The sequence below is a fragment of the Cygnus atratus genome, chromosome 17, assembly GCF_013377495.2.
Source record: "Cygnus atratus isolate AKBS03 ecotype Queensland, Australia chromosome 17, CAtr_DNAZoo_HiC_assembly, whole genome shotgun sequence".
NCBI lineage: Eukaryota > Metazoa > Chordata > Aves > Anseriformes > Anatidae > Cygnus > Cygnus atratus.
This window is the reverse complement of record NC_066378.1, coordinates 10,404,191-10,510,154: the sequence shown is the minus strand read 5'-3', so window position 1 is coordinate 10,510,154 and position 105,964 is coordinate 10,404,191. Positions and strand designations below refer to the sequence as shown.

General features: G+C 38.0%; 2 protein-coding genes across 4 annotated transcripts; one reads left to right on the top strand and one right to left on the bottom strand.

Annotated features, from left to right (window-relative positions):
• Nucleotides 1-14,968: 14,968 nt before the first annotated feature.
• On the bottom strand, nucleotides 14,969-41,109 carry SLC15A4 (solute carrier family 15 member 4). 2 transcript variants are annotated; one of them, XR_007708948.1, is made up of 9 exons: nucleotides 40,433-41,109; nucleotides 32,578-32,873; nucleotides 31,678-31,846; nucleotides 30,562-30,639; nucleotides 29,080-29,248; nucleotides 25,096-25,251; nucleotides 20,094-20,252; nucleotides 16,117-16,413; nucleotides 14,969-15,277 (listed from the first exon to the last, which is right to left on the bottom strand). XR_007708948.1 is itself a non-coding variant. In XM_035564948.2 (8 exons), the coding sequence occupies exons 1-8, from the start codon at nucleotides 41,003-41,005 to the stop codon at nucleotides 16,265-16,267; spliced, it is 1,749 nt and encodes a 582-aa protein (XP_035420841.1). In that variant the 5' UTR covers nucleotides 41,006-41,109; the 3' UTR covers nucleotides 14,969-16,264. The 2 variants fall into 2 exon arrangements, 1 of the variants encoding a protein (XP_035420841.1); XM_035564948.2 differs by having other exon boundaries at nucleotides 14,969-16,413.
• A 3,781-nt stretch (nucleotides 41,110-44,890) lies between these two features.
• On the top strand, nucleotides 44,891-102,171 carry GLT1D1 (glycosyltransferase 1 domain containing 1). Of its 2 annotated transcripts, none has more exons than XM_050714168.1 (12): nucleotides 44,891-45,028; nucleotides 53,647-53,795; nucleotides 57,355-57,460; nucleotides 62,922-62,973; nucleotides 69,079-69,115; nucleotides 70,296-70,352; nucleotides 78,585-78,680; nucleotides 79,756-79,805; nucleotides 84,006-84,049; nucleotides 85,527-85,647; nucleotides 92,616-92,714; nucleotides 100,680-102,171. In XM_050714168.1, the coding sequence occupies exons 1-12, from the start codon at nucleotides 44,961-44,963 to the stop codon at nucleotides 100,824-100,826; spliced, it is 1,026 nt and encodes a 341-aa protein (XP_050570125.1). In that variant the 5' UTR covers nucleotides 44,891-44,960; the 3' UTR covers nucleotides 100,827-102,171. The 2 variants fall into 2 exon arrangements, with proteins under 2 accessions (XP_050570125.1, XP_050570126.1); XM_050714169.1 differs by lacking the exon at nucleotides 100,680-102,171 and adding an exon at nucleotides 100,090-100,432 and having other exon boundaries at nucleotides 44,909-45,028.
• Nucleotides 102,172-105,964: the final 3,793 nt, after the last annotated feature.

Genomic DNA, 105,964 nt, shown 5'->3' with positions numbered 1-105,964 from the left:
GAGAGCTGCTCCTCGGTGCTCTGAGTCCACAGGGAGGCCTGGCCTCCCTGGGTGTGGTGGCCCTGTGGTTTTCTCAGGTGGGTTGGATGCTTGCATTTTAACTCAAATCTAGATTTTTCTCTTTAAAAAATACCTAGTGGACTTCAGGGGGCCACCAAACATAAGACATGAGGTTATTTAAATAGACTACTTGGCCATGAGACTTACTGAATTCCCAGGAGGTTATTTTTGTCATCAAGTATTTAAGAAAATGCAAGTTAGAATGAAACCAGGAATAAGAGCTTCCAGGTACTTCTGTTAAGCAGTCTTGATATCTGGGCACAAACAAAACACCACTTCCTTCCTGCCCTTCCCTATTCCCCTTGGGATGTGTGCCCCTTGCCCAAACCTTCTGTCTTTTTGCTTATTTGCCTCAAGGAGCTCTGCTAGCTCCTCTTGCTCTGCCCCCATCATTTCATTAGGTTCTAACAAGGCATCCAGGTGCTTGAGTTTGGAGACTTTGACACTCAGAGGTAGCTTTGTGGGGTGCGACAAGGCAGATGTCTAGCTTGTGCAAGACCGTTGGACTTCTCCATTTGCTTCTGAAGTGAAGCTGAGCTTACCCTTTTGGTTAACAGCAAACAGTTCTTCCCTCTCCCAGGCCTGCACTTAATATCCTCCTGGATTATTTGCTCTGAACAAGTTGGATGCTCTCAACTTTTGTCACCTTGTACATAAGGTTAACTTGATTTGCAGGAAGAAATCTTCGCCGTGTGGAGCACGCTGTGTTTAGATGCTGTAGTCGTTGCTGCTCTCCTCAAGAACTCAGGCGCTGCTAACCTTGGAGAGGGATGACATTAAGTCATGTTGCTTTTGTACTGAATCCTGTTTTAACAACAATGTGCTCCAAAAGCAGACAATAGCTGTGCTAATGTATTCAGGCTTGTAAAATGGAAGAGGACATGGAGAACTCTGAAATCTTGTGACTGGTCTGATGACGAAAGGCGTGCACCTCAAAACTGTTGCCGATGAACAGCTCAAACACAGAGTGCTGCCCCAAAATGTTACGGTGGCTCCCCTTTTATTCCTACGCTGGCTCTGAGCAGCAGCAATGCAGCCAGCCAGGTGGAAGATGTAACTGAGCTTCCAGTCCTGAACTGTTCCCCAAGAAGAGGGAAACTCTCAGCAAGGTGACAGCAGAACGGGAGCGTGTAGCAGTGCTGCACATCTCTGTGATAAATAGTGCACTGCAATTTCAAGAGCTGTCAAGCAAGCACCTCTTGCCTCCATTAAAAATCAGTGTTCACACAGGAACACTGAGAGTAAGGAGCCCTGAGCTTATTTGGTATTCAAGGATGCAAAGAGGAGCATAAATAATTTGATATTCATACTGACAACTCTAGGCACTGCCGTAGCCCCAATTTCAACAATGTAATGGACAGTATGTTATCTCATAATGCGTTTTGAGATCAGAGCTGATTTAAAGGTTATTCATCCTGGGAGAAATTATGCTGTAATTGAATTTATCTTGCCTTTATCTATTCAAGGAAGCATAACTACAGTTTAAGGGAGAAAAATACATCAAGGAGCTAAATTTTTATTATCAGTTTGTATAAAAGATACAAATTATTCCAACAACCTTCCTCCACCGAGCGATATTACTTGTTGTATAATCGAAGTCCAGACTGGAAAGTAGAGACTTTTCAGCAGATAAAGCTCTACCTTCAACTCAAAGGATGGCTGAAATGATAGTGGGGTGAATCAGGGAAATAATCAGGTTTATCTAGAATGAATTAGAAAATAACTGTGTGGTGTTTAAGGGAAAAGGAAACTTTCAGCTGTGAGAGATGGAAACAGAGCAATAGCATCCCCATCTTGTGAAATGGTAGGTAATGCGCTTGGTGAGAAACTGGGTGGGTGGCCACTCCTGTCTGTTAGCTGGCCAGAAGCCTTTATCTAGGTTAATAGGTGGGGAACGAGCATGGTAGGAGCCACCAACTTCTGAGAGTTGTGGTCCAGGGCTGCTGGTAAGCAGCCTGTGCCCTTCCCAGGGTGTGTGTGGCCTCCTAAGCATGGTGGCCTGGAAGTGGAGCAAGAAGTGGTGTCTGAGTGTGTCATCCACCCTTGGCTGGTTTTGCTAGGCCAGTTCTGTGCACCTGGCTCTGAGGCTTCACGCCCATGTACCCATGTACAGGAGACCCTTAGAGCGTAGAGAGACAATGCTGACAGCAGAAGAATTGGATGTCAATTCCATAACCAGATTATTTCAAGCTATTTTTAAAAGGAAGATTGCCCTTAGCTGTTAAAATAACACTCCTGAATGTGTCTCTCTTTATATCTTGGTTTCCTTGCCCAAATACTGCTATTTTGATAAAGGGAAAAGAATTCATTTACCTCCAAGATAACATTTTATGCTAAATTTCAGCCAGATGGTACAGAAAACAGCTGAGACATTATAGCCCCCAAACTAGGCTTTAAATAGAAATGATAAGTTGCTATAAAGCTGCCACTAGCACTGTTCTAACAATGGAAGAGTTATTTCCCCCATTTGCTTCCCCATTCCTTATTATTTATCTCCTGTTCTTCATTATCCATGCCATTCCACCTCTCCTACTGCTTGTTAGAGGGAAGGAATCCATCCTTCCCCTCAGGAGCAGCAGAATTTCATGCTTTTCTTCAAAACTCAGCTTTTAACAAAAATTTTCCAAAAGATGTGTTCTGGTGCTTGATCTCCCCTCCCCTTGTGCTTCCTCTAAACTGGTCTCGTGCAGCCTGCTCAGCTTGCTACGATGCTGTGGGGTTTCTTCCTTGCTTCCATCCTACCCTGCTGAGGATCGCTCCTAGGCCAGCACGTGCTTCATGCCCCTGCTCTAAACCTGGCTGCGGGACAACAACGCTCTTCTCAAAGGGTGTTTTTAAAAAGCAGCCCTTCAGCAAAATATTTATTCTCTCAGTCTGAGAGCTTCCAAAGCCTGAAGTGATTGCACAAGCACTGAATGTTATTTTAGTGGCACTTGAGTACAGTCAATATTTGGACAGTACCAAGGGAAAAAACGAGCAGCCTGAGCACTGCTTACACATGGCACAGGCAGAGTGAGCCCACTGTTTGTCCTCTGTATTCAGGGATGCTCCCTGGTGAGGTCTTTACCTTTGTTAAGTCAGCCACTAAGAAAATGAAGTGTACTGAAAAAAGCCCAGCTCTGGGAGGTTTTCAGCTCCTCAGAGGTAATAAAAAAGCAAATAGGACTGCTGGCTGCTCTGCAGTCTGTGTAACTTGCCTCTCCTGCAGTGTTCGCAGGGCTGAGCCTGGAGCCTCACCAAGCTGCCCCTCCAAGCTCTGCTACCTGGTCGAAGGTGGTGGCACTCTAGTGCGTGGTTTTCCTTGCCAGCTTAGGTCTACCCATGCTTATATCCTCACGTCTGCTCCTGAGCTTTGCTCTTTTCAGTGCAAAGAGCAGCAATGGCAAGGTCCAAAAGCAAAGATCTGACCTCAGCTTAGCACAAGGTCTGTCCCTGTTCCCCAGGGGATTGCTGACAGAAACAGGGATGTGCCCACTCCAGGCGTCCTGTGGGACCCTGTGCCCCCCAGCTTAACACAACCACTGATCAGTCTTTTCCTCACTGTCCTTGTGACACAATCTGGGACTGTGGTGTCACAGCTATGTACAGTGCAAGTGGAGTACATGTATGCAAACTCTGGGCTTCATTTTAACTATTAGGGAGAAAAGAAATCTACATTTTTACTATATGCATTGGTTCAGTTAAAAGTGCCAGGATACTGAGAGTTAATGAATTGGCTGAACTGTGCTTGTGCCGCTGCTGGAGCTCAGTAGTCCCCAAACCTTTATTTTATTTTTATGGACTACCTTTCTGATATTATTCAATAAACCAGCTTTCCAACTTAATGCATCGTTGCTTCTGGATGACCACAAACTCTGAAACACACTCAAAGCCCAGCTGATTTTTAATATTTTAATACATGCATTTTCATGTCTTGGTTCCATGAGTTTTTGCAGTGTCTGTGTCCCTTCTGGTGACAGCAGCACTCAGCTTTGCTTCACGGTTCTCACACCTGTACATGAAGCCCAGCATAGCACAGCTGACCAGCAAGGAATAGAGAAGCAAATACATTGACTGATACAGAGTAGAACTGGAAAATCAATTTGATGGAAAACAAAAGCAGAATACCTCTTGGTATAATAAAATTTGCTAGTGGCTAAGCAGTTATCACCTGAGCTGCCCCAGGGGAAAACAAAGTTTGATTCCCCCGCTGAAAATTTCACTGTGATGCTAGTGAAGGGTTTAGATGGAAACAATTTTCAGGGGTCGAGAGGGGAAAAAGCACTTCCTTCAAATGCTTCCTTGTACACTGATAGCAGGGACTTTACTCTAGAATTTCATGAAATCTAGAAGGAATCCTCCTGGGAGCAGAAGCTGCCTTTGCTTGTTGAGTGGTGCAGCCGTTCAGAGGGCGGTGTTTTGGCCCTGGGACCAGAATAGCAATCGGAAGTGTAGGTAGGACAGCACCATCGGTGTGAGCCTGTGATTTAAGTACAACCATTAAGGGAAAACTGTATCCCCAGCACATTGCTGAATGAGGGCAAGGAGGGAAGGACTGAACCTCTTGGGAGCAGTTCAGGAGGGCGCTGAAGAAGTTGCATTTATTTTCTCGAGGCAGTTGATCACTTACAGTGGGCTGCTTCTCTCTGAGCACTTAAATGAGAGGGTTCATAGCATGCAGGCTTGAAGTCCAAAGAGTCCTGCCACAAGCAAACAGAACCAGAAGCCATCCTGTAGCTGGCTTTTCTAGAAGGCCTGAAGTATCCAAAATACAGACACTTCCCCACAAAACCCAGCAGACACCACCATCACTGCCACCAGCAGAGGGTGGGATCATCTCACCCCTCAGTTAGCGCTCGGGGCTGGACCCATGCTTGCTCAGAAGGCAGGTGATGTGCAGGAGGGTAAGGGCTAAATGTGTTCGGACGGCAGTGACAGGCTCTCCCGAAGACTGCCTTGTCACAGTGCATTGGTTGCAGCAGGCCTGGGGGTTGAGTGGGAAGGATGACACAAATGCAGATCATCATACTGTGTGCACTGGAGTGGCATGAGACAGGTAACATAAATATGCAGTTCACGAGGGGGAAGGCATACTGAGCATCAGGAGAAAATAAAACCAGTTCAGAGTTACATTTGTTCATAGCCGGGAAGGTTCCTTCCACCCCACTCCAGTGTGGCCAAGGACCTTTGATGCAAGCGCTATGTGAAGGGTTTTAGACTGGATCCTCTGACACAAAATTATTCAGAGCATGTGTGCTGTGGGCTTGGCTGGTTGGTGTGGAAATCCTAAAGTCACATGTGTTGTCACAACATGGCCTTATCTGTGTTTCTCCTACTACACTGCACAATACTCTTGTCCTGGGTATGCAGTTGTGGCTCTCTGCAGGTGAGTGCTGAAATTCTTGCGGCTGAGATGCATCTGATGCACAACTGATGGTGCTGAGTGCATTGTGTGGGGAGTAGTACACAGGTGACAGCTGTGCACCGGAGAGTGCAGAGATTTGTCCTCATCTTTTGCATGAGAAGAGAACAGAGAAGTGGTTTTGGTGGCCAGTGATGCTCCGTGGTATATGGCCAGGCTCTGGTTTCCAACAGGGGTATACAAAACCAATTGTAATTGCTGAAGGAATTTCACATGTAGCTATGCTAATTATTTGTGTCTCTTCTTATTTTGCCACACTTGGAGAAGAAGTGCAATCATCTAAGCCTGTGATTAGAGTTTACATGATGAAGCCTGGAATCTGACAAGATGTTAATTCTTTTCTAATTTTTAGTTTAATCCCTTAAAACAAAGAATCTCAAGGTGCATTAACACGTTAATGATTTGAAGAGCCTTAAAATGCCCCCGTCATATAAATTAGAGTCACTACACTCATTAGAGAAATGGAGGGAGCTGAGGCACAGGTAATGGCCACAGGCTTGTTATCTGACTGTGAAAAAGCAATGTCAGCTGTAGGATTGAGGCCCCCCATCCCTCCCTGTCCCCTGAGGCCCAGTGGTGACCCCACCAAAGGCACAGCCTGCGGTCCCGTACCTTGCCAGGTAAGTCTACTGCTGGGCTGCGGAGTGACTTCCCCAATCCACGTTAATAACCCAAAGCCCCTCATTTCCATGGTTACAGTACTATTTCCATGGTGACAGCAAGAGTAACAGCAGAAGGGAGCAGAAAGTGAACTGAGCAAAGTCCTTGTGGTAGTAGGTGAGGAAATGGGTGCTGCTGGGGCTCGCTGTGAGGCTGCGCTGTGGGCTGTGGCTGCGGTATCTCCCTTCAAGGCCGCAGCAGCGGAGCAGTGGCAGTAGTGTTTGCTTGGTCTTGTCACGGTGAGGGGTGAACTGCTCAGAGGCTGTGAGACTTGTGTGAGTGAATTGAGACCATAGCAGTGGGAAACAGGAGGGGAGAGGATTCTTGGCTTCTGCACGCAACCCAGTCTGGGTTTCCTGCATTGCCTGAGCTCCGCTCACCCATTGTGGAAGAGGAATGGAAGCCAAACCTGGCTGCTCTGGGCCAGCACACTCCCAGCTGGGAGCAGGGACTGGGCTGGGGAGGCCGGCTCTAATCCTGCTCTGCTCACCCCTTGAGGTGGAAGTCAGAGCAGTGCAGTACCTGCTCTGAAGCAGCAGCCTGCAGTCTGGTCATGACACTAGGGTGAAATGCAAGCAGAAACCGGTGGCAGTAAATGAAACCTCTCTCAGGCCCTGGTGAAGGCTCATGGGGCCACCACGGAAACGAGAATTGGAGTTTGGGGCACATTTGCCAAATCATGAGGTGTCGGCCCGTACAGGTGTTATATTACCTCAGTTCATACATGGCCTGAATTCACCTGACTTTGAGAACAAGCAGTAGGGGGATGAACTGGCATTTTCTAACACAATTTGAACTTGCTGTCTATTCTAATTTTTATCTCGTACCAACAACGATGATTTAATTGCAACTGTCAGTCTTGCAGTTGATAGTAATTTTACTATGTTCACTAAAAACAAATCTATTTTAAATCCTGACAATTAGGGGTAAATGTCTCCCTTAAAATATCTAGAGCTGGGCAAATGCCTCAGCCAGTCTTTTCCTCCTCTCTGCAAACTGTACTTGAGCACAGCTTTGACTGCGCTCACGTTGCTTTTGTGTTTTCTTCCCACAGATGCTCCATTTTTTTTTTTTTAAATCTACTTATTTATTTATTTTCTTCTGGCACATACAGGGCTCTGAAGTGGGTGTAAGGGAATGTTAATATGAAGTGTTTTTCTTTCATGCTTGTCCCTAAGCTCCCAGCCTCCAACGGAACGGGATGAAAAATGACTAAAAAAATTTTCATACGCCTTCTTTCTCTCTGTGTGCTTCCCCACAGTAGATAGGAAGCATTACTAAAACTTGCTGTAACTTCAACAAAGCTAAGAAGAAAATAAAATGGCCATATTTCTGCTAACACTTTTCCTAAGTTCAAAAAAAGACACAGCTGGGGCTGCCGTTCCCTGTAAGGACTCCCTCCTTTGGAAGGCACAATGCCCATTAAAGTGATTTCCCCCTTCCCTCTTACAGAATGGTGGACAGGGAGGGCTCATGAGCTGAATGGGCATATGCCAGGACAGCCAGCGACCAGTAATACCACCTATCCTTGACTGCTTGTATCTGCAGCTGTTTTACATCTCCAAATTTTATTTCTCAGGTACTTTTTAAATTGCTACATGCTTATGAAAAGCAGACAATAGGGTTCTCTGCTGGCCAGGGACATGAAGCAGGTCAGGAAAGTGAGAATAATAAAGTATTGTTTAATACACTGCAAAGGACACAGCAGATGTTTAACTTTCTTTTAATAAAAATGACCCCATGCCATTTTATTAACTTTAGAGATGCATTAGTCTCTTCTTCAGAAGGCAGAAGAAAATGCATCTATTGTAACAAAAATTAAAGAGGAAATTGAAGGAGGATGTTATCGTGGCTTATTTTCCCAATGAATAATCTGTACGACTGAGTGATACAGTAGCACAACTTTAATTAGAGGCAGCTTCTCTCAAGTCCTACTCGTATGTGCAGAACTAAACAATATGAATTTGAACCCTGAACTATCCATCTTTTCCAACAAAATCAGGCTGCTGGCATAGGTACATTAACTGCTGAAAGATCGTGTGAAGTTTCTTGGAACTTTTCCTATGGGTGCATATGCAGGTGCACATGTGTATGTATATACAGATAAGGCTGTGTGTCTTGTTAGCTGAGATTAGATAAACTTCCACTGACAGCAAACTGCTGTCTTGGGTATGGAAATTCAGAAGAACTGGGACAATGCAGAATCTGCAGCTTGTGTCCTTCCTTCTTCCATTACAAGGGGAAAAGATGCCATCGCCTGCTGCTTGAGAATGCTCTCTTCTTCCCAGCCCAGGTGGGTTCACTGTCTTGGACACATAATGCTGGCTGTGAACATGAACCTCCACTGATGTCAACTTTCTACGGCTTGTTGAAAGACCTGGTTAAGATAGAAGCCTCTAGGAAGACACAAAACATGCTGGGCTTTGGGATCACAAGTACCCCTACTGTAAAAATAAAAAATTAAGCAAACACCTCTTGGCAGGGTCAGACCCTGAACTCTGGATCACATCAGCAAGAGACAAATTTGCTTTAACCGCACCAACATACAGACTTTAGCTTCAGAAAGCTGCAAGCTCACAAGCTGAAATTATTATTTTTGAAGACACTCCAAGTGCTGTTCGCGCTATGTGAAGTGTGTTTTTGACATCTTCCACTTTTATACCAAAAGGTTATTTGACCACATTCCAGTTTGACATCCTTATAAAAGTATTTGAAGTGTTCCAGCAATATGAGAGTGCTTTGTAAAGCACATAGCTATTTTAAATTATTGTAGCACTTCATGCTTTTATAAGTACTTGAATTTGGGCAGTTTTGTATCATGTAGAACAATTTCATAGTATTAGAGCTCATCAAACTTGATGAGCTGGAATTTAGAAATGATGAGGACCATGGACATGGATGATATAATTTTTTTTTGAAATTATTAAACTTTTTAAAACCTGTAACAGCATCAGTAACATCATCCACTGTTACTGGGCTAAGATGGTAGCTATAAACTGTTTGACTGCTACACAATTCAAGCGTATGTTACCATGAGACAGTAAAGGTGGAAGAAATCATAAAGGTTAAACTACCAGGATTCAGGCCTATTGAAATAGTATTTAAGTGCTTCTCTAGACTTTTAATATCTGTTTGGCTTCTTTGTGCTGGAAAGATACCTTAAAACACATAGTTTTTCTTATTTTGTGGTGTAGCCACTTGTCCGTGCTGACTGGCTACACTGACACTTCAGGTACAGAGATGGGGTTGAACTGCAGCACTTAAGGTGTTACTTGTCTGTTCAGCTCCTGTCAGTAGCTGGAGGAGGGCTCTCAGCCTGCCCTACATGTGATTTGATACAGTAAGTATGAACGTGATGCTTACAGTACTATTAAAATGTGGTGTTCAGTCATGTTGCTTCATAAGTGGGTGATTAAAAATTCATGCAGTTAGTAGGGGTCCCTATGGTGCCCATTAAGTCATCAGGGGTAACTCAAAGATGTCTCTAAACTCTTCTTCCATTCTATGAACGCTTTTCCTGTTAAAATGATTTCAGAAATGCTCCTAGATGTCTGCCATCATAGATGAGCTCCAGCCCAAGCTCCTATTTAGTCCTTTATGACTACTTACTCTACCTCCTTCTGATTTAGAGTAGCTCTCTAAGCATTGATTTTTAGGATTTGAACACTGTGCTCAGATTTACTGCCAAATCATAGCGGAGAAGTCCTGCACCATCATATCCAACCAAGCTACTAAATAACTTCTCATACTAGATTCACCTTTGCGGGATGGGACAGAATAGAAGTATAGAGCAAGGGCTCGTGATTAGTGTTACTCCTTACAAATCTTAAGGCTTGATTTTTGAATAACGCTTAATCCTTTTATAATCTGTGTAGCCCATGCTGTACAGTAATAATTACCATAACTAGAGGTTTTGTAATCTACAGTGGTAAGGGATGACCAAGATAACTGATCATGTAACGTGACCACAATAGGGTTGTACTTCATTGTGACTGTAAGACAGCTGCTGTGCTGTTTGCTGAACTTGATCAGTGCTAAACTAAACCAAGGCATGGCCAGTGATTTGTGCATCTTCTGCACTGCAGCTCTGAAAGGTCTGTGGAAGTATCTCCATGGGCCTTTCATGCAAAAACATAGTGAAGAAAATAGAAAAAGCAGTAATAATTCATTAATTTTAAAACTGCTCACCTTGTACCTACATATGAGATTGTAAAAGCTTGCGTTATAGCAGAGATCACTTCTGATTTTTTTTTCTGCCATTTTAAGTAATTTACCTCTTACAATGCTTGTGCTGTATTTACGAGCAGAGGAACACCTGTTTCATGTTTCTAACTTATGCCTTTGAGGTGAAACGTCTGCTATTTGAGAGTAATCATCTGCCTCACCTTAGTCCTTCAGGCCTTTGAACAGACATATGAGTTGTTTTGAATTCATTTCTAGAAGAATGAAGATGAAATCTATCACCTCCTAAATTGCTGGCTTGCAGCATTTAGCAGTTCCTATTTTACACAGAACGGATGAACTAAAAAAAAAAGACAACAGTTTCTTTCATCCAGGCTAGTCGGTCGGGTTGAATTCAACCTTCTGAAATGTCTTCTTCAGGCTTTTATGCCTCCAGCCATATCTCAAGGCATATTTGCACAAGCCAATGCAGAACTTACATGCATTTGTCTGCAGTGAACTCGAGTGGTAAGTTCCTATCTTTCAGGTCTTGATCCATCTACAAACAGAGCCCTCACAGAGGATCACTTTTACATTTCTTTAATTACATGGAAGAGAATGGGAAGGGCACACTCCCCATCTTATTCCAGGAACTCTAGTCTCAAGCCCAAACTATCATCTATTACTGGAGTTGCCTTTTCCTAACTACAAGCAGGATGAAAATACTCCTCAAAATCTGCCAGTGTGTTCCCTGTTATTTCACAAACCACTCTTGGCAGTTAATCCAGATTTTCCTGTGCAGGCTATTAATTTATCAGGCAACTTTGACAAAGTGATCCAGTTAAAGCACAACTTCCTGAAGTTCTAAACTGACATGAATTAATGGGAACCTATCCCCACATTTTAATTGTTGCAACATCTGCAATAGCAATGTGCCTAAAAATTGGGGCTATATAATGCTAGCCCTTAGCATCCTCTCTCTCAAGCTTCTGCAACATACCCTTGAGCAGAATTCTGCTCTTCAGATGTTTAGTTTACAGACTAGTAGTTTATAGCATCTTGCTTGACAGTAAAGCCACTTGTCATTATGATCAAGTGTTTAATAGTTTCTTATATATGCTATAGTCTTTCGTGTTGATACATGGTATTAACCAGTGTCTACAGCTACAGCAGGCAGAACAATTCAGGACCTTAGGGTCTCCTGAGAGTTAGAGCCAAGAAAAAAAATACTCTTGAAAAGGTGATAGGACAGATAGGAGGAGATTGCGATGTACAGCATTAAATGTGCAGATAGTCAAGTACATTTTACAGCTTTCAGAATCCATGGTATCTGTTTGAAGTTCCATTTTCAAAAGCCTAAGCAATATTTACTTTGTTTTCCCTTGTTCATTAAAGTGTTCTATTCCCTGTCAAAAGTGATTTATGGACTGTTATATTACTAAATCTGATTACTAACACTTCCTAGTGAGAGGAAAGAGAAGTTGTATCAGGAAAGCACTGTACTGCAGCTATGCACCAAAGAAGGAATACAGTATTGCAATATGTCTGCACTGCAGTCTCAGTGCGCCTGGAGTTTGTGTAGGCTAGGTCTAAGACTGCTGGTTGGACACCAATGACATGTACCTCTGAAGCAGCACAGTCAGCCACAGATCAGCCATATCAGATTGTGCTGTAGTTCTTCTAATCAGTATCCAGCTGCCTCAGGCCTGCCTACACAAAATGCATTCGCAGCTTAGCTGAAGACAGATGTTGCTTCCTGTAAAGAATATCCATTCATGTTATGTACATATTTTGAATTTATTCCTGATAAAGGAAGCATATTTAAGAACAATAATAAAAATAGCATATAATAGAAAGGCCTGGGTTGTAAGGGACCTCAAAGACCCTCTAGTTCCACCCCAACCCCTGTGCTGGGCAGGGATGTCACCCACTATCAGGTTGCCCAGGATTTCATCCAACCTGATCTCGAACACCTCCAGCGATGTGGGTAAAAGTTAAGAACTGGACCAAAAATAGATCTAAGGGAGTATTGCATTTAAAAAAAAAAAAAAGAGAGAAAGAAAAGTAAGCTTTCATCCTTTAGGGTATGAACTAACTACTTCCTATTTCTTACTGTTCAGATCATTCCTCAATACATTCACTTGTTTTACCTCCTTTTTCAAGCATTAGTGTAGCTACTGGCAGAATGAAAGTAGTGGGATGGATTGTAATTAATTCCCCATTCCATGCTTGTTAAAGTATAGTGTTTTTCATCCTTCATTATGATCTTTTAAGTCCAACAGACTGCAGGTTAAAGATTACTAGTCACGTAGCAAGGCTCATTTCAAAACCACTGTAAGTAGATCCAATTACTATGTAACCAGGTTTTGACAACTATTCTTTCCACTTACTTAGAGAACAAAATCTGTGCTGTGAATACTGTAATAGAAAAATTAATTCTAAGATGGGAAGGACTGTTAAACCATAGCATACTCATGATGTGAAAAAACAGCCAACAGCCAGCTTATATTAACTGTCAGTAGGCAGTCTTTTACTGAAAGCAGTGTTATTACTATTCAGAACTTAGTGCTACCTGGAGCAAAGTGCCTATTTACATACTTAGCCTTTGATAGCTTCTGACTGTAGTTCTCTTCTATATTCTTTCCCTGCAGTTACATCGTTGCTCTGGGGCCAGCAGGTACCATACTGTCAGGTATGTGCAGTACTCCAACATCAGCCAAATTCTCTGCTTCCTCAGAGACGAATTTGCACCTCAAACTATTGACTGCTGAAATGAAAAGCATTGTAATGTTTCCCCCTGAGGGCTTGTCTGCCATATCATAACTTGCCCTGCATATAAACAGAATCACTAGTACAACACTTTTCAAAAAGCAATTTCAAACAAAAAATGTTAAGAACTTGCCTCTTTTAATACAGTTTTATTATTAAGCTGAAACCTTGCCTGACGTGTCAGCCTTAAGCAACTTTTGTTAAAACAAAACAAACAATCCAAAAAAACCCTCAACACCTGACAAAACTGACTACAGACTTTTAAGGGAAATATTGATAGATGCCTCAGTTACTGGAATTACCTCACTCTAGAGGTTTATATAAGCAGGAGAAATGGGAAAAAAAAAAAAGACTCCCCTTTTCTGAGGAGGGATATTCAGTATAGATTGTCAACACAAAAGGCACAAGACAGGTCTTGCTGTATTCTCGAAAGGTCTACATGTTATAGGAGCAATGCATTCACCCTGAATGAAACATAGGGGCTCAGGCAGCTATTCTTCATACGTGATTAGATTACAGCTTGTATTGGTATTACAAGGTACACACTTCATCTTTACCTAATCCTTTGTGCATAAAAATAACAAACATTATGCAGATACCTACTATTATGTTTAACAGGTACTTACTTTTCAATGTTGTGCCTTGAATTTCAGGCATCTGGTAAGTCAGAAGCTTAGAAATGTCCATTCTGGTGATTCCTGTCAGATCTTTCTACTGTACTGGAACAGTCTAAGAAGTAAACATAACTAAATTCAAGCTGTACCTCTTCAAGGTATTTCATTACTGAGGTGCACTGCTCAGTCACAAAGTTAGTTGATTAGCCTTATTTCTGTGAGTGGAGTGGAAAAACTAAAAAGATAAGACTGGGAGGAAGAATCAGCTAAGCCTTTGAGTCACAAAAACCCTTTTTCCTTTGAAAACTGCCAGGTTAATCTTCATAAATGGTCATAATTACTTGTGCCCAGAGCTCAGCCAAGTCATTCTAAACAAAAATTAAATTGTAAAAGTGAGTGCATGTTCAGTCTCATCTCCAGAGTGTAAGTACCAACACAGACCTTCAGAAACTTGCAGACATTTACTGTATGTTTGTGACAGGGTAAGAGATATTTGCCTAAATATTGAGTGGGCTAACTTAGTATTTATTCATTATATTCTTCTTTAAATAATTTGTAAAACATAAAAGTTTCTCCAAAGCTTGCCTGTATATGTTGTTACAATTAGTGTTAGACATCTAGTTTCTTTAGTACTCTGCAGATTACTCTCCATTCTTCATTAAACTCAGTTTTAACTATAATCAGCAGAACTGTATGAGATGACAAGTTTATGAATACTGTTGTAAAACTTTAGAGCCTGGGGAAAAACAGTTAAATTAAGTTTACTTATGGGAAAAGAGTCCCTTAGAAGAAGGAACAGTTCTAAAAGCAAAGTCTTTATAAATCTAGTTGGATAATACTTGGCAGGCATAGCCCAGGTCTTTCCTCTGATTACATATGCTTTGGAAGTTAATGAAATAAACACTAAATATTACAGCTGCAGCCCCAAATCAGACCTACATGACCAAAACAGCATATAACCAAGAAGGAATATATTTGACCCTATCTGTTCCTTATACAATATTTTTTTATTAGACCCTTTTAACAAGTTGTAAATGGGATATTGCAGACACAGCACATAGAATTTTCAAAACAAAGTTAAAGAAAACTAGCTTTTCCTCATATGAGGTGTTGCTTATTTTTTTTTTAGGTATGTCAGTTTTTAACCATATTAAACAATTCTATGATCTCCTGATTTTCCTTAGCAAAGACAGCACAGTATGTGTACTGTTATTACCTGACAAAACTAAGAGGATGACAATGTACATTTAGAAATTTAATAGGATTTCAGTGTACATTTAGGAAATAAAGACTAGAAACCGAATGAATTGTAGTACAATTTTATTCACCTAGAAACAAAGGGTCAAAAGTCACAGCAAGGAATTTCATTTTATTTTGTAAACTCATTAAAAAGATGTCCATGTAAAAAAGGACATTTTAACAACACAAATGCAGACAAAAGAAACTATAAAAAATTCAACACATTAATAAAAGTTGAGTTTTCATTTTCTTTCCGCATAATTCCTTGCAAAGTATCATCTTCCATACCAGTCTGCACACAATCAGTTGTTAAAATCATTAAAATTCAAGAGGCTGAATGTAAAACCATTTGCTCTGCTATAGGAATGTGTTGCTGAAAGATACAAAACCAGTAGCATGTTAGCTAGAACTACAACACAGGCCTGAAGGAACTGGATTGAAAGGCTTCTAAATTGTTATTGCGTATTCATCTTCTGAGAATTCAGTCTCAGTTCTTTCTGCAAATATTTAAAACAGTCCTTAGGGAAGTAACAGCATTAGACTGAGCAACACTTTGTCAAAAGATGTATGCTTCCATTTCATTCTAATACATCTTATGCAGACTCAAAAACAATTCTGAAGTAAAACCATTTCACTGCCAACAATTCTTTACTGTGCACCAAAACTTACAGCAGCCATATGGCAAGCTACTGTGACATATAATTCAGTCTTCAGTACTGGATTCTCACCTGCAAGTTGGGACTTCAGGGTTTGAGTTTACTTCCAGTGAAAAGTCAATTATAAAACTACATTTCAATTATAAAACTACATTTTTTTCCATCACAGCTGATCTGCAATTTAATTTGTCCCTTTTTCTCCCCAAAACAAGACTCCCGGGACTTATAATTTGTTCTTGTAACCACTACTTAAGGTTCCTGTGAAATGTTTTCTTTCCTATGTGTCCTCAATGTAAGCTTGAGGGAGTTGAGTTTTCTGTATATCCACCGTCTTTCACTAAGTAAAGTTTTTCACTCAGGGCTATACCATGTCACATGTGACTCGTTATACTCAGTTTCCAAGCCTAAATGTCCCAGCTTTCAAGAGTTTAGTAAACATCTCATGATTAATAAAGAGCAACTTGAATGCCTAGAGTTAATACACTTCCAAGATTTATGTTTGTCCTTTGCCAGGACATAGTGCAAGAAATGAGCCCCGCCAACATAAGGCACTTACCTACGTTACATGAGAGGGGGCAGAGGTGAGAACTTTTGTAACATGCAAGTATAGTAAGAGTCTCTCTGGAGAAAACAAGATCTCAGACTCGGGGTGCGCTGTCACCTCATTGTGTGCTGCTGTAATAAAGTCTGCTCCGTAACAGATGTCAGATCCTCCCATTGGCAGCTAGTTCATTTGTCTTTGACTTTTGATGATCATATTTCACAGAAACAATAAGGAAAAGCAAAAGGGTTGCTCCTTGGATGGCAGCCAGCAAGAAAAAATAATAATTTAATTGGCAGCCATTAATGTTACCTAGAAAAAATTGGGCAGAAGAAATAAACATTAATAAAGAATATACAAGTGAAAACATCAATCCCCTTCAAGCCCAAGTAGTGAAGACTTCTCCGCAGAATATGGGCAAGACCACACCTAATCACATTTACATCTGACAGCATGCTTTCATTTTTAATTATCCAGAACAAAAGATGGAACTTTGAAAGAAGATACACACAGTCTGAAGACTGCTTTCTTTTGTGCTTCAATGTCTAAAACTAAGTAATGCCCCTGAGGAAGCAGATGACTCACTACATGATTTCCCTTCGAAAAAAAACAATGCAGGAAGCTCCTCCTACCTCTGGAAGAACTCTGTACAAAGACTGTATGCACACGGCAGTGTGTCTGCTTCAGAGAGTCAGAATTTTACAAATTTAATAGTCTTCCTTTCTCATTCCTTCATTTTAGGTCTTATACTGCAAAATTGCAATGCTTTTCTGACTTCAGATAAGACTGCTACAAATTTCAAGGATTACTTACATACATGAAAGTAATACAGATCACATCCATTTTTCAGGTGACAGCTCATTTCAAAGCAAAAACAAAACCACCACATCCTTTTGCTGTGGCCACGAAATGGACTTGAAAAAAGAAAGCCTTCGATTGTAAACTGTTCAGAAACAGCCCAGGATGAAATGCAGAATTCAAGAATGCTGGCTAGGAAGCAATGCTAGGTGTCAGCTACCTAATAGGCTTCCTTTCATCTGGACAAAAATTGAGTCTCCAAAATGTTTCTGTATTCAGAAGCTTGTAAGTTTTGCTTTCTGTGTCTATTACCTACTATTTCTTAAAATGAAGCCTATGAGCAACCCCAGCTAAGTTCCTCGGCAAACAATGAAACAGGATTTGCAGAAACCCTACACACCATGTTCTGCAAAATGCCATTCTGATGTGCAAGTTGTCCTTGCAACACCTGGCTTAAAGAATCTGGTATCAAACACATTCCTCCAACATCCCATATCAATACATTATCAATACACCTGCTTTGCCAGTACTGTTGTGCTACACTGATACAGACTAGTTAACTAAAGAGCCTTTACCCTTTTAAATAGATAAAGCTTTTCAGGAGCCTGGAGAATACAGTGAAACAGCTTTAATTTAGGAAAAAAAGTCCTTTCTGTTTTACAGCTTAACTGAAACAGGTAAAAGTATGAATTTTATGCTATACTACCATATATATATATATATATATATATATACACATATACACACACACACACACTACATAACCCTTTCTAAGAGGCTTCTCAGACCTGCTTAATGCCAAATGGTCTCTGGTCTCTGGGCATATGGAGATACACACTTCCCTTCTCTGCCAGGCCAAAGCAAAAAATAAAAAGAATCAAACAATAAATGGTATTAAGGAAAAAAGTTTGGCAACTCTGCAGATATAAAGAAAGCAATTACTGAGATTTTCTCTCAGCCTTCTTTTGGAACAAAATTAAGTATTCATGAAACCATATGTAGTTTCTTTTTGGTTCAATTCACCTTTGACACTCCCTCAAGGTTGTTACAGATTAGTGATTTGTAGCACACTAATTAATGTTAAATTAAGAAAGCTCATTGCTAAAACGTTATTCCTGTATTAAGAAATGTGCACTAACTATTGCTGTACTTCCAAGAACAATATATTGAGGCTCATTTCCAACATGACACATGAGCCACAGCCAATTGGACCATTCTGATTATCAAAAAGGTTAAAGAGGGAAAATACTGAAGTGTAGATCCATCCTAACAGGCTGTTCATACAGCATGCCTATAAATGCTCTGATTAAATTACTTTAATTACTGAAACTTATGATTCAATTAAATGAATTTATAGTAAAACGCAATAAAATTAAACCGAGTCTTTCCTTGACATTTAAAATACAATTTACACGTGAATCTCCATTTCAAAAGCAGATGTGTTTAAAAAGTAGTAATTATCCTTTATGAGATGGGATATTAAATCCGTGAAGTCTCAAGTTTTTGTCAGAAAAATAACAGTGATTTTGAAGGTAGCAATCAACACTGAAGTACCAGCAGAGAGCAAACTTCATCAGTACATTTTGGAGGCAGTCAGTTACCTCAAATGATATCACGAGTTGGCTTGAATAGCATAAACTTGGTACACATTCTTATAGTTATTATGCAGCATCTAATTAAAAAAAACCAAAAAACTCCATAGTTTGTCGTTCAATAAAGGCTCCTCCTTACAATTCCTGCCCTTGAAGGCCTAAGTAAATTTTAGATATGAATTTAATAACAACTTTGAATAGCATTATACCAAATGAAACAGTTCTCTTAACAGTAGAAGAGGCAGCTCTGGTTACTACCCTGATATAAACAGTAAAAACAGTATTGATAGAAGATACTACATATCAAAGCCACCAATGAGTGCTTCAACCCTGAGATGCTGAGAAAGCATGATTTTATAGCAACCCTTTGGACAAGAAAAGTAGAAATATCCAACTCTGACAGCTGTCCAATCAGCAATCCACTGAGCCGAGTGGCTTATTTAAAACCGATGACCAGTGGGTCATGAAAGGTAACATCTTCCAGTTCTAGGCAACTCTAGATATATTTGGCACAAATATTTTATGGCAAGAACATTAGCCACTGCCTTCTCTCGCATTTTTCTGAAGGTTTTCTGAAGCAACCTTAAGAAAGCACCATTAAAAATCACATTAATTTTTATCAAATAATTATCCTCCTATTGAGCCCTCATCAGCCTCTACATAGAACTGCAAGAAAAGGTACTCTTCCAGTTTTAAATTGAGTGGAGGACAAAAAAGTCTCAATGTGATTAACCTTCCATTTGGCGAGGACACTTGCATAAAGGCTAAAAAATTAAAAGATGATGAGTAAAGAACAACTTATAAAACAAAGATAACTGCTTGTGGCATTGTTTCTTTTTGGTAGCAACCAAATCAAGCTTAAACAGCAAATTCTCTCACACCAATTTTGAAGCAAGTTCAGGCTGCTCTTTTAAGCCATGTATACACAGTAGGCCTACCAGTCTGAGAACTTTTCATGCTCTTTTTTTTTTTTTTTGGAATTAAACCACTGATGATGGCACGATTTTCTGAAATTCCCAAGGTGCCACCTACTGGTGTCAATAATTATTTTTTAACTTCAACTGGCAATACAAAGAAGTTACATTGGACTTTACAAGAGTATAAATAGTAAGCAGACAGAAATGAAAAATAAACTCACGGTAATTGCCATAAAGCCTCTTGAAACTAGGAAAATGAATAATCACCAAGAGACGTGTGTACATTTTACTCCCCATACCACCAGAAAGTAATTTCAGTACCAAACACATTCTTCTTCCACTCATAATTTTCTCGTCTTCTCATTTTTACTCAAATAGAAAGATTTTCAAGTAATCTCTAGTGATAAAATGCAGTAACAGCTGAGGAGGTAATTGACAAGCACTTAGGCAAAATGCTACATGCCTGTTTTCCATGCTTTCATGAGGACAATGTATCATTTTGCACAGTCACATTACTTCATACTTACATATGCAAGATGAAATTAGTCAAACATAACAGTAGACAAATTTAGATTTTCAAAATAACACTGTGCTAAGATTCAACAGTTCTATATGCTTGATGTTTAACTGTTTCCGAAGGAAGCGGTTTACTTCATAGGCTATGAATATGCTGAAAATAACTTACCAAAATCTGTGTGATTACTCATCCAGCCAATTTCTTTAATAGACACCAGTGCCAACAATCCAGAGCCAACAAATGATCCAATCCCCGAAAAGAAAAAAAACAGCCCCATAATAGCACTCTGCATAGATTTGGGAGCAGCTGAGTATGCAAATTCTAGACCTGTATAAAAGAAGAAAATATACATTACTGGAAAAATCTAAGAAAAAACAGTGGTTTGTTCTTATTTAGTGTTATAGAAGTTACAGATGTACACTATTACTAGTATGCTAAAGACCTAAACCTACCCTCAGATTTTGGGAGACATGGGAGACTGAACTCATGAATCCTTATGAGTTCCAAGTTCCTCCAACTGCTTCATGAGCCCTGTTAAAGCTCACCAATGTATGTTATATATCAACCCATTACATGGAAAACATTTGAGACTAGCACTTTGATCTCATTAATATTGCATGTGCAAAAATCAAGAATCTTCTGATGCAGAATGTTCATTTTTTTAAGTAGAATTATCCTCAATTACGTTTATGAACTAAACCTAACCTGGCAAGTTCCATGTTCTCCATTTCACCTGTTTCTATATATAAATACTGCACAACAGACAAGATGAAGCACACGGCCTTCTGTGCTAAGAACAAAGTACTCAAGAACTGAAGGTCACTCTTGCACTCACCACAAACATTAATTTCTCATAGTCTCAGTGTCTGTGTCTCTGAATGTGTAGTCAGAGAAATTAATTGTAGCTGGGAAGGCAGCAATTATTTTCAACTTAATATTGATCTAGAACACTCTGAGCCCATTGCTCGCTTGCATGTTCATTTTAAGGCTTGTGGAAATGGAACTACAGCTTTAAACTACACTTATTCAAATCTCAACCAATAAAAACAAGATAAAAGAGCAAGCCAGTAACATCAATTCGAAAACAATTTGTGCTACTGAATTTGAGTACCAACAGGACAAGTGGGTTAAGGTTCTGCCTTGCAAAGACTAATGCCCATGATTAACTCTCTTTTTAGAGTAATATTTCTGTCAAAAAATCAAAAGGGATTATTCACAAGAGACAGTCAAATACTCTCTTTGCAGAGCCTTTTCTCTGACAGGTGAGCTGCTTGTTTCAAAAGTCTCCTTCATACTGAAATTAATGAAAGCATCTGTTACCTCATCTAACATCTTCCTTGCCAAAGATAGCGTTATAGACCTGAAAATGGCACAAATCTTGTGTCTTGCATCATAAAGTTTTGCTTATTTTCACCATTACTGGTATTTGACTTTTGCTACTCCAGACAGAGTTTAACAGATTTACCCTGGCATTTCTTTTTCAAGTAAAAAATGAATGTTTCTAGTCCAATAGGTCAATTTGCATGTTGCAAGGGAGCAGCTTTGTTCTTATAAGGGAAACAGAACTACACGTTCTCACTTACTGATCTCACAGCACCCTGCACTGCCACCTGAGAAATCTCAGACAACCAACACACTACTTCTCAAATGCAGTTGCAATCTATAAAAATCTTTGCAAAATGCACTTGAATGGGCCAACAGCAACCTGTCTGTAATTCTAGAAAGGAACTGAAACATTATTCGTGCAATTCAGCTGTGTAGGTTCCTGTAAATTCAAACCGTAATGAGAGAATCACTACAGAGATGAAGAGAGAGTCATACGCAAACGGGGGGAAATCGTATTTATTTTGAGAATTTAAAACTTTTTTTTTGTGCCACTAGTTAACAATTCAGATTTTTCAAGAATTACTTATCTGGCCAATCTGACAAAGTAAAAAAAAATAATAAAAAGAAAGAAAATAGGCTACTCTTGGGATATGGTTGCCTGTTCTTCAACCTGTTGGTAAGTTATCATAGTTGCCACAGATCTTCAGAGTATCACTCACATTTTTGTCCCCAGGATTTGTATATATTGTGCAAGAACATCACATGAAAGAATATGGCCCATTTCTTCTCTTGTTCATTTTACAGACACGCTGAACTGCTAGAAAAAAATCTTAAAGCCCAAAACAAAAACAGAATGGGTATAACACTATGCAAAAAATAAGGCATGTCTTTAAACTTGAATAATATTTCCAGCAAACCTAGTATTTAATCTATCATAAAGAATACAAAATGTTTTCTTTGCCTTCAGAGATATTCTTGCCTGCTGGCAGCCACTGATAACAATTTTATGCTACCTCAAAAAAACAGTTCTGAAATTAAACCCTCTAGTTGGTGTTGTCATATGAGATTATGATTCCCTGCTAAATAAGAGTGCTTTAAGAGGATTGGCAGAATAATACAAAAGATTAATGCAATGTGCATCATCTTTTTAAAGGTAAATCAAGTGTAACTTCTGTGGCTTAATAAGAAGATGCTTAGTTTTACAGTAAACAAACAAACTTTTGCTCTTATGACATTTAGACCCTTTTTGTTTGTAATAAACACTTTCAAATCATAGTTTTGTAATCATTTACACTTTTTTAAAAAAAAGATGAGTTTCATAGAAAAATAGATGCCTTTATCCACTTTGAATAGCAAATAGGTAAAGTAAATCCTACTAAATTCTTGAGGGGCTTTATTAAATATTCTAGGAATTCAGTTTAGATAATCAGAAGGCAGGGGGAAAAAAAGCTTTGTAAAACAAGTCAAATGAAGCTGTAATACACAAAGCAATTAAGATCTGCATGGAATTTCTCATTCAAAGATAGGCGTTTACATTTTTTCTAAAACTGACCAAGTAACAGGTTTTGAAGTTATAAACTGTTGATACAGATGCAGCAAGTGCAGAAGAACAGCAAAGTATTCACCTAATAATGTAAGCTTCTAAGACTTTACATCCTATGACAAAGTCCACTAAAGCAGTTGAGGAAAAACAAACAAAAACACTAGCATTTCCAATGACTCATCGGTTTACCCATGTTCAGACTGAATTGGCATGGTCCCTAAAGTTGTAACTAAAGCTAAATAATTCATTTTAGTCTTTTGATTAAAAAAGAAAAAAACCAGCTAAATATAGCCTCAGTTTCAGTAAGTAACCTAATTAAGCACGACTTCATATTTTTATGTATTAGGATTTTTGATGGCTACTGTTCATACATAATGAAAAGTACTGTAATACTGAACAGCAGTGACTATACTGATATGTCCTCTAGCAGACATTGATTGTGCTGCTGAAGTATACCTTTCATTTAAGGATCTAAAGTGTTTAGCATCTTAGGTCTTTGTTGTGCTTTAAAGATAGCGAACTCTCCCCACATCTTACTAGTACTGCAGTACATTGAGGACTTGCCTGTACATCACTGTGGGGTGTGGGGGGACTGTGGAGACAAGCTGAAATTTGATGTCCTTCCCTATGTAGCTCACAGCTACAAAAGGGTTAAAGATGTTAAAATGTAAAAGGCCTTTGACACAATCTCTAAATATGTTAGATTTTAACTATGTTGCAGCAGTTTACCTGTCCAGATGAATGCATAGAGCTGTTTCAGAAAAAAAAGTCTAAAAGACACATTTTTTAATCCTTGCCAGGCAACCCAACCACTTTGTTTAATTTCCTAACAACTGTGATAACAGTCAAACACACATAACCAAAAACCTGATAGAGTAGAAGTTCTCTGTTCCATTGAGAGGGGGAACAACTGGGCCATGTGACAGCTGGGGCTACCACCAGCAAGATCTTACAGAACTAGGGAATCTCATTTTAACTCACTGTGCTCACCCAGTGTGAGGAATGAAAGTAACCACCTACAGGGGAAATGAAAAGAGGAAATTCTGTTCTAAGGAATCTAAGTGAAAGAGCTATGCGTAATGCCAATTTGAATGCATCATCTTTGAAGCTCAATATTCTGAAACAGTATTACAACATGTTAATAAGTAACTAGAGTTAAGCAAATACCATGAGCTTTTCAAATCAAGTCACTGGAGAAGTTCCAATTTATTATATCAAGCAGCTCCACAAGTCTATTTAAGTACCATCACAGTAGCTACTTCTGTGATCATGAATATTTTCCATTATTGGTAACTAAGCATTTCTCCCAACCACGGGATATGTAAACACTGTGCTACAAGATTCACACTAACATTTCACTTGTTTAATCACAGTAAACCAGCCTTGCCATATCACAGTGACAACAGCACCTGTGCTTTCTTTGTGCTAATGAGCCCTGCATGTATATGAAACAGACCAGAAAATAAGATATTATAGTCCTTTTCACCCACTCCTCCCACTTCACTTTCAGATAAAAAAAAAGTGATCACACAGCTGTCCAGTACATCACAGAAAAAATATTACGAAATTTAAGATCTCTTGCATTTTGTCAAGAGAGGCAGGATTTGAACAGCGTTTCAGTTTGTCTAATAGCACACTGAAGTACTAAAATAACTACAGAAACATTTGTCTAAAACATGTAAAACTGTAAAAAACTACCTACTTTGTTATTAATCTCCCAAAAAAACTAGTTCATATTTAGTGTCACATAATTTTTCTTATCTCAGAGATGTAAAAACTAAAGTAACATGAATTTAGTCTGGTGATAAATCTTGACAAAGATTTATCTTTATCCTTTCTTCCTTTTTCCCCCTCAGAAAGATGTTTCCACATACTAACTGACTTTCTAAACTGTAAGCTCAGTTTTTAAGCCAAAATGTTACAAAACAAATTTGATTTGCAACTCAGAGCAGGTTTCAGAGGAAATAATACAGCATTAAAACAGTCTTTCAAAAACTGTATTTGAAAGAATAATCTTGTTCCATTAGGGCTTATAAATATCCAGTGCTAACTGGATGGCAAGCAAATATTCAAATGCTGCTCTGTTTGAAACTCAGTTTTGAAAAGACGTCTTACACAGACATTTTTCAAAGGTGAAAAACATTTGCAGGCTTTGACACTGTATATTCAGTTATATTGCATAATATTTCATTTGGATACATGAGAACTCATTTATAGTAATTCAAGAAGTAAATATTTATTTTCTAAGAATCCATCATTTATGACAGATGTGAAAGCAGATTTAAGACACATAACTCTTACCTGCTATACTTGCAAATATTTCACTGAATCCAATCAGCACATATTGAGGAATCTGCCACCATATTGGCAAATCTGCAGCATAGTATGTAACATTTCCAATTGTCTGATCGATTGTTTTAACTTTTACAATTTTCAGTCTGTTGCTTTCCAGAATTCCTACACAAAGTGGGAGGAAAAAAAAGACTTACCTAAGATGCAAATACTGTTTCTTCATATTAATAATTAAATTAGCATTCCGTCCTACATGAGAATTACAATTTATGACATAGGAATATGTATTTCTTATTTCCCAATATAATTTCACTGCCAACTACTCCATTGTTATTTCAAGACATACAAATTTTCTGCCACAGAATTACAGCAATTATATTCTTATTCAGTAGCAATAAACATATAAATACTTAACCTTTTTCTAGATGGATTAGCTAAGAGTTTTCTCACACAAAATTTATTTGCTGCCCCCCCCCCTTTTTTTTTTAAAAAAAAAAGGACAAAAAAAGGACAATTTTTGCAAACTACTACTTCGCAGTGTTGCATGGTATTAGTAAATCAGGAACATTTTACTTATTAAAATGGCTACACTAGTGCTGTAAAACCATGAAAACACTTTACAAATATGATCATGACATTTATATGACACTTATCCCAAGACTGATTTACCAACTAAACGTTGTATAGAATGCACTTTATGTAGAATGAAAAATAGAGACGACTGTGCAAATATAAATAAAACAATTTTTAGCTTGTTCAACACAACAGTTTAGAGAATGAATACCAAATAATATGGCATGGAGTATTGTAGGGTTTTACTGAAGTTGCCTAGATTAAAGTATTTGCCTCACTGTTACACAAATGCACAGAATTAACTAATAGTTAATAAAATTTCCTGTTTACCCAGAAAAGATCTCTATAAACAAACTCTGAATACCCTTGGAAAGGGTAAGGTGGATTTATCCACCACCAGTGCAGAGAAGCTGGGCTGAGTCACTGACACTACTTCCTGCAGAGATATACACATATAGCCCCCCATGTAGTGCCTGCCTGTTTCAGTCTCATTCTACTACTTAGCCAAAACTACGTCAGGCCACAAAATGCAGTTTCTTTTTAGTCCTGGTTGTGGCTGGAAAGAAAGCATGAGGAAGGTTCCCTGTAGATTGTCTGCAGTTAAAGCCGTAACTAAAAAAGATGTTCCAGAAATCAAGAGCTTTAAGGATAACATAGTACTTCTTTGTTGCAGGGAACTAGAGCCAGAGCTCTGAAAACCAGACTGTGGGAACACACATTAACAAGTGACTTACAAAGTACGTTGAAAGTGATGGAAAGCTGCATTTGTATAAACCATGTTCAATACGAGTTCAGGAATCTATTCAAGTAACAAAATCTAATAGATCTCCAGTTTACTCTTCTGAAACAAAGGGCTGTAGAGGGAAAATTAAATACTACCTCATGGCCCCCAAAATATTTACTTACAAGAGTGTTTTCCTTAATAACATCTATTTTTGAGGTAAAGATTGTTCTGAATTTAGTACCAGGCTACCACATTTTCTCTACCTTCCTCATTTTTTGGGTGATGACTTCCCCACCGTAAATATCCTTGTTTAGCTCTTCTGTCACCTCAGTGCCCTCTGAACTATGAAAAGTTGATGCAATTAAAATAAAGCTTGGTTTCTTGCTATTTTGGTTTTAATATAGCTGACAAACAGTTTAGAGCAGAACTTAATTAAAACATAAACAAAGCATTACAGTTAGCTAAGAACCCAGACATGATTTCATTTACACACATTCAACACAAAAATATTGCTCTTCAAAACATCTAGTGATCCTTGATGTGTTTGACATTCTTCATCTAGTTTAGGAGGTATTTAGCTACACAAGAGCATAACTACATTACACCAAACTTCCCTAAGTCTTCACAGCTGAGTACTCCAGAATCTAGAATATATTGATTCTTTCTTAGACTCTGAGAGCCAAGCTTCAAGTTTAATCTTACAGTTTTTGTAGTTAAAAGAATCTTAAGTTTTTGCAATAATTGTTTAAACTCTATAAATGAAGTAGATTTTCCAGTTGAGTAACCTTAAATACTGCTGCTCAGAGTTTACAATAAAATGCATGAAGCACAGCAGATGTTCACTAAATCTAATCAGTTGTATTCTCACACACTTTGACATATTTTAAGTAATCTAAGCAATCTAATAGGTAGCCTAAATGGTGTCCAGAACTAATGCCAGTCAGTTAAGTTAAAATGGAAATATGGTACACACAAATCGTTAAGATACTTCCAAGAATGCAAATTAATATCTTAATGTCTCCACACGTTCAAAGTTTAATAGTTTTCTCTAAGGCAGAAATTGTTGGAAGTAATGTTGCACTTTAGGAATATTAAAATGTGGCTTCTACAAATAGCATGTAATGACAAAATAAAAATTTTATGAAGCAAAAAAACAACAGAAGCTTTTCCTCACATTAAAAATAGACAGAGTTCCCTATGCCCCAAAGCTGCCACAATTGAAGCTCTGAAATTCATATTATGATGAATGGATGCTAAGTTACACCAAAAGGTTAGATTTTCCAGCCAGATTGCAGATAATCAAACTAACAAAATCATGCATCACATCTGTAGGCAAATAAAACAGAAGGCAATTGAAATTTTTAAGAATTCTGCCATATAAAATAATTTCCCAACTCAGCAATCATAATACAATATGTTTGTTTTTTTTTTTTTTCTGCAGTACTAATACAGATATTGCTGGTTTTGAATTCACTTATGTGAGCCAGCAAGCTCTATTTAAAGAGCTGACATTTAACTGTTTTACATCACCTTCTCTTGCTGGTAGCAATATCTTAAGTAACATGGAATAAGAGAAACACTCCTATTTTAAGTTTAAATGACTTTGCTAAAAGAACTTTACTTGCCCACATACAAAGTGACCTTGGCCTAATAAGGTAATTATCTCTCTCACTGAAAGAAATCTTAATAGCCATATAAAGTGTCCCTCTCGCTAAAATATAGGAGATTACAAGTGCTGAAATTAATTCATTTAATGCTATAATGCTTTATCAATATGTTCATTAGAGCGATTCTAGGTGAAGGCTATGCATTCTATGAAGCATTGCTTAGAGATGTTCAGTTCCACATCAGCAGTGCTTAACAGCTTTAAATCATCTCAAAAGCAGCTGATTTATGATTTGAGCAGAGATGCTGTCTTTTTCCTCTCGTGTTATAGCTAAGCTATTTTACACTACAGTAATTCCCAAACATTAGGGAACATTAAGATAGGGGAGAAAAAAAACCAAAGTGGGAAGAAACTCTTGTTCAGCAATAACCTAACTTTATTGTTTCAGATTAAGAGAAAGGATTTTAGGTAAAATTTCAGTTTTATAATACTTGAAAGTCACACTGTATGAAGAAGCATACTTATTTCTGAACCTCTTCATTTTTCAGGATAAATAAATGTTCACCTTCAAGATAAATGGGTAACAAATCAGACAATGTGGACTTCCATAATACAACACAGTTTAGATTAGGACTAAAGGCCTCAAATCCAAATGTTAGACAAGTTGTTCAGGCAAGCCAAGCACTGATCAGTGAAGGTAAGGCATTTGTTCAGGCAAATATGGTCAGAAGATAAATAGTTCTGTATCGAGCACGCTTAGGAAGAAATGCTGTCAGTTATGTATGTGAAAATGTAAGCCCCCTACCGTGAAAATCTTAACTAACAAGTTGATTTTAAAACGTATATTCCGAGTCTATTTCAGGCAGGAAATATTCTCCAATTTTAACACAAATATTCAAACCAGTCTAGTAGCCTTTGGATAAAATGCCTTTCATTAAATAAAATACATCCATGCAGTTGCATTCCAACTATCCCATGAAAAAGACTCCTGCATAATCCTGATTTAAAGATTCAGGAAGGTTTTGAAAAATGCTATTTCAAGTTACTAAATAAACAACTATGTAAGTAGATCTCCAAGTTTTGTTCTTACCTGCAGCAAATGCAGAACACATCACAAAGAACATTCCAACTGCAATCCTCTTCAGTGATGATGGCAGCAAGCCATTCCTCTTTAAAATGGGGTCCACCAATCTATCTTTTAAGGGTATTAGGACCAGAATAAGCACTGCATCAAACATAGTCAACCAGGCTGCTGGAAACTAAAATGCAACAGGATGACTTAAGTTAGCAATTTCATACTTATGGGTTCATTTTTAATGTTATGTAACAAAGGGAAAAAAATATTTTTCATGAAATACTGAGACCCATGACAAACCACAGTGCACTCTAAGACATTGTGAAGAGAAAAATAAGTGTGTGTAAATGCTGAAGAATACACTCAGATATTCAAATTTTCATTTAATTTGGCAGTTATTAGTTCCGTTAGCACAGAAGTGCAAATGTAAAATTAGCAGAGTTGTTTTGAAAAGATTTTTTTTTTTTTACAAAAGGTTTTTGTTTGTTTTTTAAAGTTTCAGTGGACTCAGTCTAGGACCTCGCTCTGAATTAAGTTTTGTCAAAACACAAGCTAAATAACTAAAAGCTATGTAGATTCCGTTTGAAAGAGAAGATAGACATTGGAATTATCTCAATATCTGAGTTTTTCTGCATACATCTTGAAATGTATTTAATGGAAAATCAGTATCCTTTGGGAGCTTTTCTGCCATCAAGATTTTTTAAGTCATAGAACACCTGACTGAGGAATTGTGGCACTCAAATCTAGTAAACTAAATTGCGCAGCTTTTTAAAATGAATATACCCCCAAATACTTTTTTTTAAAAGTGTTCAAAGTCAGTATTTAATGGCGTACAGGTCAGGAAGTGATTAATGTAATTAAATATTTGCCACTATTTTACTTCCAGCAATATAATCTGATCTAATTAAACATTTCCACTTCAGTCTAGTAGCTAGGTTCAGTACACATTCTATTATTCAGCTTAGAACTTTTCATAAATATGCCACAGATTGGTGGAAAAGGTGCTAGCCTTTTTTGAAAAATATTGATTGAAAAGCTTCCTTTGATATGCCAAACTGATTCAAGATTAAGTCAATACTGATTAATCATTGAGGTATTTCATATTCCAAATCTGCAAATACTAATGTTTCAGTTAAGTATGGCTATTAATACTGAGTTTCTATGACTGCTTCTGCACTTACAACTTTGCAAACTTAGGGCATACTGAGTTTAAAGATTCCTTCAAAGATCATACTCCGTCCACTAAAGGACAAAGACAATCATAATTTAAGGCAGTGAAAATTATCTGAATACATTAAAAACAGTATGGTGTGAACTCCACATACCAATAAATATGCCAAAATCTAGGTATTATGCCTCACGTCTTTTAATGTATGCCCAGCATCTGTAGCCATTCCTTACCCTTAGCTGCTACCTTAACTTCCTGGAATTGCCTGTACAATACTTATTTTGATTTCAACTAAAGAAAACAATTTCCACTTGTTTTGCCCTACTTACCGTATGAACAGAGTTGGTATCATTTGCTATTTCAGGAATTTTCAGATGAAGACTTTGCAATACATATGTTGTCTGCATCTAGCATTAGGGAAGATGATTTGAGATTACTTGGACATGACAAACTGAGACCAAGATGTTTTTACTTTTTTATATTTAACAAATATTACGCCAAAGGTAAATTGCAAATATAGCAAGCCAAAAAGAATTATTGTTAGAACACTGTAAGCTGCTTTTAACTCCTAAATTTAATTTTACTAAGTGCAGAAAGAATCATTCGTGTGACTTAAAATACAATTTCTGCATTTTTCCCCCAAATATTTGCTACTGTAATTCATCCCAGTAAGACAGAAAAACAAGAAAGGAATTAATTAAAAATGAAATCTATTCCACTTACCCTGACCTATGTGAATCAACTGCAAGATGAAACAGAGTGCAATATTTAAGATATGTTAATTTGTACAGCTATTAAACGAGAATTTTAATGATTTTATTTTAAGTTATGTTAATTAGTTTAATTATCAAGTTAAAAAATGATTATTTGAAAGTATTCTCAGTAACCACTTTTCACCTCTCTACTTAGGGGAAGAGCTCCCAGAAAAAATGTGAAATTAGATACTTTGGCATACTGGTAAGCTAATACAGCTTTCCCCAATAATTTTATCCAGCAAACCAAAAATGCAGAAGCTATCATCACTTAGTATTTTTGCTAAGACAATACTAAAATGATCCCTGAGAAGCAGCCACAGGTGCGCGAACGAAAAGTGGTTAACATTATTGAACACATAGGTATTAAACAAAATCAAGCAGTCAGTACTGGAGTTCTGAAGAATCCTGTTCAATATTCATCTTCTCTAGAATCACAGCTACTAAATATTAACTGCAAATAAACCTTATGGAACAGCCACCCCATTCCATCCCATCCCCTGTCGTGCAATGTTACTCCCCTCCCCAAAAAATACTTTCAGAGAGAAGGTATATTTACAACCTAGGCTCAGAACTGTAACTTAATGCTATAGCCCCAGACCTTTCAAATACAGTTGGAAGAGGAAATCTTTACATTTGAGATTACATTTCTCAGACATGGAAAATAAGAATGTAACCCTTTGAACTACTCACTTGAAAATACACTGTCCAGTAAGGTATTAAAGCCAAAAAGACAGGGATAATCTTCACAAGAGCCTTCACATCTTCAACTTTATCTTCTCTGAATGGGCCTCCATGAGACAGCTTAGCCATCTCAAACAAGCTCTGCTTACGAGGTTGCTGAAGGACTCCCTGGCCTTCGCTGTTGAAAAGAATTTGGATTTAGTTAAAGAACAACAAAAAACAACAGATAAAGAACAATAAAACTTGACTTCTCTGTGGTCTTGTAACACATTTTAAAAAACAAAAAAGCCCATACATTTCCAAAATAAGTTATCCTTAACTACAAATAAACTAGGCCATAATGGATCAGTAACAGCTGAAAGCACAAGCTGAAATGTTCTATTCTAAAGGTTTGCTTATTTCCCTTACTCATCCTCACGCATAAGTAAATGGCACAGCAATATGCAGATCTTAACAGTATCACCAAATACTGAATTGTTTTACAATCTGAATACGTGAAAGCCAATCTCACATGGTAGCGTTTTTAAAATCAGAAGATGTCCCATAAACATATCTAGGCAGTTAAGGAAGTTTACTACCGTTTAAAAGCAGCATACTTGGGTAACATTACACTTGCAGCAACTTTGGCAGGACAGAGCATTCAATTGAAAACAGCACACATGACCTCGCAGCATGGAGATCCAGAGAACTCAAAATGCACCTCTTTCGTCCCCAAGTTCTCAGAGTACAATTTCCAGGGCCCAAGTTTTCCACCTGAGTAAGCCTCAGGTGATCCAGTTCTTGAAGAAAAACTGCATATTCTAGTGTATTCTCTTACATGACTTACTGCCAGCTAGTCTGAACAAATTAGTTTCAATTCTTAGATTGATTCACTGGAATTCAGACTATACAAAAGAGCTCATTACAAACCTATTTGTTGAACGCTCCATATGTCTCTTTCTTGAACAACAAGAATATGCGAGAATTTTAAACATGTCTGTGAAGGCACTACCATCAGGTGGTTTTGTGATGAAGAAACTCTGACCACATAAGAAAACCATGAATGAAATCCCAATGCAAACTGTTGGGATACTATATCCAATAACAAAGCTCACATTCTGCTGAATGTATGCAATGCCTCCCAGAGAGAGAATAGCTCCCAAATTTATGCTCCAGTAAAACCAATTAAAAAATCTTCTTGTAGCTTCCGGACCCCGATCTTTGACCTGGAAAAGATTAAAAACAAGTTCTTCAATTTCTGAAGGAAATTAAGTGTGTTTATTAAAATTCAATCAACCACGACACGATGAAGAGTTTAGGTTTAATTTAGTCATATTGAAATGATTTAACTGTTTTGGCCTGAGCATGGTATTTGATGTAATGACACCTTAATAAACTATCCCATTATATCAATGACCTTCCAGAAGTTCAGCATATAGATTGAAAAGTCACATAAGACTAAACTACATAGCTTTCCCAGAAAGGCCATAATTATTTCTACTGCACTGTATCTCATTTGATCACTTCTGTAGACAAAGCTCACTCAAATTACTGTCCCACAATCCACACATAAGTTGAAATAACCCTTTTTTAGTAAAAATGTTAAGCTACCAAAAAATTCATCCATTATTAGTATTACAACAATTGCTTCTTCCAACAGCATATACCTAACAGTTAAACATACTCCATTTTTCTAAGCCTCAGGTGATTAAAGCACAAATTCCAAATTTCAGTTTTAACACAGTCCTAATTCCTCTCATCAGAACATAAATTGAAGACTTGCCATTCTGACATTAAAAAAAATAAAAAATTAAATTCAGGTTGCCTGAGGTATCAGGCAGTAAAAGAGCCAGTAAACATTTACCCTTCTATCAAGTCAGCTCTGTTAATAGTGTTATTTTTCTGCTTCAAGTGTCTCTCCAGTGAAAGTCAAGACATTCCTGGTTTGCACAATCATCCTGTACTGTTTCCACCATCACTCTTTATTCTGTATTGACTACTGTAAGTTGCCCCGGGTTTTGTAATTTTGTAAAAAAAACTCAGCATAACTCATAAGATGTGATGTAAGAGAAATTATGCAAATAAAATCTGAAATACATTAAAAAGATCAAGAATACTAGAATAGAATAATCTATAATACCATGTTTGTCACTGTTTTATGACTGAAAGACCATGAGCAGTGACCAGTGACTCAGTGGCATGCACTGGTCTTGCTGAATCAGTTGTTTCTGACTTCTAATTTCAAGTTTCCCTTCCTCTTTCTGCCAGACCTTGAACACATTTTTAACATTGTCAGTTCTGATTTATAGCTTCAAGTTTCTTGGTGCACAAACCCATCTGTATCATTTAACCAAGCTCAACAAAAGAAATATTAAAGTATCTATTCCTATGCGGTTCATAGCACTGTTAGGCATCCAAGTATGTCTGTTAGTGTGTCAAATACAATCTTGTAGCATAAAACCAAGAAATTCTCCCTTTCCAGTTTCAACTTGGTACCTCTCTCTCAATCTTAACAGTCATCATGTACAGCAAGGTAGGTATTCCTTCTAGACCCCCAATGACAGCAAGGTATTAGCAAAGAATTATATCATAGGTTGATAACATCAATTAAGTTGGAGCACTGTCTATTTGACTAAGTTTTTCATTTCTTCATGATAAAGTCTCAGTTCTCTTACAGTTCTCTTACACTTACTGCAAGGAAATGACTTCCCATCCTCTCTTACAAATGACCTTGCTCATGTCTAGGCAAACACAAGTAGGGAGGTAAAAGCAAACTTTTTTAAAATATAACAGGGAAAGCACAGTGTGATATTTCTATCAAGTATTAGCCCAGCCTCCAACTATTAGCTCCCAACAAACTTCCTGAACCAAGGATGGCTTCCACCTCTGAATAACCTGCAGCAGATTTTCCTTCTGTGTACTTGTCCAGCCTTCCCCTGAACCCAAGTCAGCTTTTAGGACCCATAACGTCCTGTAGCAGAGTTCTCCAGGTAATTACACAGCCGCAAGAAACATCTCCATTTATCTGTTTTGAACCTGCCCTGTACTAGCCTCACTTGCCTAGTTCCAGAGAGCAAGAGAAGACAGCTGGGCTCTATCCCATCCCTTGCCCACTTCTACCCCTCTCTGACCACCCATTATTTCCACAAACTGCTGCTATATCCTCCTTGTAGCTGCCTTTTCAGATGTAGGAAGTTACAGAATGCTGCAGGATTCCTTGCAGGGAAACCACTGACAATGTCTGTGGCTCTTCCCTGAACCTTCCCTTCCCTTCTCAAAAAGGACACTGGAAACAGAATGCCCAAAAAAGGAACACAGTGCTCAAGGGACAAACACACCACAGACCTACAATGAAAAGAATTCATTTTCTGCTTTCTTATAAAGGTACACACGCACACTAAAAATCACATCCCAACCATTCCTGAAATGCCACTATGACATTTTACTGACCAATGTTAACAACTTAATAAAAATCCCACCAACCTAGCTGGTGGAGTAATTTGTCAAAGTGGAAGAGCTACAAAGTCATCTCACTAGAAACAGAAAACACTGGAGTTAAAAGACAGTCCTCATAGTTTCAAACATTGCATCCTCTACCCAAAATATTAGCTACATTACATTTACAGGGGCCTACTCCAAGTTTCCCATTGGCTATTATGTGATCTGTGTGACAACACGATAGATTTGTTTATTCTCAAGTGTTCACTGAATGAACAACAAATATTTATTTCTGTTACTAATCCTGTAGATGGTACATTTTAATAAGCAATCAAGAAAAAGAAAACCATCTTATAATCTTATTTTTATTTATCAAGGATGGGCATTTTTCATAGAACTGCAGGAATTCTCCTTTTGCCCCTTGTGCCTGCCTGCATTATTTTCAACCACCCAAGCAAAAAAAAAAAAAAAAAAAAAAAAAAAATCTATCCCTCCCTCTGCTCAATTTCCTCTGTGCTCAAGCATAGCAACACTGTCCTTGTGGTATGAGCACCACCAGCTTCATTATATTCTTATCGTCCTACCAGCGGCTGCAGCAGGAAAGTGATGCACACAAGGGGCACAGGTATGGTGTGGGTCCTGGATCAAATCTGTCCTGCAGGCTAATGGTTCCATATCCCTGCACTGAAAGTCAAAATAGGCACATTTAAAAAATTTCGTCCCCACCACAACAAAACAGCTTCAAATCAGTAGCAGCACTATAAAAGATATGAAAATGGTCAGCCTCTTAGATTTAACATGTTTCAGTCTAACTTCTAACATCAGTGAAATGCCAAGGCTGGAGTGCTACATTTCCTATCACTGAATAAAAGCATTGCAATAAAACTGTTTCAAAAGGTGCCCTGACTCAAATGAACATTAGCAAATATCTAATGCACACAATTAATTGTTCTAGGTAGCATGTTGTTTTACACATGAGCTTAGATTCAGACACTTTCCACAGACTGTACCAGTGTCGGACAGCTGTTAGTTATGTAGGTCATCTTCCACTGCCAAACATCCAGTCCTGCACCTCCATTTAACTGTTCTGCATTCTTCAAACCTTTCACACCTTTTTCCCCACTAAATGGGATGGCACGCCGTTCTCCAAGTACAGCAAGGGACAATCTAGCAGTGCTTCTAATTCAATTAAAACATAGAATGACCTACTCTGCTGTACAACGAGCACCCGAATTGCTATGAATTCTCTTGTTTTCAAGTATAGGGTAAATATGAATTAAAAAGACAAAAATCAAACAAACAAACAAAAAAAAAGAAATAAAAAAGAGACTAACTGTAAGTCTTCTGGCCACAGCTGCATTGTCAGTCATTGACCAGCTGGCATTGCTGACTGCCTTCAGGTGGGCCTCTAAAGAGGAAATAAAAGTCTTGCTATTTTCAAGACATCTACCAAGATTTTTGCAAAAGAAGTCTAATCTAAACCTTGATACTTCTACTACGTAAAAGGCGTTTTCCTTTATACATCTGATAACTATCCTTTACATACAGCTAAACCAAATGCAGACAGAAGAGTCACTATGACATGCTGAATGTTATAATTGGGACCTACACGGCAATGGATTTCAAAATAGTACAGGAATAGTTCTCAAAGCCAAAACTTCTAATACAAAACACTTATATTAGACTGATTATGGTTAGATGAGATGCAATTACCACCACAGGTCTCATGCTAAAGTATCCCAAGTGCCTGGAACATTGTGTTATGGGAGTTGTGTAATCTTCGGGTTATTTACAGCCACTTTCGGTGGAGGACACGCCAGCTGTGTAATGCTGCACTGCAATACTGCAAACCTGTTTAGGATATGAGGTTAGCATCTTACAATCGTGACTAAAATTTTAAACACAGCTAAAACAGAGGAAGGGTAACTAGATCTTTAGTTACAACACTTGATGAAAACAGTCATTAAAAATACCTGACCAACAGCAACTTCCACGGCACAGCTGCCCCGACATTAATACTTAGACCTTATTCTGACTTAGAAGATGATCACTTGCTAAGTTACCCCTCTCCCAAATTTTTCAACACCATCTTTCTTGGGAGATGATCCAAGTACTGACCAAAGCAGTCCCTACAACTTGACACCAAAATATCACACTGCTCTAGTATTAAAAGTTTATTCCACAGATTCTCCTGATTTTTACGTAAAGAGCCAAGAATCCATACAAGCATACAGTGATTCACCAGTTGTTCTTAGAGAGCAACTGAAGAGAGCTCAGTAACAGCTTTACACTACTGCTTGATGGCAGCAAAATCTTAAATTTTCATAGTAAAATTTGGCCAATCCACATTTCAGGTCTGCTTCCTCTCGCTACTGCCACATCTGTGGAAACAAATTAGTACTGCACATGTGAATGCCACGAGTTCAGTTTTCAAACTGTTATCTGCAGATTCTTCAAGGTCCCCAGACTCGTAAGAAGTTAAATAACAAAAAAAAAACAACTCGTGGTTAATGACCTTTAGTTCTTTATAGGGGATCCCCTATTCCTCCCCAGAGGCTGCAAAATCTAAGTTCTACAAACCAAAAAGTTGAAAATCACTCTAAAGCTATCTCTATATAAGCAACTCCCAATAGCATTCTCTTTGGCAATGCTAAAACTAAACCCACTGCTGTTAAAGTAGCAAACCCTAAAGAATTTTGGCACATTCTGGACTGATACATTTAATTATGAAATTTAGAAAGGAGAAATACTGTGTGTTAAAACTAGCATCTCTAATCCCCATAACTCTAGAACAGATTCATCTATCGTTAGATCAATGGTTACAGCTGATACTAGACCAGTAGTCTACTACTGATTTTGGCTTCAACACTGAAGCTAAACCAGCTTTCACAACGATGAGGGACAGTCGAACATAGTCAGATGTTTCCCAACTGTAACAAGTCACAAACGGCTACACAGAACGGGAAGTGACTGCAAAACACACGCACCCAAAAGGGGAACTGGCAAGTGTCAGGTCGTACTTATCACATGCTTATAAACACTATTCTGAGAACCATCACTTCAGATTTAGACCCAAATGTTTGATCAGTCCTCAACTTCTAGGAAAGAAGCAGCTCTCATTTATAAACTCCATTAAGTAAAGTAGGCCTCCACCTAGTTTGCAGTAACTGCTTTTGGTAAACCGACTGGCAAAAGTCATTTTTTTTAAAACTGTAGTAAGTCTATTTAGTCGTAACAGCACTTCTAAATGCAGTTAGGCAAATGAGTTAGGCAACCACACAATTTTAACTGAAGATGATGGTAAGTATTGGAAGCCAGTTTCCAATTTTCCACAAAGTGATTCTTTTATCCTATATAAATAAAACCTCACTACTTTTTGATTCTCCACCCAAATTATATATTATCAATTAAAACTGAAAAGTTTACATTGTAATTTTTAAGATACCAGCAATGAAGTGCAATTAGCAACATCTGAAAGCCAGTTAATGTCAGTTAAAGTACACGACATGCGAGTGATAATATTTCTCTTTGTCTGGTATTTAAGGGAAATAGGACAAATCTTGTCAGCACGCGTCCAAACAAAACATGTTTGCATTGTATTCTGGTCTCCCAAGAACATGACTCTGGGGGCCGAACTTTATTTTCAGCAATATATATCCATCTACCCAGCAGTTTGCTACATTATTATGTAGCAGAAAGCCACTCAAGAGGGCCCAAAACTGCACAGCAAGGTAAATGGTATGCTGTAATACATTTAACAACAGATAAACCAGAAAAACAGAGAAGGGGAAAAATCTGGTCCTTGGCAGAGCACTAGTGATTATAAACCAGAAGGAATATTTCTTTTGCTTCACTCTACATAAATCACTGTGAATTATCTGCAAACTTAGCCAAAAATTGCTTTCAGTGCAATCCTGAGGGAAAAGACTTAAAAAAAAAATAAAACAAAATAAAACAATCCATCTATAACAGCTACACTTCCATTGCCAACAGTTCTTCCCTTGCTCTCTTCCTGCCATTATTTATCTCTTACATTTAATATTCATAAAGTGTTCTGAGTATAAGCGATCAGTTTTGAAAAACACCTTACAAGATAGAGTCATATTAAGGCTATTTCACTTGATGGGCTCATGCTGGCTTAAACAGAACCAATACACTGAGGATGTACAATCCTAGTCTACAATAATGTTTTACATTTATATACTGTCTTTTACTCAGAACCTCAGAATCTATAATATGTGAAATGCCAAAGAATGACAAGTGTAAACTGCACAACAGAGCATAGAGGGACACTTGGCAAGGAGATTGTGGCAGATCCTGCCTCTCACAAAGAATTTCATGGCATTTCTGATAGCTGCACTAACCATAACTCAATGGGCCAGCAAACTGAAGTGGAGGTACGTTCCTTGCTTTGTCACCAAGAATCATTTTGTTGGGAAAGGTGCTCAGTATCCAAGCACCTGAAATTCTCATTTTGTAAAGCAGAAATTATACTTCATCACCCACAGCCAGCATACTACCTTAGCATAAGGCTAAAAAAAACCACATGCAACAGCGCATTCCAGATGATATTGAACCATGAACTGTCTGTCAAGCATTTTCTGTAAAGTCACTTGGTTCCGCAGAGATGATCCAATGAATGATATCACCGAACTGGATGCGGGTAAGATCGTTTGACAGGACATGTCCTTATGAGAACAGCCTTGGTAATGCATTAATACTTTTACCACTTGGAGAGCACCTTCCCACCTGTCACCTGGAACAACATTAGCCTGCACAAAAACATCACTCATGGGCACAGTCAGCGATACCTTAAGGCTGAAAAAGGTTTGTTCGATCTTTATCATTCATTTATCATAGCAGGATAAGAAAGGCCTCTGACCACTGCTCCAAAAGGCCCATGCTATCCTTGTCAAAGCTAAAATGTGTATCAGGTATTTCACGTGATGAGCTATGAGATCAGATTATCTATGTACAACTCCACCACACAGGACAATTAACAATCTACTTAGCGGTCACGAAGAACCAAACCCAACTCCTCGATTTGGTGATGTCTTCAGCCAAACCAGGTTCTGGAGCTCCAACGAAACCAGAAGTCCTAAGAGATCAGCCATCACAAAGCCCCCAGAATCACATCTCACAGGGTACAACCCAACAGTCTACATTACACAGGGAACGAGGCTGGATAATCTGCATCCCTCCAGGCCTTAACATCTACGCAATGAGCCATGAAGCAGTTGGCACACCATCCACCCCACCAAGGCAATCCCTCTGCACAACTGCCACCCATCCCCTGGCTCACGGCAGGGCCCACAAAGGATTTAGCAGCCGCCAAATTATACTCGACCTGGTCCGCCCCAAAAGGGGTGATGTTGGCCTTGACCGACCCGACGCCCAGCCCCACGAGGACCAGTCCCACGAAGGTGGCGGCGGCACAGTAGCGGGTGGCCCCTGCTTGGGCGCAGGGCACGGGGGTGGCGTTGGCCGCCGGAGAGGAGCAGTTCTCCACGGGGAACAAGGGGATGTCCCCACAGAGGCCCTGCCGGGTGTGCGGCGCGGCGATGACGGGGAAGGCCAGCATGCCCAGCAGGTAGAGCGCCATGCTGAGCAGGATGGTGCCGAACTTGCCCAGCAGGGCGTCGGCCAGCCAGCCGCCGAAGGGCGACACCAGGTAGGTGATGCCCATGAAGAGCAGCAGGGCCTGGCTGGCCTGGGCGCCCTCCCAGCCGTAGGGCGGCCCGTTGAGGAACAGCACCAGGTTGGAGGTGACGCCGTAGAAGGCCGCCCGCTCCAGCAGCTCGGCCAGCAGCACGGCGCCGCACGCCACCCGCCGCCCGCGGAAAGCGTCGCTCGCCGCCCGCCCGCGGTGCTCCCCGCTGCCCAGCAAGGGGCTGCGCTCGCTCGGGTCCGCCTCGTCCATAGCGGCGGAGGCGCCTCCTGGGACCGGCTCGGCCCTGCCCGACCCGGCTCGGCCCCGCCGCGGAGCCGCCGCCCGGCCCGGCCCGGCCTGAGGAAACTTCCCCGCCGCCCCACGGCGGTGGGCGGGGGGGATGGGCGGGGCACGGCGGCGCGCCGCCATTGGCTGAGGTCGCTGTCGCTCCGTGTCACGTGGGTGGGAGGGCCGGCGGTAGAGGTGGTTGCGAGGGAGGGGTGGGGCTAGTGGGAGAGGAAGGGGCGGTGGGGAGCCGCGGGCGGCGTTTGCGCGCGGGGCTGGCACAGGGATGGGGGCGGGGCCTCGGATCTCAGCCTCACCCCCAGCCTCAGCCCGATTTTTGCCCTGCAGCGCCCCTTGGGGTGCCGGGCAGGGTACAGGGGGCACGGAGGGAAGAGGCCGCAGCGGGAAGTTTGGTTTGATCGCTGCTCGGGGCGTTCCTTCCGGCCGGGATCGCGTTTGGGGCGTCAAATGGAACCGCGTGCCGTGAATAACTTACCTGGACTCAGCCCTGGCCTCCGTCAGGGCCCTCGTTTTCTCCTCGGTTTTTATCCAGGATAACGGCAGTGAGGTGTGCTGGCAGCAGGAGCCCTCGCTGGTCTGCATGGAGACTGATCTCAGCGCAACAAAGTGCGTGGTTAGAGAACGTGCGTTGGTTGTGGCGGGGCTGGGGGCCTAAGGTGGGCTTTGTCCCACCATCATGTGTGCTAAAGTAAAGATCATGAAAGTACGTTATTGTCTTAAACAATATACTTTATAGCCTCAACTCTGGCCCAAACCAAGTCAGAAAGATACTCCTAGTTACATGTTTTCTAAAAGGCAGGCAGATTGACATCACGGAGTTACACCCAACGTTTAGGTATGACTTAAAAGTTTTGGAACAGCGTTGGTAATTGAGCAAGTAATGCTTGTGAAAGTAAATATATTCATTTAATGACGGGCCTTTGTAAATAATATGTGCCATAGAAATGACTCATTAAATATATTTGCACTCTTAACTAGTTATATTTTGTGTCAAAGGGCAATGAGGAAAATGCAACTTGCTGAACAGAGATCTCTTTTTGTGAGCTACTGTAACGTGACAATCTGTAATTTAAAGCATTACGTTTCAGGTTTGCCCTGCTTAATACAGTACATCATATCAACCATGTGGTTACATCTTCTAGGGGGTCTAGTAGTACTTCCTAGAGACTACAAAATAACTAAGTGCTCTGTGTGTGTTTCAATATACACAACTAGTGCGTTGTAGGTCCTTCATAATTCCCCTTAGCAAGTGGGGTGAGATTTTATGTTGGCCTATCCACTAACTGTTAAAAACACATATCAATGTTAAATAACGTTTGAAATGTATGCTATAAAATGTTATTTAAATCTTCAGGTATTGACAAATTCTGACTGAAATTGAAAAGCTTCTGTTCTAACTTGAACATTCTGTCTTGAATCAATAGTGGCTTCAGGAAGGATATTTTTATTTTTTCTCTGAACAAGAACATTTAGCTACAATATGTTTAAAACTTCTTCATTAAGATGCACGTACATGTTTTCAAAGATGCAACAAAACCTAATGCTGCAAAGACTTGTAAGTTAATTTTGTCAGTCAAAGCCTATGTAACAAAAAAATATAAAGTAATAAAATGTTCAGACCTCTTTGAATGTTTCTTTTATTTCCTCTTTATTTCCCAGATGACTGGTTGAGTTTCCTCATTCGTCTCAGTTCTTTGGTGGAACAGGCCTTGTCTACTTTGATGTTTGCATTTTTGTCTTTTTCGTGTTATACACTAAGTGTGTTGGATAGCTATTGTCTGTTTTTTGAGCTTGTGGTTTTGCTTAAAAAAAAAAAAAAGCTATGATGGCCATGCTCTTTACAATTAGGTAGCTCATGGAGATTCATCACCACAGCTTCCTTTTTACCAATAGACATGACTTTCTGAGTCACTCATATCCTGCTTTGGTCTGTAAAAGTAGAAAATACCCCCGTTTGGGTTACATGAGCCATTTTAGGCCAGTAGTACAGGGCTGCAAGAACACGGAAGGTGTGTTTCTTGTTTGGAACACGCACTGCCAGCCTTTCTTGGTGCAGTACCCCTGGATGAACCACCTTGTGGGGTGTGTGTTTCTTGGAACCAGAACGAGGGGGTGCTGATAATGGATATAGAGCAGAAATGTGTCAGGAGAAAAAAGGCAGCTGTGTGTCATCGTTCAGTCAGTGTAATGTATTTCAGGTCTGCTGGACAGACTGATAACAGGGCAGTGACGACTTTTAAAGCAGGGGTGGCTGGTGCTGGCCATCCAGCTAGAATCCTGGCCAGGTTGACAAAAACCCTCTGAATTTCAATGGAGCTAGGATTTCATGCCAGAAATGCTTTCTAAAATGGTGATGAAAACAGCTTGGTCCTGCCTACCCTTAAATTAGCATTTGTGCTATTTTCAGCATTTATGCAAGACTTGGTGCTCTTAGCTTCTAAGTAGAAGCCAACTTTTTTAGTTTGCATGAACATTAAAATGGCCTGAACAATATGTCATGCTGAATGATTTCCAACTGAGCCTCAGTGAGATGCAGAGAGTTGAACATATCTCTGTAGCATGAAGGTCTGATAGCAGAACCCAAGCCCGATTACCAAAATACTTAACAATTTGCCAAGGTATGGCGGAGAAAAAAAAAAAAAAAAAAAAAAAAAGGAGTACATCTTTTTCTCTTCTAAACCTTCAACTCCTGAATACCTGTCATCCCCTGTCATCCTCAAAGATCCACAGAAAGCATTTCAAGAACTATGATTTTTTAAATTATGAATTTTAATAGCCTTTCTCTATAAGTGGAGTATATTTTTTACCCATACCTAACGTGGAGACTTGAAGAGTCACTGAAACCAACAGGCACTGCAGTTTGTGGACCACCTGTTCTTCTCTCATACAGCCGCAGGGTAATATAGGCATTGGTGCGGCCCTGTGATAAATTACATCAGGGAAATGGTCATGGTTATAAGCATCCAAGCAAAAAAGTGAGCTGTTAGATCAATTCCTCTTTCTAGTCTATCTCACGGTCACAAGCATCCTGCATGTGCTCTCAATGTTTTTAGAAAATACTGAATCAAGTTCAAGGGCATGGATATCTGCTGTCTGCCACCTGGCCTCTGTCAGTCTCCCAAGGGACTCCCACAACTGGCCTCCCGGTTTTACTGCCTGTGCCCCACCCAGCTGCTCGCTGTGCTGGTTATAATTGGAGTTGTGTCCTGAACACTTCCTTGATAGTTTGGGATCTAGTCTTCCTGGTTTGGGGTTCAGGCTCTTCCTTTGCCCCTTCCCTGGGGGCAACGATGATCAGGGGGCTGGAGCACCTCTCCTGTGGAGAAAGTCGGGGTTATTTAGCTCAGAGAAGAGAAAGCTCTGGGGACACCTCTTTATCTGCCTTCCAGTATTTAAAGGACCTACAGGAAAGCTGGAGAGGGACTCTATCAGGGTGTCTAGTGATGGGACAAGGGGTAATGGCTTTAAACTAAAGGAAGGTAGTTTTAGGTTAGATATAAAGCAGAAATTCTTCACTATGAGGGCAGTGAGGCGCTGGCCCAGGCTGCCCGGAGAAGCCGTGGCTGCCCCATCCCTGGCAGTGCCCGTGGCCAGGCTTGATGGGGCTGGGGGCCCCAAACCATTCTACGATTCCCTCTGTGCATCTGTAACGGGGTTCTGCCCGCTGTAGCGAACATTGCAGCTCCTCACCAGACCCTTCCCCTGGCCTTACAGCCTTCCTGACATTAAGCGCGGTCTTTAACCTGGGGGACCTGGAGACGGAGCCACCCTCAGCCCGCCGCCTCCTCAGGGGCCGCCCGTGGCCCCGCCGGGTGTGCCGGTGGCCGCCCGCTCCGCCGCGCTGTTCCCGAGCCCGCCGGCAGGTGAGGGAGGCACCGGCTGAGGTGGCTGCCGGCCCGGCCTGACGGGAGATGCCGCTATGAGGCTGCTCTTGCTGGCGTGCCTCCGGGCGAAGACCGGCAACGCGACCACGGCTGAGAGGATACAGTAAGTGTCCCGTGAGGGGGCCGGGGGGGGATCCACCCCCGATCCACCGCCTCCCCAACATCCCCCATCCGCCGGCGCTGCCCGTTCCCCGGCAAGGGGGGGAGGCGGCAGCGGCCGCCCTCACGCCGAGCTGCCGCGGCCCTGACGATGAGGAGGGAGCTCCAAGGGGCTGCCGCCATCCCCGGGGGTCCGGGTTCGGGGCCCGGTTCAGGTTCGGCGCCCGGCCGCCATTCAGTGCCTGTCGGCGGCGCACGGAGGCGGTGTCTCCCACCTCAGCCGCGTGGATGGCGGCCGCGGGGGGTGTGTGAGGGGGCGGCGGCCAGGCGCCCAGCGGCGGCTCCGCGGGCCCTACTCCGGCGGTGCCGAGGGGGGATCCGCTGCCGTCCGGGGAGCCGGGGATGTGCCGGGTGGGGGGCTCGGGGAGGCAGAGCCGCGCCGGCCTGAGGGGCTCCTGAAGAGGGGCTGGGGCACGGGGAGGCTTCTTTGCTGCTTTGCCCTACAGCAGGGGAGTAAGGGAGAGGGGGAGCCGAGGGGGTGCCCCCCGGCCACTTACATATATATATATGTATGTATATATATATCAAACACGTTCAGCTCAAGGCAGTCTATTGGCACAGGAGGAGTTCACACTGCAGGGGTGACCCCAGCTTGCAAGCCCAGAGCAGAGATGCCCTCACCAGCGTCACTGCTGGCCCCTTGCACAACCTGGTTAGTCAGTCGTCAGTCAGTAGTGCAGCAGATTCCCAAGGGCTGCCCGTGTTGGGAAATACCCAGAATTAGATGACAAGTAAACGTGAAGAGCGGTAGCTTCTGAGGGCTCTGAAATGAGGGTCTATGCAGGAGTTCTCCTAGGGCAGCACTTCTGCAAGAGCCACTGCCGTTACCTCCTTACTGGGGGCTCTGTGACATGCAGCTCCTGTGGGAATTACAAACGTGAATCTATAGTGCTTTGAAATTGTTTGGACTAACAGTGGTGCATAAAGACACAACATTCTTAATGTCACCATTTAACTTTTTTCCATGAAATATGGAAAAAGCATGTGGGTGATGGCATTTTTAAAGACTTAGCTGTGCATTTAAGCTTTTTATTAAAAAAAAAAAAAAAGAATACCCATAAAAACATGTTTTGTCCTCTTGAGACAGGCTTCTAGCTTGTAATCCACAATTTGGTTGTTTTTCTTAGGATGAGCCTTTCAGAACACCCTCTGCTATTACACATTTTCCTTGACCCTTCCTCTCTGTATTATCACATTTCACTGTTATGCATAGAAACAGTCGGTTGACATTGTTTAAGTTTTCACTCTAGTTGTGTCATACCAAGTTCAGTCTTAGATTTGTGCAGGGCTGCCGTATTGTGTAAGATAGTGGTGAAACGTACCTTCTGCTTTGCATCAGTCACACAGGCATTGAAGTTATAAAGCAGATGGAGAATAAAGACCAGAGAAGGCTGAAGTCTGTATTTTAATAGAATAATTGCCAATAAAATACTTAGATGAATACATTCTTACGTTCTTAATATAGATTTTGTACATGTACATATCAGCATAGAGTTCATGTGTGGTAGTTTGTGGGGAATTCTTAATTTATGTTACTCTCATTTTTTGCTCTCTCTGGATAAAACAAGGCTAGTTATTATTGGGGTAGACTATGTTCATTCTTCCTCCATAAGATTATTTCTTCTACCTTTACAAATTAAGTATTCACTTACTTTCATCTTCAACTTTGAGGAAAGTCTAATAAACATCTAGTCTGTGAAGCAGTTTAGAGATAATCTAGTAAACAGCTGGTTCTGCATTATTTCAAGTTAAACTAAGCGTGAATAAGCCAGTCAAACAAATGCCCATGTATTATTTCAAATTATCTTTTAAATAAACCAGGGTTGGTCATAATCATCGAACATACTGCATCAAGACACAATGGTTTAGCAAGGGGCGTTTGTTGGAGTTTCAGTAACCAGTAATTTTGGTTAGGTTTCTCCAGCTGTGACTCTTGCATGGTGGCCTAAGCCAATGCGTGTTAGTACAAAAGAGAGAATAGGCTTGGTGAGACAGAACAGCACAGTTGACAGATGGTTTAACATACTACCATGTTAACGCAATCATTTGCAGCTATGTGAACGCATCTGCAGTATCTGTGCAGAGTACACCAATTTGCTTTAGCATCCTAATGCTTTATGGACACACCTTACACAAAATGGATGCCGCTCTCTCATGTGCATAGACCTTCAAACAGAAAGAAAGTCATGAATGAGAGGTTAATTTAATTCATGGTCAAAATAAAGGTAGGTAAAGGATTCTAACAGAAATAGTCTTTGAGAATCAGTAACTTATGTCATGCTCAATTGCTATCTTATCACTTAACATAAATGTTATTTATAATAGTAATATAAAGAAGCCCATTTAGGAAAAAAAAATCGGATCAGGAAAAGTAGTGAAGAGTATTAGTTAGAAATAAAATCTGACTTCCTGACTAAAAGGCTGCTCAAGTGACAGCTATCAGTTAAACCATGTAACATAGATACTTAACACTGGTTTTCTTAAGGCTTTACTTTTTTAAAAAATATCTACATGTATGACCAAATGTTTGTTGAACTAATTTGCCATACTAAGGTTAAGTTTATATGGTTACCTTTGTAGCACACATGGTAAGACACTCAGAATAAATACTCAGATTAATATTTGTCTTCAGTTGTTTCTGTATGCATACTTACAAAATTATTTGTTCAATCTATTTTTTTTTTATATTGAACTATGGTAACTTTCAGTCGAGTATACACGAAACAGTGAAATTGCCTCCGGGTTGGACACTTGCCAGTGTAGATTAATTTTATGGCTTAATATCACTGAGTATACTATGTTTATGATGTTATGGCTGTTTCTGTAACTGCTGCATCTTTTCATAAATAATATATTCATTTCCTGAGCTTAAAGTAGCTGGTGACAAAGAAACCAGAATCTAATTTGGCTAGAAATCAGTTCACTAAAACAAGTGACATAACGCAGGTGCTATGAGCTTTGTTTATATTAGTCTGCATAATCTTTAATTGCCTTCAGAAAATTTAGCAGTGAATAGAGAATGAAACACGACACAAAAGTCTTTGGTTGGGCTGCCATTCTTCAGTCCTAGCAATGAGATCAAAAAGGGTGTTAGGAAAGAAAAAAATGAGTCTTCTGTGCCCCTTGAAATGTTCTATTAATCATTTATTACTTTATTAGTAATGGGGAATAGAAATCTTGAATTAATTAGTTAATTAAAAACATTTGGAGGAAGTATTTCATCAATACATAAATGTCTTTTTGGAGAGGAAGAGATTGTTTCAGTTTGAAACGGGACAGTTTAAATAGCTGTTCTGTAAATTTCCAGGTAATCAACTGCAAGAAAATTAAACCCACAAATTCAACAATGCATGGCTTATTGCTTCTCTTTGCAGTATTTTTCAGCACAGGACTTGAAGGTGTACTAAGTAAGTTTGTGGATGACACTAAATTGGGAGGAGCGGTTATTAATTGTGTCAAGGGTGGAGAGGCCTTGCAGAGAGATCTTGACAAATTAGAGGACTGGGCAATCACCAACTATATGAAGTTTAACAAGAGCAAGTGCCGGATTCTGCACCTGGGAAGGGGCAACCCTGGATATACGTACAGACTGAGAGACCAGAGGCTGGAGAGCAGCCCTGCAGAAAAGGATCTGGGGGTTCTGGTCAATGGCAAGTTGAGTGTGAGTCAGCAGTATGCCCTGGCAGCCAAGAGGGCCAGCTGTACCCTGGGGTGCATCAGACATGGCGCTGCTGGCCTGTCAAGGGAAGAGATTGTCCTGCTTGGCTCTGTGCTGGTGCAGCCTCACCTCAAGTTCTGTGAGCAGTTTTGGCACCACAATATATGAAGGACATAAAACTCTTTGAGAGTGTCCAAAGGAGGGCTATAAAGATAGTGACGTGTCTGGAGGGCAAGACACATGAGGAGCAGCTGATGTCCCTGGGTTTGCTCAGCCCAGAGGAGAGGAGCCTAAGGGGAGGCCTCATGGTGGCCTGCAGCTCCCTCATGAGGGGAGCAGAGGGGCAGGTGGTGAGCTCTGCTCTCTGGGGACAGCGACAGGACCCGAGGGAACGGCATGGAGCTGGGACAGGGAAGGGTCAGGCTGGGTGTTAGGGAAAGGTTTTTCACTGAGGGAGTGGTTGGCACTGGAACAGGCTTCCCAGGCACGTGGTCATGGCACCGAGCCTGCCAGAGTTCAAGAAGCATTTGGACAGTGCTCTCAGACACAGGGTCTGATTTTTGGGTGGTCCCATGTAGAACCAGGAGATGGACTCCGTGATCCTTGTGGGTCCCTTCCAAGTCAGGATATTCTGTGATTTGTTGGAGTAATTCTGATCCCCAACTTTACTTGTATTTAGTCTTACCCTATCTGCCACCATTAAAATCACACAGAAAAGCACTTGTACGGGAGGCAATCCTCTTCTCTTCAGGATACTTTCTTCTAAGAGGTCTTTTACCAACCTATGTCAGTTTGCACAGGTGCTGGTAAATTTCTGCTGTTTGTGTAGCCATTCCAAGAAAAGGACAGCTGCAAAAGGCAAGTGGTCATCCTCAACATTGGGAACTGATACTCAATTATTTGTATGGCCTGCTCTTGATGTACGCTGCATCCCAAATGTTTTGCATGACTAGACCTATTTATAAGGCAGGATTAAACCTTGTAGAGTTATTTTGTCCTTCCAAAGGACAATTACTGATTTCAGAATGTAGGGACAGAGGCAATATCAATCCATTTTTAATTTCTGTTCTTATTCACAGTGGATTTTCTTCATACTTCATTCCAGCCAACACAAATTGTGTGTGATATTTGAAGAAGTTTGAGAGAGAAATAAAATGAAGAATACTTTACTTTAAGAACTATAAAAAAATTCAGTACAATTTGCAAAGGAAACAGAGAAGATTGAGTAGGTTTCAAGTCTTGTAATTCCACCAGTTTCAGTGGGAATTGTGAGTATTCGGCTGTGGCCAAGTTTCAGAAAAGGCAGTGGAAGTCACTCTGCTAACTTAATAAGTTTTGGATCATGCTGTATAGATTTAAGAATAGTTCATGCATAGCTGCTTTACAGAATAGACAGCCTGGGGAAAGAGGTAATTAATATTTTTGGATGAAGCCTAATGTCTGCTGCTCAGAAAATGTCAGTGCATCTACCTACCAGAAACATTTTGAAAATCAAACATTCTTTGTCTGTAAGTAATTCCATTAAAATATTGGAAAATTTGAACGTAAAGGTTTCTGAGAGGGCGATGTCAGAAAATAAAAATAGTTTGAAAACTACTGTATCTTAGAAGTAAGCATACTTCTAACTCATTTGTATTTTAGCTTCAGCCATGCTGTGTTTGGAGCTGCAGAAGAGTTTCTTCATATGAGGACCTGTGAACTGCAGCTTCAGGTTGGAGGAAAGAAGCCTTCTAAGTCAGGATAAGTGAGAAGTAGTGATCAATAATGTAGGAAGGAAAAAATGAAATGTAAAACATCACCTAGTGTTTCGTAGTTGTGTTGGAGAAAACTGTTTTTCTATAGAAGTCTTTAACAAAGTGAAAATGTGTCAGTACGGGATTACACCTTTTAGCAATATCCCTCTGCATACCCTATAGACCCAGAGCAGACACTTACATACGTATGTGTCACTTATAAGCCTCTAGATTTCCAAGGAGTGTAAAAAATAAAATGAAAAAGATGACTTCCCATAATACTAAAATGGGGTTGGGAAATATTTTATCCAGTATTTAGATGTACATAAATATCACAGTGTCAGCAGTGACAATTACCATCTTCTCTAAGAAATCATCTTTCAAGCTTACTACTGAATGACTGAAGTTTTCCCAGTTTGGCTACTTTCCAGCAAAACAGGCCAAATTGGAATCTGACAGTCAGCTCCATTTTAGAAATATTATTCTCCCCAAATAGTGAGTGCCATTGGCTTCATGAGTCTTTCAGTAGAAGGGAAAGATGAAAAAGCAAGGCAAAATCTGGATCGAAGCAATAAACACTGGTAGTTAGACACTTGGAAATACACCTCATACAAAACTGTGATAGAGGGAAAGTGTAGCCTTGAAATTTGGCATTTTCTATCTTGTCTTAGATTCACAGACAGCAGGAGATGTGTTCATTTTTATTTTTCATGTAGAAAGTATTTGTTTATGAAATGGCAAAATAATGTGAATACACTGTTCCTAGGAGGAGAAAATATGGGTAATGTATCTCTTATGTCTTGGCTTGATTCAGGGACATCTGTGACTTCATAGACAGATCAGCCTTCAAAAAAAAAAATCCCCTGCAATAGCTTTGCAGCACCCTGTTATCATATTCCTTGATAACAGCATATGTGTGAAAATCACAGTCTGCATTTTTTTTTTGGTTATAAAGATGAAATGCCATTGAAAAAATAGGAAAATATAACTGTAAATTTCAGTACTTAAATAGTACCCCCTAACTGGTTCTACATACATACATTTCCATATATGCATAATTTGAAGCTTGTGACTAATTATATTGAACTTAATGGTATGTTTATGGGATTAAGATCTCCTCACATCTGGGAATTCTAATTATTCTGGGAAAAAAAATCATAATTTTTTCCTTCTTAAGCCATATGCAAATTTATTACATGCTCCTGAGTCATTATGTGTAGGGAAAAAATGAAGTAAAAGAGATAATCCACAATTTCTGAGCACTGGAATACGTAAGGGAGTCCCTCTCTACCACAGAAACAGCTGTCATTCAGCTGTGAGATTTGGAGCTATGGAAACTGTGGAGAAAGGTCTCATTCCTAGTGTATTACAATAAAGAAGCTTTAGATCAAAATTCTCAGCTGAGTTTCTTGACTCCTGATGTCCTGAGAGAGTTATTTTCAAATTAATTGTAATATGCAAACATATTGCTTGTACATGATAGTGATTTATGGTAATTGGAATACTGATGGGAAAAAAAATCTTTTAGACTATTTAATGAGCACCTGTGAACTTATGGAACGCATGTACGAGCATCCCAAGTATTTGCCCAAGAGATTTTTCTTTCCACAGCTGTGAGATTTGGGCATCATTATTTAGATATAAATTGAGAACCTCTTTCAAATGGCAGGCAGGTACTTGGTACAAGTTCATGGGACAACTGAAGTAAATAATTGCTCAACAGTGTAAATAAAGAGCTCACAATCTGGCTGCATTTTATTATTTATTAGTGCTTATTATAATGTATTGGTCTTGTTTCAAACAGTGAAGTTAAAAGTAAAATGAGTTTCTTTGAAGAATAAGGAAGAAATACAGTACCATATGTTATGCCGATGGAGTTCTCTCTGATATAATGCTAATACATTCCTTCCAAGGCCTCAAGACATTTTACAACATTTTTAGCACCAATTTCTGCAGTAATGACTAACTTTTGCAGGACAGAAAATTACATTCCTTGGGAGGATATGAAATGATCAAGAAAGAAAACAGCCAACGTTATCCAAGAAGCTATTGAGTTAGCAGGATTTTAATGCCAGAACAATTAATATGCTATGAGAAATAAATCAACTGGAACAATATGTAATAAGCAGAAAACATTCTTGTGGTCTTTTTGTAATACTCAAAACATAAACACTAGTTATTTGAAGCAATTTTATCTACATGTCAGCAGATACAGTGTGCTAGTTTCTATCAAAACATGTATTTGCTCCTGTATGTATTTTGTGGGAATTGTGGAATTGTGGAATTGTGGGCCTAGTGTGTAAAAGAAAAGACCGAAACAAAGCTCACTGAAATGCCTAAAGTAAAACTCCCTTTAATCAATCATTTTAATGGCTTTAGCAGTCTTTGAATCAAATTTTAATGTGAAGAACCACTGTATATAAAGATGAATAGGTAAACTGACACTAGGAGAGGTGTGTTTTGTGTGTGCGTGATTTTGTTTGTCAATTGAGATTTTTTAAAAGGACTGAAAGTTTTTGAGTAATCACTTTTGTGTTGTTTTTCTCTTAACTTCAGTTATCCCATGACTGTTTTACAAATGGGTAAACAAAGACAAGAAGCAATTAAACAATCAAACAGAAAGAGAATACATTTTCAACCGTCCACTTTAATTTATGTATTCATTTTTTGTATTTGCAAAGACTTTTTGCATTTTCTCTATTTTTAATAGAATTATTTAGCTGGACGTATTTCTGTTTTCTTTCAAGTGGTAGCCTTTCTCCAGAGCAAGGGGCTGAGGATGTCCAAGACCAAGGCTTACACACTTGATTCAAAGTGAATCTTTTTAACATCTTTAGAATCTTTTGAGTAAAAGACTAATCCAGAAAGGTGCTGATCAGAGTTCATTTCCATTGATTTCCAAAGGTGGATTGACACATGGCAGGCTTGGGCCATAAAGTGGGTGCAGACTATGATGCTTGGCAGTGTGCACAATGGTGATGACAAAAATGTTTTCCAGGAAAACCCCTTGTTATAGCTCCATGATTGCTTGAATAATGTTAGCGTAAACAAGATGAATGTAGGAATAAAAATTAAGAAAAAACATTTTGATTAAGCATATTTAATAAAATGAAATGTGTGCAGCATTAACATATTTTTTTTCCTCTTGTTCCATCTGCTCTGATAATGAAGGAGTCATCTACATGCTGCAGGTCATATCTGTGTTCTTAAAGATGCTTTCAGGTATGAAAGTCCAGCTGAAATAGCAAGTCTAACCTCTGCAGATAAGTTTGATGCAGCCCTGGCCATTCATCTTTATAAAGGAGGCAGACTTCTGCAAGGTAATTAATTCTTTTTCTATTTTGCAATAAAAATACTTCTTAAAAAGGTACTGAGAAAGAAGAGAATGAATACAAACAGTTATAAATGACAATAAATGCATAAACCCACACGTAATGTAGTTATTCTATTTATCCATTTCAACAAATGTTCAGAAACACTGAAAATCTTTCTCTGTGGGAGATCTGATCCAGAGAGGAGGGGACTAAATAAATGTACTTTTAAAGCACTTAATGCATTTCATAATTAAGTAGTTTAACTACATTAAGATAAGAGCATTATATTAACATTAAGATACTTTCAACAAATGTGCTTTTTCAGAGGACAATAGCTTGGCTAAGTATAGCTCAGGTCAAATGGAAAATAGAAAATAGAAAATAGGCTAATTTGATTTTTCTGTTAAAAAATGAGTCAGTTTTTTTTGGACATGGAATAACTTAGAGTTGTCGTTCGTGCCAGCTAAACTGTAGGAGACAGGATGTTATCAGACAAATAATAGAATTTTCTATGGTAACTGGCCATGTAGAACAAAATTTTAGCCTGCCATTAATGATACAGTAGAAGCACTTGCTGTCAAAATTATAGACACTGTCACCTACTGAAATTGCAAGTGCATATCCATTCTTGAGATCACATTCCAATTGTCCAAATCTATTCACTTGTACAAAGGTACATAATTTGATACTTTCATCAGATCGCAGTGTAAGTTGCATTGTGCTAGTTTTCAGACTTCGGAAGTCTCTTGGCAATTTATACTGGTGGGTTTTCAGAAAGCCTGAATTATTATGTCTAGTATGCTTGTGTATCTTCTGTTACAATGGAGCTCTGATTTCAGTAGGGATCCTAGAATACAAATACAAAAATAATTCTGTGTGATGATCTCTGCTACCCTATGTATTAGGACTTCTCTTGTTGGAATACAGAAACAATTGCTTTTGTGACAAGACCTAGAATTGTTTTGGAAGAGGCTTATGGAAAGTCTTAAAACTATCTCTTTTTTCTGAGGAACAAAAAATAAGGTTGAATTTTAAATGTTTACTGTAAAACTTCATTGTGGTTTTGATTTGGATAGCATCACCTGAACACTGTTGCTATTAGAGTTTCAAAATCCCAAATAACCTGCAAAGCTTGGAATGACTTATAAATGCTCAGTAATTTAAATAAATCAGAGTAACACTGTTCCTAAAAGCATCTGTAATAACTAAAAGAAAGATAAAATGGAAGTATCTGAAAAGAAAGACAGTAAGTAAAAGGATTGCTGGGATGATCCTAGTCAAAGTGCTTGCAATTTTTTTGGAGGAGAAAAGTGATTCATAAGACATTCCTGATTCTGGTAACATTTATTCTTTCTGTATACTTTATTAAGAAATATTTAAGAAACTTAGTTATTGCAGTCATACTACCATTAGTAAATCTTTTGGGCCTTATCACAGAAACTTTGTCAACGTGATTGGGGATGTAAAACCAGCACATATAATAGATGACAGAATAATTATTTCATTTTTTACTGATTAGAAAGGCAATATATATTTGTTCAAGTATTACAGAAAGTCAATCTCTTGAGGATTAGTGCTGTGGTGTTTTGACAGTGCACTTTAATTCTCTTTACCCACAAATATTAGAGTATTACAACTATTTAGAAATGCCAAGTCTTTAAGTAGCCAGAATGGCAAATAGTCCTTCATTTATTTTGTTTGTTCTTTCATCCAGTAATGAGCAAATTAGCAATGCTGAAATGGGAAACCACCAAAAAAACACAACAAAACACCAAAATGATCAAACATTTATTTAAATATAAATCCTCATCTTACAGCTCACTTAATTTTCAAATATAAATGTGAAATGTATAGTAAGTTTTAATCTTTATTAACATATTTTGTTTCTTATTTGCTTTAAGTTTTCCTCATTTGCTTGTTTTTAACCATGAATTTTAATAATGAGAATTCACTGCTTTTAAACTGATTATTTTTATCCCTCAAGACTGTTGGTAGCTATAGAAAGCATCAGCAATAATTTTCACAGCCACGAACATTCAAGGCCAGTTATATTATCTCTCAAAAGCAAGGGTCTCCATCAGCACAGTATCTCCTGATGCCCTGCTTATTGGTCCAATGCTCAGAGACCAGTGATATCTACGGAGTCATCAACACTCCTCCACTTCCATCTCATAGCAAAAATGAGAAAACAAAGCCTATTTTCTGTCTTTCTTGATACACGGTTGGTGGTGGCAGTACTGCCTAATGACTGATTCTTGTTCACAGTCAGAAGGAAACCTTGGCTTCATGTGTTACAGCTAACAGAAATCTGCAAAACTATCATCACCACCTTGATGAGTTTTTTTAGGCTGTCTTACTAGAGGCTGTTTCTTTTGCAAAACTGCAGTGCCATTTGTCTGGAATTTAAAACCATGTTCTTCATGTAGTAATTAGCCACCCTCAGGTTGTTATTTGTTAGCTTAATGTGGTGTAAAACTGACCACTGAATCGTTTTCAGTACTGAAACAATCAAAAGTAAACATTATTGACTGCCATCTTCATTAGTTTAAGGGGAGAACACTTCTGTAACTTGTCAGTTACTAAAAATAGCCTGGTGCCAGGAAAACAAATACTATTACAAAAGAATCTTAAATTTCTATTGGCTTTTGTATTTTCATCTAAATAGTCTTTGGCTTTGTCCATGTAAAGCTTATTGCTGTTAGCAGAGAAGTGCTACACTACCCTACTTTGATGGCTTTACTTGTATTCAGATAGGAATTTATTTTCATGCAATGTATCAAAACTAGGCTTTTAACACAGTGCACACACCACTGGGATATCTGTACTTTTGCTGACACTCTAAAATTTGAATTTTGATAAGGTCTTGTGCACAGACCTTCCTGAGTCAACATACCTTCCTCTGCTCTTACTGTTCCACTGTCGGCATCCTAAGGCACCTTCCAGAACTTGGGTCATCAGTGAAGGTATTAGAGCAACCACTTATAAACACAGATCCATCTTTTGGGATGTAATTAAGCAAAACAGTGGTTTTGCTGGAGGTTGACTGCCTTATTTAAGTGAGTGACTTTTTCCTATGGTATGGCTCTACCTACATATTTTGTAGACACGAAACTGGCCGCCCAAACCATTATATTTGAATTCTTGGGAGGGCAGTAAAATGATTGACCGAAGCTAGATACCTGGAACCAAACTTTAAGGTACTGCATCTTATTAAAATGTGAATACCATTTAAACCATTTATACTGTTTGGTGGGCTGCCAAACGTAGAAAGTAATTGTTTTTACTAAGTACAGACAAAGCCAAAGAAAATCTCATAGCTGCAAAACAGATTGACTTGCTGTGATAGTGCGTTCTTATTATATGTTTCTTTTCAGTTCCAAAACCCTAAAAATTCATGTTTCTTCAGGTTTCATTTTCAAAGGCTTTTGTTTATGTGTGTGTTAGAGTATTATCACTATATATATATATTTTTTTTTTAATATAATTTTCAAAATTATTCAAATCCCTTTAAAAGGTAATGAATCCTGTGCCTTGTCCCCTTCTCATCTTGGTCATTGTTTTGCAGGTAGCAGAATTCCTTTTGGAATCATCTTTGGAGGGACAGATATAAATGAAGATATCAAATGTGAAGAAAAACGTCGGGTAATGGGAGAAGTGCTAGGGGAAGCCAGGTAAAATCTGCGTAGAAGGTTTGTGACAGGAAATTATATCTTTCTAATGGCAGATCTTTTAGGAACTGATCCATAAATGGTTGGAATCACTGGGAGATGTGATTCCAGACAAAGGATAGGCTACTTGATATCCCTACAAGCTCTACTTCTTATGATTTTATGATTCAGTGGTGAATGTAGAGCAGTTTCTTCATAAAATATAGTCTGTATGCAGTCTATTCATTTTATATTTTGTCTACTACAATTGTTCCATCATATTTGTCCATATAAGAGTTGGCAAGGGTAGTGATGAAGTTTGGCTTCTTGAGCTGTGAATTTTCAAAATGACTCAAATCCCATTAAAAGGTAATGAATTTTGTGCTCTTGCTTACTAATCCTGTGCTTTGTCTACTGAATGTTAACTGTTTTCTAAAATAATAGAACTGTGCATGTGATGAGGATATAAAAATCTAAGGTAGGTGAAAGAAATTAGAAGAATAATAGCAAGGAGGCTTGTGATCTGACAGCATATTGCTCTGTAGAATAATCTACTTTATGGGTAGGCATTATAAAGACAGCCTTTGATGGTCAGTGTAACTGTGGACTGTAGCAACTAGATTGTGGTTTATTTAATATATTTGTAATGAATACAACTGTAGCATGCAATCAAGTTTTCATTTCTTACCAAAACTATTTTATACTTTTTATATTTCCAGATTTGAGTAGAGAAAAACACAATTAAATAGCTCCAATGATATTCATACAGTTGTCGTTTGTACAGAATTACCCTGGCCATGTAAATGACTGATGTTTGGTATTTAAATAGTGAATCTGTAGTGGTGGAGGTGTGGCTATTTAAATAGTAAATCTTTATTAGTGGTAGAGTTATGAATATTCCTATTAAATCGTATTGCAGTAATATTATTAGCCTGAACAACATTGAACCCCTTTTACAAGGCCCTGTGCCAGAAATGCTAAATGTTGCTCCATAATTAAAAAAAAAAAGTTTATTAGTAAATTCTTTTTTATGTTATGTATATTTAAATATATAAAACACTCTGTACTGGGAATAAAGCATTTTGTATGCATTAAATTCTCTCTGTACATACAGACTAAAGTGCCATCAATTTGACTGAAGAGAAATGACAACTAAAAATAGCTGGTATTTATCTTGTTGCATCACAGAATCAAACCTGTTTTCAGAGGTCTTGCACATGATGTGTTGACAGAGTGGTTGGTTGAAAAGCAGGTGACTCATGTAAAAAGGGCTTTTGTTCTTTTTTTTTTTTTTCTTGCTAATGTGATCCTTTTTCTAGCTACGTAAACAAAGAAGCAGAGATGGAGAAAAAAAATCTGTACACAATTTCTCTTAACTTTTTAGGTGATTTAAGAAGTGAGTGTTTTCAGGGTATTTTATATATCTGGAAAAAATCCAATGACATGTCAGTGTAGTCAGCAATGTAAAATCATACAATCATAGAACAATTAAGCTTGGAAAAGACCTCCAAAATCAACTGGTCCAAGCATCTGACCATGTAGTTCAGGAACTGATCAGAAATCAGAGAAAACAACTAAAAACCAAACGGTTTTTCAGCATATCTCATTGTTTCAGCATCCCCAGTAAAGAAGTTTTCTTCTGCTTGATCCAAGGGTTGATTGACTTCAACAGTGTTAGATCATTCCCATGGTGGGCCAATATGCCCTTTTCTTGTTCAAAACTATTTTCTGGATGTAAATCTTCCAGTGGAAATAATAATAATAATAATAATAATAATAATAATAATAATAATAATAAATGGCTTAATTCTTATCAAGACACATGCTAATGTTGTCATTTCATAAGCAGCCCAACTAATTGCTCACTGATGGCAGGGGATGACCTTACTGCTACCTTCATTCCTCTCCTTCTCCTTAATTCTTACCTGTGGCTGTGTGACCCACCCTTCTGTGTGCCAGGACTGGATCACTTTCTGAGCAGGTCTAACTCACTTAATAATGTAAAATTGGGATTTTTATTTTCCAGGGTAGTTTCCTACTGCTTTAATAAGAAGACAGCTTGTGTAGGGATACAGCAAGGATGTCTTTTCAGTGGCAGTTAGCTGCTACAACAGGTCATTCAGCCATATGGATCTATATTGTGTCTGAACTTCTGGTGACCTGAGTACTCTGCAGAGGCTTCACTCCAGAAGTGACCTCTAGGTAAGCAGAGAAGTCCCCGAGTGTACAAGGTATAATAAAATTTAAGCATCTGGAACGTCTTATCAAATCTAGTGGTACTGCTTATATACTTTAGCAGAGCTTAAATACATTGCTGAACAAAGCTTGCTCAGGATACTATCTCTATTCATCACAACATTTTCACTAAGACAGATAACTACAGTGGTTCAGATACAGCAGTATGGATTTTAGTTCATGTTAGCCATGAGGAAATGCATATAGTGTGTGCAATAGGCTTATATCTTGTGGTTTTATCTTTGCTAGTATCACTATATGTCCTAGCTATTATTAGATAACTTAACGCTGGCATAGATATGCTGTTCTGTCTATAGTGCCTTATAAAATGTGGTAGGTAAACAGATTTTAAAAACAGCATTTAATCATGCTCATTGAAAAATCATTAGGGCATGTTCTTATGTCTTAGAAGGACTTGCAGTTGAAAAACAACTCATGGCCCCATTTAAGACGAAGTTTATATACTTTTTAAAAAGTTATTCTTTAAACAGTTCTGAAGGAAGAGAAAAAAGTTATCTAATGTATCAGTTAAAATGAGAGCATTAAATTTCAGCACTGGAAAAAAGACAATTATATAAGAACAGTCTTTTTGTGTGTGTCCATTCTGATCCAATTCTGCATTTAAAACATGTTCTGTCAACAATATAGCTAATGTAGCTTATACAAAACTATGCTTTACTGAATGATTTTTTTGTGATAATTGGGTTAGGAACTTGAAGTATACTTTAGTGGCTAGGATTTCCTCTGATGTTTCAAAATGCATTACCACATGCTTTATGCAGTTCGTAATATTTTCTCTGCTGAAGGAAAAGTAATTCAGTTTTCTAGAAGTTATACTAAATGGATCTCTTCTCCAATATTATCACTATTCATTGCATAGTTATTAAAAGAAGCATCGATTTTTTTTTCCCTTATTGATTGCAGGGTTCTAAGCAAAAAGTACTGTGAATTGTAGATTACTTGTCCAGTACAATAAACCACCACATTCCATAAAACAAAGTATTGAACAATGTCAAGCTTTATAATGAGTGTTTCATTTTTAATCAAATTCCTCTAAATGGTGCTTGTACTCCTCTAGGGTATTTAAATCTATTGAATAGTATTTTGTAGACTTAGGAGCAATAGTTTTTTTTCTGCTCGTTAATGTGATATATTGAAAGTATAATTGCAAAATCTAGAAAGGAAGCATATGCAACTTGAGAAAACAGGCATTTGCAAAGGCTTCAATAACCTTAAAGCTGTCATATTGTATATGTAAAATGTATTGTAATACCATAGAGCAGATACTACAAAACAGATGTATGGGAATATCTGCTCACAACAAACAAAAGTAGGAGTTATAATTCAGCATTTATGTGACTTCTAATGAGTGGTTGTGACTTCATGCACTCAAATTATAACATAATATCTCCAGTGGAAAAGCAGTATTCTGGTTGTGACTTAGAAACCTGCTTCACCTCTCACCATTGAGATGTTACAGGTATGGCTCAGGATGGAAGCATTACATTAATTCTGTGAAAAAGAAACATGGAATCTTAAGTGTCATATGTGATAACCTATGTTTTATATTCAATATTTTTAAAAGAAATTAAAAAGAATTTGGCCAAGTAGACACATTGTGTCTCCTATGAAGGAGCCATTCAGTTATATTCCACAGTACTGACAGTCTTCAGAAATGGACCCAAGTATGTTTCTAGTTAACACTGAAGTTCCATTTAAGAGCAGTCAAAGCATGTGTTTGTATTTCATCCTGGTTTAAAAGTTGCGTTAAAGTTCAGGATGTTCTTAAGATCTCTTCTGAACAGGGATTCTTTATTAGATCTGACTCCATAAAAATATCTCATATGACTTCTGGGTATTATGTCAAGCTCCCAGTAGGAATTACTTGTTTATCTCGTATGTTTAGATATCAGGCTCTGTGGCTGAAGTCTCTCTATAAAGAGGCACCCAAATATGAGAACTGTACCTATCAATGCTGCTTTTAAACGGTCTCTAAAGTAACTCTTCTGTTATGGGGAATGATAGTGTACTGCATATGTTTCTCAAAGGCTAAGAAGTGGAAGTCCAGATGAGCCATGGTAAACACCCATAGGGGTAAAAGAGGAAGTAAGTCTGGGAACAGAGTTACCGTCTCCCTTCCAGCTGAAATAAAAACCTAACCATGAAGATATTTGGATACACCTTTGTTTGCTTGTTCTTTGGTAATATAATTTGTATGATTACAGAAGAGGAGGAGATGGTGTTCATATCTCAGCCAATTCTACACTTCAGTTATTTTAATTGCCTTCTGGTTACAAAGAAAGTCTTAATCAGAGAACAGTCATAATGCCCTACCCCTTAGCAGTTGCCTGCCTATTAGTATTATGGTGGGCTGGCATAACAGTCTCTGTCCAAAATGATGAATGTGGTGAGTCTCATTTCTGGATACCCAATTCTTCCTTACTTATTATAAAGGGGTATAAAGTACCTAACTCAGCACTATAAATTTCATCTCCTCTGTAGATGCCTAACATTCAGAAGTACAGAACTGAGTGTCCCAAGTCTGTTAAATTCTAGAGTTGAAGCCTAATCACTGGATCTTCTTTCTTCTTTTTCAGTTTATTTAATTCTGATTTTGTTTTCTTCTTCTTTTTTTTTTCTTTTTTAATTAAAGGATGTTCCATGAAGAATAACAGTTTTGTCTCTCACACATTTTTTTCCATCAACAGCTTTGATTACTTAGAAATAAGGAGAGAACACTGGGAAAAGGTTTATAAAATTCTGCCTGCTCACTTGAATTAAATTCAGTAGCAATGAATTGCAAGTAGTAGGACTGGGTATTGTCAAATAACAATAGTACAAAACTAAAGATTCCTTTTTATTTAGTTCTGTGGTTGTGAAGAAGGCTACTGCAACTTGCAGTGATGTAGAAACAAGGAAGGCTGTCTGCTTCTGCCGCTGTGTGTATAAATCTAGATAAACTACAGGATGTTACCATTATTTGGGTTTTCTTCTATATTTAAGAAATCATCACTTTAACTCCACAAGAGCTCCAAGTTGTAATCCATTTAAAACCTGGAGATACCATTTGTTTTACCAATGTTTTCTGGTAAAACAAATAGAAAGCCTGCTTTCTGTCTTTCCATCTATAATTATTTTTATAAGCCTCTGCTCATCTTTCTTATAAATATTTTCTTCTGAAATGCTTCTCTGTTGTTATGTTCAAACACTTTAAGTAGATGATCCCAACTATTTTTGTCCATTTAACTAGGTTTGCAGTGGCTTTCACGATGAAAATGAAGGAACTGGCAGCAACAGAGTGGGTATGTTTATGTGATGATGGTGATGATTACAGTATTAGCAACTGTGCATTCTCCTAAAATGTTTACTAAATAATGCTAGAGAATTGTAATAATCTTTATATTCTCTATTCCTGTTCTTTTCTTTCAGAGGAAGCACTTTGTACTTTGACAGGTCAGATAGATCTGGCATTTAAAAGCTGCTTAGTATTTGAAAAGAGTATACAGCAGTTTAGGAGGTGCTTCTCTGTAACATTTTAAATTAAGCATTGTTATCTCGAGCTTCTCCTGATACCATATGCATATATTGGTTTTCTGCATCATTTAATAAACTTTATGTTGACAAAATTCCACTAAACAGCTTTACTTACAATAAAGAATTTGGAAGAATAATTTGAAAATATTTGTTTTATCAACACTGGAAATTGGATGAACTTCTTTATGTGAACTGCAAAGCTAAAACTGAAGTTATGCTAAGCCCAGCAGTATGTGATGCACAGCACTACTGACTAGGCCTTGAGAGATATATAGCACATAAATAGCACAACTTTTTAAAAAGTATCTCTGCTTCCAGAAACAGATTGAAAGACATTGCTGAATGATATATGGAAAAATACTGAATACAATTATTTTTATCCAACAGTATAGTGGTCAAATACATTTGGCATTGTATTCGAAGGGGGTTATTTAGCCAGCAAAGAACTGACAGTAATAATACAAACTAAAATTCCTAGAATATATTAGTCAACTATCAATTTTCAGGTTCAACAGGATGAAAAACATTCAGTAAAATGTTTTTTAGTAGCAAATATATTATCCATGTGGAAGATATTTTATTATGGTGAATCTAGTTTAAAGGTGAGTATTATATTCATGCAGAGAAACGTCAGTACATACAGAAAAAATCAAAAGACCTTTCAAATGGGAGTTTCTTTGATAACCTCATTTAATTAGTCAAAATATTTGAGCTGCCATGCTGTTTTATTATAAAAAGTGTTTAACATAAATCCCCTTGTCTGTAAATACAAAGTCTTCATATTAACTTCGTATTAACTTAATGAATCCTGGATTGGTAGTAAGCAATGCAAAAACTCATTTGTTTCCATATAGACTTACTGACACCAGTCATATTTTGTAAGGGCCCAGAAGCTCACTGGGTGCTTGGTACTTAAATGTGCTAAATCCAAATCTTTCACTTCTGAAGGTTATTGATAGCTTTGCCATTGAGTTCAATGAGTTTGGGATCAAGCTCTTAGGGTTAATTTTCCAGTCTCTCAGCAAATATTGATCTCAGGTCTAGTTAGTTTAATTCATTCCACAGACTGTTTAAATAACGGGTAAGTGCTGTAGAAGATGAGTGCAGTTGCCTCATGCACTTCCTTGTGAGGTGAACATGCTTGCTTGGATAATGTGCTGTGCATGCAGTTAAAGTGTGAGTTCAGACAGTTTTAAGATAAAAAACTCAAGTGATTTATCCAGGGCTTACCTAATTTGACTGCTGTTGTTGAGCTTCTTAATATTCTTTTTTGATCTTGAAATATAAGGTCAGGACTTTAAGTTTTAAGGGAGAGAAAGAGTAAATGAAAAAGCATATATCATTTTTAGGAGGAGAGTAGAGTTAAATTAATGTTTTAATTTTATGTATTTATTTATTTAGCCCCTGAAATAGTAAGATAATTAAGTAATTTCAAATACGTTATCTTCATTTCCTTATTGTTTTTTGAAAATAACCCCTGATATAATAACTGATACCTAGAGGTTATATGTTTTAAAAATAGATTGTCTAACAGCAAATAGAATTCCCTTCATCTCTTGGTTTATTTCTATACATTCATTCTTTTCCCAGAAACCATGACTACAGTATTAGAATAAGTATGTTTTGGTTCTCTTTCTCTTTATTTAGTAGCTACAATTATGTCTACTGTACTGCAAGTCTACTTCAGACATTCACTGTAGTTATTGGTAGTATCTGATCCTCCTGTTGGAAAATAGACTGGATCAGCCTTTTCACCTTTCTGTGGCTGAGTTCATGGCAGACTGCCAGTGGAAAAAAATGAGACAAATCCTGGAAGTAGGCAGTGCTCAATCCTGTTTTCTGAAGAATGGAGGAAGACGATAAAGAGCTGCTGGTCATTTGAGTACAAGGAGTGCTTTTGGGCAGTGTGAGACAGCACTGCTGACCTGTGAAATAATCCACACTCCACACCAGGCAGTAGGGCTTGTTAGCTCAGCTGTTTGGTGTGTGTGTGTGAGGTTAGTTTTCCAAATAACTTGTTGCCTAAAGTCTTGTACTGGATCACAGAGAACTGCAATGAGCATCAAGGCTAGTGACAGGAAATCAGTAACTGGCTGTCAGTAAGGGGCAACATACTGGGATAAAAAGAGAAGGTCGGAACCACCCTCTGCCAGCTATTAGCTCCACTCACCTTATCTTGTGAAGTATTGGTAAGAAAAATACTTTTATTTTCTATATTTGAGGTGAGAAACTCTTAGGTTACCCTGTGTGGAGTCAGGAGTTAGACTCAATGATCCTCATGGGTCCCTTCCAACTCAGCAGATTCTATGAGTCTATGATGAACAATAAATGTAAGAAGTAGAAACTAACTGCTGGATATCTTTTCAGTTTTAATTTGCATCATAATATAATCATTAATACACCTTTGCCTAAAGAAGATCACTGAGAGGTGAAGCCTGGACAACACAACAATTTAATTTTTAATGCTTTCTTTCAGCATGAATTGATTTTTGATCTATGCACATAGAGGATGTGGTAGTTACATTATAAACATAACTTGGTTTTAATAGTTACTACAATTAACTTCATGATGGGTAAACAGGAAAGACAAAGTAAACAGAGTATAAGGAGAAGAAGCAAACTTTAACTTTGAAATCATTTTGAAATCAGCACTTACATTTTTAAGAACTTGACTTAGTTGATTTTACCTAAACACCTTTGTGCTCCTGGTTGGAGACTCATTCAGTGTTTTGGAGAAGGTTGTGGCAGACAGGGAACTGGAGGCAAGTCTGTCAAGCCCTAAACTGAAATATCACCTGCTGAGTTGTGTCTTAAATGCTGAGGTTTTGAATTCTTTTTGCAGCTGTATCTTTGTATAAAGGGTAAGAGCAAATGCCATACATTTACTTTAAAACACTGAAAAACATAAATACGTCTTTCCATATCACAGCTGACAGAATATCAACACTCTTTACATATTAACTCACCCTAATGTGAACTACATTATTCCTGTAATGTGTGCTTTATTAGTTAGACAGTCAATAATTTAAATTACAGACATGTAAGCAATAGCATTATGCTTAAGGGGTGTATCTTCCAACAACTTCTTTTCTATTACATTGGATAAATTGCCTTTAATTATGAAGTACATGATATAGCTTTTGTAATAATCTGTATTCCAAGTAAGTGCAAAATACTGTAAAAGATCCCATGCTTATGGTCAGTGTTTTATTTCAATAGTGTAAAACTGGTGCATAAGAATTACCTAAGCCAGTTTTATTAGTATTCCATTTCATTTTTCCACTCTCCCCACTACTATTTAAAATAAAGAACAAAATATAAAATTGATCTATAAAGTGTGAATACATCTGTACGCCAGGTTAAACAATGTTCCTGCTCTTTTCTGCTTGATGATCTAAACCCTGGCAGGAATATATTTACTCACCACAGAGCTATTACGGGTCTAGTAGAGCATGAAACCAAATGCTTAACTTCAGCTTATTTTTGAAACTTAGTGGTTTTGGGGAACTTAGACCACATCTTTACCCACCAAAGTCTCAGGCAGAATTATGCAGTGTGTTAGCTATAGAGGAAGGGCTGGCTTAAGCTGCCCCGTGCTCCATCTGCTTCTTTCCACATTTTCTTTGGTTGCATCTGTGTCCTAGCTCTGAATTTCAGCTCTTCCATTTGTCTTGCAAATTAAAATTTTGCAGTTGGCCTCCAACTTGCAGTGCTGTCTCCATCATTTGCAAGGCTTTTTTTAGGACTGGAGAATGCAATTTAATTTAAAGTGCTACTTATTCATAGGTAAGAGAAGGATGAAGAAATGTTAAGTAATAAAATAACCTATGAAACCATCTTTTCTTATTTTTTAAATCGTTTGAACACAGAAGTTCATATGGCTTTTGAAAGATATACTTAATCTTCTACTATAGCATAAACAGCATTAAATTTTCCCCACTTCATTTATTAATGGATTTCCTGCTTATTCATGTAGGTTTTGTGATGTAGCTAATTCACTTTGATTCTCAGAAACTGCCCTCTTCCCCTCCTGTGAACTGCTTCTTGATGATTATTCAGTTTTCTGACCTCTTTTCTGTCAATTTCTTTTTCCATTTTTCTTTTTCCAGTTCATTTTTAGTAACTAAAATGGACTGTTATGACCCAGCAGTGAACTGTAGGGGCAGTCACATAGAAATGTTGAAATGAAAAAACCAAAATCTTTGCAAGTGAAAAAAAAAAGTCAGTTCCTTGACTTCTTATTTCCTGAGCTAACTGGTTCAGGACTTGGTTGCTTTAGCACTTTGTTTCTGCGTTAATTCTCATTCCCCTAGTACAAGCTCTCTTCCTTCCTGAAGTCATTGTCCTGCAGGTGTGATTTCACAAGCTGCAGTCTGCTGCTAAGAATGGAATGGGGGTGGGAGAGGAGAAGGGAAAACTAATGTGCAGCTTGACATGATCCAACAGTATAGGTGATGCTCTACCTTGTTTAACTCTGTCTGTGTTATTCATTCCACCAGCTTTCCACATTAAGAAGCAGGGTTGCATAGCAATACTTAGCTTGAGGAATTCAGTAGTGTATCATCTGTGTATCAGCCATAAGTTCAAAAGTGGAATGGTTGGGGTGGCAGTCTGAGAGTCATTTTCCTATTTGCTCTTTAGAAAGCGCTGTGGTAGACAAATAGTCAGTGACTCATAGAGTCACAGCCTGCTAAGGGACTGGGTGTCTGTACATGATGAAACGGGCACTAAAGAGGAGTCTGGTTTTAGCCCAAAGACAGCAAAGACTGGTGCTCTAAGGAAGGTTGTTCCTTTTGGGTCACTGTGATGCTACATTAAGCAATAGCTACTAGAACTGCTTGAAAGAATGTAATTTCAAACTGAAACTTCCAAGGTAATATTGAGCAAATCTATTAGAGAATACGCGACTTGACCAATGCCTTGGTTTACTCCTATACAGGCATTGCAGCCAGCTTTTAAAAGAAATAGGAACTGTCTGAACACAAAGCTTTCGCGAATACTTTGAGCTCAGAGAAACTATGCTTTTTTTGCTAGAGGGGAAGAGTGGGTTTTTTTGTTTGTTTGCTTTTGTATTGTTTCCCCATTTGGAAAGATCTCATGGCTATTTCTGTGTTTTCATGAAAAAAAATGAGTAGCGTTCCACAAATTCATGATTGGAGTTATAGAAAGATAATGAAGTAAGAACTCAGTTATTCACATAAATAACTAGTGTAGTAGCACTTCAGGAATAACTTTGGAAATATAGCAATTACCCCTTTTACTGTATCTATTTTAAAATAATTTATTGTGCAATTCTTATGTGGGAATATTCTGCAATACCTAGTACTGGCCAATTTTCCCGTCTAGACAAGTGTCTACATATATTTGACAGCAATCTTCGAAAAGGTTAGTGGTATGTAGGGCTTGTTTCATGATGTGTTTAAACATTTTATTATGGATAAATGTAACTGTGATTCTGAGACCAGCTGTACTTTTTCTTTGAAAACCAGAGTGTTTGGGAGCTAGGGCTGTTTTGTAGTTTAAAATCTTTTTTATTCTAGGGAAGTGTTTTCTTTTTCTATGCCATAAGCAGGTTAATGATTTTGAGAAACTACTGTTAAACAAAAAAAACATGTTTCTACTAATCTGGTAATTGTGTTAATTACAAAATGGATTCATTGACACTAAAGATGTTCATAGTAAATGTAATTTTAATTCCTGACTTTGTTGCCTGTGGTCTTATTAAAATGTTCCTTTCTAATGGTCTTTTTTTTTTTTAATAGTTGAAAGAAAATCACACTGATGAGCATGTTGTTATACTAGATTTTTTTAAAAGACTGAACAGATCTTTTATGATGCACTACGAGTCACTTTTCTTCTCTTTCTCTTTAAAGCCAGATACTAGGAAGAAAATATATGTCCAAACTCAAGGTGAGAGTTTTGAAATATTAACTAAGGCATTCAATTGATTTGGATAATATATTTAGTACCTGTATGTTTATGTATCTATCTTCTTTGCCTCAGAAATGTTTTGCTGAAATGGGCCTTGGGTTTGAAGTGCTGGCTACGCTGAAGTCAAGCTCTTTGCTATTGAGTTTAATTGGGGTAGTATTCCACTCTCATAGACTAAATTTTCAACTCATTTTGTGCTTTTAAAAAAAAGTTTTTCCAGATGCCTTACAGTGGGAATCTGAAAGATAGGGTAACAAGGGGCTTTCTCCGTATGTAAGTTAGTGGCCTTTGTATTAGACCCTCACTCTGATTTCACACAAGTTGATAAATGATTACTCTGTGAAACTCCAAATTTCTTTAAGTGCTATAGGCTGAGTTCCTGGAGTAATGACACCCTGCAAGTATCTAAATCAGGGTATATTACTTAAGTGAGTAGTCTAAGGAACATTCTCCTCAGCCTTTTAGGTGTGTTTACTTAATCTACAGCTCTCAGTTTAATTTATCTAAAAGTAATTGTCTACAGATTCCAAAGGTTATTGCATTTTGTATATTTTGCTTTCAAAGAATAAAAAAAATTTTTGAAATTTATTTTGAAATTACTCAATGAGGTGTATTTAATTCATGTTTACTCTGTATTTAAGCTTCTTATGAGATAATAGATAACTAAGAGATTAAATAAATTACTAAAATCATTTCATTATTAAAATAATCTTTAAGGCAAAACAAATAATATTAAAATATATTTTTGATATTGATTTAATTTAGTTGCTTTGCCTTATGTTAATGACTTGAGTCTGAGCTGAACCGTATCTGTTTTGGAATAATAATCTCCTTCAGAAAACAGTATCTCGTATGTAGATTTTACAAGGCCAAATTTAGCATGGTGTAAAGGGGCTTATTTCTGTGGATTACTAAAGTGGTTCATACACAGTGTGATTGTGTGAAATTTTCAATTCCATTTCAATCTGATTACTATAGAAGGATTGTGCAGGCAACCTGAAATTGTTGGGAAGAGGAAAGCTTGAGGTGTGAACAGCTGTGTATAGAATTCAGTGTGCTTGAGAGAAATAGGTTTTCTTAGGGCAAGACTTTAAGATGCATAGTTCAGCCATATAGGGACCAGTCAAACAAGTTGCATTTCTCTTTTTTTTCAACACAGGAATCAAGACTACACCCAGTGAAACATTTGACTGGTATAGATTTCTGCAAAATGCAGGTATTACTCACTTTTCTGTATTTGCCATATTTACGCTTAATAGATTTCATTCTTGAAAGAATTTTAGAATGAGAAGGTTAAATGATTATGTAATAAAATGGCCTCATGATATAAAAAATTAAAAATATTAGATTCAGGTAGAACATCAATCACACACTTCTCACAGTTCAGTAAACTATTCAGACTGTCTCTAGACTGCAGGTTTGTCCAGTACTGAATTGCATCAAAAGACAAAATATTCACGGTATGGGTCAGTATCCCCTAGGAAGTTAGTTAGACCTAAGCACCAATACCTGGCCATGCTGTGCTTCACAGCTGTGTGATAGAAACTGAGGATTTCTATTGCAGAATTGCAGGTGAAGTGAAAAAGTGGTGAAGAAGGGAAAAATGTATTGATGTTTTAATATTTGGTCTTGCTCTAGTGTCTGTCTCCGTTTTCACTCATGTAACAGCATGTAAGGCAGATGACCTAATTTAGTCACCTGATCTTGGCAATACTTTAAATACTTTCATGTAGCTGCCTTTCCCCAAAAGAATTTGTATGCATTTTACAGTGGTAAAAATATTTCAGAGTTATAGTCATCAATCTGATCTCTTATAGTACAGCTCTTCCCTCTGTTACTAATGAATCCTCACTATTCAATTGCTTTATCGTATCAGTAAATGTGCACCATTCTTCAAAACGGGTGTCTAATTTTAAATTGAGCATTGTGACGTTATTTTGTTCTCAGTAAATCATGGCCCACAAGCACAGCACCACTAAGATTAATAGTTTTCTGAAGTGAAATGATTTGTCACTTGCTAGCACAGCCCTAGCATTGATTGGACCTCATGTCTAACTAATCTATGATTAAAAGTGCAGTCAACAGATCAGGGAGGGGGGAGCTCCCCCTAAGTGCATATCATCTTATCTATTAGAGGCAGTCTTTTGCCTAATGTGTACTAATGCAAAAGCGCAAAATAATTCATAAAGTACATGAAAAGCAAACTAAAATGCAACTCTAACACTTGTGCCTGTTAAATAATAGCTTGAATACTGGCATCACATTATTCAGTGGTTTGGTGTTGTTTTTCTTTTTATGACTGTTTCAACTCACAGCAGGGTTGAGGTTGCAAAGGAACCTCTGGAGATCATCAAGTCCTGCCAAAGCAGAGTCACCTAGAGCACATTGCACAGGGTTACATCCAGGCAGGTTTTGAATATCTCCAGAGAAAGAGACTCCACAGCCTGTCTGGGCAACCTCTTCCAGTACTCTGTCATCCTCACAGGAAAGAAGTGTTTTCTCATATTCAGGTGGAACTTCCGATGTTTCACTTTGTGCCCTTTGCCTCTTGTCCTGTCACAGGGCACCACTGAAAAGAATCTGGAACTCATTTATTTTATCAGTCTTGTCTCTATTTCCATCTCTGGTGGAAAGCTAAAATTTCCACTTCTCTTAATATTGCACATGGAGGCAGGTTCTTGACTGTACCTTTGCACTTATTAGAACTTCCCATTGAATTGCTTTTCTGGGGATTTGCAATTTCAAGTTGTTTGAAATATTTACAATTCTCCTAATGCGGAGCAATCAGTAGGAAAAAAAAAAGAAAACAGAAGGCAGTTTTGCTCAGAAGAATACCATTTTGATAATGCTGGCTTGCACAATGAAGTGCACTTGAAAAGATCCTTTTATGCAGATAAAGCTGTCCAATCTCATTCACTTCTTGGCATTTATGATCTTTTTTAAAACAAACAAATGAAAAACCCACACTTTTGTCATGAAGATCTATTCCATACCTAAAGGCAATTAATGATTTTTTGGGGAAATACTTCTTCAGATAATTCTTGCCTATATCTTTAGCAGTCTACTCGAATTTATATCAGGTATGGGGTTCCCAGGACTGAATGTAAAGAAACTGCACATGCCCTACAATGCAAATTACAGTGCATTTGAGCTATCCATGTTAAACATCCTTGGTGATCAGCCCCATATGTTATGGAATTATTCTTTAAAATGAATTAGGCCATTCAGAATATTTCAAGACTTATTTTATAGAACACACATCATATGGATATTCTTTGTACTGAATTCTTCAGTCACAGAAAAACTATACCATTTGCTTGATGTTAAATGTCACACTGCTATATAAATAGTCTATTTAAGTCAGGATAATGGCTTCCAAAAGAATTTAATGGCAGATTCAGTGAGTGGCATTTCTCTGTCAGAGACTTCCTACCTAGCCCCCAAAAGTGAATGGTGCTGAATCAAAAGCTAAGCAATCCCACTACATTTGAACATTCCATTTGATCATTTGTGTGGCTAACATAAATGGTAATTGCCTAATATAAGCTGAAGCAGTGCTGTGAAAAGTTTTTTTATTGTTGTTGTTATGGGTGTAATACCATCTTAATGCAAAAATCATGGAATTTGTATTTTTTCATAGTCTCAGCAGCAGACTTGAGAGTTTCAGAGGTGATATTTGCATAGTTGTCGTGTGCTAGCTGCATTATTTTCAGTGTTTGGCTGTTAAAATATTTATTGGTGAAATCTACAAAAAAAGAGGGTTTTTAAAGACATTTTGCATTCTAGTTACAATCATCTTCACAGTGTTTCTCTTATGTGTATGAGAGACAGCAAACAACAGTAGCCAAAGCAAAAAAACAAACAAACAAAAAAAAAACACAACACAAGTCTAAATTCCAACACAGACTTCAACAAGACAACCTTTTCAGTTTATTTAGTAACTTGAGACTATTTAGGAAAGTACTACAGCCTGTGTCGCTTCAGAGGTCAGACCACATACTCAAAATGGTTTTCTCTGACCTTATAATCTAGGAATCTATATCAGTTTTGTTAGCAATTTAAGATGCTTGTCTGTAGACTTTGGAGAGGCAATGAAGGTTTTGGCTTTTACTGAAAACTGAATGACAGGAAATTACAAGACGGTCTAAGAAAATGCAAAAACTGACACAGATCTTCTTTAACAACTTAGCTCAAGGATGTGATATAGCTATTTAAGATCATAGAGTCCTCATACCTTGATGAAAGGCTCCTTTTGATCTCAGTGGAATGTGGGTGAAGCTGTAAACCCTAATAAACACAGACATCACGTGATCGGGAGTTTGCTAACAAAGACTATACTAACGAACTGAGAAAGCTCATCTACCCAACAGATGTTTTGAAAACACCCTACAAAAGTACAGAAAAGACCTTTAAGTAAGAAAAATACTTTTATTTTCTACATTTGAGCATGTGGTAAGAAACTCTTAGGTTGCATTGTGTGGAGTCAGGAGCTGGACTTAATGATCCCCATGGGTCCTTTCCAACTCAGGAGATTGTATGATTCTGAAATAGGTCACTTAAGATATGATGTTCTCAAATTGCTTCTGTAACTCTCAGCAAGCTAATGCTTGATATTACTCATTCACTTAGAGGCCTGCAGCTTTTCAGTAAGATTAAAGATTTGCAGTATTTTTTGTTAACTGTACATCTATGATTACCACATTTTTTTTCTTGATAGTACCTAGAGGCATGGAGTTAAATGAATCTACTCTTTCAAAATCTATTTGGATAACATCTCTACTTATTCTTGACTTTCTCAGAAAAATGATGTCCTTATTAATGCTTTAGAAGTTATTCTGATTTTCATGCTGTTTGCCTGTGTTCATGTTATGCTATCCTGGCATCTAAGCACAGATTTTTTAAAAGACCCAAGTGTAAACTATCATAGTGTATCATAATAGTAAAATTATTGTTTTTCCTAAAAATAGTGGATGTGACAAACAGTTATACAATTTCAGATACAAAACAAACCAAGAGCCAATGAAATCTTAAATAACAAACTTCAGCATGCTTCAGTAGGAAAGTGTTGTATTATGACGATGTTTTTCACTGTATGCTTTTAATATAGTCCATTCTCTCATTCTGTCTTGTAACTAAAGACCTCCAAACAGTTTACTAAAAATTAAGCATTGTTTTGTGTCAAGGATTCAGTCTGCTTGCAGATGAATGGGTAAATCCAGATGGGTAAGTCTAGATTTGAGAAACATTCTCTAGGGCACACCATGACTCAGAATCAAAGCCATCAGGAGGACACAAGTCCTGATTGTTAATCACATTTCATCTATTAGATAATGCATTTTGTGCCAGAATCCAATATCAGCAACAGCTACACTAGCACAGCAGTTGGGTACTGTTTTGATCATGCAATTCCATTCTGAAATTACATGTGCCAATGCTGCATTGTTGTGTTTCAGATTTGAGCAGCATCATACCCACTCTGCTCTATCATGAAAAAGGAGTTGCATGACTGTGGGAGTTCCATGTCAGTCTTAATCTGCCACTGTGGCTGATTCATTTCAGCTCACCTGCAGTTCATTTGTCACCATCCCTGTAGTTCTATGTGGTATATCAGGTCAGCATACTGTCAAGCTGATGAGAGGAATGAGTTTCCATAATCCTATCAATCACTCTTGTTGTTTTGACCTTTCACATCTCGCTAAAGAGGTAACCTGCTAAGCACGCTCAAGACTGGCCATGGCCAATGTACAGCTGTTTTTTATAGATAAGGATAACTTAACAAGTCAGACTACAACCATAGATGAATACTACCAAAGCACACTTAAAGGAGCAATCTCTTGCTGATATTAAACAATTATTTTTGTCAGTGAAGGAGATGTTGATTACAGTGGCAAGACTTGCATTCAATGTATAGTGATTTTGAAGTATGGCTGCATACTTCAGAAAATGCAGTCTTTTTTTTTTTTTTTCTTGCCAGTGAGTATGGACAAATCTTTCCATTTTATATTTGCTTTGCAAAGCAAACAGAAGGATGCATGAGCTAGGAGATAATGAAGCACACTGTGCTGTTTCAAATCCTTGTTTTTGTAACACTAACAGAAACCGGGAAAAAGAGAGACAAGCATTTCTTTGTTATTTGGGTGTTTGCATGTCATTCAGACAACACAGCGACACAGTGAATGTATCAAAACAGCAAATCAGTTGATTGCGCCATAGCGGTGTATTTCCATTTCAGAAATGAATCACATGGGGCTGTTGTATCTTACATCTGATTAAGTAGCCTATTTGGGAAAGACAGAATGATAGCAAAAACTCAGATACTGAAACTCTGTTTATGCTCCAGGAAAAATCAAAAATGTCTTCTTTCAAATACCAGTTTTCACCCAGCTGGTGGCTATAAAAGGCAGCTATTGCAGTTATTCTGTTAAGATGTCCCCCTTGTTAGTGTTCTCGTGAGAAGACATACTAAAATGATTGCTTTCTAGTACAAAGGGCTGTATTTTTTTTTCTCACAGTAGGGGTGCTGACAAGGCTTGAGAGAGCAACAGGTCAGAAAAAAAAAAAAAGTTACAGGCATCGTAGTGATGTGTAAATCTGTAAATCTAACCATTTTCAGTGAATGAGCAGAAAACTAACAAATACACAGGTGCTTCTTAAGCTTGTTCTTAAGTAGACAGAGAACGCGTAAACTTCCAACACTGAACAGTGGCTGCGATGTGCTGGTAATGCAGTCTTGTCAGGAATGTCTTTATATGTTTCTAAGTGGATTGAGTTGGTGAGAGTCTGCCTGTAAAAATGAATTAGGTGATGACTAAGATCTACAGCATACAATAAAGTAAAACTACAACTGACTCTCACTTCACTAAATTGAGTGGCAGAGGCAAATCCTTTCCTGAATAGCCCTTCTTTGACAGCTTTTAGAAATGCTGTGCAGGATCCAATCTCTAGTGCAGTGTGTGCAATATCTGCTATTTGAGAGAAAAGTGAGAAACATTCCATAATAGCGAAGCAGTGCTTTCTGAAGTTTCATGAAAGGGGTAATCTGCCAGTTACAATTCAGGCTTGTGAATGTCTATTCAAAATAATAAATCAAATAAGTAGGCTATTTTCTTTAATGAACATTATTTTAGGTAGTTTCACTAGTGAAATCATTAAACTGTTAGTCATGAGATTCTTGGGAGAAGTACCTTTAAAGGCCATGGGATCTGAATGGAAAAATCCAAATTTCAAAGTGTAATTACAGTCTGTAGGGCCTGTTCCACATTTCTGTTTTGGTTTAATTTTTTTTTGTACGGGGAACAGAATGATAATCAGGACTGCATAGAGTTGGTCTGTTAGGGCTTTTCATTGTTAGAGCACTTTAAACCCTTGTCTAATAAAATGAAAAGACTGAAAGTTTTAAGATAGAAACAAAAAGATGTTAAGAGATAAGAAGCAGTTATTTTAAGCATGGTTAATGTTGATTAGGATGCTGTCAGATCAAGAGTGCAATAATTCTGTAATCTCTACGTGAGAACAGGGAGACCTGATTTCTCACTACTGTCTCACTGAGCCTTCAGTGCTAACTTTAAGCTTGTTCCAAAATAGCCAGAGATGAACATCAATAGGTGGGAGTTCATAACGTAAAACGAATATTTGTGCCATGTGGATAGTTAAAATGTAATCTCAATTTTGTCGACTTTATAGTAATTTGTTTGTCATGAATTGAGACCACTGCTGCATGTATTAAAAACAAATAGTATTAATGGACCATTGCACGAGAAGAATGGCTTTTTCAATCCAAATGTTTCTGTATTATAAATTACAAATTATTTCTTGGTCCAATAACCAGTAAAATATTACTTACCGTGTCTGCTGCAGCCACTCTTGACAGCTCAAGCTGTTTAAGTTAAATGGAACTGACTTAATAATGAACCCTGTGACAGGGAGCATTTAAAAGTCCCTGAACTGGATTTTAATTTTAAAAGTAATAGCAGCTGAGTATTCACCACTCTTCTGGCTTTTACCCCCTGCTATAGAGAGGTTTGTTGCAAAGCTCACATTAAGCCAGTCCCTTGACACAAGAAGAGACATTCCTGTTTTTTCCAGGGCCTGGAGCAAACCCTGCAGTTAAGTAATACAACATAGTAAAGAAATGTAAGTTGGTACCAAGTTTGGGTGATCTCAAATTCCAAACTGCAGCAATTCAGTCACGCCATATAGCAGCTGAGGTGCTGATGCAGCTGGTGAAAGATGGAAGCGAAAGGGAAGAGGAGGCCTCAGAGAAGGGAGCTCTGCGGTGTTCAGCAGCAGGGGATGGCAGAGCCATCACAACCATCCTGCTGCCTTCCTCTGTTAGTCACAAGTTCCATCAAGAGAAAATCTGACCATGCAGCAAAGCCCTTCTGGTAGCTATGTGACGTAGTCCCAGTATGTGGCCCGTGCATTAATGTCCCACAAACACCCTGAAGAGCTACAGTTTGATGATCCTTGTTCAGCTGACTAGTATTAGATAATGTTATCCATCCTTGCCATGAGCTTAATAAAAACACGAACTGAAGGACAGCAAGCTAATTTGTTCTGTACAGTAAATCAGAGAAGAACATTGCACCCTCTCTAGAGTTTATTAAATTATGTTGTTGTTATGAGTGTTCATTCAGCACATCTGAATTATTTTATCATAAACACATTTTAACAAAATTCATCACTAAGTGACCCTTCTCCAAAAGTGTTCCAAATTAATTGTGCTGTTATATAGCCAATGGCAACTGCAATACCATACATCTGACCTTCCTTTTTTAAGATAGCCTACAAAATAATTTTTTGTGGATTATTGTGGTGTATTTGCAAGAGGGATTTTCGATGTTAAAAATGAACATGTTGAGATTTTTTCCAAAATAAATTTATCATATTAAAAAATCCTATTTATTTTTTATTTGTATTTCTTTACAATAGTGCTAAAACAAATGCTTTGCAATAATTTAACTTCTGGTTAAATATTCTCTATGCTAGGGATAGATAACTATTGGACATTTAGCTGATCTTTTATAACAATTTGTGTTTGATCAAGCCTCAAAATATTCTTAAAACGTGTTGAATTATTATATGAATGCACATTTATTCTTATGGGTAGAAGAATTGAGAAACACTGATTTGTATCGTTGCCCAGTCAGTCAAAGCTGATTCCTGGTGTTGAAGAATACTGACTACCAATTTATTTCTCCAAATCCTGCACATTTACTGCCTCTTGAAATGAACTCATATGCACTGTAGAATGATATGCATGATTAAGTTCTCCACTGGGTTGATTTGAGGATTAATGTGAGAGCAAGAAACAGAGGGAACCATAATGAGAATTTTTCAGAATCCACCCTGATACTGCTGTTACCATTGTATGTGCTTATTCATGAAACGATTTAGAGTGAGTTAACTTTTTTATCTGCATTCAGATTTATAAAATGTTTTGTTACAGACATTCCTACAGATACAGACAATTTACATGTGTTTCTTTTGATATGTGGACTTCGGAGAGTCAAAGACCCTCTGTATTTAGTAGATGTATTTTCAGGTAGGTAGCTGGTATTTGAATACCCCTGTTTTGTTCCTGGATGTAGATACATTTCTTTTCATGTTTACAAGTTTGGCATAAGTTTGGCTGTTTTATTCATTGCAGAAAACTTCATAATATATTTATATTTTTAAAATGCACATGCAACTATTGATCTGTTCAATGCATTATTTCTGTACTGCATCTTTTTCAGCCTGCTGAGAATAACAGCATTAAAATCAAAGCACTATTTGATGCCTTTATTTGTTGGTAAAACTTTTTTGCTGATACATACAATATTAATGGAAGACAAAAGAAGGATTCATCTACTTCAAAATAACTTTTTTTATATTACTGTCCTGTGGCTGTTAGACTGATTGGCATGTGTGCTAAATAATACCACTAAAGTTACATGCAAATTTTACCACCCATCATTATGAAGTTTTCTTATAGTCACATAAGTGAATGGTTCGCTAGGTTCTCAGCTTGTATCTGTAAAAGGTTTGGGTATTCCAAGCTGGGAATTTAGCCTCAGCTGTTCTGTTTACTTTCATAAGCCTTCACTGCCTTGTGATGTTCAGTAACAAAAGTAGTTTATTAATGTCAAGTATTGGTTCTGTGATAGGGTTCTATTCTGGTCGTGGAAGAATGGCAGATTTCTCTGTGTACATTATAACTGAGTATTAATTGCAGTGGTTGCAGTTGTTTCCAAATATGCCTTTACATAAGAGGAAAATTTCAAATCATTTTGTCTTAGTGGCTAGGGTCACTGCATTCAATAGAGCATTGTTCTCGTGACATGATTCAAAATTAATATCTGAGCTTAGTTAAATAACCCTTGAATCATAAGAGATTTCATGAAGCAGAAATGCTAAATACTAACTTTTAGATATGCTAATCATTTGAATTCTGAGGAGTAATCTGAGGGCAGAGCATGAAATCTGTCCTTTAAGTAGTAATACAATATTTGCCTAGTTCTATTTTATTCATGAAGGTATTTACATTGATTTTAGAGAAGGAAGAGTATTTCTTGTGTTTTAAAATACTATTTAAAATGAGTAATTTTGATTAATAAAAAGATGCTCTTCTGTTCTAGATTGGCACAGAAGGGATCCCAGTGTCCATCTGGGCATAATTGGACCTGCAGTAAGTTGTTAAATTACTAGTACTATTTTATTTGCACGTTTATTCCTAAATACTTCCACTTGCTCATGTGTGAGATACCGCAATAATTCCTTCCAACCTGAACCTACGTCAGAGGACTTCTGACTTCCATAGAGATAAGAAGGTGCAAATCTAGCAGTTGTAAAGGCTTTTCACAACAGGTCTGAACTGTGGAAGTGGAAGTGTTTCCAGTGCTCTGACTTCCAAAGTTCAGAGTTCTGCTAGCAGCTAAAAGTCCAACTCACTCAGCATGTGCTCCACTTTTTGTCACAAAAGTGAGAGCAGCTAGGAGGGTTTTTTTAAGAGGATATGCACTGAGTTAGTCCAATTCTAGTCACTTAGTTTTTTCTTAATGCAAACTGTTATCAATAGTTTATAGCAGCTGAAAATCTGTTTTACACATACTGTTTTTTTTGTTTGTTTTGTTTTGTTTTTAAAGACCATGTATGATGCATTTCAAAATTACGTTTTCTAATTGCCTCTCTTTTCACAAGCAAGAGAAGCTCTTGAACCTCTCTCCTCCAGCCCCATGATTTTTAAATCAAGTATTATGATTTCTAAGGAAGTGGCAAGACTCACTGAAGAGGGAAGCATGCACCATGTTAGCCAAGAACTTATTAGCCAGAGGTCTAGAAAAGGCAACCCATAGCCTTTATCTAAACAGTGGAAAGGGTATGACTAGGCAGCTGTGTCATGTGAAACAAATTCTTACTTATGCTAAAACAGTACTAAAGCTTCATTGTTTTATTTGGGTAATGTGTTTGGGTCTCTCTATCAATCTTATCTCTGATTTATCTTCACAGGAGCATGAAAACTTGCAGGAAGTCTATTTTATGAGAAAATACATAAAATCTGAATGGGCAAATATTTTTCTGTTTTCTCATTCTGTTTTGTTCTTTGCAGATTTAAAGACAATATTTTATTTTTAAAGCTATTTTTACATTTTTATTTTATCTGCATTTTTTTTACACTAATACACAAAATGATTTGAAAATGAACTGATATGGAAGGTAGAACTAGAGCAGGTGTAATGAAGCTGTGCTTTAGAATCAAAAGCTGCGCTTCCTGCCTCCAGTGAGGATTTTAGACATTTTGGTCATCTTTTTAAATTTGCTTTGCTTTCTCACAGTAAGTTACCAGAAATAAACCTGTGGCAGTGCATAGGAGTCAAACCTGTGGCAGTGCAAAGGAATCAATGACTAACATCCGTAAAATATTTAAAAAAATATTTCTCCCATAGTGTTGTAATATCACTAAAGGATGAAAGTAAGTTAATTTAGATTCTAGCTGCCAAATTGTTTAGGCTGAATTAAAACTATATTTTTGGCTAGTTGTTAGTTGTCCTGAACTGAAGTAGTAGAGCTATAGGTTAGGTCAGAAGACATTTAATTTCCTTAAGCATTTAGTATATGGAAAAGATAATGTTGAATGGCTGAATTTAGTGTTTTAGCTAGGATTTTAAATTTCTAGTGCATTTGCTGCAGGCAGATTATGTTGCATTGCAGACAATAATTATGTTTTTTAGTTCTATGGGAAGCTCAGTCTTGCTGAGCCTACTCAACAATCGATCGGATAAAAATTGTAATGTGGGTTCACCTGCTGCTGTGAATAAAGCTGATTTCTTTCACAGTGATACTGCTGAAGCCTCACAAACCAGAGCAATTGAGAAAATTCTTCCTATCTATACTGAATATGCTTGCAGATGTAGCTTTTGACTCTTAAGTGCTCTGGGTGATAATCTGACAGAACTTTAAGTGTACTAAGACCTGTTTTTGTTTTTTTTTCTACGATGTCTAGAGGGCCACAACAGCCCCAGCATCACAATGAAGATGTTTCTGGGCCATTGCTTCACTCTGAGTTCATTTTCATGTGACAGCAATGTAGTATAGTGTATTCATAGAAGGTCTGCAAGATTTTGGTCATGATAGGCCCTGTGCTTAACAGGCACCTTCATCTTTAAGCAGCATTTGGTGACTTTTGGCACTGTCAAATGCCTCAGATATTTCTTTGCCAGTCAGCAGCACAGATCTTTCTTAAAAGGGTATCTGGTCTTGTTAGCTGATCAAATGTGCAGTTCTCTGAAGGCTCTTCCTCTGTTAAAAATGGATGGAGGATTTTTTTACGGAAGATGATAGGTAACTGATGATCATATTTGCCTGGTATGTTGATATGTAACAAAATAAAATATGACAAAAAACACTGATCTACCTATAGAAGAACTGGACTATGGAGACATTTGGGGCAGAAGTAATAATCTTGCCTTTTCAATAGCTTTTTCTGAGACTGCTGAGTTCCTAGGCATCCTGCCACAGTCAGTTGGCTTTGGAAACATTCACATCTTTTAAATGTATTTCCAACTTACTGAACAGCTTATGTTGTATTCAATTTTCTGTTATATTGAGCCTGTGGTTAGATAACTGTGCCCCCTCAAGTTCCTAAATGTAGCTCAGGGGGATCACTTCTCTTAAGTCATTGCTACACCCATCCTGGAAGTAATATTTTAACTGAATTCTTATATTCAGGGCAGACTTCTTGGAATATCTACCAATAGAAGAATGCTGCTTAAAGGATTGTTCTGTTCATGAGACAGATGGCAATTTCTTGGCTTCCAGAGAAGTAGATAGGATAGGAATTAATATCTTACAAATTTTATGAGTCACAAGCTGTAGTTTTTCTTATCCTTCTAAAGGTAGAAGAGCAAAAGACCATATCCCACTGCATGTTAAATCAATCACTTGCAAGTACTCCATTGATTTTAAAGGAAACAGGGTATAGTTCCTCATGAGAGGAACTCAAAATAATACTTTGGGGAGAAAGCTGAAAAGGTGTTTATACAGAAATAGCAGCCACAAAGTTCAACATAAAATATCCAAGGAACCTGTGACTTGACAATGCTGGCTTAGTGTACAGGTCTGTAGCATACTGTCATCCGGATTAGTTAGTGCTTCAGGAAAGGGCATCTCATTTTTTCCCCCAGCTGTTACCAAAAATACATTCCTAAGCAGTTACACGAGCCTTTTATTTGTTGCGTGCAGTAGGAATTCATTCCTTAGTGCAGTGGTGATTTGCTTGTACCTTTTGATTTGTGAAGCCCTGCTTTCATTAAATAATTATTCTTGTGTTCAACGTACACAATCATAAAATCAATTCTGAGTTTTTTTCCAAGAGGGTTTTCTAAAATGCTTTGTTAGGGCTTTCTATCTTATAGTGTGTAAAAGCAAAACAAAACAAAAATGAAAAAAATATTAACATGATTAAAAAAATGAGCCATATTGTTCCCAGGACTTACAACTGCTGCATGCTGTGCAAGCTATCATAAATTAATCCAATGTAGCCAGTCTGCCTTAATAAAAAGCAGTCTACTTCTGTTCTTCATGTCTAGTTAAGGATTTCCAAGTTCTGTTTATTTCTTTTAAACGTGTTAAATGAAAGTAGCTGTCATAGTTAAGCTTTGTAACTAAAACTGCTGGAGTTAATTGCCCATCTTAGACAACATTTTAATAACTCTAGCATGTCTTCAATGTTATGCTATGTTTTAAAATTTTGTGTTTATTAGTTTTCAAGCAAATGTTTCTGCCAGCGTGTAACATCTATTTGCCTGTCACCGTTTACATGCAGATTGCTTTCTGTGTTAGCTAAAGTCTGAAAAGTTCCTTCCCTTCCTCACACTGGTAACCTCATACATAAACGGACAATTGCTTGGCACATCAGTGCAGTGCTCCTCACTTAGACAGTAAGTTGTCAAATCCATCATTTGAATCATGTTAGCCTTTGCAGAGTCATCTGAAAGCAGTCATTCATGTTAAATAGATCTAGCTCTAATTAGAACCTGCAGCCAGAGGGGGATGTCAGGGGAGAAGAAACAGACCCTCCCCTTTTGACAGCAGCCCAAAGCTCCACTGCATCAGGTTAGTCACTGAAATTGAGAGTGGGGTAGTCAATTCACTCTGCTGTGCTCTGCACTCACACCCCTAGCTGCGTATTCTGAGTCAGTCTTCACGAGAGCATTTGTCTGAAGAGTCAAGTGTAACTCCTCCAAGTTAGTGATCTTTGGTATGATTTTGAAGCTCAGCACACTCATGCATTTTATTAAAGAATGTACTAAAATTTATTTTTCTTTTCTTGGGATTTCAATGTAGTGCTACAGTAGTGCCTTTTACCTGTGTGTATATTCCTTTCTAGGTTGATCCGCTTTTTACAAATGAACTTAAAGAAAAAGTTAAGAGGTAAGAAATTAATGTTAAGCCTTTTATCTGCTCCAAATGAAAGCAGCTGGCTGGGTAGCTTTTTAAGATCATGTGCATAAATGCTTTTTTATATGTACAAATGGACATACATTCAAACTCCTGTATGGCTAACAAATGTATTCGGATTATTTGGCATGTGATATTCTCAGACGAGCTATTGTACACACTTTAAATTTTAGATTAGCCAGTAGATCTCTTCATGTTTTATGTTAAGTCACATCTGACTTAGGATCGTGTATGATTCATATTTATTACTTTTTTGTGTCTTTTCATTGTTTCTTTCATCTTGACTTCAGCAAGATGTTGCATCCTGTTGGTGGGTGAATGAGTAGGTAGACAAGATAACCACGTGTAGCTTTTTTCTGTCCCTACTTTATGAGTTTCCTGACTGGAAGGTATAAATTTTAGAGAACAGAGATATTTCTTTTTTTGACTGCAGAACCTAGAATTTTCTGGCTAGAACAGTACAAACATATTATCTCTGATTGATACTATCGGCTATATGCCTGAGTTAAAATCTGCATAAAGTACTTGTTTTGCGGAGAGATAATTTTTTTTTATCCGGTTATTTATGGGAAACGTGTTTCGTGTAATCATGCATTAATACTTGCCTTAATATAGTTATTTATCTCTGCAGAAGCTGGATGTTACTGCACAATCAGAAAAGCAGTTAACAAAGTCTAGTTGATGGGGTGGGGGTCTTAGGGTCAAATGCTTTTCCATCTGGCTTTGTGATCTCATCGAGGATAAAGAGGCAGGAATGGACTCATCAACTGGAGGAGATGCTGGCTCTTTGAAAAAAATCCTAAAGATCCCACCCACTTCATCTGAGACTGAACACCTCATTAACCTATTTTTCCATTCTGCACCCTTGGTTTGATTGACCTTGCTTAAACTGAGGAAGACAACAACAGGAAGAATGTAAGCATTCAGAAGAGAAGAGTGCTTATCCTAAAAGAAGCAGATTATATGTTTTAGAACCTTGATCCATCCCAAAAAGCCAACATCTGAAAAGTCAGCATCTCCTGCAGCTGACCATTCAGACTGTTGTGCTCCCTTTCCCTATGTTTCTCAAAAGTCACCTCTACTACGTAAATTCTTCAGGGAAAATACATCCATATCCATCGAATTCAGCTCCTTCATATGTGAGACTGATTGTGGTTAACAGAGCCTGGTGTTAAGTGATTGATTCTAAAACTCCAGAAGGACAGACAGTGAAGTGGTAGGTAGCAAGATGTACCCATTTATAAATTTATAGAAATATATATAGAAATATATGCATTTATAGAAAGCTAACAAAAACACAGAAAGTGGCTTGCCCATGGGAAAGCAATCGTTAACATCAGAACCATGCCTGAACTTGTCTGACCATCTTTCATCATTGTCTTCGGTTTTAGGAAGAATTCTGAGAGTATGTTCTTAGGAGATGTCCTATTTATGTGTATTTTATTTCTAGGGCACCTGGAATACATTTATTACAGGAGATGCCACAGGATGATCTTCATGCTGCTGTGAAAAGGTGCTTTGCTGTGGTGAACAGCTCAATTTCAGAGGGGATGTCTGCTGCAATCCTGGAGGTAATTGCGTCTTAGCAATGTTTATCAGTGAGGTTACAGTGAATCTGAAATCACCTTTTATCACTGGAAATGTGTGTCAACATTTTATGTCCATATTTCAAAGCTAGTGAAGACAAAACTAAACTATTTCTTTTTGCAAGTGTTAGTAATTAAGGATTTTATCCCTTGAACTGACAGATTTTTATGGTTTGTCTATTTAATTTTTTTAAGGACAGAATGTAATTTTATCAGTCCTGTTAAATTAACGATACAGACGTGAGATACGAGAATCATTCTGATTTACTAGGGATGTCACTATTCTTGATAAAACATCCACTTTGTTATAATGTTGCTAGAATAGACTTTCATTTATTTTTACATCCTTTCAAAAAGCAATCTAAGAGCTTTATTTGGTTATTTAATTCTGAAATGATTAATGAATGAATGACATGCTCACTTAATTTTTTGTGCCAACAGTATTGAAAATTAATAACCAGGTTTCATACCTGTCAAAGTAGGACCCTGCTTAGTATCAAATGCATTCCAGGAACATAATAAATGTACGTAAAGTGGAAGTTCTTTGGTTGGATGCTTTTTACTTTTTTTTTTCTTTGTGGCTGCTGAATGATGATCTCAGAAGATCACAGAAAGTATTACAATTTGTGTTAATTAATTACATTTTGCTGTTTGTAATGAGTAATCACACATTGCATTTCCAGCATGCTTTTCATCCACACATCTTAAAGTTATTCATAAGTAAGAACTAAGTGAGCATCATGAGAATTATGAAAATTAGGTGAAAGTAAGATAGCAAATTTGTATTTTCTTTCTGAGAAGAGATCACAGAGGTGAAAGCAGATGCTTCTTCACAGCAACAATGCTATCTATATAAACAAAAAATACTACAGATTGTGACATTTCCAAATTTGTCAGTGTGGCAGTAGTTGAGATGAAATGGAGTGTACTAACACAGTACACACAACCAAGTCAGTGACTCAGAGAAGTAAATGTTAAGTACCTGTCACCTCCTCCCAACCAGCTAGCTACATGTTCCCTTCAGGAGCACTCACAGAACAGTTGACCAAAAATAAATCTGATTTACTTCCTGAGAATGTCAGTGAGTTAGAGATGGAAAAAAAAAAAAAAAAAAAAAGGCAAAACAGAGAGACTGTTAAAAGACAAGGCAACAGAAGTGCAAGTGTGCTTGGCCTGGTACAAGTTGTTATGAAAACTCAGGACTTATGAGACAAATAGAATAATTTTCTGCAAAAATATTGTGGAATCCCATCAGATTTGAGCAGTTAAAAGGCAATTTCCTTAGCTTTTATCAGGGAAGGGAGCAATCTTGCACATACAGTGTCTTAACAAATATGTAGTAACTCAAAGCAAAATAATAACTCCACAGTTTACTTCAAAGGTAATATTGAGCCTGCTTCAGGGATTACTGATTTTTGCTCTCCTCTACATATGAGCTTTCGAGCTGTCACAGTTCACATTTTAACACTGCTCATTTCATTTTACACTGGTACACTAGGATGTGAGCAGCTTGCTGAAATTGCATAGTTTCTCTAGTATCTCTAGTAAGACACATCTAACTCTTCTGTGGTGCTGCCTCTTGATCTGCTCCCTCAGTGGTAGTGCTTGTGTGGAGGTGCTCTCAGCATCCTGAGAGTTTTGCTCTTCCAGTCCCACAGTGAGTTCAGAAAAATGGGGCTGTTGATGCGTGAGATAGTAGCTGTTGGTAGCTTTTGTATTAGCTCTTATGTTGCTACACCTCCCTCTATGTAGTTATGTGAGAATTATTATAAAGAATCGCAAAAAGGCTACATACTCTTGTTTGGAAATTAAGTTCTCCTGCAGGGAGATCTTCTTCACAGGGAGAAAAATAAATCTACAACAGGTATAATCCTCTTCTTTCCACCAGCCTCTGTCCTATATTAGCCTTGTTGTTGAATAGTGGAGGAAGGGCAACCTAATCTCTGAACTGATAACTCATAGCTTGGAGTTTATCATGGAAGTCATATAACAGTGATAAAAAGAGCTGGCATGCTTTCAGAAGCCTGAGCATGCTAGTTCGGGTGCATATCAGATACAAGTGAATGAATTACCAATTGCAGACACAAACTGCAATCTTGCATTATAGGAAGGAAAGTCTAATAGGCATGGCACAGGTGGTGTGAGACAACAGCTCTGGTCCCAGTTGAGTCAGGATTTTTGTATGTGACCTTGGATGGATCAGTTGATCAGTCCTTTATCCACATTTCCACTTAGAAAATATGGATAGTTTTTCACATGGCAGATACAAAAATCCATTTTTGATTCTGAGCTGTTCAAATATTGCAATAAGGAATGAATGTGTGTCTGCTGGGCCATTGAATATTGGTTAAGCCCTGTAAAATTAGGAGGAAGCTTAGGCTAGATTACAGTGTCAGAGTTGTTCCCATCAACTCATAAAGCAGAATTAGGTCTTTAGCTATCTCTTAAGAAACTACCTGAAGCATGCCCTTTTTAGGTCCTTAGACATTTGAATGCTTCTTCTAAAGTGATAAGGATTTTGATACTGTATGTCTGTTTACTAGACAGTTGTACAGTAGAATTTGATGACTTGCTTATGAAATGTCCTACTGTAAATATCTCTCCCTCTCAGAGGAAGCATCAGTCTAATAAAGTTAAGTCCCTGCCTGAGATGGTCAACAGTAGGAAGGGCCATCTGCTAAGATCTTGTTAAATTAATAAGGCAGAAAACTACGTGTAAAAACCTTTTGGTCATAGGCTGGAAATAACATCTTGCTTGCATTTGGAAATGCAACTCTGATTCTGTTGGAATTTCAGAATTGAACCAGGTCATGAATCTGTAAACACTGAGCACATACATAGCTTGCTTTTAGTATGAGAAAAATATATAATAGATAAATCAGGTAAATATATAATCATATCTATTTCAAACCTGCTTTAAGGTATGAAAGACCTAGAAACCATAGCTAATTACTTTGTCATCTAGTACTGTTATCTCAGAGATTTTGCCGTAACTGATCTGTTTTCTGTCTGGCATTTGAAGAGAAAACAAGCATTACAGTGAGCATTTGAAATACACCTCAGATCAGTATTCTTGGGAGTTATGCACATTTCTGTGCAAGTGCTGGTGAAACAGGCACTAGTGCTTGAAAATTTTGCATATTCTCTATATAGTTGAAAAGCAAAAGATTTTGAGTTCAGCACCCTTCACCAGAATACTTTTTTGTGCTCTCACATTTTCCTACTGTTCTAAAAAATTATTTGATTGCTGTGCCTTCACACATACACATAAAAAGCCAATTTTAAAAAATCTATCACAGGAGAGGAAGATGGCCACTCTATTCTGCTTCAGGGCAAAGTCCAGTCTTAAACAACATGTGAGGTACAGGCCTTGTAGTTTGGAAGATAAGCCACAGCAAACTTCAAAAACAAAAAAGGGATGTTGTGGTGTAGTAAATTTGAAGAGGGGCCACAAAGAAGATGCATAGTATAGGAGGATGAAAAGAAGGGGCAATCCAAAAGACAAAAGAGTACATAAAAACTGTATTTACTCTATAAGCCCCACACTACGGGTTAGAAATGCTTGTTGTATAACTTGACTCCAAAGCTAGAATTTTCACCCAGCACCCTTCTGACATAGCATTAAAATGCATTTGTATTCAGGATAATGTAGCCAAACAGATGGCCAATGGACTAAAATGTTACTTTATTCTATTATTTGTGGAACCTAGGTCAGTAAATTATACATATTTTCAACAATGCAAATGATTCTTTTTACTGCTTAAAAATAGACTAAGTATCTAAATTAAATTCTAAGCCACTTCATGCAGTAATTATTTACAGCACAGTCCATTTGTTTTAAGGCTGGCTGGTATAAAGCCAGCCCCTCATCGTATGTATTGGGCCATCTGTTCTGTCTTTCAGTAGCTATAATTCATTGTACCTATGTGTTTTGGGACCTTAAAGTTTTCCAATGTAGCAGTTACTGCCCTCCAAGTCTATGAGACAGAACAAATATATTTTCCTTTAAAGTCCAGAAATTATGGAAAATTAAATATAAACTTAGTGACCAGCTTCAGCGAGCTGTCAACTACGTAGCTTTCAGAAACAGGTGTAACATGTCTTGCGATGACTACTAAATAAATAAATCAATAAATAAATAATGTGCACTATAGTCTAGTCTACAATGTAGTACAGTGGTACTATGCCAGCCTGTAAAACCACAGCAGGACGTACAGTCTAGGACAGAACTGCCACGGGGCACTTGTACTTGTATTTGACAATCACTATCGATGGGCAGCCAGTTGGCACAGCGTCCGCTATTCACTGTGGCTGATACACTCAAATCCAAACTCCTCTGTGCTTTGTGGATAACTATTGTGGAGATAAGTTGTCACACCTGAGGTGGTTGTATTGTGTTATGTGTTTTCTTCCTTCATTCTTTCTTTCTCTTTTTATTTAATGGTGCTCGTTCTCTTGAATAGACAATTGCTTGTTTGGAAAGTGGCCAAGCCAGAAAAACTCTTACAGTTTTGTTTTTTCAAGGAGGAGATACAGAGAGGTGAGGAGAAGGCCTTAGGCAGGTGACAAATAGTGCTGACACGCTTCAAAACCACTATGAAGCTCTTGGTTTTCAGTTCAGAAGTTCAAGTAAAATATTTTCATTCCCTGTTCAATGAACATGTTTGAGCGAGATCAGCGACAGCCAGCACATTGAATGCAAGGGCATTTAAGCCTGTCAATGGGAAGGGCTGAAAGTGTGCTGAATCAGAAATTCTGTATCTCCTTGAGAAGTTGATGCCAATGGTAACCCCGTGTAAGGCCTACAGTTGGGTAATTAAAGCCAAAAGCAACTTCCTTGACCTGCAGATTCAAAACCTGTCAGGCTGAGTGGGGCACTGGTATCTCATTTGCTGGGTGAACTTTGATGTGCTATGAACTTTGCTGTACTGATAAATAGATACTGTCATCATTTTTTTTAATCTATCTTTGGAAAATAGATTTGTTTTGTTTAACAGTAAAGTCAGAGGAAATGACAGTAATCCATGGATGACTAAAAACTATATAACTTCTCACCAAATTATTATTATTTTTAATAGAAAAACTTATAACTATTTTTAATAGAAAAACTCAACAACTTTATATAGTAAAATTCAGAAATCTGGTCTGTAGTTTTTATACTTTTCATTTATTTAGTCTGGTTTGTGTTCACTTCGTTAACCTATTTGTCTGAATTTCCTCCAGCTGACCGAGTAGTTTCTGATACGAAGTGTAGAACAGGTTATGTCATTAAGGGTTATTATTTTTAGAGCTAACTGCTGCAAAGCAGATGTTTGTGCCAGAAGGACCGTAGAATTTCAATGTCCAGAGTAAATTCACCTGCAGTTGTGATTTACAGTGTTTCTCATGGAAATTTTAAGCTATTAACACATGTTGATTAGTCACAGCATTCCTTCACTGTTCAAAACGTAATTGGGTCTATACATGACCAGTCAGGGTATTTTTGTCTGCAGTTTTGTCCAAACAATAAAAAAGCAAAGCAAATTAAATGTTCTCTTGTTTTTTTCCTTGGAGTTTTATTTTCTTGCTTCATAGACTGAAGGAAAATTGTTCCCCGTCCAGGAGCAATTAATGACAGTAATTAAAAAAGCATTCACTCAGAAGTGACAGGGAATCAGTATGAAATGGACTGAAGATTTAGGGGAGAGAATAGCTTTCTGTTTTGACACTGTGATAATTGTACAATCTGAGTTTTTCTAGGTTTACAGTCAATGCATCTCAAGACTTCCAAATTCATCAATAGCAATTAAAATTTTAGATCAGGATATGCATGAGTAACAGAGCTGAGTGGCCAGGGTTTGCATACTAGGCACTTCAAAATCTAAGCCATATTTTTTAAAGTTGCCTGGCCTTAGGTCTCTTGCAAATGGTTTACTGGCTTTGAACAGATTTTGTGCAACTCTGCTCCTCATCCTGCAGGCAGCCTGAAGTGCTATCAGCTACCTCATACTATCATGTTGAGACCCCCATGCTTCCTTTCTTTTTTTTTTTTTTTTTAATGTATACACTTACATAAACATACATACATATATATATATAATACATAAATGAATAAATAAATCAAACAACCAGCCCACAGTTTATGTAGAATCAAGTTCTACTTCTTCAGATGTATTCCTTGGTCCCAGAGGAGTCCCATGCTAATAGCTTTGTAGGTAATATGTTTTGAAAGTGTAATCTTCTGAAAGCATAACCTTTTCTCTACCCTCCTTGGTATATATTGTTCACAGACAGAAACGATGTCACTGCATGCTTCCCTATATTCCCTGAACACTCAAAGTCCAAGACTGGCTATAGTGACAGACACTATCAAAAGCAAAATTCCTTCCAGAGCCTTATATAATGAATAGGAGTCAGAATTGAGGAGAAGGAGCTGCTGTGACCTTTGCTGTCATTGGTGCTGCCCACTTCTCTCCAGTTCTGCACATGTAGAAAATCTGTGAAAAAAACGTGTTTTAATGGAGCAAGAGAACAGATATTCTATGTTGGGGAAAGTGGGCTTTTTGTGCTATAATCTCATCCATGCACAATAATGGTAGGAGTTAGAGTGACAACCTTTAATTTTATCTTCTTAAGACCTGCCATATGTCAAGAACTTCCAATGGGAAACAAACTGCATACTTTGAGGAATAAAAGAATAAAGGATGAAACAGCTATCCATTGACTTTCTGGATTGGTTATTGCTTCTGAAAATATTTTCAAAGTTACAAGACTGATAAAAATGTAAAGAAAATATTTCAGTGAAGGTCCATATATGAGTTCACCTTAGAAATGGCATTTTTCAACTAAAAGGTTGAAGAGAAAGAAAGGTTGGAATAATTGCTTCTGCTTTTCATTTTAATGTTGTCATCATTAACGTCTCAAAATCCCTATATCCTAATAAACAGTTGTTTCCTTTCTTCATATTCCTCTAGGCAATGGATTTAGATACTCCAGTGCTGGCAAGGAACATTCCTGGGAATGCAGCAATAATAAAACATAAGGATACAGGACTGCTATTTTCAGATCCCCAGGTAACAAAACAACAAAGCCTTAGACTAGTTTTCTTTGCCTTCCAAAATTTAGGTTCACTTTCCATTACATGCTGGTGTCTCTCTGGAAACTTAGCTATTATGCTGAGCAGTTTATCTCAGATTCTACTTAAACTCTAGGTGTTAGATTGCCTTTCTGGAAGCTTTGCTGCTGTCTCACGTTTTGCAGTTCACTGAACTTTTACTAGGTGTCAGCCTTGCTGAATGTTTGTCTAGCCTGTGTCGCTTTAGAGCCTGCCCTCTGAATGGGGCTCAGTTCTCCTCAACTTGTCGCACTTCAGTTTTGAAGGTTCCATAAGCAAACTTTGCAATAAATGTTATGCATCTGTCACGTTTCTTTCCAAGCACTACCTGAAATATGAACTCACATTAGACAACCAGTAGCTGACCAAAAGAGAAGTATAAGCCCGAAGTTTTAGGTAATTTATTATCTAGCAGTAAGTGTTCATATAAAGCAATATTAAGTCAAAGATATTACTTGGTCAGAAAGTAATTAATGACTAAAATTAAGCAATATTTTTAAAATAGATTTTCTGTGAAGATAAGTAGGAGTGGGGAGAAGGGAAACACAGAACACTGCATATATAAATGCTGCAAATTTTCTTCCTTTTTTTTTTTTTTTTTTTTTTTTGCATTGTGGCTTTGCTGCTACATATTTGTATATGTTGTGGAAGATGACTTGAAGATGACTTTCAGACGCAGATTCCTTTATGCTTTAGTTCATTCCTTTTTCTTACGTGGTTCCCCTAAATATAAAATACTGGAGGAAGTCTATGGTAGTTGCTTTTAAAGCCTCTATTCGAAAATGTTACACATAGACTTTCTTCTCCTCTTACTTTTTTTAACTTGTCTAAAGACTGACTTTAACATTTTGTTAAAAAAAACAAAATTTTTTTTGTAGTCACTAGTTTTGATTATGAAAAGGGAAGGCTTATTTTTCATGGGTGAAAATTTTCATGGACTAATACTTTGGGCTTTTGGTTAACAGAAGGTAAAGTTGGTTTGTATGAGGAGGAAACATATCCTACACTTCTCTGATGGGATTCTCTACAATTTCAAGAGAGTAGAATTGGACCAGCAAATATCACCTGCAGTGTGTAGTTCTCCTCATCATAAGTATGATCTAAGAGACATTGTGTTGTGTTTTCAATTGGTTTGGTATGTCAGCATATTTTATTATTTATTTAGTAGACCTTTTTTAATCATTTCCTGCTCTGGTCATATATATCATCATGTACAGAAATCCCATACTTAATTTTCAAACTAGTCATGGACCTATTTTGCAAGAGTTCATTCCTTTTTACAATCAATTAACTAATTAACCATGAGGGCAGTTAGGGAAGAAAACATTAAAAAGATCAACGTGTTTATTACCATTATTCCATAAAACAGAATTTCCTAGATTATTAACTAAATCCTTATTGTTTTTATCCAATTCAAGATTAAATAAAATTTACAGGAGCAGTCTATTTGATAATTTTGCAAAGTACAAAATGTATCATATTTATCCAGTTTGTGGAATGTGTGATTAATGTGTCCTATTATGTGGTGTTTAAGGAAGGTGAGTTCTCTCTGTTAGTTTTTTGTTGTTGTTTTGTTTTTTTAATGGAAAAAATTCTTGCAGTTTTTTTTTTTTTTTCTAGAATATTCAGTGTTTCCAGTGGTTCTACAGCAAGAGTTCTTTGTTAGCTTCTGGAATTTATTTTGCTGGGGAAGCAGTCTCTCTTCTTGAGATAACCCTTGGAAATGGGGTACTTTCAGGGTAGTGGAGGCTGAGATGTAAAGCTAATTATAAAATTAGTTGTACATGTATTCCTTGCAAGCAGCCCATTGCCTTCCATATGCTTCTTCAGAACTTTAAGGATATACGACCATGTTGAACTCGCACACTGATGTCTCTCGTGGTATTAATTGTGATACATTCTGTCTGGTGTTTCCCTCAACATGCTCACTGTATTTGGCTTGGAATTCAGATACATTATTCATACCAGACCCAATTAGTTTCATCATACATCCTTGTAAGAAGTCTCCTCTGTGATCTCAAAGCATCGTACATTCCAACTGTTTGTTTGGAATTTGAGATCAATTAAAAATATGCTATAATTGCCTTATATAGAGGAACGCATAATTTTGAGCACAGTGGTTCCAGTGGTATCAGTTACTGTTCACGTGGATAAGGACTTTATTTTATTTCAGAGTTAGAGTCACAGACTAGAATGCTATTTCTTCCCTGAAACATACCCCTCCTGTTTTGCTGCCACTTGTTACCCCCAGTTTTGCTGTTATTCTATCCCAGTAGGCCACAAGATCTCTTTTAAGTGAAGATGGTAACTTTCATTACCATATTAGCTGTCAAGCTCCTAGGTAATATTTGTACTGGAATCACTTATGTTTGTGCATTTAGCCTATCTTAGAAAGGAGAGTAATATCTCTTTTTTCTCTGTAAAACAGCAATTGTATATTGTTTTATGAAAGCCCTTCTATAATTTTGTTGGTGTCAAGTGATGTACGAACTATCAACATTTGCAAATGGGTCAGAAAAATGTTTGTTTGCAGGATAATACCCAAACCCAATGCAAAGCTGTTGAAGCACTTTCTTCTTGCATGGACGTAGAATGAATGCCAATCATCTTCACTCATGGTTTTTAAGATAAATTAACCATTTACATTTATTGTTCCTTATTTCCCCAAACCATGTCAAATACAGTTTTTAAACCACTGTATACAGTCCATCTTGTTTGCTTCTGCTTTTCCCCATCCTGAGATCTGTATCTCCTCTCATTCCCACCTGTGCGGCAATTTGTTAAACTGCTCTGCTCTTCCGTTTTCCTGCAACTTGCAACATTTCTCTTTTTGTTGAGCATTCTCCTTTTCTTAGACTGTGCTGGAAAAAATAAGTTTCATTCACATACACAAGAATGATCTCTCTTCAGCTGCTCAATGCTCCATACCTCCACGAGAAAAAAGAGATCCTTCAAAAAGAGGTTTCTTATTCTTCTCAGGATGCCAAATCTCAACTTCATAAAATTCTAACTCATAGCATGTTTCATCCTTCTGACCTCTTGTCTCTATCCACCATTTTCTGTAAATCGAAGTGTTTATTCCATTCCACACAGAGACAGGCCTTTAAAGAGACTGACATGTCTATTTTGTCACACATCCTTGTCCTTTAGTCCCTGGATGAAAGTTTGATCTAAAAGAATACACTGCAAAATGTCCAAGTCTATACTCAGCAAAGTCAAGTAAAAGAAGGACAAGGTTAAATTCTGCTTAGCGCATGAAATCCATTCTTCTTTTTAGCCCAAAGCTAAACCAGACCACAATCCAGAAACAAACGGGAAAAAAAAATAATAAATGAAAATCTGGAAGACTCCAAGTGAGTCTATATGGACTCTGAATGGAGATCTGAATGGAGGCAGTTCATTACACTGAGAATAAATTCTAGTGCGTTACACATTAGGGAAAATGCTTTTAATGGTATGGAGAGATTGGTACTTTGTTCAGGTACTTTGTTCAGGTGGTTGGGAAAGTCTGTTTCTGTCCTGAAGAAGCTTAGGCACCAAATATTTTTAAGAAAATGTAAAAGAAATCTTCATTGTTTCAGATGAAGAGAACCTATTTGGTTCTGATGACATAGACTGTATTATAGATCATGAGTAGAAAACATTGCTTATTTTCAAGTTGTACTGGGGCGGGAAAGTTTTGCAATATGGTAAGCCTAAATATGAGCCATTGTGTTTGGTCTGTGGACCGCCTTATCTTTTGAAAGCTAAATTAGAGGGATAGAAACTGACTGTTATGAAATGTATATCATTTTAAATCGTGAATGTTGTTGGCATTCTTCTATTCTTGATGAAAGAGAGCTTTTGTGGTTTACCGGAAAGTAGGAAATTGTAGTCATCATTAACCATTTCCACAAATGCTGAGGTTTCATGTACGGAAATAGAGAAGGCCTTGCTGATCATTGAAGACAATACTCAGATGGAAACAGCAGTTAAAGGTGAAAGCTATGAAACATTTTGTCCTTGATACTACATCATCTGTGCACCTTACTTTTAAATCACGTCTTGATCCTGCCATTACTTGAATTTGCAAGTGTATGGAATATATGCCACTGAGTTAATGGGACCTGAAAGAAAAAATGATAAGTAAGAGAGAAGAATAGCCAGCTGCTTTTGGGCAAAACCATGTTAAAATGGAAGACACAAAGAGTTATTCAGCATCCTAAGGTTCAAAATTATGTGTCCAGCATCTGTGAAAGCTCACAGAAGGAGCTGAATAAACAGAAGGAAGTAAATAAACTTCAAAGGCATAAAGCAAGGGGCCAAGCACAGACTGAATTTGATTGTGAGCAGGATCCAGAAAGACTACTGTAAGCAGAGAAAACTTTTGAAGTTTTAAGAGAGAAACACAGCTCAGCTGGGTACTGGCAGTGATACACTGAATGCACATTGTTTTCCTCTGCCAAATGTGGGTAAATGCCGTTCCTACCAGGACTTAAAACCAGAATGCAGCTGAAGTTTTAGACCTTTGAACCTTGGTTCTGAATAGATTAATCTGCAATGTGTGCAGTGCCAGCAATCACTGTTTACACTCCCCTAGAAATACTGACCCATTGCCCCATGAAGTACACAGATGTGCCAGCTAACTTCTGAGCTTTCCCTGCCACTAGGTAGGTATGTTGCCGTTTTGAGTTGTATCTGGCATTTGCCTTTCCCAGAGTGACTCTCTGCTATTTAAGAATCATGTCCTTTTATCTGCTGAAGCTGATATGAAATGGTTTAATTGCAGAATTACTTTCATTATATAAATAATATATTAACAATGCATCTTATTTTCATCATATATGAGCCGTGGCACCAATGTAATTCTCATGGTAATTGAAGGAATATTTGTTCCCCTTTCTCAGTTCACTCATTTTGTTGCTTTATCTTCCAAATAGTGGTATTTCTGGGCTCCTGCAAAATATTATACACAATTTCTTTTAGGTACTATATAAAGAAGCTGACATTTCCTTTAAAGATGATTGGTCAATTTACCGGGAGAAAAATGTACTATGGATGTTTGCTGTTGAAAAATGCCAGTGTTTGAAGTAAAGCGCTACGCAAAAAGAGGGCACATGTAATATCACTTACGGATGTACATTAGATGATCTCCCCTGTTCTTGTGGGTTGTGTCTAACTACATAAGAGAGTGCACAAATATTTGTGCAGATATCACTTGCAGAAATACAGCATAACTGCTGATTAATACATATTACTGCACTGTAAGTAGTTTGCATATCATAGGCTTCTAGAAAGAAAAATGAAATCCTTGATTTTCTGAACGAGCTCTGTGTTCTGAATGTCTGCATTCTGCAAGTGCCCCTGCTTCAGACTCACCATGAAATTATGACTGAAATGCAAGTCAGTTGGAGTTAAGGACGACACCTGATAAACGAAGTTATTGCTGTCTAAAGCTCAGTAACCAAAACTGAGAACAAGCTAAGCCAGATGCTCCAGGAGTACAAGGCAAAACCCAGATAAGTCACAGCAAATCTTCCCATTGGCTTCCAGTCTGATAGTGACTTGTAGGTGGTCACATTTGATTAGTAGAAAGTAGGGATAAAGCTGAGAAGTCCTTATTCCCAGTCCCCCAGTGTTTTTCCATTTGCTTTTTCTCACTCCTGCAGTTTCTCAACTTTTATGCTTTGGACTCAGTTTGGCATTTTCCTGAAATTATCCCCAGCACTAAGTATTGAAACTGTGAAGAAGGATCTCATTTCTTCTATCATTTACATGTTTCCAAGTTTTTGTCTTCTATATCCACATTTTAAAAGAACGCTAATAGGACTACCTGTCAAGAAATGTTACATTGCTGCTTCTGTTCTTAGGTAATTTACATAAATTATTTTTAAACATTACTTTAAATAAAATCCTCCACAGGAGCATAAAATTAAAGTTGGAATGTAGTTCAGTGTGAACAGTATTTATTACTATGATTAGACAGGCAATTGGATGAAACCAGCATAAGTCATGTAAGACGTTCCCACCTTCCCTGTTCTGTATTCTTGGCAGATATGGAGGAAGGAAAAGAACAGATCCCTGAAGTCAGAGTCCTTGGCTGGATCTGCAGTGTCTGATAGATGTGGCCTCAGGCTACTCTCTAGACCAGGCTCACCTGTCAGAAAATACCTGAATGCCAGGTAGTTGCAGATGGAAGGCAGGCTGGTTGATGTGTGTGGCCCTCATGGCTATTCCAGAAGCCACTCAGCGCTGTGTGGACAGAGCCAGCATGAGAAAAGAGTGTGGGAATGGAGTGGACAGAGACTGAAGTTGGGCTGGAGTTCTGCAGCACATGAAAGGGGAGAGCGTGTGCTGTGCCAGGGTTTTCTAACAGGCATTAGTGAAATGCATTTGGGGTGCAATACGTGCTGAGAGCACCGGGCAAGGAGTGGGGCTTTTTTGCACCTATCAACCATGCAAGCTGAAAAACATCTCTGCAAAGATTACAATGTAGTGCTGATTCCATGTAAAATTTGAGGTTATAATATGCATGTGTGAAAATCATCTTCGTCTGGTATTTTTACCTTTGTAGGTTTGTAACTAAGGTTACAAATCTTTCCAACAGAACTGACATATGCATCTCTGACTATTTAAATCTCATGTCAGTGATGCATATATTGATAGTTTGTCTTGTCAGTGAGAGTCAAGGCAGTGATTATAACACGTTCGATGTGATTTCACGTATCAGTGTTTCCCAAGGGTCATGCTATAGTTATGTATTATGCATAGCCATAACTTTCATTACAACAGCAGCATTGATTCTGTGGTAACCAAAGATTTTATATTTATGTATTTGTTTATATACACTGTGCACTTAGGTTTTCAAGTATAGTTTGCTAGTTAACCCTAGTGTTGATATAAATGCTGGTGTTATTTATGATGCTTCCTTTCATAGCTGACAGTTTGTGTAAATAATATATCCCCTTCCTGCCACCCTTTTTTGTCCCCCGTGTCCTTATGCACCGATCTGCACTACCAATTGTGTAGTAATGTATTACCTTAATTTTCCATTGGCACAATAGCTATCTGCATTTCTGAGCCAAACCAAGACAATATTTTGCAAAGATCTGAGCCCATTTGTAATCAAGCTGAAGTATTGGAAGTTGTCTCTTGATAGAATATTAGATCAGCTGCTCAGAATAGATTAGTTCAGACATCAAATCTCCTTTCATATGTTTGAAGTTCACAAATTCTCTTCCCTTGAACTAAATTAGAGTGGCAGAGGAGCAGACAAAGGTATAGTTGTAATCTGCCAGGTCTAGTATTTTACCAAATACAGTTAATAGAAATTCATATATGGTTTTTTTTTGCAGAGCTTGATGAGCTTACACTGCTGGATCTGTAACTGTCCAGATGCAACAACTCTGGAAGATCTTGTTGCTGCATGCCTGCTCTTAACTTTGTACTGTGACCATCTTTATACTGTGACTATCTTTATGTAGTGAGTTTTTCAGTCTCACTACAAAATAACTAAACATGTTACAATAGCAATGAGATATAAGCTTAGTTGCGCTGAGATCAAATAATCTGATGCCAGCTATCCTCCATGCAGGAAACGAGGTGAATTATTTAATTTATAGCCAGTGTGGCTTTGTAACACTTGGGTAGGCAAACAATTTTTGTGGCATTAAATTCATTGCCGCTACTTGTCCTAACACCTATGGGATTTGTCTTTGATTTTAAATGACTTGGTGGGCTGAATAAAAGATATAAGATAATTATTTATTGATCATTTCTTATAAATAAACTATGGTACTTGACCTTGAAAAATGACTTTGAACAGTTCTGTTTATTGGTTCACAGATGAAGTGTTTTACTGTAATCAAGCTACAGGTACAAGTTATTTCAGAATCATCAGAACTTCGAGGAACCTTTAATTTATTATTTTCTTTATCTTTTTTAGGAGTTTGTTGTGCTGTCCAAGAGTTTGATGAATGACCCCATTATGGAAAGAGAAATTGTAACAAGGGCCAAAGACTATGTGAAGAAACATCACTCATGGGAATGTGAAAGAAAAGCCTATCAGACTCTTGTCCTAAGACTCCAGTGAATCTCAGAACTACAGTTGATACCTAGCAATCTGTGTAGAGCGCCTTAATAATGATGGAAACGTAATTAGTTTTGGGTTTCTCTGGGTTTCTTTTTAGAAGAGATGGTAAGACATGCATTATTATTCTATTCAAATACACCGACATCACAGGAGTTGCCTGCTACTTCAAACTATCAAATTTATCTAATTCAACACAGTCTCTAGTGTACCAATTCATCACAGACCAGTATCATTTTATAAGATCACACAGGAGAAATATACTCCTCGAACAGACACAAATTCTTTGTTGTTGTAAGGCTCAAAGGGAGGATGATTTCTTGTATACAGTGGAGCACTCAACCACAAAGAGCTTATGTCAAACATGATCATTACATCCTAACAAAATGCAGTACCAGTTTGCTTTCCAATTATACCAGTCTGAATGTATTTAGGTACATGTGACATACATACAACTTCATAAAACCACATTTAGTTACATGTATAGAGTACAAAATTATTAAGATGAAAGCTTTGTTAAGACTAGAAGATGGACATGTCTACTGAGTGCATAAATATTTGTGGGCCAAAACAGCAAACAGAGTGTTGATGCTTAGAGAAAACAAGGAGTACAGGAAATGTTTAACTGCCGTGCACGTACCTGAATTCCTTTCTGATAAGCCAGTATGGATGAAAAGTCCCATGCCTGCATTTTTTCTTGGGTTCTGGGAGTAGGGCATGTAGTTTAGCACAGCACTGATAAGTGTACATGGCTTCAGATTCCAGAATTGCACAGCACTGTCCTCGGCAGCAAGAGGTGCTTGCAGGCAGAAATGCTTTGTTACGTAAACTACCTCTTAATTTGCCAGTTACTTTGGTACCTCAGTGATTTACCTATTTAATAAAAGATTTATGAGAGCTGTAAAATGGAATGAAGGAAAAAAACAAAGGTATTTTCAATTTACTGTGTATTTTGGTACTGTTCATTCTCATTGGTGGTTCTCGGGATATATTGTAACATACTGCAGCAGGCCATTTTAAAGGGAGACTTATCTGTGCTTGAAGTCCATAATAATCATTGTTGCTAGTGCAATATTTGTGGACATATGTTTGATTTCATAAATGGCCATCAAAGAATTTGTATTTATAGAAAAATGAGTGTCATACTTTTAATTCTTACTGGCAAACACTATATGCTTTATATAGGCTTGATCCTGCCCCAATGAGAACCAGTGAGTTTTCTGTTGATTTGAGTGGCTATTGAATCAGACTTTTCTTTGTAATAATGAAGTTAAGTGTGCGTTTTAAGCTTTCCTCTGTGTTTTCGATATTTTGCAATTGTTGAGACAGTAAACAAGAAAGGAATTTGAATGTTGTGTATTGATCTCTCTAAAACATATCCCCCTTCTGTTGTAGTGCTCAGCCTTGCCTTCAGCAACGTGGGACATCACAATCTCCAAGGGCAAAATGGGCCTAATCTCAAACCTGAGAATTGCTGTGTTTCCTTTTAAGCACATTTCTCCTAAATATTTTCCATGTCCTTTGACATGCTGAGATGTAAATACATGTGCACTAGTTGTCAGTTTAGAAGCCGCCAGCCAACATCTATCCCTGAACAGCTTCTAAACCTGCAACTCCATCTTTCTTTTGACATGTCACTCCCTCCATTACCAGAGAGTAGCAGGGCCTCTCATGAGACTGCAGCATCTCTTTTAGCCACAGCAAGCTATGCACTAATGGAGGAACACCTACGACACTTTCAGCATGTTGTATGTGGTAGGGGACATTTATAGGCAATAGCTATAAATGGTCTTTTTTTTTTGTTTTTTAACAAACTGAGCCTACTGCAGGGCATCCTGTTCCTCTCACAATATCTCCCAGACCTCCTCTGCCAGTGTGTCTCAGATACTTTGCTTATTTGGCTTTGATCTATAGGCCTCCCTCCAGCCCATTTCCTATAGCATTTATTGTCCTCTGAGAAATGCAGGTTATTAAAAACAAATAAACAAATGCATAACATGGGAGAGAAATCAGCTATACTTCAAAGCATTGAGCTAATGGTAAATGATTGGAAATAGTAATGATCAGAGAGCTTTTTCCAAAGTGTGATATGTTTATTACCAAGCTGCAAGGAGCTAAATACATTGAACTGGATTTTGCGCTATTTCCGGCAAAACAAAACATGTGCAAGTGAGAAACTCTGCTACACCCTCAGAATGTAATTAACATATGATTTTTCAGGCTGTATTTAATCTATAAATATGAAAACTGCATCTGGGAAACAGCATGCTCATTTGCATTTGATAACCATACCAGCAGCACAAACAACCCGTCTGCAATATATGCATTAAAAAATAAAAATAAAAAAAGAAAAAAAAAAGGAAGAAGCCAAAATAGTGGTGAGCTTAGCCCTCAGGACTGTTTTACAGTTATCAAACAAGGCAGCGTTCATCAATCAAGGGCATTCAGCTTTGATATCATTTATCACATGGGCTTGTGTTCTGCCGCATGAAGCCTGTCTAGTGAGGCTAAAAGGTTGGGGCAAAAACTGCTAGGGAATTTCATCACAATAAATTACAGTTGGATTTTTGTTTTAAATTTAATCCAGTGTTATGTTCCAGGCCCATAAATATTCAATGAGTCTTATAAGTCCTTGTAAAGAAAATATTAGACCCTGTACAGGCAATTTTAGGTATAATTATCTTTCATATGACTTCACTCAAACGATTTTACATTTAAGAATAATCCTTTTGTTGTCCTGCAGCCCTAATTACGGTATTTATCTTCCACCTTCAAAGCCTCATTTCTTATCCTAGCAGCTTTTTAAGCAAGGCACACCTCATTGGGCTACAGATACAGCTCCAAAAATAGCACGGGTTCTGTTCTCAGGAAAAACCTGCATTGTACATTTACCCCTGTGGCTAATTCTGTATTTCAGGACCTTGAAATGTACTGTTAATTAATCCAATTACATGCATTTTATTTTGCAATTAATTCTGTCACTGAATCCACAGGAACTGAATGAAAGCTGTGGACCTGTACAATGGGTACTACTATGCCATTTCCTTTCTTGGCACGATTACTTCAGGAGTAGAGACAATTTGGTAGTGTGTGGCAAAACCCAGCTAAAGCCTGTGGTCTGTGGGAATGAGAGCTTCCTGAATTAGGATTTCATTTTAATTAGCCCTAGAGCACACATATATGAATTTTTAGACTTAATCTCTGCATTCCCATTTCAGCCTTAGCCAGGATATGCCCTAAGAAGGCTGATTCCGAGGTAAGTCTTTCCAGGTTTGTCCACTCCAGGCAAAAAGTCACGCTGGCTCATAGCAGCCATGATTTAGCAGCTCCCATCCCCGCAGTCATGGCTCTTCTGTTCTCCCCAGCATGGAGAGCCCACGCTGCCTGCCCTCCTCTGCTCCTGCCCTGCTCTTACCCCTCAGAGGGTCTCCATAGGAAGCCAGGGGATCTTTCTCTCTTTCTTCCTAGAGCAAACACAGAATTTGTCAGACTCTTATCCTTTGCCAGTGCTGCAATCAGCAGTTGGCTCTGAGCACCGGCCTTGGGAAAACAGACTGTACTGATCTAACACTTATCTTAGCAATAACCAGAGCGCCTTGGAGGTGGCCTGTACAATGTGGCTGGAGGGGAGGCACGTCGTCTGATCGAATTGGGGAAGGGATTTAGATATAGATCTCTAAGGCTTTAAACAAAACAAAAGTCAAGCTTTCCTCTTTGGCCTCATTACAGCTCATTTTAGAAACATTTCAGAAGTCAGGGATGAGACAAAAAGCAGTGCTCCCAAGGAGCTGGAACATGAATGCAGCTATAAGGTTATTAACACATTCTTTACATGGTTTAACAAAGGCTGTATTTGAGGGGGCTTGGCTCCAATAATAACTAATGTGACATGGCATTTGGACCATTAACGTTTGAAATTCAAACAGTGTGACTAGAGTTATCAGGGATGCCAGGGTTTGTAGGACCCTTGCATGTTCAGACATGGTAGCCTGGCTGAGTCAACGGATGAATTCAGAGCCCTTTGGGACACCGCTTTCAAGCTCATGCTGACCGTTGTGGTTTAAGGTCCTGATGGAAGCCTGAGCTCTAAATTAGCCAAACGGAGTTACTTGGTGATCTAAGGGAAATCAGTTTTGATGTTTTGCTATTAAACTACTTGACATATCAGGACTTAAAAAGCCATCAAAAGAAAATGTTAAATTGTATATTGGAAGATTTAAAAGTGTTTGTGCTCCTTCTGCAAATATAATTTAGCATCAACATTTGCCAACAAGTGAATATCAAGCAATCCAAACAACTGCAAGGTCTACCCTTGTGTTTAATGAATGCAGCAGAACTTCATTCTTCTTTTACGACACATTTTCTCCTGTCTATTGGGCTCATAACCTGTTCTGTCCCTTTCCCCCCACAGTCTTTTTAATCTTTTGGTCAAAAACCGTTCCACATGAAATTAAAGAAACAGTTTTGTCAAAGGCTTGTCAGAGGAGATGGGTGCTTCCAAGTGGAAATCAATCATTTAATGGCTCAGTGGGATCTGAGCTTTTTTTTTTTTCATTAAGTTGTCCAAAGTGATTTCATCACGCCAGAATGTATTTCCCTTCCACCCTCCTCTGTGTGGCTGGTCCAAGCCCGGTTGCTTTAATGTTTGAAACCCACACCCCATAGGCAAGCAGGCCTCTGCGGCCCGGTCAGCGAGAGTTTGGTATTTCCTTGCACATGTCCTGGTATTCCCAGATGCCATAGGCACAAGTAATTCTGCCTGACATACCCCAATGGAAAGGCTTGATCCTCTAAACACTTAATTATATTCAGAATTTGAGAATAAATAGAAAAAAAAAAAAAAGACAAGACAACATGAGACCAAACTCTTACAAAAAATGAGGTGTATTTATTTTTTTTAACAATTTAAAATTTCTAAAGAAGTGGGTAACTTTTATGTGCAATTTAATCCTCCTTAAATGAACTGTATTTTTGTCAAGTAACTGTTCCATGCATTAGATGTCATTCCCATGACATCTAATTTTAGTTATTAAATATTGAGGGCACTTGAAATCTCTCATCCTTTATAAAAATGTTGGACAACATTTGTTTTGCCCCCTTCTACAAATTCATTTCCCCTAAAGCATTGCAATTAAGCTAAT

Coding starts and splice junctions, on each gene's coding strand:
- SLC15A4 (XM_035564948.2), bottom strand. CDS start 41,005: ATGGACGAGGCGGACCCGAGCGAGCGCAGCCCCTTGCTGGGCAGCGGG. Junction 31,847..32,577: donor ATGGAGCGTTCAACAAATAG/GTTTGTAATGAG, acceptor TCTTTTCAACAG/CGAAGGCCAGGGAGTCCTTC. Junction 16,414..20,093: donor GAGTAATCACACAGATTTTG/GTAAGTTATTTT, acceptor AATTTTTTCTAG/GTAACATTAATGGCTGCCAA.
- GLT1D1 (XM_050714168.1), top strand. CDS start 44,961: ATGAGGCTGCTCTTGCTGGCGTGCCTCCGGGCGAAGACCGGCAACGCG. Junction 70,353..78,584: donor TAGATTTCTGCAAAATGCAG/GTATTACTCACT, acceptor GTTTTGTTACAG/ACATTCCTACAGATACAGAC. Junction 79,806..84,005: donor TGGGCATAATTGGACCTGCA/GTAAGTTGTTAA, acceptor ATTCCTTTCTAG/GTTGATCCGCTTTTTACAAA.